We start from the raw sequence: 144,179 nt of genomic DNA, 5'->3' as shown, positions 1-144,179 counted from the left end.
TTATGTTACAAACCAACTTCGGTATTTGCCAAGGAGTTTGATGAAACACAACCCTGTGGGTGCTTAACTCATAAACGATTCTCTAAATTTTTAATTGACTTAGAACCCTTTAGAAAACATGTAATCACCACAGACCCTAGCATAGATAGACATAAAATTTTTCCAAGACTTTATCATGAAAGGATTAAACCACATTCCATTAGTACCTATAAACCCTACCTCAATAGTTAGAGAACTTAACAAAGTATGGAAAGCCTTATGTACCATCTTGGGATGTGAGGATAGCAAGGCTCACCACAATTATATCCATAGTTTAATTAATGAGACATTTTTCCAAAAATTTCCTTATCATAGGCAAAACCAAACTCCATGGTACAAAAACACAAACTTAATGGATGAAATTCAATATATTTTACAATATTTATTTATCTATGGACTAGATAAATCTTCACAAACTTCCATGTTCATATGTAAAAAACTTATTCAAATAGCAGTAAGAAGAAGATTAGAAACCCCTGAATTTTGTCTTCTCTCCTTCAATGAAGAAGAAATTTGTCAAGCCATAGGGTCTTATACCCAAGAAATTGGGCTAGAAACACCATTGGAGTACTCTCTCCCGTATCTTATGGAAATTTTTAAAATTCACAAAATGGATTTTAGATGGATCACTAATGCACATAATTGTGTATCTACTCCTGCTACAACTATAATCACTAAACTACTCAAAGGAGTAATACAAGGATTTATTGAGTACACCGAAATCATACATAAAAAGCTACACACTTTTTCTAGTACACAAACCAAGGGGTATTGGATGATCAATAATCAATATGATATTTTGATTAATCAACCAAAACATATCACAAATATTCATTCATTTGATGTACCATCCTGGTATGAAGCTATCCCTCATAAAAGCACACATGGATTACTAAATATACTTGACAACATTATTAAGCTCATAAAAACTCTGAAATATCTTGGCTTTAAGAAATTCCGAAAGCAGATTGGACTTACCAAAAAGAAGAATGAAGTAATATGGACATTTGAATAATTACACAATATTAATGAATTAGTCCTTGACAATTGCTTTACAAAATTAGGCAAACATATTTATCACCAAGAAAAAGGTATACCAATGGGGTATAGCTGCTCTCCATTATGGTGTAATTTGTATTTGGCATGGTTTGAAATTGAATATATAAAAAAGTTATCTCATCTTACACGGTATGATATAATGAAAGCCTTCTTATATTCATGGCGATATATGGAGGATCTGTTATTTGCCAGTAATCCCTTTATTTTGCAATGTCTAGACCACAAAAAACCCTTGTCCCATGAGGACTCCTTTACAATTTACCCTTTAGACATTATTGGATAAAAGCCACACACAAGAGAAACCAAGTCACATATTTAAATACATGTATCCAATTATGTGAACCAATAGAAGGAGGGTATGTTACATACTCTACATGGAAAAAATACAAATTACCATGTCCTAATGTTTCATTTATTCATGCAGCCAATAATCAACCAAAAAGAATGGCATATAATGTATGCATATCATAGGTTCTTTCCATACTGTACAATGCATCCCAAGAATCATATGCTGTAACAAACTTAAATAAACTTATTTCTATGTTTGTAGAGAATGGTTTCAAAAAAGAAAAGATTGTTACATGTATTACCAAATTCATTGAAGAAAACAAATTTCCCGGCATTAGATGTACCATCAGTACCTTAAAACATAGAATTGGTAGAGGATAGGTCCACTTGGTGGCCTATCCTCCACCAAATGTACCTTTTCTCAAGGACGGGGGAGGTCCACACACACACGCGCGCGCATCATATGGTGTCCATATATCACTCTTTGCTAATCACACACACGCACACACGCATATGCACATATAATATATGATACCAGTAACATATACAAATAGTAAATAAAGCTGCACACATGTTGAAGACAGGATACAACAAATTTACTAATCAGCTAACTTGACAACAGGTAACTCCTTTCGTAGACGAATGACAAACAATGACCGAAGGCGGATGACCGAAGGCGGATGAAGACTCCAAGCAATACATCAAGTTTTTTAATAAAGCCATATGGTTTTTTCTTTGTAAAATAATTCCCGCATGGAACAATGTGCTATGTGAAAAAATGTACACCAGATTTTTTAATAAATCAAAATCCCAGTATTAAAGATATTATATCATGTGGCTTTGAATTGGTGGAAAGGGGATGACCCTAAATGGCTAAGGTGTTATTTTTAGCAAGCCGGTGAGTGGCTACACTTGCACTAAAGAAATTACTTGCATATGTCCAGTTAAGGCACCGAATTCAAATCATGATAAAGGTGTAGAACGTGAATTGCGAGAGCACACATGCACTTCATAACGCAACCTCTGCTACCTTGCATAGGCTTTTTTGAAGAGCACGCATAATTTATGTTTGCAAGTAGTAGCGCAAACAATATTAGCAGAGCTACAGTTTTCTAGCAAGTAATAGCACACCTCTATTAGCATGTACTAGCACATTAGCTGCAGCCTCATATCCACAAACACAAACAAACAAACAAACACACACACACACACACACACACAGACACACACACACACACACACCTACTTCACCATATTTCGGGTGGCTCATGAGCATATTGTGCAATCCGTGGCAACTGGAGGTCGCTTGGTGTGATACACAACCTCTTTCTCTTGTCCCAACGAGCGGCAACTGCTACATACACCAACCTAATTAGCTAACGACAACACAAGGAGCTTCCAAACGCACACATACGGCAACGTAAACAGATTTTTTTGATACCTCATACACAATTAAGGATGTTTTTTTCATACCTTGGTACAAACGCAGTAGGATTTTTTCAATACATATACACATAAGGTAATTGATTGTTGTCTCTAAGGTACCACACACGGTTGGAGATACATGAGAAGGGGTTTTTAGACACATGGTTAGAGATACATGAGAAGCTACATACATGAGAAAGGGTTAGTCATAAAACACACATATGCATGCATGTTTTTTAAAAAAAAACATTTTTAATTTCTGGACTACACACACATAGACATGCACACAAGCATATATACAAACAACACACGGGGGTTTTTTTCACATTTACACATACAACAATAGATACACATAGTATAGCATTAAAAGTGAAACATGGATGATAAAACATAGTGATAATCAGTATCTAATACCTAGCATAAAAATATCAATTGAAGGGTGTAGCAGTGAAGAGATTGCAGAACCTTGGACAAATAGACATATACAAGAAGAGTAACACTAATGATGATGGAAAATAATAACTAGCTAATACAGTACATGAAGTTCTACTTTCACTTAGTTTCCTTTATCTTTATGTACGTTAGCAAGGCGGTTACATTACGAATTGTTTTTTAAGTAAAACCTCCATATTTTTGGTTGAGAGCAAGCATGAATATAGATTATGCAAGCATGAGTTATGACAAACTCTTATGAGGGCAAAAGTCAATATTTACTTTTGGTTTTTTTGAAAAAAGATTGATATTACAAACAAGATGCTGCAAAACTTCTTACAAATTAAAGAAATTGGGTAACTTTTCATGTTAAAAAGTAACTATACATACCGTGTAATAGAACGATTCAAATAGATTATTTGAAGGAATCAATAAATGGAGCAACAATTAGGTCTACTACATAAAGATATTAATCACATGTGTATAATTGTTTTGCTGATAAGCAGGGATACAGGCAGGCAGCTAGGATGTGCATCACTCAGGACACATTTAAGCTACAAAAAATTCGGGAAAATCTCATGGCTACACATACTAGGCCAAAGAAAACCAAGCCAATAGCAATTAGAGACCATATCTCCAAACCATGTAAACCCATTAAATTTTTCAAAGGCCGTAATAGAACATACTTGCATAGGTAGGCTAAAGAAAACATAATATATACTTAGGAGTATGGTTGGGGTCTAGAATGTGACAACAATAACAAGCAGTGGGGATTGCTTGGAAAAGCTCATGGCTACACATAGTAGGCCAAAGAAAACCAAACCAATAGCAATTAGAGACCATATCTCCAAACCATGTAAACCCATTGATTTTTTCAAAGGCCGTAATAGACCATAGTTGCATAGGTAGGCTAAAGAAAACATAATATATACTTAGGAGTATGGTTGGGGTCTGGGATGTGACAGCAATAACAAGCAGTGGGGATTGCTTGGATACCTATCACCCATTTAGTACAAATTAGGTCTAATTAGATTGAACTTGTGGTTAGTTGGCAGGTAAAGATCCCTGCTCTCATTTGGTAGGAGTTTCGGCTTAAGCTCCTACTTTGTCATATATCAGAGTATTTTGTAATGAATTTCATATCAAGAAATTCTTCTTTGTTATGTTCTTTATACAATATGATTTTGGAAATAGTATTTAAGTCTCAGTATATGATTCTGAATGATGGGATTTTAAATTCAAACACACACACACACACACACACACACACAAAGATTGACAAAAAAGGTTGTGAGGTGTACAAGTTTGATTGTTGCGGGGTCATTGGAAAAAGGATGGAATAACATAAAATTTGAACTATTTCACTAAACTTTCACAGGCTCTTAAATGTGTCTATGGTAAGGAGGATGACCCATCAACAACTCAATCTCGGTGTTGATTTAATAGGCCATGCAAATCAACCAAAAAACAACACGTGGAGGCCTCTCCTGCCTCTAATTTTTCAAACTCCATTATAAAGAGTATAGATAATGGACTATTGAATAATAGAAAAAATCTTTTGTGTACCCAGTGCTCAAGAAAAACCTAGGTTTAGTATAATCTCACATATAAATTTTCTCAACTATATCTAATGCACCTTGGAGGCCCTTGCCACATGACATAAGGAAAGGGCTTTGAAGGGGGCGGCAGGGGAAAGAAAGAAAGAGAGTGGATTGGGTGCCAATAAAAGGGTCTCTTTCTCTCTACATCCATAGGATGGGCCACAAACTTGTAGGATTTGATTTGAATGTTAGGACACCCACAACAATTGGAGGAAGAAGATTAGGTTTAGTATAATCCCATCTAATTTTTTGCGATATATCTCTAATTGCGAATGGATTTTATCAAGCAGGAGGAATCGGCTTGTCGAGAAGAAGAAGATAGGTCCTCGATATAAATATAATGTACTTGCAAAAATGTTCGGGTATGTTTTGGGTCATAGTGTGTATATGTTGTATTGGTTGGAGACCCCTCTGCAATGGATATGCCAAGGTCTGTATGTATTTATTTTTAGTTAATTCAAATCAAGCTCTTAAGAGCATTAAAAAAAAAAGAAACTACAAAGGTTAGAGAACATAAATTAATGTTTATAGAATCCACAAAGTGCAGAAAAGTTTAGTGCAAAAATATTCAAATATAGTAAATTTGCCTCTAAAATGTCTGAAAAAAGGTATGGTATAGCCAAATGCTTGAAAAATCCTCAATTTAGTGTAATCCCACTTGCAGATTTTGAAATTTATCTCTAAATTATAGATTTGAAGATAAGGAAACCTACAAAGTATACGGAAATTGAGTGTAAAAGCCTTAAAATATAAGTTCTCCCTAAAATTCCTCATACGCAAGTTTTCTAAGTTTTTAAGAGAAAGCACTATGCCTCAACTCGATTTAGTGTAACCCCCTCCCACAAAATATTGAGATTTGCCTCAAAAATTCTGATTTGCCTTTAAACTCTTAAGGAAACCTAGATTTAATGCAATCCCACTTACAGATTTTGAGATTCACCTTTGAATTCCAAGTCAACCCAAAGGCGAGAGCACTCATAAAGCTCAAAGAAATCTAGCGCAAAAACCTTCAAAAATAGCAAAGAATTATCGGAGTTATCTCTCGTCATACACATTTGCCGTTTGTTGAGGTCTGCTCCTACCTTGGGCTTGCACATCTTCTGCCTTGGATTTTGTTGGACTGAACTTTCCAAATTGCCTCAACTCTCAATTTTGTAAATGTAATGTCGATTTTTTATTTTTGATTCTCGATTGTGGATTTTGTTGATTTTCGTTTTGTCGATTGTTGATTGTAGAACCAATGCTTATTCTCCCTCCAAAGCCTCTCTCTCTCTCTCTCTCTCTCTCTCTCTCATAGACACACACACACACACACACACACACACTCACTCACACAAGTTGTAGTGAATGATGCTCTCTCTCTCTCTCTCTCTCACACACACACACACACACACACACACACACACACACACACAATGTGTGCATGATAGCTATAACAGATTGATGGACTCCTATCACTAAATTGTTGAGCTCAATGTACGTCAATAATGCATTTGAAAATGTGGAAAGCCTTGCAATGCACCAACACCTTGGAGAATGGCACTTCGACTTTGACTCTTATATTCACATACATCGAGACAATGGGTCTCTCTCTCTCTCTCTCTCTCTCTCTCTCTCTCTCTCGCGTACACACACACACACACACGAATACATGCATCTAGCTTTTGAGCTTCGAGTGTCGAGATCAAAGATCATTTACGACACAGAAGGTCCGTGCAAACATGTGAAAAGAGGTTCATTGAACAACACATGGAGAACAAGTGAAAGAATCACTCACTGAAAACATTGAAAGTATGCATGCCCAACACTTCTCTAAGGCTTCTTTTAGAAACCAAAAGGACAAGAATGCCAAGGTACACACTTGAATTTAGATTTTAATGCTTTCCTTGTCAAAGATAAACAAGGTAGTCTTAGGTGAAGCATTCTGAAATAAAGAAACATACAAATAGTCACATCATGCCTTAAATGAAAGAACCCATTTTTGGCCTTCAAAAAATGTCATAAGGGGGTGGTGGAGCACTTTCTCTTTTTGGTATGCTAAAGCACTTAGTATCCATATGGGTGAAGGTCGTTCAATTTTGGTTGTTTGACATGTGTCCCTCAAAAAAGCTTAGAAGTCTCTCTTATGTCCTTTCAAATGCTATTTCCCAAAGTTGCATTCATTTGTTGAAAATTGGCATGCTAAAAAAAAAAAAGGTTTAGACGCAAAAGATAAAGAGTGTATTCATAGGAGTTGGGTCCACAATGTGAAGTATTGATTCAATATTTTTTTTGCTTTCTAAAAGAAACCTTAGTGTTGTATTGGGTTAGGGAGACTTTCATTGTTTTCAGTGCATGATGGGGACTTTCTTTGAATGTTTATTTCACTTTCATTTCATATCGTGACATGTCTTTACTTTTTTTGCATTCTATTGTTTTAAGATGTTAAAGTGAAACTTCACTTCCATAGGGTAAAGGGGCGAGTTTAAAAACCTTTAAGCGGTGCTTGGGTGCATTTTTTGTCTGTTGCATTGTTTTGAGGTTTGTTTAACACAAAGGGCAGCTGGGAGGAAGGCCTAGGTGCAACAGAATTTCAAGCTCCCATGGTGACTCTGATAGTCCCACAACAGGCACGAAAATTTTCTTGTGTAAAAAAATCGGGCTCCAAAAGTAATACAACCAAAGTGGTACTTAAGGAAATTGACGCCACGACCAATATGATTACTGGACACTGGTGGTAACCATGTCACCGTGGGAGCTTTGTTGTACTAGAAGTGGCGCGTACATAATATAAATAATAGGGAGGCATTCGTCTCAAAAAAGGTGGTCATCCCATTATGGGCCCCTTAACCCTCATTCTAGTAAATTCTATGGACACACACACACACACACACATATATATTTATGAGTTTTTTTAATTTCACATTTCATTTCACAGCCTCACATGGCTTGACTTTTCTTACATTCTATAACTTAATTCTAGTCAATATTCAAGAAAGTCTCTTTTATTAAACGATCGTCGATTGAGTTTCCTTCCCACAAAGAAGCAAACCGGAAATACTAGCATAAATTTAAAACTTGCAGGATTTTTGAACTATTTTCTCACATATTTCACCAGTTTCTCTTCCCTTTACCATGGTTTGCAACCAAGTAGTCTCCATTTTCAACCGGCTCAAGGCTAAGCTGATGCAATCCTTTCTTGAACATTGATTCTACTTAAACTCAACCTAATGATTTTATCACGTTCTAATTATTTTAGAAAGCCATTGTGATTCTTTCCCTTGTTTAAATATTTTGATTTGTAAAGTGTCTTTTCACTTAAGGACTTAACAAAGATTCATTTGATAAATTGTTTTATTATTTTTTATATTTATGAAATTTATCTTTTTATGAAATCATTAAAATTAAATCTATCTTTTTTTTTGAAAAAGTCAAAATTGTGAGTGGATTATTTTAACATAACCAAAACATTACAAATTTTTGCCATGCTTGTGACGTGCGATGACAGCTGCAAAGGGTCTAAATACACCGGTTGTCAAGGGAGCCGCCCCTAAAATAGGGAAGAGCAGACATCTTTATCCAAGTAAGTCAACCATTTCGATGCCCAAGGCCTTGTTCCACTCAACAAAATTCATCTATTTCCCAATGGCGATGATTGCCCCCTTGCTTTCTTTTGTTTTATTTTTTCAATATATCTTTATATTTAATTTAATTTTGTTTTATTTATTTGTTTGTTTTCAAATAATAATGTGCAATGTGTCCCTTTCACCTTATTATTTAAGTGGAGCCTTTTCTAATAAATAAACCATTTTTTATTATGTATATACAATATATATTTCTATTTTAATTTTTCATTTTATTTTGTTTTTAAATGATAATGTGAAATGTGTACCTTTCACCTTATTATTTAAGTGAAGCCTTTCCTAAAATATAAACCATTTGTGATTATGTAAGTTTAATAGATATTTTAATTTTATTAAAACACAATAAAAATTTCATGTGATTGTGGGCACTTAGTTAAACTTACTTTCAATAAATCTCAACCTCCTCTTAACTTAGTAGGCCTTTGTGCCTCCTCACCTTGTTTTTTTGTCAAACTCACAATTGTGAGTCGATGTATTGTATTCTCCAAAATAAATGTACAAAGTAACTTAAATCTTGTGTTGATCTTTGAGGGATTTTGTATTACATCTACAAGCAACCAAGCTTCAACAAGAGGCAAACAACTACCCATATTCTAGTTAGCCTTCCTTTTACCAATGGGAACAATCAATTCCTTGCTTTCTTGAATGATTTCTATGAAGCTAGCAATTGATAGAACATTCTCAAACACCCAATAGTTCCTAGCCTTCCAGATTTTCTTAAAGTAATAAAGTCTCACAATTTCTTTGCAAGTGGAGCACTTTCTCAATCATGGATGAAGAGACAATGATACCTTAGTCCAACTTGGTTAAGATGCTATTGAGATGTTTTAAGGTTTTACCAAGAGGAAAAAATATTTTCAACACATATAGAAGCTTAAGATTAAGGTGGTATAGGGGGTTATATCCATCCCCAGAGGGGCTCCTAGGTGCCTAAATACTATCCCTTTGGACACAATCTCCCAGTTCCACATTTTTGGATTTAATGAGTCATCTTTTGAGAGAGAGATCAATCTGGATTTTTCAATATTACACTTTGACCCTAATGCAATGGCATACGTTTGAACAATCTCTAGAGCCTTCTTGATCATCTGAGGACAAGCTTTGAGGAAGAGCAAGGAATCATTCATAAATAGCTTAGCCAATAGTTGGTCATTATTGGGAAGGGATAGCCCTTGAATCTCCCCTCTTGAAGCATTTTCTTTGAGAAATGCCACCACGGGATGAAATCCAATGGCAAACAATAGAGGTGCTAGTGTGCAACCTTTCTTGATTGATCTTTTTACCTCAAAAGCCCTCACAATCTGCTCATTAAAGAGAAGCTCAAATTGGCTACCAGTACCCAATGTACTAACCAACCGACACATCCATGGCCCAAAGCCTAGTGATTTCATGACCTCTTCAATGAAGGACCATGTGATTCTATCATACACTTTATCTAAATCCAATTGCAGTAGTACAAACTTTGGATTAGTGAATGATGCAAACTCCATGCCAACCATTGCTTCCAGAACTCTGTTGTAGATTGACCTTCCTTTAATAAATCCATGGTGGTGGGGGGTGATGACTTTGTCAAGCAGGGGAGACACCCTAAGGGCAATAATTTTGGTAGTTATTTTGTATGCCACTGACATCATAGTTATGGGGCACCATTGCTTCAATTGGGAGAAAAAAACTTGTTTGGGGATCGATTTGATGAGGCCTCTTTTGACGTTCAAGTCAAGAGCTCCATTGATCAGACTTGAGTAGCCATTTGTGTGATTGGAGATTTAAGCTCATCCCAAAATTCTTTGAAGAAATCAGAAGTCATGCCATCCCATCCATGAGACTTCTCTTTGCCAAAAGCTTGCACCGCGAGAGAGCATTCCTCCTCGGAGAACACCTTCCCTAAGAGGTTGGCGTCTGATTGTGATTCCCAGGGAACTTGGCCTTAGGATAGCCAATGATCTATTGCAAGTGGTCAATCATCATATGAGCCATTTCATTTGGGTCCTTAGTCTCCTTTCCTTCTCCATCAGACAACACGGGGACAATGCCCCGATTTCTTTTGACTTTGAGGGCCCTGAAGAAGTGAGATTGATTAGCCTCCTCCAACTAGAGGAAGGTCTCTCTAGATAGAATTCTAGCCTTCTTCACCTTCTCGAGTTGTTATTCGGTCAAGTCACATTTTGCTTCAAGACACCTTTTGTGCTCGGCTTCTGAAGTAGAACCTTCATGTTTTTTGGTGGTTAATAGCTCTACTTCTAATGCTCTTCGTTGTGTTTCTTTCTTCTAGGGCTTACAATCTTGATTTCTTTTTTAATATTCTTGGCAAAGATATCCCAGGCCTTAGGGATTACTAGATCCACATATTTACAAAGATTTATTATAGATTTCAAAACCAGGCTTTTGAATAGAGGGTCTTCAAAAAGATGAGCCCCCGTCGTCAGTAACTTCTTCAACCCTTGGGGGTAGTGACCTTCTTCTTTGACTTTTTGAAATTTCATGCTTAATGGTAGGTGATCCAATAGGCATTATGAAGTTACCAACTTCATTTCAATCAATGGTGGCAACCAACTGGCTTGATGGGAATAATAACATCTATCCAATTGAGATGCTCTGCTAGTATACTGCAGGCTGGTATACGTGAACCTTGGCATGCTATTCCATAGACCCACCTCCCACAACTCCATAAAAGCCCACTTCTCACACAAGATTTTCCATCTGGATCTCTTTGATCCAAAAATCATGTTCAATGAGCATGTTATATCCTTTCTCTTCTCCACCATATTGAAGTCTCCTATCAGGATCCATTCCCCTTCCACGTGGATGCCTTTCAAGTGTTCCCAAAACTTTGCTCTTTCCTTTGCCAATCATGTTCCATATATGTTGACAATGGTGTTATGTTGGTTAGCCGAGTTGATCTTTACTCACAAAGCTCTCTAAGATGGATGAGCACCACCATGGGATCTAGGTCCCTGCCCAAAATCGTCAGGACACCATTGTACCCATCAACACCCTCTCCATAAAATACAAGCTTCTTTCCTAGCTTTCTTTCTTTTACTTGTGGCATCGAGGTGATGCTCCTGGACAGTCCAACAATTAACTTCTTTGCCTTATCTAACTTCCTCCTAGAAGAGGGAGCTCTTCTTTTGGGTCTTAAGCCCCTTCACGTTTCATGATTGGATAATCAACTCCTCCATTACTGAGAGAGGGGAACAAAATCCTCCACCTCTAGAAACTCTTCTTCTGTGCCCTCTTTCCTGGTGTCCTCCTCCATTGGTCCTTTCCCATTCCCCCAGTTATCGTGAGGCTTTTTGGGTTGGCATCCCGAAGAACCTCAAAAATATTATCATAGAGGAAGGGGGTTTTGGAGGGTTCTGGTGGGCCTTCTTTCATATGCCCAACCTCTCGCACATGGTATTTGAAACACTTACATGAGATGTTGGGATTTTTTTTTCGTTGGGCGGACGAGGTGAAGCAGTATCTAGGATTAGCCTTACCATTAAAGTTTTGGGCTTTGAGGGGCTTCTCTGACTTCTCTAGGTTGTCCTTGTTTGATGTAGTCTACTCATCCTATCTAGTCTTTTCATTGCCATTCTCTAGAGGAGTAGACGCTTCTATATCCATTTGGGGCATTGAGGGCTTGGTTTTTTTCCACAACTATAGGCCCAAGGGCTATGACCGTGGCAGTTGGACATGACCTAGCAAAGTGCCCAAATTTGTTTCACTTAAAGAAAGCACCAAAGAATGTACCAAAGTTTAGCAGAATGACCATGAGTCTGGCTCCCACATTTACTACTGTGTTCTTCGACTAAGGTTTTCTGAGATCCCACCAAATACACACCTTATAGCATCAAAACCTGTAGCTCTATTTGATGGTAAAAACAATGGGATGCCTAATGCAGCTGCCAAGTCTTTCAAACTATCTCTCAACCATAGTGGGAGATTGACAAATTCCACCCACATTGGACACATATCTTGGAAATCATCAGAGGATTCAAATGAGGGATCCTAAGGAAGCATGCACATTAGAGACCTATTGAATGACAATGGGCTTTTGGAAATCACTTTAGCCACCACTGCCTTGTCGCTATATTGAACTGAGAAAAAACCCTTCGTAAAGTACTGGACATTAACCATAGATCCACTCCGATTGAGGACAATAGATCTATTCAATAAATTAGTTAGTTTCACTTTGGTGGGAACCCTGCCCATGAAACCAAAAACCAAAGTGGATTTGGCAAGCTCAGCGAGTTGCCTCTTGATAAGGGCAGGTGAAACAACAACAATGAGCACATTCTCAACTTCTACCCTTTGCGAAAGTGTTTTTCTGAGAGCTTGATAGGACCTATCATTTTTGGCATCATCATGAGTTGACACATTGATTTCCTCAAGCAATCTTTTGTTCAATGAGAGTGCACTTAGAATCTCTTCTCAATCCTGGCTTTGTGGACTCGTAATTTGTCTTTATTCATCTCGGCTAAGTCACTTTGATCACATCCATTGCCAGTCTTACTTCCTTGTTGCACCTTATCATCTTTAGAACCCTCTCCACTTTGGTCGGATGGTGAGCCCTTGGGCGACCTTGCTATTTCCAGGAACGCATCCGTGTATGAGGGTTTGGATCCCTTCTCCATCGAAGTGCATGCCCAAATAGCTCTGGTGTAAACCAGACCCCTACCACTTCAATGCGAGCCAAGTTCATGCCCTTGATCCCAACCCCTCACAGCAAAAAAATAAAAAAACGCTTAAGATAAACGTAGCTAAGGATGGAAAAGAAAGTGCATGTTCTAGACTCCTTCATAGACAAATCAAAAAGTGCTTATTGTACCATAATATGCATGCTATAGATGGAGAGCCCTTTGCAGGCTAAGAAGAAAGCACTTATTATCTACTTAACATAATATGGTTGAGGGGAGTCCCCTTTAGACATGGTGCAAGCTGCAAGATGAAGGCTACGTTCCAAAAGAGGGAGAGACAAATAGAGAGAGTCCATCGAAGGCGGAAAGACGTACCAATACTATAATATGCACGCTGAAGAAGGCCTCTGAGCTCTTATTAGAGAGGAATGAGTGCACTTCTAATCGGCCTCCCTTGCTCTTCCGAGTCCCATGTCCTGCACCATCGAGAACCAATTAAGAACTCCCATCTATAGCGGGTTGCAAGGCCACAAACCAACATTGACGACCCTTGGATCTACATGCTTCAATACCTTCTCAAGCACCTACTACCATACAACATGTGCCTAGTTGCAGCCTCCCAACAACCCACCAAACAACTGAGCATACTCACATATGCACCCCCACATGGTCTCAAGACCTAAGCATCATCGCAACGCAAACAAAGAAAACCCTATTAATATAATCCACTCACAATTGTGAGTTCTACCAAAAAAAAAGATTAAGGTGGAGAATAATATCATGAGATACTAAAATTTAAGTGTTAGGCATATGTAGTCTACTTGCTAGGAGACCATTTTGTTGGAAATGCATTGGATTGGCAAAAATAGGCACAAAAATTTAGTGAGCATTTATTGGCTATTTTGAGAGAGAGAGAGAGAGAGAGAGAGAGAGAGAGAGAAGAGAATATTGAGATTGGGAAAAGGGACTAGTTTTCTATCCTAAAGTACATACATAGGCAAAAATTCATAAGATATTTTAGGCAATCTTTGTTTGAATTGGATTTTCCGAGTTGAAGCCAACAAGCTAATAAGCAAAGCATCAAGAAAAATACAAAAAGAAATTGATATTTGCTAAAATTGACTCCATCTTCCAACTATATTTCAACTAGATAGCACTTTTGGGGAGTTAGTTACATATAGCAAGCATATTGAAAGAAGGACATGGAGATTCAAGGGTACACAATTAAATATACTTTTTAAAAAAAGAGGCTATATCAATAAGAGAAAATCATTACATCAGCACCACACTCAATATAAGCCATGGAGATTGATTAGGATTTTCACAAGGAGCCCCAACCTCACATACATTAAATCGTCATAGTCCTAACGGTGAGAGTTACCATATTCCATTGGTTTGAGATCTTGCTTTTCCCAATCCCAGTAATAGTTTCCCTCCTTTCTTGGATAATCTCTAAGTAGATGACTACTAAGAGATCGTGGACAAACACTTGTTCGTTCCTAGCCTTCCAAATATGGTGGAAACTTGAGTACCTATCAAAAGCGCTTGGCTTTTCATCCTTTCCCTCCAAGGAGCAAATCATTCTTAGAAAACCTTATCTTCCAAGTCTTTTGGATCCATTTGCACACCTTACCTGCCAGGCTTCTAACTGTTGAGCACTCCATGAACAAGTGGGGTAGGTCCTCCCTAGCCGTTCTGCAGCCCAAGCACCTATCGAAGCCGATACCTTGGGCTAAGATCTTGTCGCTTGTTGGCAAGGCCCCCCATGACACCTCCATAGAAAAATCTTCATTGATAGGGGTAATTGAGGGTTCCATACGCTCTAAGTTGCAGATGCTAGCCACCGAGCCTCCAACCATTGCTTCCCCCACTATTTGGTGAGGGGGGAAAACCATTTTGCCTTGTGCATAAGAACTAGGTATATGCCCTTGGTGTGTGGTTTGAAAAAGTGGTTACTCTATGGCCATCACCCCGCTTTCCACTCAAAATTGGGCATGCTTAGGTGCATTAAGAGATTACCCAGCCTTGACAATGTTCTATTAGTCATCAATATCTCCATGTCATTATGGTGAAATTGGGCAGCCACAAGGTCTACCTCTTTCTAGTTCAGGTTGATGACATCCCACAGGTGGGCCAAACTACAGAGTACTTTGTTAATATTCACCTTTCTAGCAATCTCTCTTCAATAAGGTTTCAAAATTATGTCAGCAAATTTGGAGAGCCAAGGGGACCAAAATGTGATGGAGTTCTTGAAGTATTTGGTTAACTTCCCCCACTCCAAATCCTCCATCACTATGTTGCACTTGTGCACCAACTCACCTCACTGTGCCACCCACTCTGAGTCCATTGAGGGGCTAGCAATCTGTCATGAACCTCAACCTCTTTCCACCACCCCCTTCTAAGTAGAGCTTTGCCTGGTCCATCATATCATAAGTCATAATAGCCCATGCTTGGTCTTGTTGCGCAATCAAGACCACAAAGTTGGCCTAGAGGGCCTTCGCATGAACGAGAGGGTTGAGGATACCTAAACCACTTTGTCCCAATGGTCTAGCGACTGTGTCCCATTTTGCCCATTTCCAAGACATTAAGGCTTTGGTATTATTTTTTCATAAAAACATTTTAATTGGTTTCAAGAACTCTTTCCAGCTCCATTTGGCTATTTTGAGTGGCAGGCTAATAAAGGAAATGCAAGGGATCATGAAGGACTTGATCACTTTGACCCAGCTAGGGAAGGGCAAAAGCACATACTCCCACCTTCTTATTTTGCTCATGACCTTTGCGAAGACCCACTAGAATCTTTGTCTGTGTGTTATGACCACCCCCAGCGAGGCTCCCAAATGACAAAAAATCTAACCTTTTGATACAATCTCTCCTATTCAAAAAGATGGGTCCAATGAGTAGATATCATACAGAGAGATCAGCCTTGATTTTTCAATACACAATCTAAGTATTCTTACCACACTATTCCTTTCCTAACCCCATGCATGCAAAACCAAAGATGGATATGACACTGAGACATTTTAGAAAAACCCTTAGGAACCTTGTGGATGCTTACCTTGCCATGCAAAACCATTAGAGGCTTTAGCATTGTCAATGTGAGAGATAAAAGGGAAGGGACAATGATTGAAGTCATATTGATAAAGGCAATGTGAAGCATCAATTTTTTTTGGCAAGTTCTAACGGCAGCAGCATCACAACAACATCACAAGTGTCTCTTGGTGGTTTCTACATTCTTTAAACCTTCAAACCACCTTCATCAACATGCTATGGTTAGTCCATGACCTTAGTGTATATTAGACTACTAGATGATATCTAGAGTGCAAAATGGTTTGGAACCTTTGGATATTTCTCTAGTAAAACGCTCATGTCCGATGCACATGCCCTCTAGCACTTTTTCAAAAGGATCTATTTCATACCATTTTCAACAAAATTATCCTCGCCCATCTTGAATGTGTTCTTGTTCACTTATTTTAGTGTTGGTGGCAATCGTGGCTTTAACCCCTTAAGATACACAGCCATGGTGCCTAAGTAAGGTAAAAATCAAAATAGAGTGTTAAGTACTCAAAACAAGGATATGCCACCACTTATACTTTTTAAGGTTCAATTAAAATCTTCTATGGAGCTCTCTCTCTCTCTCTCTCTCTCTCTCACACACACACACACACACACACACACACACACACACACACACACACACACACACGGCCATGGTGCCTAAGTAAGGTAAAAATCAAAATAGAGTGTTAAGTACTCAAAACAAGGATATGCCACCACTTATACTTTTTAAGGTTCAATTAAAATCTTCTATGGAGCTTACACACACACACACACACACACACACACACGGCCATGGTGCCTAAGTAAGGTAAAAATCAAAATAGAGTGTTAAGTACTCAAAACAAGGATATGCCACCATTTATACTTTTTATGGTTCAATTAAAATCTTCTATGGAGCTACAATCTATACGAGGTAATTTGTATGTGTACGAGACATAGATAGATAGGTTTCATTGTCATTCTCAAAGGTCAAAATTGACCTATGGGACAAAAGGAAGCATATCATGTGGGCTATGTGAAGTTGATAAGTGACTCTCAATGCTCAATAATAGTGAAAAAGAGTATCACAATAGAGATTCCGCATCATGGTTGGAAGAGGGATCAGGTTGCAGTGAGAGCCCATTGCACAAAGTGCGGTGAAATAAATCTCTAACAAAAATTGAGAACTAAAGTAGGATGTGTAAGGTCCTCCTCTTAGCCCTTACTCTTGATGACATTTTAAGCCGTTGACTTTTCAAATACGATCGACTAAAATCGGTCTATAGTCAAGCACCCTAGCTACCCACGAGACACTTTCGATTTTCACCATGGGAATGTGGATATAACCAATACAAAGCTACCCATGAGACACTCGGTATTCACCATGGGAACTTGGATATAACAAATGCATGGGATATTAGTTTTATCTCAAGAAAAAAAAAGAAATGCATTAGAAAACAAAGAAAGAATAAGGGTAAGGTGAAAAAATAACTTGTTGGAAAAGTAGCTTCTTGCATAAGCCACTTGTTGAAAAGTAGCTTGTTGTATACTTAGCTTGTTGGAGAAGTTTTGAAAAGGAAGAACAGATATCAAGATATGCAAAAGTAACTTATCAAGAAAAGTTAAGGGTCTTATCAAATTAATCTTAAAAGGAAGCCTTCTCTACTCATTAAACACTTCTCTTCACATTTTGATACTGCAAGCTTGATAGTGAGCTATGAAAGCCAAAGCTAATCCTCCTTCACACACACCTTACACTACCCTCTCTCCTCAAGAGAAGCCATAACCATAATCCAAATTACCATTACACTCTTCACCTTCTCTCTCCTAATCTACAAGCTTTCCATAGCTTGAATTTTCTTAGCCTCTCTTTATTGCCATAGCCAAATCAGTGGTTTTCAAGCAAAGTGAAGCCGAAAAGAACCGGATACATCAATACACTTTGTTGTTGCTCTTCCAAAGCAAGGAGAAGACCCTGCCCATATACACAATAAGGTAAGGTTATCTTGTTATTTCCATTCTTGAAAGAGATTTACTTTCATTCTTACTTAAAATTCATGCTTAAGCTCTTCAATTCTCATAAGCAATCCTTTTTGCTTAGGAAGACAACATAACTTCTTGGTTGGTTGTATATGTACAAGGTTTTGTTAGTAATGCAAATTACGTTAATACTTAATTTTCTCAAGGAGAAGTTGAGGTTTTGAAGGTTAATCTAGTGTAACCAAAGGAAGTTAATTAAAAGAGAGGATTTCCCATAAAGTCGTCCCCTCTTTTCTTTCTTACCAAATGGAAAGTTCCGAAACCATAAGCCTCTTCTAGCAGCATTATTAATCCTCTCCATGGCAGCAAAGGTATGCCTAAATACCTTCTTAAAGGAGAATTTTTTTATCATTAATACACTGTTACTTGAGCATTTTTCATTACACTAGCATGTCCACTCTTAGGTAATTTGCAACTTCTTTTACACTACCATGCATAGAAGGGTTTCACTCTTGCATAAGCACTCAAAAGAAGTTTCTCATTAATTGTCTCAAGATTGCAAGTGGGTGCATTCCAAAGTTTTGTGTGTACCACGCATAGACACACCAAAGAAAACTCAATATAGAAAGCATATACATTGTTCAGTTCAAGTTTGTCTACTTTCAAGTTTGTTTTGCAAATTCAAAGGGGGGAGTAAGGGGATAGCTTAATGGATGTCGTGACCGTGTTGCTTGAACATAAAACTCCCGTCGCTTCCATGGAGATGCCCCATGGATGGCAAATGATGAAGAGGGACCAAAAGGGGATTCATCGAAGTCGGGGTTAACTTGAAACTTACGTCGAGACAAAACCTTAAACTTTCAAGAGATTCGTCTTTTTTTAAGGTCTTGTTTTGAGTAAAAAAATTAAAAGGAAATAGAAATTAAGGGATTATAACTCAAAGAGCTTAATCTAAATTCAAACTAGGATTAAAAACTTTACCAACAAGGTTGACGTGGATAGCCCTAGCATAACATAAAGATTTATGTGTGAATTTGTCTTCGTGTTTGGGAAAAAAAGACCGACACAAGTGTTTACCCGTGGGATACAATGGGGGATGGTCCTTTTTGTCCAGGACTAATAACCATTGGTCTATGTTTTGAGCTCGGGTTCATTCATTGCCCTAGAAATAATATTGAATGGGAGTGTATCACGATCGGGTGATAGGGACCCACGGATGCGTCTGGAAATCGGCCTAGTCCGGGTAGGCCTGATGCCGACGGGAAAAGGAGGAAGGAAAAAGGATCCATGGAGGGATCATGATAAGGGAGGAGGATGTGGCTTAATTAAGGAACTCTTCAAATTGTTTGATAAAAAGGAACCTTGGAAAGGCTAGGAACCTAAAGAGACTATTTCACAATTTTCCTCATCAGCCGAACCTTTGCTCTTCTTCTTGGGATTATTGATTTAAAGAACACCTAAAGTAGATGATCTTTGAAGCCATTCCCACACAAGGTAAATAAAATTAAGAATTGGAATCTGTGTAAGGGTGCCGCCTCCACACGTGGCAGAGGAGACAGGATACCCGAGCCCTGAGATGATGATAGGAATATGCCTGGAGGAGTATATGTGATTGTTTGAAAGATAACTAGATAAGTTTACTTTATTACAGGAAAAAGGAAGTAAAAATATTCTATAAAGAAAAAAGTTGGGAAGGACCTGATAAATGTACATTTGCAAGGGTATGCAACAGTTTGCATGCTGCTTTCAAATGCTTGACATGTATTCTTGGTTTGACATGATTGGAATGTTATTTTCTAGTATCATAGTATTACCTTGGGAAGGTGCATTTATCAAACAGTTCAATGGGTGGGTGGATTCCGGAGGGTTAATTGTTGGCCGGAAAGTTGAACCCAATTTTATGTTGCGGGGAAACGGGATTCCAATCTACAGAGCGGGAGAACAAGTTGGGATTGAGGGATTTTTGTAGTTTATAATACACTCACCTTAGGGGAACACATTGATGCCTGTGCTCGGTCATAACCGGGAAAAAAAGGTAAATGACCTTGAAACAAGGGTGAATTAGAGAACTCCCACCAATTGACCCTGGAAGCTTGAGTTCAAAGTTAGTCTAATGACTTTGATTGGTAAGAAAAGGTTCTTTGGGGCTAATGGATCCATATGAAAGAAAGTGAATGTTATCACCCCCTTGAGTTGGCATCAAAGAGCAGGAGGAGTCTTGTCTTGGTGTCAGTCTCAAGCAGGAGGGATGTCGGAGATCATGGTGTATCCATTTGGAGATGGTACAGTAGGTGGTCCCCGAGCACGGCCCTCACAGGAGGTGATGCTCAAAATTGAGAACTTTGTGGGGCATAAAGTGCATAGTTGGTGATACTCCTCATTGGTATCCCAACACCTTGTCATGCATCATAGGGGATGAGAGTTGAGTTAAATAGAGGCAATAGTGTGGATCACACTCAATGGGATAAGCTCAAGCATGTAAATTTGGGTGTAGTTCCATCATTTCAAGCATGTAAGATGCACTTCCCTCATGTGTTGTTGTATTAAATTCATAATTATACAAAAATATAAAAGTTCAAAGGACAGCTGGCTTTAGACAAAGGACAAAGATCAGTGCAAATATGACTTAGTCTTTGCTTTATTTTTGTACATCAAAGGGAGAATGAAGTATCATTCTAGTGCATTTATACATTAGATAAACGAGTATTTGGTTCTAAAGTGGAGGAATCCAGGTACTTTAGTGCTAGAAAACAGCTAAGACAAAAAGATCCTAAGAAAAGATAGGATTCTATGTGCATCCATATAAAGAAGATAATAGATTTGTTAGCCCCCTTGAATATGTATTGCATGTGCCAATGAACCTATCAATCATTATTCATGTCCTACTTAAAAACCTTCTAGCTTAAAACCTACTATCCTTTTTAGATTATCAATCATATCAAAGTATTTAGGAGACTAACAACCAATTCAAGAGTAAATATATTACACAAATGAGGTGTATATTTATATGTTTTGATAGTGATCAGAATGCCACAACCCCTTTTGATCCAAGTGTCAAAAGTTCCCCTTAATTTTAGAGTTTGTTCATTATGATCAGAAGGAGGCCACTCTTCTGATCCAAGTGTCAGAAAGATCCCTTAAAATTTTAAACATATAATAATTGTATATCCATATGTTTTAATATTGATTGGAAGGTCACCACCCCTTCTGATTCAAGTGTAAACATTTCCCCTTAATTTTAAAGTTTATTCATTTTGATAAGAAGGCCACCACCCCTTCTCATCCAAGCGTCAAAGACCACCCCTGCACCCCCCCCCCCCCCCCCGCACACACACACACACCACCCCTTTTTTTTATAAACATTATGTACTCAGGTAAGTTATGCAACTTTCTTACTACAAACATATATATATATATATATATATATATATATATATATATATTACTATTATGTGGATCAAAAAGCAAAAGGAAAGAGTAACCAAGCAAAAGTTTTCATCAGAGTCCAATCACACTCGGGATAAGAGACTCACTTTATGAGCATGTATAAATTTATGTTAGGGGTAATAAACCCATCGAGAGTAAGTTTTGGGCAGTCTTCTCACCAGGGGACTGGCACTATTGTCAACAGACTATATTATTTTATTTAGGACAAAAAAGTGTTGGAAGGTGTGTGGCCCATAGGAGGAACGATCCAATCTTTTTAAGTCAAGTAGAAGGCCCATTAATGGATAAGGTAAACTCATAATTAGTACTACAATTTAAAGGTTTGATCCCACGCAAACACCCTATAGGTCAATCACAATTAATAAACTTATTAGCTTTGATAGCCAGAATCACCCATTTAGGCTAGCTTGTGTTAAATATGTAAGGTGTGCACAGTATAACCATCTGCTTCATCTGGTAAGTATAAGGCAACAATAGTGGCTATAGAATAGCAACTTGAAGTAGTTATCTTGTGTAAGTATAGATAATTGGTGCAATGTAGTTGGGTGTCTCAATCAAAGTCAAATGAAGCAAACCTTCCCATCATCTCCATCAGGCAAAATAGTTTGGATAATGCAGCTCCAGTAAGATTAAAGTGCCTGAGTGTGAGTGTGTGTCAAAGTAACCATCTAATATAATAGTATTTCAGGTGTAAGTGTCTGTAGATACATGTAAGATTATTGTGCCCTTGGATTGGAGTGTTATGAGTTGTATTATGTCATCTATAATAGCCCAAACCCCAAGGGGAGTGTTGTTGGGATTTATGAGCTTTGGCCTATGCTTATGATTCTTTGTGTCATAAAATCTAATATCTAACCAACCCAAATTATTTTTTCATATTAAACTAATCATTTAATGGGAGAGAATAAACAAGAACAAGGGTTAGAATATAGACATGTGCTTATGGATCTATCTCAACACAGGGCCAAGGTTAAAAGGGTCCAAATGAGAGACGGTCTGTCAAAGAGAAAGGCTACCTAATGGAGATTAAAGACCTTAGGGTTAGCTTCATTAAAGACCTCCAAAGGTTAGTGTTAAAAGTCCTTTGACCTTAGGCAATATAGGGATGTACTTGAGGTGGGAGCCCATCCCAAACTTGAGGTGCTTGTTGATTAAGGTGCTTGAGGTGCTTGCTGACTAAGGTGCTTGAGGTGCTAGGGATGAGCTTGAGGTGCTAGGGCTAAACTTGAGATCAGAACCTTACCCAAGCTTGAAGGGTTCAAGGTGTTCCCAAAAGTCAACATGATCCCTACTCAAGGGGGGCGAGCCCTCATTGTAGGAGCTAGAGAGAGAACACACACACTCTCACACAAGTCAAGCATTGTCTAAAGAATTAACAAGGACACTTGTCAAATTCCTCTTCATGTTGCCCTCATGGTGTACCTAAAGCCTATTGGTTGGCCTCTCAAGGGGTCCAATGATAATTTAGCTAATTTAATTAATTGTGTATGCATTTATCAAGTCCTCTCTCTCAAAGGGGAAAGGGGGATACTTGTCCCAAGGTTAGCATGCTTGCTTGATATGCACTTTGCACGTGATTGGCCAGGATGAAGGGGTCCAATGAGCTTCCACCATGGCTAGAAAAGGGGGTCGACCAAAGCAAATAGGGGGTTAGCTTGGGGGGTATACTCTCCCCCCCCCCCCCCCCCCCCCCCACACACACACACACACACACACACACACATTCATTGTGTGACGTGCAAAGTGCAAGAGCTCCATCTCCTTCTCCAAGTTTGTTGAGAAGTTGAGAGCCTACACCAACACTCTTGGCTATGGAATGCAAATCCAACCAAGAGCCATGCTTCAATGCTTAAGCTTGCCATCTTTGTCATCTTCATTACTATGCTATTATGCTATGCTAATCAAGAAGAGTGATGATAAGTCAGGAACTATTTATTTCTCCTATGAGTGTTTCTTCTTCCTCTTCCGTACCCTCCTTCCCCGCTAGCTCTCTCCACCTTTGAAGGTGTTTGAGGCCTTGGGACTGAGGCCGGGGATGGTTAATGCTTTTACAAACATTATGTTATGCTCATGCCGCATGAATCTTTCCATCTTCATTGCATCACCTAGGTCACAAGGAACACAAAGATTGTATTGTACCTAGTCTCTCTTGATTGGATAATCTATAATACGGAGCCTATTGGACGGGGGACCGGTTCCACATAAATCTGGTTCTCAATTGTTGTCATGTTCTTTGATTCTCTCTCTCACAAAATTATTGTTCATGCCAAGTTAATCAAGTATAATGGTTATGTTGCTACCGCTAATTAAGTTCCCCCTCTATGTTCTCAAAGTAGTCTCACAAAAATGCTCACTCTAATTCTCTTAATTCCGCTATTCTCAAAGTTCATAGGCCATTTCCATTACATTGGTATCAGAGCTATGGGTTTCTCTTTTCTTGCTTAAGAAGTGAGGTCCTTAAGTTGTCCATAAAAGGTTCAAGTTGTTCATTGCAATAGGGTAAGTGGGACAGGGATCTATTATCTTGGTTGAAAAGGACTTAGTTTGAGGACACCATTGAGAACTATGGTCTTAATAATCCAGTCTTTTGGGGCTTGCCTTTGGGATTAGCCATTATTGAGCTACGAGCAAGCTCAACAGGAACCATAATCAACCGAGCAATGTTAGACCCTCTCCATTAGTCTTTGCAATCAAAAGACTCAAAACCATGGGTGTGGCTTCTTGAGAACTAATTTTCAAAGGTAAATAAGAGTAGTGACTAAGGTTTTTTAGGGTACAAAAGCACAAAGTAATGTATACATAAGTTTAATTAGCATGGATGACAATAACCAAGAGAGTAGAAAGAACATTGATAATGTTGATTTTTCACATGAAGATTCTAATGATGATGCCCCAATGTTTTTTAGTTATCTTGTTACTAAGTTGCAGCAAGCTATGGGCAGCCCTGCTTTGCAAGCCGAAGCTACTCAACAACTTCGTGGTTATGGGATTTCCCTTCCTCTCCTAGAGAAGAGAGAGCTTAGAAGGCCTCTTGATGAGACTCCCAAAAGAATTCTCTCTCCCATAAGAGAGGAGGAATCCAAAGAACAAGAAGAAAGTGAATCCCTAAGTTCCTCTGAATTATGCGGCTCCATGAAGACGGTGGTCTAGACGGTCCCCAACTCCTTCCAAGAGGAAACAGTCAACCCATAGTCCTTCTCCTCGTCACTCTGAAAGGAAAGAGAGGAAACAAAGGAAGAAAAAGGCAACAAAGAGGTCACCCTCTTCTCATTCTTCTTCACCTTCCTCCTCTTTCGACAAAAGCGACAGATATTCTCCTAGAGAATACAAGAGGAGAGGACATTGCAAATCCCACCCTACATGGTGAAGGTCCCAAAAGATCAAGACGTTCAAAAAAGGAGGAAAGAGTACATCTTTTCTCACCTATGATGACACCTTTGGTGCTACCAACAAAGTGTTTGCCTTCATTCAACAATTTGATGTGGCCTTTGGAGACGAGGGCTTCACAAAGTCCTCCAAGCTATGCCATGTAGCTATGCACTTCCATAAATCTGCTCGTCAATGGTGGGATAGCCTTCATGGCAATAGTGAAGCCCCGAAGGCATGGAAAACTCTACAGGTTTCCATTATGAAGCAATTTCTTACAAGCGATGCAAAGGACAAAGTGCTTACCAAATGGCGGAGTTTGAAGCTGCAAATAGAGTCTATCCACAAATATGTCGATATGTTTTGAGATTTACATCTCAAGGCTACTCTCTCTCAAAATATAGACTTCGCCGAGTAAAAGCAATAATTCTATGCAAGATTACCTGAAGAAATGGCCAAGTACGTCAACTCTCAGCAGCTTAGTTCTATCACTGAAGTAATCCACCACACTATGGTTGCTTCGTGTATCAATTTTCAACAAGGGGCTAGAAGGAATACCAAGCCCATGGAAAGCAAAGACAAAAGCGATGGAAAGGGGAAAAACAATGCCCAAAATTCTTCCCATGGCAATTCCAACAACAACAATTGTTTCAAGGAGAAGGGAGTTTACAAAGGTAAAAATAAACTCTCTTCTGAAGAGCTTGAAGCTTTTTTTAAGGACCATAAATGTTTTACATGTGGGGAGCAAGGAGAGGATTCTCATTGCAAAGGATCACCTCTCTCCTATGTTGGGGAAAAGGTAAGGGAGCATGATTCCTTCATCTTGTTTGACCCTGACTTATTCACAACTTCATATTAACGGAGTTGGCCACTAAGTTAGGCATTCAAACTTTTAAGATCGGAGATACTGTAACTACCGATGGAGCTTTCAAGGGATAGCAAGCCTCTGTTACTCCCTTGATTGGGAAGTTGAGGCTTCATGTACAAAGCTACGTTGACGAAGAAGACTTTTTCATCTCTCTACTACAACATGAGGATGTTATCCTAGGGGCACCATGACTCAACCAGAGGGCTGCCAACAAGTAGTTTCTTGAAAGGAGAATCTACTTCACCTACAGGGGAAAGAACATGTATATAGATGCTAGTGAGTTTGTTCGTACTATACCACTTGTAAATTCACCTAGTTTTGACAAGTCACTGAAAAGCTCAGTTTCTACGTACATGATCTTTGTCAATGAGTCTCTAAATAATGCTAATGTTTTAACAAAGCAAAGTGCTAGGAATCAAGAAGAATTAGACTTGTCTAATTTTTTAAATGGATTCCAAGATGTTTTTATCGATGAAATCCCTTTGCACTTACCTCCAAAATGAGGGGATGATGACCATGGAATTGAGCTCTTACCAAGAAGCTCACCGCCTAACAAGCCACCTTATCAAGTTTTCCAAGCTCAACAACGAGAGATCATGAGGCAAGTATAAGAATTGGTAGACAAAGGGATGGTGAGGCCTAGCTCCTCTCCCTTTTTTTCTCAAGTCCTTTTACTGCAAAAGACAGATGGTACATACCGCATGTGTGTGGACTATCGAGCACTAAACCATATCACTATCAAAAACAAATTTCTCGTACCACGAGTAGAAGATCTATTAGATAAGCTACAAGGTTTGACCTATTTAAGTAGGATTGACCTTGAAAGTGGATATCATCAAATAAGGATAGTGAATGAAGATATCCTAAGGACCGTGTTCCATACAACGTTTGGTCTTTATGAATATCTAGTCATGCCTTTTGGCTTGACTAATGCACTGGCCATATTCAATCATTTGATGGAGAAAATATTTAAACCCTACCGCAAGTTCACTAGAGTGTTCTTTGATGATATCATCATCTACTCCAAGTCTTTGGAGAGCACAAGTAACATCTCCAAGTGATTTTTCAAGCCTTGAGGGAGAACCAATTTTTTATCAATCAAAAGAAGAGTGAATTTTACCTTCAAGAGATTCAATACTTAGGTCATATTATCTCTCAAGATGGTATCTATATGGATCCATCAAAGTTGGAGGTAATAAAAGCATGGCCTAATCCAAGGAATCTACATGACCTAAGAATCTTTAATGGTATGTGTGAATACTATAGATGCTTCATAGTCAAATTCCCTCAAATAGCAGGACCACTACATGACCTAACAAAGAAGAACGTTAAGTACTCATGGGCTGCTAGAGAGCAAAAGCCTTTTGACAAGCTCAAAGAGAAGCTTACCTCCCAACTAGTCCTTATGCTTCTGGATCTCTCAAATCCATTTGAGGTCCAATGTGATGCTTGTGGTGGTTGCCTTGGAGTAGTTTTTCTTCAAGAAGGGCATGCCATAGCATACGACAGTCGAAGGCTCAGTGATGATAAATGGGTCTTGGGCATATTTGAAAAAGATTTTTTAGCTGTTCTACATGTCCTAGACACATGGAAGCACTATCTTTTGGGGACTCCATTTATTTTGCGAATGGACCACCAAAGTCTCAAATACTTCATGCCGCAAACCAAGCTTTTGGACAAGCAAATGAGGTGGGCAAATTTTCTTTCGCAATTTTGTTCTCATATTGCTCACATTGTGGGTAAGCACAATCAAGTGGCCGATGCATTTTCACGATGACCAAGGGTTAATGCCATATCTATAGAAAACTCACAATGATCTATCTTCTATGATAGATGAGTATGCTACGGACGCTGACTTTAAAGACATAATGTCAGCCCTTGCATTGGGGAAGAAAAAAGAACCATTCACCTTGTAGGATGTTTATCTTCTCCATGGCACCATTCTATGTGCTACCTACTCCCTTCGTGAGAAACTCATGTATGAATCCCATGCTCCTCCCTATGCGGGGCATAGAGGCATTCAACCTACTCTTGGAGGAGTAGAGACGTACTTCTATTGCCCTACCATAAAAATAGACATACAAGAGTATGTTTCAAAATGTGTGGTATACCAAAAGACCAAGTATGATAGAGGGAAGCAACCTAGATTACTCCATCCATTGCCAATTTCTAATTCATCATGGGAGAGTATATCCATGGATTTTATCTTTGGATTACCCAAGTCTATCCATGGAAATATGGGAATATGGTAGGTTTAGCAAGCAAGCACACTTTATTCATGTCAAAAAGACTATTAAGGCACAACAAATGGCAACACTCTTCATACATTTGATTTTCAAACACCATGGATTGCCAACATCCATCGTGTCAGATAGAGATCTTAGAATAACCAATACTGTTTGGAAAGGTCTATTTGAAAATCTAGGTACAAGATTGAATTTCTCTTCGGCCTATCACCCACAAACGGATGACCAAAGTGAGATAGCCAATCTTATGATTCTTGATCTACTAAAGACTTATGTTATAGAAGTAGATCAATGCTCACAATGGGAAAAGTACTTACCCCTTGTAGATTATGTGTACAATAATACTATCCATTTTACTACGGGAATGGCACTTTTTGAGATCATAGAGGGAAGACCTAAAATCCCTTGCTACTTAAAGTACATGGGAAGATCTTCACTGCTGATGAGTATAGCCGTGAACTACAAGAATCTTTCCTTTTGCAAGCTTCAAAGAAGAGATACATAATAGTAAGGAAATTGAAACACTTACTACGACTTGTCCTTTAGAAAACCATGCAGCCCAAGGGAGTAGACATAAGAACACCCATACTATTATGGATGCCACACAAGTCACCCAAGGTAGGCAATCTAATGCACCAATTTCTCAATCAACCATCGGGGCCACTTCTACACCTATTGTTAGCATTCTTGACAAGAAAGTTAAAGGACTTATGGAACCACCAAGCACCTCAACCAAACCACAAAGGAAGAACTTGCCAAAGTTCTCTTTAGCACACACTAATTCCTTGTTGCAAAGTCATCTCTAGGCCGAGAAAGTTGGGAGAGATGACCTATGACTTGTTCCATTGGTGAGTTGTATTAAATGGATTTGATTCTAATTTTGTTTTCATTTAAAAATAATTTAAAACGCATCACTTTACACAATGATTGCAGGGTTCCAGTACCAAAATTATGTTGATTCTCTCCTTGTTGATATCACCCAACTTAATAGATTTTCCCTTAAGGTAAACACACCAACCATGTAGCACTGCATCATCGTTACTTTTTAATATATGACCATGTATTTGTTTTTGAAATAGCACAACAAGTTTTTTGGCGACTCAAAAGACGCATCTTTACAACAAAGATAGAGTGCCATGTCAAGAGGTAGCTCAATTGATATTTTTAGATTTCCCTACGAGTTTTCTAGTGGACAACCTTGGTCCCATTCCTTGGGGTGAGAGTCTTTTATTTGCATCAACGGCTTACTTGATGTTTCACATTACATATTGAAGCTAATGTTTCTTTTAGAGGGCATGACTATTTCCAAGTGGAACACATTCTCAAAGGGTGTCATCAAGGGTTGTATGCATCTTGCTCGTGATGAGTAATTGGCGGATGAGGGCTTCTTGTCCATTGTGTGCTTAGTTGAGCACATAGGCAAGTTAATTGTAGATGCAACAAGAGTTGGCCTTGTACTTCACCGTACTTGGACGCTTATGTGTGAGTCCAAAGCATATCAACATCCAATGACCAAAGATTTGGTAAGATCACTATAGTTTGAAAGATGCTTCAAACAAACTTTGTGTCATATTCATTAATTAATAAGAAGACTTGACATATTTGTCATTTGAATTCTTGAATAGGTGCTTGATCTTACTATGTGCCTTGGTATCATATCGGTCATAGTGTGCATCACTACAATAGAGAATAGGTGCTTGATCTTACTATGTGCCTTTGGTATTGTATTGGTCATAGTGTGCCTTGCTACACTAGAGAAAGTGGGGAAAGATCAATGATAGATTATTTCCAGCATGTCTTAGCTACATGCTAGATGATTGTCTCTTTCCCACAAAAATTGATGGTGTCATTTTTAGAGCTGGTACAGAAATGAGTGAACTTTTCTATGGATGAGTAGTGTTGTTTGATGTTATTTTGTTGTTTTATGTCTAAGTTGGTTTCATTATTTTCACTTGCATGACTAATAAACTTTTATCTCTTGGTTGGTGAAATAACTAGGTGGTTGTTGGCTACATTCATGGAGTGCTAAGCCTATGTCTTGAAATTTTTTTTACAGGGTGTGGTGGTTTGGAAAGGGCCAATGTTGAGGACCTGAGACATTGCACTTGTTTAGAGCTAGATGATGTGCTCTATGATAGTGTGTGGACACATACCATGCTGAGGGATCATTGTGCTTTTTAGGACTCTAGACATTTCATTTTGTTGATCCTTTTGTATGCGGATCATTTACTTATTTTCCACAATATTTTCTAGTGGGAACTATATGATTATATGGCTCACATGTGACTATGGTTGACATGTATGCTTGTTAATTTCGGAAGTATTATGAAACCACCATGTGTGTGACTCTGGAGGTAATTGGTATGTGAGTATGCTGGTTTACTTTTGGTATGATGTTTTTGCCTTCAAATCCATGTGGATGCCCCACCATGGGTGGAAGTTAGTTTTTGTTGAAAAAGTATAGCTTGTACAACGCACTCTAACAAATTTTTACTACTAGAATGCATACATGGAGTTGTTTCATCACTTCTTAAGGGAGCATGCAATGTGAGTGGCTGACTGGTATCTCATATGGTCTTCAAAATGCTTTATGTTGGATTCAAAATTATTTTGATTTGATTGGATTTAAAATTGATTGCAAAAGCTCAAAAAATTCCAACCGATTGCAAAAGAACAAAATGGAATCTGGCATTAATAATATCCCCACAAGCTTGTATTGTAATCAAAGCTCTCATTAAGAGAATTCTATACAAAGTCCTTTTGGAGGGGGGAAGGACAGGGGGCCATCTCCACACAAATATGGTCCTAAATAAGTTGTCAATCTTATTTGTGTGATTCTCTTCAAGTTATGTGCATGAATTTGACGTTCTAATATGTAAAAGGTGCAATGTTATTAACCCAGCACAATCTAAAGTTCTCCTTTGAAGAATCCTCTTTAAGGAAAGTTCCCCTTTCATAATTTAATTCCACTATGTGAAAATACTATATTCTCTAACATTGGTATTAGAGCTAGGTTTCTCTTTTCCTATCTAAGATTAGAGCTCCTTGAGTAATCTATGAAAGGTTTGATTTTTTCATTGCAATAGGGTAAGTGGAATTGGGATTTATTTTTATTATCTCGTTTGGCATGCTTATTTATAGGGTATGAGGGACAACATCATCAAGAATTATGGTCTTAATAATGTATTCTTTGTGGACTTGCTTATGGCTTAACCATTATTGAGCTATTAGCAAACTCAATAAGAATTGGTGCCATCTTAGCACTGTTAAACCCACTCCACTAAGTTTTACAAATTAACAATTTTCCAAACCACGGATGTAGTTACTTGAGTGCTTATTTTCAAGGGTCAAGAGGATTAGTAGCCAAGGTTTTGGAAGTGCCAAGGAAAGAGCTAGCATACACATAAAAGTACTCTAATCATGGCACAATGTAATCACAAGAGAATATGATTAATATTGAAAACTTGGATTTAGCACATGGTGTAACCACTGATAATGGTCAAAAATACGTCAAATTTCTTGTTGGCAAGCTTCAAGAAGCTACAAAAAACCTTACTTTGAAAGTGGAGGCTCAAAACCAAATACAAGCTCTTCAAGTTTTTCCAAGTACCCTAGAAGAGAGAGCTCATGTAAGGCTCCTTGTGAGACCTCAAAAACAAGAATTTATTTGGGTAATGAGGAGAAAATACTGGAGGGACATCCAAAAAAATTTGTTCAAGAAGAAGTCATTGCTCAAAAAATATGAAGGGAGAGGTATAAAAGTGACAATTCCATTACCTCAGAGAGTGATACAGGCCCAAAAAGATGGCAGGCATGGCATTCACCAAGCCCTCCCAAAAAGAAGAAGAGAATTTCATCAGGCACTCCCTCCATTGCCAATCCCAAGAAGGAGGAAGCAAAGAAGGTGGTCACCATCCTCTCCTTCTTCTTCATCTTCCTCTTTGTCATCATCATCTTTTGATAAGGAGAGCAACGACTCACCACCGAAGAAATTGAAGAGAAGAGGTAAACAAAGAATCCATGTGGATGGAAGAGGTCATGCAATCTTGAAAAGTTCAAAGAGGGAGGAAAGAACATCACTATCCTTTGGAGATGAAGATTTCTTGGAATCTTAAAGCTACAAAATGTCTTTGTGCATTTCCAAAAGTCGTCCCATCAATGGTAGGCAAGCCTACATGTCCAAGGTGAATCCCCAAAGACATTGAAGGCCTTGAGGATTGCTATTATGGAGCAATTCCTTGCAAGTGATGACAAAGATAAAGTCCTCACAGAATTGCAAAGCTTGAAGAGGGAACCTTATGAATCTATTCAAAAATACGTAGATATGTTTGGGACTTACATCTCAAAGCCACTATCTACAAGAAGATAGATGAGTTTGGAGGTACATCTCAAAGACTACAGAAGCTAAGGAACAAACTAAGCCAAAGGGGAAGAACAATGTGATGCAGAATTCTTCCAAGGATAACAACGACGATGACGACGACAAAAAGCAAGGTGAAGGAAAAAGGTTAGAAAGGTAAAAACAAACTTTCACTTTAAGAGGTAGAGCGCTATTGTAGGAATAAAAAGTGTTTCAAGTGTGGGGATTAAGGACATGTTTCATCGGTATTTCTTGAGAGGAGCGAACATAATGACCCTCCTAGAGCTACCATGGTGGAAGCTCTAAAAGAGGAAGGCCATTGCAAAGTAGCACCACTATCTTATGCTTGGGAAAAAGTAACAGATCATGATGCTTTCATACTTTTGATCCCCAATCCACCCAAAACTTTATATCTATGGAGATAGCTACCCAATTAGGAATCCATGACTTTAAGATGGGGGAGTATGGTGAAATGAGATGGAGATTTCAAAGGGCAAGTGACCTCAATCATTTGTTTTATTGCAAATCTAAAGCTCCATGTGCAAATCTATGTAGACAAAGAAGACCTCTTCATCTCCCCGTTCAAATCCTAGGAGCACAAAGATTGGGAAGCTAAGGCTCCATGTGCAAAGCTATGTAAACAAAGAAAATTTCTTCATCTCCCCACTCAATAATGAAGACATTATCTTAGGAGCACCATGGTTTGATCTCATGGCTATCACTATAAAGTTTCCTATAAGAGCAAGGATGTTGCACTTGATGTCGATAGTGGGGGTAACACTATACCACTTAGACATACTCAAGCTTTGGAAAAAGTAACGAAATTTCTCTTTTATATTGCATATTTTTGTCAAAGAGTATAAGGAAGTTGCATGTCCTCCTAACGAGGTTAGGAATGAAACTAAAGAGGACTTGGCATTGTCTAAGTTTCCTAAATGAGTTTCAAGATGTGTTTTTGGATGTCATTCCTATGGAGATACCTCCTAAAAGAGGATAAGATGATCATACCACAGAACTTCTACCTAGTAGTTCACCTCCTAATAACCCTCCTTATTGAGTCTCATTAGCTCAACAAGAGGATATGTCATAAAATTTAATATATAACCAACCTAAGTGATTTTTCATATTAAACTGATCATTTAATGTGAGAGAATAAACGAGAAAAAGGGTTAGAATATAGACATGTGCTTATGGATCTATCTCAACACGGGGCCAAGGTTAAAGGGGTCCAAATGAGAGATGGTCTCTTAAAGTGCAATGCTACCTAATGGAGCTTAAATACCTTAAAGTTAGCTTCATTAAAGACCTTCAAAAGTTAGTGTTAAAAAGTCCTTTGACCTTAGGCAAGCTAGGGAAGACCCTACCCAAGCATGAACTGCTTGTGAGGTTTACCAAGCACCAAGCAAAGTTTATCGAGCGAACAAGAAAACAGAGCGATATCCAAACGAGAGAGAGAGAGAGAGAGAGAGAGAGAGAGAGAGAGAGAGAGAGAGAGAGACCACAACGAGTAAAACTTTGGTCAAATTAAATACAAAACATGATACTTTTGCATGAATCACTCATCATGATATCACAGGAGAAGGAATTATATGTTGCCATTCTCAAGTCATCAACAATAATTTAGTGAACACTGATATCATTTTTGAACAACAAATTAATTATAAAATTTGGTTTCATCAAGTACAAAAATGATACTTTAGCATGAATCGCACTCATCATCGATGAAGGCATGTCTTTTATTTGGCTTGTCGTAGGTTTGAACATTGTATCGTGGATCTCGCACCATCCTTTTAGCCTCAGCCTCAATGTACACTGGCAAGGCACTTCAATTAAGCAAAAAATCAACACATCAAAGCAAATAAATGGACTTTAAATAGTGCAAAAAAAGATTTTGCAAAATCATTTAAAACCGCATCAATAGCCACCTAACTATTGTCAAATATTGTCATGAGCATACATAGCTTGAAAAAGCAAATTTAAGTAAGGAGAGGCACTCAAAAAATAACATGTCCATGACCAAAAGAAATGGAATGCTCAGAAATGATCAAATGGGTTCTCAGCGGGAGGTCTATTCTCCTCATCCACCACATCTGCAGAAGTTGAGGCCTCATGTCTGTCTTGCCCTCTGGATTGGGGATGAAGAAGAGATGACACATATGTTGAGATCAAAGCATCATCACTATCCAATGCTGCACAAGCACGTCATGAAGAGAGACATGATTTGAGAACAGGAGCAGTCCCACAACCAAACTCCAAACAAAGGCCCTTCGGCCTACATAAGAGCTCAACGAGACTAGCAATGAAGTAAGAGCTACGTTGCATGCATCCTCGCCATGCAAGTCCAGAATCCATGACTATGTAAGCGGACTTTGGCAAGTAGTGTCGCATGATGGTATCTGTAGGACTCATGCCCATTGCACGAAATAATGACATACTCTCATCAAGGTAAACTGGAGGTGGTGCACCTTGCCTATGAATGAAGAATAGCATTGAACTATCACACTGCAAAGAAACATGACAAACACTTAGAATGTTATAGTTTAATCATTACATACACTAGGCACAAAAGAGAAAAAAAATCAACCTCTTGATGATCTCCACCCACATCCACAAATCCGTAAGATGAATGATGAATAACAATCACTCGACGATGAATAACCATGTTAGATGCTCTACTCATCTTCTCAATCCAATGAAGAGTATCACCTACCATATAGAAATCTGATTTTCAACAAATGCAAATAAAGCAACAATAAGATTTGCTTAGTATAGAAGATATTGATACCTGCAATAGATCCCAAAACAACGAGCCATCCAGAATCTGCCAATGTATTGTGCGTCAAATGAATGGCGGCTCTCACATGCTCCTCAGTGCAAGTATCCCATGGAGGTTGTGAGGGTGTAGAATGTAGGACACCTCCAAAAGGCAAGTCAAGAAACACAAAATCAGCAGCCCATGGAACGAGCCTACCATCTCTCCTGTATCCACCAGCATCTGTAGACCGGACTCTGACCATATGCTCGTGTAGGGGCATCCATATCAATGACTACACACCAGAACGAAACTCACGTGCAATGGTAATATAATCCCCTGATATAGCTAAACATCTATGATTTCTCGGTGCCTGTAGAACAGACTTCTCTCTAGGGAAAACAAATCGCACCGAATGATGCAAGCTCTGTGTGCAAATAGCATCTGTCAATTATAAACAATGAGATCACCAAACCATGGGTGCATTTTCATACCATAGTGCAATAAAAAAAACAATTACAAGATTAGAAATCCTTTGTGAGTTAAGCAAACTATATTATTTATGGACACACCTCTCATGTCAAGCTCCTCCTCTACCTCGTGTTGCTTCCCCTTATGTTTTGGTAGAGAAGCTATCAAGGAACACAACCAAGCGAAGAGATTAGTGAGCCATAGCAAAGAGATCAATAAAAGTACATGCTCACACATTTCATAAGATTAGTTAACCTTTTCTTTTATGCTCACACCTGTCATTTCTGTCGCAACGATTGTCTCACGTTGCTTCCCTTTATCTTTAGGGAGTGAAGCTGTCAAGAATACATTAATCATGCTCAATAGCCATGCACAAAATTCAACAAAGACTGTGTTATATCTCACAAAACATAGACAAAGTCATTAAAGAGACTCACATGCATGAACAGATCTATTATCATGTATGGTCTCCCTCCTTGCATCTGCATCAGATGTGTCAACAACTGTAGAGGGATTTGAAGTCCTCTGTGCATTGTGGATCTCTATTTCACGACCCAACACATAATTTTGATCCATGTCTATCCACCAAGGACAATGATCTAGCTCCCATTGTGATTGATGGTGCATAGTGGGAGGATACATGCTATCCTCACTATCAACACGGACCCATGATCGAGCAAGCAAAGGAATGAATAGAATGTGTTGTTTCTCCAACAAATGATAGAAGTATCTAACCAAAAATATATAGCAAACTTTTAGATTATCACAATGAAACTCACAAAATAAAAAATAAAGTTACATTTTAGTGACCACTACCTATATAGCAGTCTTTGTGAAGCCATTCGATAGTAGTCGATCTTCTTAAGAGCTTGCAGCTCAACATCACTATTTCTACCCTCCAAAGACACCTCTAATGGAAACATGAATTTACGAACCTCTACTATCATCTCACCATAGTAGAGCTCCAATGTAGCTGCTGGGGGAATTGTGATTCCATCCGGCACATCCACATAGTCAAGCAAAAGTATCTCAGCACCATCAAGCACTCTTTGTATAGCACCCTCTCTTTTCAACCAACTATAACAATCAAGTGATATAATTTACAAAAAGATAAATTATAACAAAAACAACTAAAGATAGAAACCCAAACTCGTGTTACCTACCTACGGAATCTATGGTCACCTCGAGTCAATCCGTAAGCCGCTCGTGTAATCTTGCTAGACTCCAGCAATGATAACCATAAGATCTTATTTTTCATTTTTGCATCGTGAAGAGCAATTAAATTAAGCTTCTCTAATGTCGCCCAACTCTCTTGGCCCCATTTCAAACTCATTACTTTATCAAACCACTCTTTACCATGTTGAGGATCAACAATATTCAAAATCTGTCACATAACTTTTATTTTAAAAAGCACTTAAAGACAAACAATGCAACCTAGTCAAAAGAACCATACCTTTTCAACACGATCCCCATATTTGATGTACAATTCTCCGATTATTTGTTTCTCTTCTTGTTTCAGATCTTGTGGCGATAGAGTATCTTTCTTGCTCTCTATCTTACATTGGAGCTCCTTTGACATTTAAACCCTTTCAATAAGTATTCAATAAAAACATTAAAATCACAAAGCAATTATACTTAAATTCAAGAATGTAGTACACTTACATCAAATAACAAACAAGCAAGATATCTCCGTGTAAGAGGATGCCAAGGCTCTTCCCCTTTTGTTCCTCTTTTTCGGAGAGTGTCAATGAGTTTTTGATCAGCCTCTGGTAGTGCACGGAGATAATCTTCATGATCGGCCGCACAAATATTTGAGCAATTGACAAGTTCATCTCTCAAGTGAGAGGTAACCAAAGCATGTGTGTTCATGCTACAGAAATGAATAATTTGTTTTTAAAGAAGTGCCAAAATAATATAGATACATCAAACAATGCACTTGATTTAGCATTTTACTTACAAGTTCATTCTTTGAAGACTAGTCAACAATGCAATCTCTGACACCTTTGTAGTATAAATTATTGTACATAAAACTCTACAATGCCTCTCTTTGTTAGTAGAGTACATTTCATTGATGGCTTCTCACCAAGCAATTGTCCGATGATTCCCTTCCCACACATAGAACATTTTTTGAGCAAGGGATTCAAATTGTGGATGTGCAGCTACCTCTTCTTCAAACTCTATATTGACTTGTTTCCATATTGGATCCCATCCATCAATAATAGCATCTTACAAAAAAAAGACATACATTTACTTATGATCATCAAAGAGAAGGGTGCATTTATAGTTTCATTGTCTACATGTCAAATGGAAGAACCTCTAGTCATAGGTATGCTTTCTTACTTTTTCCTTTCTTCTTTAGCATGAGGTATAAGCCTGCAAAGAGGTATGGGAGGACATTCAAAGCAACTAAAAACTCTTGTTTTACTTAGAATGTCCTCTCCCTGATCCAAGTGCAATGTGCTATCATCCTCATCTGCAACACTTGGACGTATTTCAGGTCTCATTCTAAAAGGCACTATTTGCATAGCAGCTTCAACTTTAGCTATCTCTTGGTCCACTTCATACAAAGAACCCAAACCAAGATCATGACTGTCACTCTCATCTGGCAACTCCGTCTCAGCCACCGAGCTAACTTGATCACTACAAACAGGTTTTGAAACTGATGCACTCCTGCCGCGTCTTCTTGAACCTCCTCTAGCAGTGGAGGGGCTACATTAAAAAAAACAATACCTTCAAAAATAACACTAATAAACTTTCTATTAAACAGACCTAATAATAAAGACTTCATTTAAAAAATCATGTTTGATAACTAAAAGTCATACAAACTTATGCAAACTCTATACTTTGAGACACTGCTCTAAACTATCCCGCGTCGACGCGGGACTAGTTATGCCACTATCCCGTTGAAGAAAAGTATTGCATGCTTGACATAAAAATATTCAATTGCTGTAATACTAACCTAGCCGGACACAATCCTAGAACATCCAACGTCGGCGCGGGACTGGTTATGCCATGATCCTAGTAGACAAAAACCCACAAAGTAGAGCCTATGCGGATCAGCAAACAATGTGAAACCATGCTGTTAGGGCGCCCCTCACTAATGGGCGCTACATGGATCAGCAAGTCAGTGTCCTCAGGGCCCTTGTGGATACACAAAATAATGCAATGAGTGTCTCTATTACCAAACACTTAGTAGATTATCCCAATAGTATAAAACCCTTTAAAATGTTTAAAGCTCCTTGCAGTCAACCTATAGCCACTCCTCAAAACACTTACAAACAATCTCTTCGCATGGGGTCTTCTAGAAATTCATATGACAGTGCCCAAGATCACACCACAGTCAGTGGATCAAAACACCTTCGCAACCTTTGAAGACTCTGCCCCTCTTGGCAATGCTCCTCAGTTTGATAGCTTAGGTGGAGGTGAAATGCTTGACCATCAAGCTGGACATCAACCTTTCCCAGAACCTAAAACCGGGACTCTACCCTAAACAGTCCCGCGTCGACGCGGTATCAGTTAGGGTAGTGTCCCAAAACATTCCAAGTGGAGATGAGTCCAATGCTCGAGCCCGACATGTTGAGTGTAGTAATAAAGAATGTGTTTTTTGCAGTGATCAACTTTAAAGTGCAGTGAAGCATTAATGTTAACTCTAAGCATCAATGAGGCATTAATGTTAAGGTTTGGCAAATTAGCAGGGCCCTGTTGTGAAGACATGCTTCTCTGCATAGCACTAAATCTGTTGTTTGTTGTCAAAGCACTTTTGGCACCAGCTGTGCTCTCTTTATCTGAATGTGTACCAAATTGCTGATCAGAGACCAATCACAAATTGCCCAAATAAAACTTAGACTATTGACATATAACAAATTTGCCAATCACAATCAAGCAATAATATACGCAGTATAAACATACAAGCAAAAAAGAGACCCACAGGCCAACCCTCCAGCTGCTCCTTGCTACGATGGGCCTGCCTTGATGTCTTCACCATATATACCAGCTTCATGCTACACTAAAAAAGAGTGCAGTTGTGAGGCTCTCTTTTGTAGCTTTTACAGATGGACATAGCGGCAAGGGCAAAGTACCGACCAGAAGTCTTAAGAGTCAAAAAAACCAGGCCGAGGTGATGCAATAGATTGGTCAAATTGATATATCGGCTACAAAATGAAATCCGTAGGTGCAGCAAGAAATTATGCATGACACAACTGCCCAGTGTTCGCGAAAATTCATTTTAACAAACATACAAAAATCCCTCCAAGAAAAATTTGATCCGGAAATTTTACAAGACTGGACGGCATGCATGCAAAATTACACTACAGGGTTGGGGTCACCGTAGTAGAGACAGTTGCAGTGTTCGGGAAAAGTGTGCCTCAGCTTAGCCTTGAGCCGGTTGCAAAATCAAAGCAGCGGTGGAGGGGAGTGCAATAAGGAGAATATTCCACAAATAACTAGGTGTCTACAAATGTGCATGGCTGGTCCGTGGGCCGTTTGGAGCAAACGAACTCCTCAGACAATAAGGATTGCGCCTTCTGAGTCAATGTTTAGAACCATTTTCAAAGATCTCTATTTGAGGCACCTCAAAAGCTCAACAAGCCGTGCTGACGACCAGCTCTCTGACAGCCTCTTTGCCATGTAACTAGCGGCCCCAATTAGCTCTCTAAGTTTCCCCCTTATTGGCTTCTGTAGCTCTCTCTGGCTTTAAGCTTTGTATTGTACATATCAAGCTGTTTCAATTTCTTCTGTAGCTCGGCTAATTCCTACTCTTAGATGCCGGTTCCCCCCCACTCTGTATATACACCCGCAGACACCCCAAAACATCACTGCCTTGCTACGATGGGCCTGCCCATTAAAAAAATGGCGTACATCCGACTTAAAAAAACGACGGGCCCCTGCCTTGCTACGACGGCCTACAGTAAATAACCTAAACTTGAAAAAAAGGGGACTCTACCCTAAACAGTCCTGCGCCGACGCGGTATCAGTTAGGGCAGTGTCCCACAGTGTCTACCTTGTAGGGGGGCGACGTTTGGGCGCCATCGATTTCGTGTGCGGCTCGCAGGACGACGACCACGAGCAGAGCAGAACAGGGTGCAGGCTTCTCGGAGACGACGACCACAAGCAGAGCAGGGCGCAGGCTTTTAGAAAATTGCAAACTAGTCTAGATTAAAACATTAAAATGCAAATTTTAAATAATATCAAGCTTATGAGATGTGATCGGACAAAATGTGTTTTGACCGGTTGTGACTAAGAGGAAAAAGAAAAATTGCGCTCCAAAATAAATTAAAATAATGCAATAAAACAAATTATGTGTAATGAGAATATATCGAGGGACATTTACATTGCAATAAAAATACGTTAATGCTTTCAATAGGTTTAAACTTCGAGACAAATCAATACAAGTTGAGCATACAAGTGTAGGCAAATCAGTAAACATTTAGCATAGAGTGTATTTATATAACGTTGAAGCCGACATATCTTGTCGTGTAGAGTGGAATAGAAAAACAAAAAAAAATCAACATTTTTTTGCTCTAAGTTTTGGCCTTTTCACACTTAATATCAAGACGTGCGTGGCACAGGTGATTTAATATAGACATTTTGTCTTTTCTAAGAGATTGTTGTCTGCAAAAAGTGCACTTTGTTACTCTCCAGGTTGACTGTTGTTCAATCCATGCAATGGCTCGTCATATCACTATCTTCGGTCCCAAGCATAAGCAGAAGCTTGTGCTAATGTTCGAAAGTAGGTATTGCACTATCACTGTTGAAGCTTTAACAGAACATTTTGAGCTGGAGAACAAAATTTTCTCTTTGCGTCCACTTACACTACAAGGTGAGCAGGTTAGAATTGAACCTACACATAATGATTCAAATGAGTTGTTTTACCATTTGGATCACGAATATTCACAGTTTTACAAGGTACTCTGCAACGAAAAGCCATCAGCGTCAATGCTGGCTCAAAAGATTCTCCAATCAATGTTGAAGATGGCACTTCATGCATCAGAAGTGTACTTGATGTTATTCGTTCTCTTCCTCTGCAAACCAATCTATATATTGCACTCTCATCTGCTACAAGTGTCACTAAGGTTTTGGAAATGCCTACTTATTATGATGGGTATGTTGCCTATGAACTTCCTCCTCAAAATGACAACTCTGCTATGTATGGGATGGAACATAGATTTGATGGGCATGTTTGGACAGAATATGTTACGTGCAGTAATGATATATTGAATGGGACTGTTCGTTTTAGTCGGTGTGGAGGGCATTTGAGATGCTCCAATATAGAATGTCCATACTATCAGGGAAGGAGACAATTTAATGCTTCTCAATGGCAAGGAAAATGAGCATGTGCTCCTAGTAAAGGCCACTTGGATGTTGGTAATGGAAAGCTTATATGATTTCATTGCCGTCAAATGCCAGAGTGCATTGACACTTGCCCCGCAGTTATATATTATTGTATTCCATCTGAAAAGACTGGAGCTACTAGATGTGTATTGCATTTAGGTTTTCATAAACACCCTATTGTTGCAGAGGGGAAGAGCAGAATTGCAGACCAGTCAATATCTGATGCCTTAATGCATCGAGCTGCCTTTGATACTCTAACAACTGCCAAACAGCTTGAAAGAAAAACTACAGAAGACCTAATTATGGACAAGCTTGTTTCTCAAGTAGTTGGTGGTGACTCACCAATGTGACAGATGGAGAGTTCTCTTGTTTTCTAGATTCCGTAACCCCATTGTCAGACAAGCGGCGTGTTCAAAGAACCTTAGAGTCAGCTAAACGGGAAAAAGGAATTACACCTCTTGGCTTGGAGTCTATTTTGACTTTAAAGTCAAAATCAAGATATCCCTTCCTCCACAGTGTTCTTTTTCTAGGTCAGCTTGGACCTAGACAACAACCTCATATGTTTAAAATGTCTACTATGGAACCAAGGAGTGGTGTTGATTTGGTGAACTGTATGCGCCCTGGTGGAAATTTGCAAGATATGTGGGTGCATTTTGATCATGTTCATCGTGTGGATAGCTAGCCTACTATGTCGGCGCATGTTTACGACCCATATGTAAGAGAGCTATTAACATTGGCAATATGTGAACTTACTGTGGAAAACAAGCATGCACAGATAGAGTTTTGGAAAATGCTTAATAAGGTTGCAGTTGATCATGGTTTTGATAAGCCTGAATTTCGAGGATTTATGGTAGATGAGGCAAATGAAAATTGGATTGCAGTTCGTACTATTTATTTTGGTGGAGCCAAAAAAAAGATGCCTGAGAAAGAGAGATCATGTGTTTTTCATTGGGAGCAAAGCATGGTTAAGCACACTGTCAAGTGTGTACGTTCCTCTTATCTAGAGGAGCATAAAATATTGTGTCAAAAATGGTTACATGCACCTTCAGAACATGCAGCACAAGTATGCAAGGATGAACTCAAACAGTTTTGGAAAATGGGCCATGCTATTTTGGATGAGATTCCAGCATTGGAAACATGGTTGTCATGGTGGGATGTTAGAGTGCCACACTGGGGAGACAGATTTGTTGCTCAAGATGAGACAGGTTCTTTTGTCCCTAGAACAAATCTTTCTGAGGCAAAACATGCAAGTATGCGTGCTTCAATTGGTTATAAGAATAACATTGGTCTGTATGAAGTCACTTGTGCAGATATGTCACTAGCAGTTCTTCAAAGTGTGCGCTACAATGCCTACTTGAAGGGCATGCATTCATCCACAGGACCAATGATGGCAGACTTGGCAGCCAGATTTATGAGCAATCATTCAGCATCAACATCGAATAGAAAACTTCTTGATGTAGCTCAGTCAGCAATTTTAGAAATGCAAATACCAAGTCCAGAGATGAATAGAGCTCCAGTAAGGGAAAAGAGTGTGTAAAAATCACGCTCAATCTTTCTTGACGCCGATGAAACTCTTGAAGAAGACTCTCATAGGCCAGAGTTTGTTATTGTCACTACTCCAATTTACAATGTACCACATAGCCAGCAAAATGCTTCCGCTACTCCTAGTCTTTGGCCAGAGAAAAAGGTGCCTCGGACTGTTTGGGAGATTAGGCGCACTAAGTCTCGCAGAAAAATGACGTGTTTTGGTGTTCTCCCTGGAGAGAAAGTACGTTGTGGTAGGTTCATAAACAACAATTTAGATAATGTGCAAAATGGTGTTCCTGCCCCTTGCTTTTAGGGAAGGAGAAAATATCCCGCTGTGGGTGCCAAACCAGAAGGAATTATTGAGGGGTTTGTATGGTTTTGCAATGTCAGTACCACTCATGCATGGAATATTGATGGGATGATTATTGGACCTCCTGGCCCAGCTCCAGGGATGTGGGTTGTGGAAGAGGGAACGTTTCTGCTTCCATGCGAGGTTGAGATGCTGCACAAAAATGGATTTGTGCTCCAGGGAGATAATACGACAGCACAACAGAACCTCCATCTTGGTGGGCAATGTGGAACACAGCCGAGCTCTTTCCGTGCTAGATTTAGAGATGGAAAGCATGTAAGGTGGAGGACAAAATTAACCAAAGACTTCAATGACAGGATAGCATTGGGCCAAAGCATGGAAGCACATCTAGTGAGAGAGGTTATATTGGTACCAAATGCATCACATGTTTTTCATGTTAGCACTCCAGGCTCAGTTCAGAAGGGGGTTACTCATGCGGTGACCATTGCAGACTTTCCTCGATGTACTTGTGAGGATTTCCAGAAAAGAGTCAGCAGGCGTCTCACGTACGTGCCGTGCAAACACATGTACTTTGTGTATTTTTGAGTCCTTGGTTTGGATTCTGCAACTCATGAGTTTGTGCATCGGGTAGCACTAACAAAAGTAGAGTTGTTCCAGGGATTGTGTGGGGCCAGAGTGCCAGCATAGCATTGACTTCTTGAGCTAAGGTTTGCAATCCTCTATGGATTGGCCATTTTTTTGGATTCCTTGCAATTGCCATTGTAGGATGAGCCCCTATTATACTTACATTGTTTTGATAGCGTGTGTTACTTAATCAATATGGCGTTTATATTGTTGCAACGATCACCTTTTATGGATTGACCGTTTTGTTGGACTGGCTGCACTTGACATTATGATAGAGCTTTTTTGTGCTATAATTCTCCCTACTTTCACTCGAAAAAATGCCACGCTCGGTTTTATTCGCTCGGTGTATGGTTTTCCCCAGTGCTTGTTGGCTTGCTAGCTAAAGTGCTTAAAATGTTTGTGGGAACCATGCCCAAAGCTTGAGGTGATTTTTATGCTTAAAATGACTAAGGTTCTTGAAGTGTTCAATTCAAAGATCAACTCTCAAGAGGCATCAATGGTTTCCATGCTTGATTGACTAAGTGCTTGAAGTATTCAATTCAAACCAAATGACTTAAGAAGCAAAAAACACACATGTTCAAATGATCTTCCACATGTGGCCCTCAGGGTGTGCTTGAATCCTATTGGATAGGTTTTAAAGGGGTCCAATGAGAATTTAGATGCATAAAAATAAATGATTAGGTTCTTTCTCTCAAAGAGGAAAAAGAGGACACATGTCCATATGAGATAATTAAATAATAAGAGAGAGAGAGAGAGAGAGAGAGGTGGACCAAGCATGAGATGGGGTATACTCTCCCACACACACACACACATTCTCTCATTGTGTGGAGTGCAATGTGCAAGAGATCCATCTCCTTCTCCAAGCTTGTTGGAGAAGTGGAGAGCCTACACCAACACTCTTGGCTATGGAATGCAAATACAACCAAGAACCATGCTTCAATGCTTAAGCTTGCCATCTTTTTCATCTTCATTATTATGCTATTATGCTATACTAAGCAATAAGAGTGATGATAAGTGATGAACTATTTCTTTTTCCTATGGATGATTCTTCTTCCTCTTCCCTACCCTCATTCCCCGCTAGCTCTCTCCACCTTCGAAGGTGTTTGAGGCCTTGGGACTGAGGCTTGGGATAGTTAATGCTTTTTGCAAAGTTTATGGTATGCTTGTGATGCATGAAGCTTTCCATCTTCATTTCATCACCTAGGTCGCAAGGAACACAAAGATTGTATTGTATCAAGTCTCTCTTGATGGGAGAATCTATAATACAAACGTCTTTTGGAGGGGGGAGTAAATACGGTCCTCAACTATTGTCATGTTCTCTAATACTCTCTCTCTCTTGCAAAAGTATTGTTCATGCCAAGTTGATTAAATACTATGTTTATGTTGCTACCATCAATTAAATTCACCCTCTATGTTCTCAAAGTAATCTCACAAAAGTGTTCACTCGAATTCTCTTAATTTTGCTATTCTCAAAGTTCATAGGCCATTTCCATTGCATTGGTATCAAAGCATTTAGTTTCTCTTTTCTTGCTTAAGAAGAGAGGTCCTTAAGTAGCCTATTAATGATTGATTTTGTTAATGGGATCTATTATCGGTTTTGTTGAGTCCACTATGTGGGATATGGTGCAAACCTCGGGAGTTTTGGTCTTAATAATGGGGTCTTTTTAGACTTGCCTACAACTTTACCAGTATTGATCCATAAGAATTCCGAAAGGAGATATTCCTCAGTAATTTTGCTATGTTAGGTCCACTCCACTACTCTCTATAATTAAAGCAATTTGAGTCGTGGGTGTAGATACTTAAGTTCTTATTTTCAAAGCCTAAAAGGAGTAGCAGCTAAGGTTTTTAATTGCCAAAGAATACACTAAATAAAGACATAATTATAATTAACATGGCTGATAATAACCAAGAGAATAGAATGAACATTGATAGCTTTGATTTTTCACATGAAGGTGCTAATGATGATGCCCATTTGTTTATGAATTATCTTGTTACTAGGTTGCATCAAGCTATGGACAACCCTATTTTGCAATCCGAAGTTACTGAACAACTTCATGCTTATGGGTTTTCCCTTCCTCTCCAAGAGGAGAGAAAGCTTAGTAAGCCTCTTGATGAGACCCCCAAAAGAAGACTCTCTCCCATACGAGAGGAGGAATCCAAAGAACAAGAAAGTAATGAATCCCTAAGTTCCTCTGAAGATGTGGCTCCACAAAGACGCCAATCTAGAAGATTGCCAACTCCCCCCATGAGAAAATGGTCAACACACAGTCCTCCTCGACACTCCAAAAGGGAAGAGAGAAAACAAAGGAAGAAAAGGTCAAGAAAGAGGTCACTCTCTTCTCCTTATTCTTCACCTTCGTCCTCTCTCGATGAAAGCTATGGCTATTCTCCTAGAGAATACAAGACGGGAGGACATCGTAAATTATACCCTGGATGGCGAAGATCACAAAATCTCAAGAAGTTCAAAGAGGGAGGAAAGAGTATCTCTTTTCTCACCTATGATGGCACCTTTAGAGCCACTGACAAAGTATTGGCCTTCATCTAGCAATTTGATGCGGCCTTTGGAGATGAGGGCTTCACGAAGTCCTCCAAGCTACGCCATGTAGCTATGCACTTCCAAAAATTGGCTCATCAATGGTGGGCTAGCCTTTGTGGCAACGGTGAAGCCTCAATGACATGGAAAACTCTACGATTTTCCATCATGAAGCAATTCCTAGGACAAAGTACTTACCAAATGGGTGCAGTTTGAAGTTTCTCTCACATCATTCTATTCACAAATGTGGACAAGTTTTGGGATTTACATCTCAAGGCTACTGTCTTCGAAAAGATAGACTTTGCCGAGAAAAAGAAACAATTTTGTGTGGGATTACCTTAAGAAATGGCCGAGTATGTCAACTGCCAATGGCCTGGTTCTATCACCAAAGTAATCCACCACATAATGGTTGCTTCCCGCATCCATTTCCAACAAGGGGCTTGACTGAATGTCAAACCCATGGAAAACAAAGACAAAAATGATGCAAAGGGGAAAACCAATGCCCAAAATTCTTCCCAAGGCACTTCCTCCTACAACAACAACAACAATAGGTCCAAGGAGAAGGGAGTTTACAAAGGTAAACATAAACTCTCTCATGATGAGCTTGAAGCTTTTCGCAAGGACCATAAGTGTTTTAAGTGTGGGGAGCAAGGACATGGCTATCGTTCTTGCCCCAAGAAAAATGCTCGCAATGAGACTTATAGGGCTTCCACCATCAAAGCTCCAAAAGAGGATGCTCATTGCAAAGGATCATTTCTCTCCTATGCTTGGGAAAAGGTAAGGGAGCATGATTCCTTCGTCTTGTTTGACCCTGTCTCTACTCACAACTTCATATCAATGGAGTTGGCCATCAAGTTGGGCATTCTAGCTTTCAAGATGGGAGATATTGTAATGGCTGACACAGCTTTCAAGGGACAGCAAGCCTCCGTTACTCCCTTGATTGGGAAGTTGAGACTTCATGTCAAAGCTATGCAGACAAAGAAGACTTTTTCATCTCTCCTCTCCAACATGAGGATGCTGTCCTAGGGGCACCATGGTTTGATCGCATGGCTACCAACATGAAGTTCTCTAAAAGGAGAATCTACTTCACCTACATGAGAAAGAGCATGTATATAGATGATAATGAGTCAAGTCGTATTATACCACTTGTGAATTCACCAGCTTTTGATAAGTCAATGAAAAGCTCGATTTTTGCGTACATGATTTTGTCAAAAATTTCACTAATGATGCTAATGATTTATCAAATGAAAATGGTAGGAATCAAGAAGAGTTAGACTTGTCTTCTTTTTTACATGGATTCCAAGATGTTTTCATCGATGATATCCCTATGGACTTACCTCCAAAACGAGGGGATGATGACCATCGAATTGAGCTCCTACCAGGAATCTCACCGCCTAACAAGCCTCCTTACCAAGTTTCCCAAGCTCAACAAGAGGAGATCATTAGGCAGGTACAAGGATTGGTAGACAAAGGGATGGTGAGGCCTAGCTCCTTTCCCTTTTGTTCTCCAGTCCTTTTAGTGCAAAAGAAAGATGGTACATACCGTATGTGTGTGGACTATGGAGCACTAACCCATATCACTATCAAAAACAGATTTCCTGTGCTTCGGGTAGAAGACCTGTTTGATAAGCTACAAGGATCTACCTACTTAAGTAGGATTGACATTAAAAGTAACTATCATCAAATAAGGATAGTGGATGAAGACCTCGTTTTGTACAACGTTTGGTCTTTATGAATATCTAGTCATGCCTTTTGGCTTGACCAACACACCAGCCACATTCAATCATTTGATGGAGAAAATATTTAGACCCTACTGCAAGTTCACTGGAGTGTTCTTTGATGATATCATCATCTACTCCAAGTCCTTAGAGGAACACAAGCAACATCTCCAAGTGATTTTTCAAGCATTGAGGGAGAAGAAACCTTTTTCTCAACAACCAAAAGAAAAGCAAATTTTTCCTTCAAGAGATTCAATACTTAGGTCATACTATCTCTCAAGATGGCATCCATATGGATCCATTGAATCTAGAGGTAACAAAAGCATGGCCTAATCCAAGGAATCTACATGAGCTAAGAAGATTTATTGGTATGTGTGCATACTATAGACACTTCATAGCAAAAAAAAATTCAAATAGCATGACCATTATATGACTTAACAAAGAACAATGTTAAGTATTCATGGACTGCTAAGGAGCAAAAATCTTTTGACAAGCTCAAAGAGAATCTTACCTCTCAACCAGTCCTCATGCTTTTGGATCTCTCAAAGCCATTTGAGGTCCAATGTGATGCTTGTGGTGATTGCCTTGGAGCACTCTTGCTTCAAGAAGGGCATACCATAGCATATGAGAGCCGAAGGCTCAATACGGATGAACGAGTCTTGCACATTTATGAGAAAGAGCTTTTAGTTGTTCTACATGCCCTAGACACATGGAAGCACTATTTATTGGGGACTCCACTCATTTTATGAACAGATCACCAAAGTCTCAAGTACTTCATAACACAAACCAAGCTTTTTGACAAACAAATGAGGTGGGAAATTTTTCTTTCGCAATTTTATTTTCATATTGCTCACATTGCTGGTAAGCACAATCAAGTGGCTGATGCACTTTCACGACAACCAAAAGTCAATGCGGTGTCTATAGCAACTCACAATGATCTATCTTCTATTATAGATGAGTATGCTATTGACCCCGACTTTAAAGATTTAATTTCAAACCTTGCTTTGGGGAAGAAAGAGGAACCATTCACCTTGCAGGATGGTTATCTTCTCCATGGCAATAGGCTATGTGTTACCCACTCCCTTCATGAGAAATTTATGTATGAATCCCATGCTCCTCTCTATGTGGGGCATAGAGGCATTCAACCTATTCTTCAAGGAGTAGAGACATACTTCTATTGACCTACCATGAAAATGGACATACAAGAGTATGTTTCAAAATGTGTGGTATGCCAAAAGACTAAGTATGATAGAGGGAAGAAACCTGGATTACTCCAGCGATTGCCAATCCCTAATTCACCATGGGAGAGTATATTTTATCTTTGAATTACCCAAGTCTATCCATGGGAATACGGGAATATGGACAATAGTCGACAGGTTTATTAAGCAAGTACACTTTTTCCTATCAAAAAGACTACTAAGGCACGCCAAACAGCAACCATCTTCATATCTCATATTTTCAAATACCATGGATTACCAACATCCATCGTGTCAGATAGAGATCCTAGAATAACCAGTAATTTTTGGAAAGGTCTCTTTGAAAATCTAGGTACAAAATTGAATTTCTCTTCAGCCTATCACCCACAAACGGATGGCCAAAGTGAGATAGCCAATCTTACAATACTCGATCTACTAAAGACTTATATTATAGAAGTAGACCAACGCTCATAATGGGAGAAGTGCTTACCCCTTGTAGAGTATGCATACAATAATATTGTCCATACTACTACGAAAAAAGCACCTTTTGAGATCATAGAGGGAAGACCTAAAAGGCCCTTGCTACTTAAAGTACATGGAACGATTGTTGATGAGTATAGTTGTGACCTACAAGAATCTTTTCAAAAGGTTGAGGAGGCTATATCCATCTCTCAACAAAGGAAAAAAGCTACTTCTGACAAGCATAGAAGGGCCTTAATGTTCAAAGAAAATGATTGGGTCTTACTTAAGTTTCCCAAGGCTTGATTGAGACAAACGACGGGCAAAAATCCTATGGGCCATCAAAAGTATTATGCTAAATTAGCAGAAAGATACTATGGTCCTTTTCAAATCTTGAAGCCAATCAATGAGATGGCGTATCAACTCTAGTTGCCTAACCATTGGCTCATACACAATGCTTTTCATGTAACCCTACTTAAGCCCTACAAAGGAGAGCCACCAAGAGAACCAATTATTGAAGACCCTCCAAAAATCAAAGACCAAGAAGAGGTGCTACAACCCGAAGCTATCCTTTGGCATGAAGACCAGGTACTACGGCATGGTAAGATTATCCGACGGTATCTTATTAAGTTCAAAACTATCCTTTTGAAGATGCTAGATGGATGCAAGGAATACATCTGAGGGATAGTATGAACCTTGTCAATGCTCACAATGCTGCACTAGAGTAAACAAATGTAAATGATTTCTAAATGAACAATGTTTTTGTCTTATAAGACTGATCCTTTTTCGTGCACAAATTTAAGTAGTATGCATGCTTAGAATCATGTTTGTGATGACGACATCACTCAAACACCAAGAGCAGACATGCTTGCGATAGCTACATCTCCCAAGCACCAAATGGACTAGTCATCCATTCTGGAATGATGTTGCACGATGAAAAGGGATCCTCTACCCACTAAGAAACGTAGACTAATGACTTCATCTCTTCTACCTCATAGTCGAGGACGACTATGACTTCAAGAGAGAGGTTATTTCATAAAATCTAATATCTAACCAACCCAAATGATTTTCTCATATTAAACTGATCATTTAATGTAGAAGAGTAAATGGGAACAAGGGTCAAAATATAGACTTGTGCTTATTGATCTGTCTCAACATGGGGCCAAGGTTAAAGGGGTAAAGGGGTCCAAATGATTAAAGAGCGATGCTACCTAATGGAGCTTAAAGACCTTAGGGTTAGCTTCATTAAAGACCTCCAAAAGTTAGTGTTAAAAAATCCTTTGACCTTAGGCAAGCTAGGGATGACCTTGAGGTGGGAACCCTACCCAAACATGAGGTGCTTGTCGACTTGCTAACTAAAGTTCTTAAAATGTTTGTGGGAACCTTGCCAAATCTTGAGGTGATTTTTATGCTTAAAATGACTAAGGTTTTCAAAGTGTTCAATTCAAAGATAAACTCTCAAGAGGTATCAACCTTTTCCATGCTTGATTGACTAAGTGCTTTTTTGAAGTATTCAATTCAAACCAAATGACTGAAGAAGCATAAAAGACACATGTTTAAATGATCCTCCACATGTGGACCTCATGATGTGCTTGAATCCTATTGGAAAGGTTTTAAAGGGGTCCAATGAGAATTTAGATGCATAAAAATAAATAATTAAGTTTTTTCTCTGAAAGAGGAAAAAGAGGACACATGTCCAAATGAAATAATTAATTAATATGAGAGAGAGAGAGAGAGAGAGAGAGGTGTGGACCAAGCATGAGAGATGGGTATACTCTCCCACACATACACATACACATTCTCTCATTGTGTGGAGTGCAAAGTGCAAGAGCTCCATCTCCTTCTCCAAGCTTGTTGAGAAGTGGAGAGCCTACACCAACACTCTTGGCTATGGAGTGCAAATCCAACCAAGAGCCGTGCTTCAATGCTTAAGCTTGTCATCTTCTTCATCTTCATTACTCTGCTATTATGCTATGCTAAGCAAGAAGAGTGATGATAAGTGAGGAACTATTCCTTTCTCATATGGGTGATTCTTCTTCCTCTTCCCTACCCTCATTCCCCGCTAGCTCTCTCCACCTTCGAAGGTGATTGAGGCCTTGGGATTGAGGCTTGGGATCGTTAATGTTTTTTGCAAAGTTTATGGCATGCTTGTGATGCATGAAGCTTTCCATCTTCATTGCATCACCTAGGTCACAAGGAACACAAAGATTGTATTGTACCAAGTCTCTCTTGATGGGAGAATCTATAATACAAATTCCTTTTGGAGGGGGGATCGGCTCCAAGTAAATCGGGTCCTCAACTAGTACTCTCTCTCTTGCAAAAGTATTGTTCATGCCAAATTAATTAAGTACTATGTTTATGTTGCTACCATCAATTAAGTTCACCCTCTATGTTCTCAAAGTAATCTCACAAAAATGCTCACTCGAATTCCCTTAATTCCACTACTCTCAAAGTTCATAAGCCATTTCCATTACAGGAGATTATGAGGCAAGTAAAAGAGCTTGCGGAAAAAGGGATGGTCAGGCCCATTTTGTGGGGGCGGTTATGGAGCAAGCTTTGGAGAGAGTTCTTTTCATTTTTTTTCATCCCACTACCACTACCGCCCATTGCCACCCCTTAGCAACCATCACCACCACCATCCTAGCCAAACACTGGTTGTTGGTGATTCTAGGTTGTTGTCACCATGTGCAACCCCTACTCCTACCACCAACATCCATTTCCACCTCTCCCTCTAGTAGATTAGCCCCCCCCCCCCCCCCCCCCTTCCTTCTCTCTCTCCTCTTCCCCCACCCTTCTCACTCTATCTTGCTGATTAAAATTTGTTTTACCAATCATAAGACATATGTGGTCATCTCTCTCTCTCTCTCTCTCTCTCTCTCTCTCTCTCTCTCCATCCATTCATCTCATCCTCTCACAATATAGTAGCGTTTTCCAAGCAAAGGGAGCACTTTTCTCAATCAAGATGTGTAAGGGAGAAGCAATCTCTACAAACTTTCTAATGGATTGCCTCTAGTAGGAACATAAGCGCAATAAGCTTCACACTTCATATACATTTTTCAAATTTGGCAAATCCTTTATGGTTTCTATTTTGGCATGGTCCATCTTTACACCGTCTGTAGAAATGATGTGTCTCAAAAAGTGTAATTCTATTATTAAATCTCTCTCTCTCTCTCTCTCTCTCTCTCTCTCTCTCTCTCTCTCTGTGTGTGTGTGTGTGTGTGTGTGTGTGTGTGTGTGTGTGTGTGTGTGTGTGTGGAGCACATAGAGTAGGTAAGCAAGGAGCTCCTCGCTTGGGAGAACGGCCAATTGTATGCACCATGCCGGATGAGACCAAACAAAAGATTATCCTTGATAATAGTTGGATCTATTTGAGGGATACAAAATGTTTTGTATATGAAGATCTCACTATTAAGCAACAAAATATGCATCGCAAGGCATATGAAGAAAAGAATAAGAAAAACAAGGAGAGATCTCACGAAGAAAATGTGCCCAAAAAATAGGCAAGTCCCTTGAGAAAATAGGGATGTGTGATCTATGAGACCGAGTTACAATTGAAAATATGCTTTTGGAATTTTAATGGATACTCATGGAATGTGGGGGCTAGCATTGATAAACTAACAATCAAAGCCGATGTTGTACTTCTTGTTGAAACTTTGAAGCATGATACACAAAGGATTAACGGCTTGGAGGATTACAATTTACATTCATTGATGTGGTCAAAGAATCTCAAGCAACGAAGAAGGCATGGAGGGGTAGCATGTATGGTTCAGAAAGGATTGGAAGATATTGTATCAATTGTGAAAGATGACAACTACAGACATTATGTATGGCTGAAAATTATGACACCAAAAAGAGCACCCATTTTTGTAGCTGGTCGCTACATTCCTCATCATGATTCCCCCTTTTATGCTTGCATGGATAGAGTTCAGCCATTTTTTGATTTAGAAGAGGACATTTCTTATTTCAAAGGTGAAGGTGATGTTATTGTATTTGGGGATATGACTGCTCGCACATAAACATTGCAACATGATACTCAACAATTTGATATGCCATATATTTCAAGGGAGTTGGAGGAAGTTCACTTGTATGATTGTACTTCAATGGATGAGAAAGAGCCGGATCACTATGGAAAGTTACTTTTACACATCTGTCATAGCACGGGTATGCTCATTGCCAATGGTGTATCTTTGTGGAGTGGAACCAATGTATTTACATGTAGGAAACATAATGGGGATAGTGTGATTGATTGTATGCTACTCTCCGAAACCATCATGTATTGCATAAAGAGTTTTATGTTTGGCCAATGGACCCCGGAATCAGACCATCGGACCTTATGTATTGAGCTTTCATGTGGAGAAACAACTAAGCATGATAATCTCAGCCAAAGGGAAGAGAAATTATCACTATGTATGGATTTCAAACGGGCACCAACGTACATTGAAATGGTTGAGAAAAAGTTATGGATGACAAAGCTTCAATATCATGTAGCATTGGAAACTAAATGGTCAAGAAAGTTATTTGTTCTTGTGCCGAAGAATGCTTTGCCATAAAGCATCTCGATGGTATCAACAAAGATAGATCACGTAAAAGGTGGTTTGATAAAGAGTGTCAAGATGCTTGAAAGTCTTTGATAAAGCTTGATGCAACTAGGGACAAAGACAACTATCAAAGTCATTTGCATACATACAAGGCATTGATTCAAAAGAAGAGAAGAAGATGGGAAGTAAAGCAACAACGTTTTCAAATCCAAGAAAAGACACATGCATGTGGAAGATTTTGGAGGAACTTGAGGGGCAAGCAGGTTTAGAATTTTGGTAACCTGAGTCTTGTGGATATGTACACACATTGTAGGCAATTATATGAGCAAGCAAATGCTGAAAAAATGCCATTTTATGGTTCACTCCCATGTATGACCTCTTGTTTTTACTATTGAGGATGTATGCGATGGGATTGAAAAGTTGGCCACTCGCAAAGCGGGAGATCTTCAAGGTATCAAGCCAGAGATTATCAAATGGACGGGAGATTTTACCCATGAGTGGATGTGTGATATGTTCAACCTTGCACTTCAACATGGTATGCCTTATGATTGGAGTACTAATTGGGTTAAGCCTTTGCATAAAGGAGGGGATGTAAAAAATGTAAACAACTACCAGACAATAATGATTGGGTCTCTTATGGAAAATTTGTTTGGGTGCATAATGGAGATGAAATTGAGTGATTGGACTGAAGAGAATGACAAGCGTGCAAAAGGACAAGCGGGTTTTTATCGATGCCATAACACCATTGATCATCTTGTCACTCTGAGTGTTCTCATGGAGGAAAGTCGCTTGAAAAGCAAGCAATTGTATTGTTGTTTTGTGGACTTTAAGAAAGCCTTTGATATGATTCCATGTAACAATTTTTGGAGAAGGATGGAAGAACTCCAAGTGCCAAGTGAGTTTATGCTTGCGGTTTCTCAAATCTATGAGAAGGTGATTTGTCGATTGTGCATGGGAAGAGGAATTTCAAAAAAAATTGTAAGCACTATTGGGGTTAAACAAGGATTTCCGTTGTCAAAAACTCTCTTTGGTCTATGCATCGATCAATTGGAACAAATGGTACTTGACTTTATGCAAGAAGAAGGCATTGAAGAGGTCATTATTTGCAATGCGGTAATCATGCTTTTGTTGTATGCGGATGATGTAGTGCTTCTAGCACACACTTTAGAAGATGCACAAAAGCTTATGGTTGTCCTTGAGAACTTTTGCTTTCATAGTGGGCTGATTGTGAATGAATCCAAAACAAAGGCTATGCTTGTGAAAACCAACCATAAGGAGAAGCCATGCATTACGTACAACAATGAGACACTTGAAGTTGTTGAGAGCTTTAAGTACCTTGGCCTTGAGGTTCCATTCAATCACAAGTGGCATGAATGTGCTATGCTTCGTTTGGAAGTGGGAAAGAGAGAATATTATGCATTTGAGAATACGTGTAATGTGAGAAACATTAAGTGTGGGTCTAAGCATGTATTGGTGGTACCACTATTTCACTTTTTGGGGTACCACCGAGAGACTACTTTGGAAAGGAATTTGTGATAAATTCAAAAAAGAAAAGGGGAGTTTTAAAATGTTAATGACCTTAGTATTTGGAAGGGGCCATTGATTGTAGGGAGGGGCATCTCAGTCATCATTTCAAGGTATGCGTGATGTGACTTGTCATAGGACAACGTCGAAGTCAACTTTTGACAGATTCTTCCCGCGTGCCAGGTGATCTCCTTGAGCTTCGAAACAAACGCTCGTCTCATTCACTCTCGCCTCTGTTCTGTTAGACTGAGAAGGTAAACTCTACTGCCGTTTTTAACTATTGAGATTTGCAGACATGTCATTCACTCTCACCTCTGCTCTATTGGACTGAGAAGGTTAACCCTACTGCCATTTTTAACTACTGAGGTTTCCATGTTTGCATGTGCCATTTTTTTGTTGCTTTTGAAGTGAAGCTTTGCATGCATCATGACTACTGTAGCACTTGGAGCTATAGGTATGCATGCATTAGTCTTTCTCCTCGTGCTCATAAGACATGCATCCTTTTCGCCAAGAAAGGTTGCCAACCGTGCTCATAAACAGTTTTGAACTGCTGAGGCTTATATGTATGCATGTCTCGTTTTGTCTGTCTCCTTGACTGAAGTCAAGCTTTGCATGCATCATACTGTAGCACTTAGAACTGTAGGCATTAGTATTTCTTTGTGTGCTCATAATCTCATCCTCTTTATAGTACAGTCAAGTTGTAGGCTGCAAGATAAAGTCACCTACACGCGGTTTACCAAGGCACAATGTGTAGGCTCTCAACCTCTACTTGCTTGGAGAAGGAGAGGGAGCTCTTGCACTTTTCACAATACATAATGAGAGTGTGTGTGAGAGAGTATACCCCCTAAGCAACCCCCTAGCTTGCTTTGGTCGACCCCCCCTTGTAGCTCATGCTTGAAGCTCATTGGACCCCTCCAGGCCTAGCCAATCACAAGCAGGAGGCATTACAAGAAACAAGGGTAGCCTTAGGACAAGTGTCCCCCTTTCCCCTTTGAGAGAGAGGACTTGAAAATGAAAACACAATTAATTAAATCTCCTAAATTATCATTGGACCCCTTGGGTGGCCAACCAATAGGCTCAAGAACACCATGAGGGCGATATCAGGAGGAACTTGACAAGTGTCCCCTTTGCTTTGTACTAGGCATGCCTTGTGTGAGTGTGTGTGTGTGTGTGTGTGTGTGTGTGTGTGTGTGTGTGTGTGTGTGTGTGTGTGTGTGTGTGTTCTCTCTCATCTCCCCTCATGTAGGGCTTGCCCCCTCCTTGTAGGGATTGAATTTTGACTTTTGACACCTCAAGCCCCTCAAGCCTAGGCTTAGTTCCCTTTGGCCCTTAAGCACTTCAAGCTTGAGTAGGGTTCTCACCTCAAGTACAGCCCTAGTATCTCAAGCATGTCAAGCACCTCAAGCATCTTAATCATCAAGCACAACCCTAGCAGCTCAAGCATGTCAAGCACCTCAAGCATCTCAATCATCAAGCACCTCAAACATCTCAAGCACCTCAGTCATCAAGCACCTCGAGCACCTTAAGCTTGGGCCAGGTTCCCACCTCAAGCTTGGGCCGGGTTCCCACCTCAGCACAACCCTAGCTTACCTAAGGTCAAAGGACTTTCACACACATTATTGGAGGTCTTCAATGAAGCTAACCCTAAGGTCTTATGCTCCATTGGTTAGCCTTGCTCTTTGATAGACCATCTCTCATTTGGGCCCCCTTTATCATTGGCCCCGTGTTGAGATAGATCTATAAGCACATGTCTATATCTTAACTCTTATTCCCGTTTATTCTCCCACATTAAGTGATCAGTTTAATATGGAAAAATCATTTGGGTTGGTTAGATATTAGATTTTATATTACCTCTCTCTTGAAATCATAGTCGTCCTCAAGTATGAGGTAGAAGAGATAAAGACTTATTCATTAGTCAATCTTACTTAGCAGGTAGAGGATCCCTTTTTACTGTACGACATCTTTCCAAGATGGATGACTAATCCATTTGGTGCTTGGGAGACATAGCTACCACAAGCATATATGTTCTTGAGTCCATTTCATTCTCCCAAGTAGAGTGACAAATTCTACTTGGTGTTTGAGAGACGTCGTCATCGGAAACATGATTCTAAGCATGCATACTATTTAAATTTGTGCACAATCAAAAGAGAACTAGTTTTATAAGACAAAAAAATTGGTCATTAAAATAAATTTGTACATTTTCTTTCTCTAATGTAGCATTGTAAGCATTGACAAGGTTCATACTATCCTTAAGTTGTATTCCTTGCCTCCATCTAGCATATTCAAAAGGATAATTTTTGAACTTAATAAGATATCGTCGGATAATCTTACCATGTTGTAGTACCTTGTCTTCATGTCGAAGGATAGCTTCGGGTTGTAGCACCTCTTCTTGGTCTTCAACTTTGGCAGCGTCTTCAATAATTGGTTCACTTGGTGGCTCTCATTTATAGGGCTTAAGTAGGCTCACATGAAAGGCATTGTGTATGAGCCAATGGTTGGGCAACTTGAGTTGGTAAGCCATTTCATTGATGGGCTTGAAAATTTCAGGACCATAGTATCTTTTTGCTAACTTAGCATAATAGTTTTGATGGCCCGTAGGATTTTTGCATGTGGTTTGCCTTAATCGGGCCTTAGGAAACTTAAGCAAGACCCAATCATTTTCTTTGAATGTTAAGGCCCTTCTATGCTTGTCAGCAACATCTTTTTGCCTTTGTTGAGATATGGATATAGCCTCCTTAATCTTTTGAAAAGATTCTTGTAGGTCACGGCTATACTCATCAGCAGCGAAGATCTTCCCATGTACTTTGAGTAGCGAGGGACTTTTAGGTCTTCCCTCAATGATATCAAAAGGTGCTTTTCCCATAGAAGTATGTATAGTATTATTGTAGGCATACTCTACAAGAGGTAAGTACTCTTCCCATTGTGAGGTTAATCTACTTCTATAACATAAGTCTTAAGTAGATCGAGTATTATAAGATTGGCTATCTCACTTTGGCCATATGTTTGGGGGTGATAGGCCAAAGAGAAATTCAATCTTGTTCTTAGATTTTCAAAGAGACCTTTCCAAAAATTACTGGTCATTCTAGAATCTCTATCTGACACGATGGATGTGGGTAATCTATGGTGTTTGAAAATCTAAGATATGAAGAGAATTTCCATTTGGTGTGCCTTAATAGCCTTTTTTGACAAGAATAAAGTGTGCTTGCTTGCTAAAACTATCGACTATTGTCCATATTCCCATGGATAGACTTGGGCAATCCAAAGATGAAATCCATGGATATACTCTCCCATGGCGAATTTGGGATAGGCAATGGTTGGAGTAATCCAGGTTGCTTCCCTCTATCATATTTGGTCTTTAGCATACTAAAAATTTTGAAACATACTTTTGTATTTCCACTTTCATGGTAGGCCAATAGAAATACGTCTCTACTCCTCGGAGAGTAGATTGAATACCTCCATGCCCCACATAGGGAGGAGCATGGGATTCATACATAACTTTCTCATGAAGGGAATGGGTAACACATAGCCTATTGTCGTGGAGAAGATAAACATCCTTCAAGGTGAATGGTTCCTCTTTCTTCCCCAAATCAAGGGCTGACATTATGTCTCTAAAGTCAGGGTCGGTAGCATACTCATCTATCATAGAAGATAGATCATTGTGGGTAGCTATAGACACTACATTAACTTTTGGTTGTCGTGAAAGTGCATCGGCCACTTGATTGTGCTTACCAGCAATGTGAGCAATATGAAAATTAAATTGCGAAAGAAAATTTGCCCACCTCATTTGTTTGTTGGTGGAGAGCTTGGTTTGCGTCATGAAATACTTGAGACTTTGGTGTGGTCGGTTCGTAGAATAAATGGAGTCCCCAATAAGTAGTGCTTTCATGTGTCTAGGGCATGTAGAACAGCTAAAAGCTCTTTTTCATAAATGCCCAAGACTCGTTCATCAGTATTGAGCCTTCGTCTCTCATATGCTATGGTATGCCCTTCTTGAAGCAAAACTGCTCCAAGGCAATCACCACAAGCATCACATTGGACCTCAAATGGTTTTGAGATATCGGGAAGCATCAGGACTGGTTGAGAGCTAAGCTGCTCTTTGAGCTTGTTAAATGCATTTTTCTCTTTAGCAGTCCATATATACTTAACGTTCGTCTTAGGTAAGTCATGTAATGGTCGTGCTACTTGAGAGAATTTTGCTATGAAGCATCTGTAGTATGCGCACATACCAGTAAAGCTTCTTAGCTCATGTAGATTCCTTGGATTAGGCCATGCTTTTATGACCTCTAACTTCAATGGATCCATACGGATACCATCTTAAGAGATAATATGACCTAGGTATTGAATCTCTTGAAGGAAAAATTCGCTTTTCTTTTGGTTGAGAAAAAGCTTATTCTCCCTCAATGCTTGAAAAATCACTTGGAGATGCTGCTTATGTTCCTCCAAAGACTTGGATTAGATGATGATATCATCAAAGAACGCTCCAGTGAATTTGCGATAAGGTCTAAAAATTTTCTCCATTAGACGATTGAATGTAGCTGGTGCATTAGTCAAGCCAAAAGGCATGACTAGATATTCATAAAGACCGAACGTTGTGCGAAACGCGGTCTTTAGGATATCTTCATCCACTATCCTTATTTGATGATAGCCACTTTTAAGTTCAATCCTACTGAAGTAGGTAGAGCCTTGTAGCTTATCAAATAGATCTTCTACCCGAGACATGGGAAATATATTTTTGATAGTGTATGGTTTAGTGCTCGATAGTCCACACACATACGGTATGTACCATCTTTCTTTTGCACTAAAAGAATTGGACAACAAAAGGGAGAGGAACTAGGCCTCACCATCCCTTTGTCTACCAATTCATGTACTTGCTCATGATATCCTCTTGTTGAGCTTGTGAGACTCGATAAGGAGGCTTGTCAGGCATTGAGCTTCCTGGAAGGATCTCAATGTGATGGTCATCATTCCCTCGTTTTGGAGGTAAGTTCATAGAGATATCATCGATGAACACATCTATGGAATCCTTTTAGAAAATTGACAAGTGTAACTCTTCTTGATTGCTACCATTTACACTTGATGAAACATTAGGATCTTTTAGAGACTCTTTGACAAAAATCATGTACGTAGAGACAGAGCTCTTCATTGGTTTATCAAAAGTAGGAGAATTTACAAGCGGAATGGTGCAACCACGCTCAGTAGCATCTATATACATGTTCTTTCCCCTAAAGGTGAAGTAGATTTTCCTTTCAGGGACCTTCATATTGGTAGCCATGCGATCAAACCATGGTGTCTCTAGGATAGCATCCTCATGTTGGAGAGGAGAGATAAAAAAGTCTTCTTTGTTGACATAGCTTTGGGCATGAACCCTCAACTTCCCAATCAAGGGAGTAATGAAGGCTTGTTGTCCCTTGAAGTGTGTCAGCCATTACCATATCTCCCATCTCAAAATCTTGAATGCCCAACTTGGTGGCCAACTCCGTTGATATGAAATTGTGAGTGGAGCCAGGGTCAAACAAGATGAAGGCATCATGCTCTCTTACCTTTCCCCAAGCATAGGAAAGTGATGATCCTTTGCAATGAACATCCTCTTTTGGAGCTTAGGTCTCATTGCGAGCATTCTTTTTGAGACAAGAACGATAACATGTCCTTGCTCCCCACACTTGAAGCACTTATTGTCCTTGCAAAAAGCTTCAAACTCTTCAGAAGAGAGTTTGTTTTTGCCTTTGTAAAATCCTTTCTCCTTGGGCTGATTGTTGTCGTTGTTGTTGGAAGTGCCTTGGAAAGAATTTTGAGCATTGGTTTTTCCCTTTGCATCATTTTTATCTTTGTTTTCCATGGGCTTGACATTCCTTCTAGCCCCTTGATAGAAGTTGATGTGTGAAGCAACCATGGTGTGATGGATTACTTCACTAATAGAATGAGGCCGTTCACAGTTAATGTATTCGGCCATCTCTTCAGATAATCCAGCACAAAATTGCTACCTTTGCTCAACAAAGTCTATCTTTTGAAAGGCAATAGCCTTGAGATGTAGATCCCAAAACTTGTCTACATACTTGTGGATAGACTCATTAGAGAGAAGCTTCAAGCTACACCATTCGGTAAGCACTTTATCCTTTGCATTGCTTGCAAGGAATTGCTTCATGATGGAAACTCGTAGAGTTTTCCATGTCTTTGGGGCTTCTCCATTGCCACGAAGGCTAGCCCACCATTGAAGAGCTGATTTTTGGAAGTGCATAGGAGGTGCATAGCTACGTGGTGTAGCTTGGCAGACTCTGTGAAGCCCTCATCTCCAAAGGGCGCATCAAATTGTTGGATGAAGGTCAACACTTTGTTGGTAGCACCAAAGGTGCCATCATAGGTGAGAAAAGAGATACTCTTTCCTCCCTCCTTGAACTTCTTTAGGTTTTGTGACTTTCGCCATGCAGGGTATGATTTGCAATGTCCTCCCCTCTTGTATTCTCTAGGAGAATAGCCATAGCTTTCATCGGAAGAGAAGGAAGGTGAAGAAGAAGGAGAAGAGGGTGACCTATTTCTAGCCCTTTTCTTCCTTTGTTTCCTCTCTTCTCTTTTGGAATGATGAGGAGAAGGACTGTGTGTTGATCTTTTCCTCTTGGGAGGAGTGCGTGATCGTCTTGACCGCCGTCTTCGTGGAGCCACATCTTCAGAGGAACTTAAACTTTCATTGCTTTCTTGCTCTTTAGATTCCTCCTCTCGTATAGGAGAGAGTCTTCTTTTGGGGGTCTCTTCAAGAGACCTCCTAAGCTCTCTGTCCTCTTGGAGAGGAAGGGAAATCCCATAAGCATGAAGTTGTTGAGTAACTTCGGCTTGCAAGGCAGGGTTGCCCATAGCTTGCTGCAACCTAGTTACGAGATAATTCACAAACATGGGAGCATCATCATTATCGCTTTCATGTGCAAAATCAAAGCCATCAATGTTCATTCTATTCTCTTGGTTATTTTCAGCCATGTTAACAAAATTTTAAGTATATATTTAGTGTATGCTTTGGCAATTCAAAACCTTAGTTGCCACTCCTCTTAGCCTTTGAAAATCAGCTCTGAAGTATCTACACCCACGGCTCAAAGTGGTTAATTATAGAGAGTAGTGGAGTAAGTCTAACATAGCAGAGTTGCCGAGGACTAGCTCCTTTCGTACTTCTTACGGCTCAATAATGGTAAAGCCATAGGCAAGTCTAAGTCCAAAGATCCCAAGGTGTGCACCATATCCCACATAGTGGGCTCAACAAAACCGATAATAGATTCCAGCTCCACTTACCCTAATATAATTAACAAAATCAACCATTTATAGGCTACGTAAGGACCTCTCTTCTTAAGCAAGAAAAGAGAAACCAAATGCTCTGATACCAATGTAATGGAATTGGCCTATTTAACTTGAGACTAGTGGAAATTAATGAGAGTACTTTTGAGAAATTACTTTGTGAGCATAGCGGGTGAACATAATTGAAGATAGCAACATAATCATAGCAATTAGTTAACTTGGCATGAACAATACTTTCGCAAGAGAGAGAATTTAGAGAACATGACAACAGTTGAGGACCGGATTTATGTGGAGCCGGTCCCCCCTCCATTAGGCATTTGTATTATGATTTCTCCCATGAAGAGAGACTTGTTACAATAAAATCTTTGTGTTCCTTGTTACCTAGATTACGCAATGAAGATGGAAAGATTCATGCATCACAAGCATAACATAAACCCTGAAGAAAGCTTTAACTATCCCAAGTCTCAGTCCCAAGACCTCAAACACCTTCGAAGGTGGAGAGAGCTAACAAGGAATGAGGGTAGGGAAGAGGAAGAAGAAACATTTCATAGGAGAAAGAATTAGTTCCTCACTTATCATAACTCTTCTTGCTAGCATACATAATAGCATAGTAATAAAGATGGAGAAGATGGCAAGCTTAAGCATTCAAGCATGGCTCTTGGTTGGATTTTCACTGCATAGCCAAGAGTGTTGGTGTAGGCTCTCAACCTCTAATTGCTTGGAGAAGGAGAGGGAGCTCTTGCAATTTTCACAATGCATAATGAGAGTGTGTGTGAGAGAGTATACCCCCTAAGCAACCCCCTCGCTTGCTTTGGTCGACACCCCCCCCCCTCCCCCCCCTTGTAGCTCATGCTTGAAGCTCATTGGACCCCTCCAGGCCTAGCCAATTACAAGCAGGAGGCATTACAAGCAACAAGGGTAGCCTTGGGACAAGTGTCCTCCTTTCCCCTTTGAGAGATAGGACTTGATAAACCCTCTCGCTTGCTTTGGTCGACCCCCCCCCTTGTAGCTCATGCTTGAAGCTCATTGGACCCCTCCAAGCCTAGCCAATCGCAAGCAGGAGGCATTACAAGCAACAAGGGTAGCCTTGGGACAAGTGTCCTCCTTTCCCCTTTGAGAGATAGGACTTGATAAATGCAAAGAAAATTAATTAAATCTCCTAAATTATCATTGGACCCCTTGGGTGGCCAACCAATAGGCTTCAGGCACACCATGAGGGCAATATGAGGAGGAACTTGACAAGTGTCCCCTTTGCTTGCTTTGTACTAGGCATGCCTTGTGTGAGTGTGTGTGTGTGTGTGTGTGTGTGTGTGTGTGTGTGTGTGTGTGTGTGTGTGTGTGTGTGTGTGTGTGTGTGTGTGTGTTCTCTCTCATACCCCTCATGTAGGGCTCATCCCCCTCCTGGTAGGGATTGAATTTCAACTTTTGACACTTCAAGCCCCTCAAGCCTAGGCCCAGTTCCCACCAGAATCTTGGCCCTTAAGCACTTCAAGCTTGGGCTGGGTTCTCACCTCAAGTACAACCCTATCATCTCAAGCATGTCAAGCACCTCAAACATATCAAGCAACTCACACATCAAGCACCTCAAGCACCTTAAGCTTGGGCCAGGTTCTCACCTCAAGCTTGGGCCAGGTTCCCACCTCAAGCACAACCCTAGCTTACCTAAGCTCAAAGGACTTTTACACATATTATTGGAGGTCTTCAATGAAGCTAACCCTAAGGTCTTATGCTCCATTGGTTAGCCTTGCTCTTTGATAGACCATCTCTCATTTGGGTCCCCTTTACCATTGGCCCCGTGTTGAGATAGATTTATAAGCACATGTTTATTCTCCCACATTAAGTGATAAGTCATTTGGGTTGGTTAGATATTAGATTTTATGACATGACATCAGTCTTACCATCCATAGGGGTTTGTACAAGGTTGTGAACCTGTTGGTATTCATTTCCATTTGCATCTCAATATGCATATGTGAGCTTGGTCACATGAAACTGTTTGAACACTATTGGATTTGTTGGCTTTTGACTTTGACTTGTGGAGATCGGCTAAAATCTTTGTCCCTGATGATCTTCATAGAGGTATTTCTCTGTAGGATCTGATGGAATTTGGGTCAATTGGAAACTTCCAACAACCATATGATCTTTCAATGGTTTCTACTTTGAAGGGGTCTGTTGGCTAGACGCTCTAGACTTCTAACTCTCATTGCGGTTCTTGGTATAAGAGCTGATTTTGATGAATTTACAGCTCCCCCCTTCCTAGGGTGATCACTATTGTCTGCTCCATTATGAGAGTTCAAAACTGTTCGGCTCTAGTTTAGTCTCACCTTTTGGGATTGTGAAGGCACACTTTGGTAGCATTGTTGATGTTTGGCATCTGTAAGCCTTTTGCATAGTTTCCTATGTATCTTCGTGAAACATGACAAATTATTCCCCCAAGCTGTAGATAGCATTATCTTTTCCTTGATATTGTCTATCCCATGAGTCTCCTATGATATGAGCTTTTGTGGTTTCAGGACCCAAGGAATCATACATCTTAGACTCTCGACTATATCTACGATTGTTTTGGTCAAAGTATATGCTCGTTTGGTCACAACATCGAAGCTTGATTTCTGATGGAGGAGAGTTTGGCTCTGAACATATTTCTAGGTTCACTCGAGCAATATCCTTCAGCTCTAGAGAGGATGGGCTATAACAGTTTCCATGCTCTGAAATGAACCATCCTTTTTTATCTATCACTGGACGCACTTCTATGAGCTGGGATGTGGGCCGTTCAAACACTGGTTGATCCTTTTTGTATAGTTTCCCTTTTGGTCTACATAGTGTGCATATGAATTATGGGTGCCATACAATGCTAACAACATTTTGTTTGATGTGTCCCTTAGACTCGTGAATGATTACACATTTGTGATAGTGGATGTAGAATCATTTGCAAACCTACAGTCTTTTCAACATTCGGTGATATCTGGACATCTTGACCAAATTCATGCAGGAGTTTGTTGTTCAAAGAATCAATTTTAAGCTTTTCAGGTGTCTGTGCATCTTTATGCTGATTTTGAACTTGCAGTGCTTTTTTTGGTGCTTTTAATAGTAACGCAGAATCATCTGATTCCATTAAAGTGATGAGTTAGGTGCCCTTACATCGAGATTCGCATTTACAATTTGCTCCATGCTTTGCTTGACAGTTGATGTGTTCCTATTGTCTGGATTCTTGGACAATCTTCATAAAAATGTCCACCTTTTCGTCCACAATCTGAGCAATACACCATGACTGATGGTATTTTATTTGGCTCTGTCATGTCAATCTCTTGCAGAGGAGCTTCTGTTTCTGTGCTTGCCAAGTTGTTGACATCTTCTTTCAGAACACTAAGCATCAAGCAGCTGTAGACTGCTCCATCTTGACCTTTGTACCGTCTTTGGCTTGGTTCTCCAATTAGATTGGATTCAATTGGCTGATATGTTGGATGTTTGATTTTTGCTCTTTGACTATAGATCTGACCACTATAATCCATGTACAATATGATTGCATATGCACCAACTGTATGTTTTGCTGGCTTGTGCAGATTTTTGGATAAACACTTGGGTTGACTTTGTGAACTTCTATATGCACTTCATCTTTGAGCTTGCAATACCTGGCTCCACTGAAGTCTGTGAACATCTAAGAGTTCTCTGAATCTGGTTTCACGTTGATTAAGAGGATCATGGCTCTTGTGTTTCTTTTGTTGGTCATCAAGTATCTATGGCCTTGTGATCTGCATATAATATTTTATCTTCATTGTAGCCATATAGCTATAAAATATGCTATGTTGCACTTGTACCTATGTTTCCATTGCTACTGGCTTGCTCTGTTGTACTTGAACTCTTAGCTCGATTTGAATCCATGCTAGCTCAGTCTATAAAAACTTTCTTCTAGCAGATCCTGGTGTTGATCTACTCCTGTTCGAGTTTGATAAAACTACTTGTGTCAAAGCAATTTTGGCAGTTGACTTCTCTTTAGACTCACAAGAGTTGATTAACTCTAGCTCGAAATTGTCAGAATTGATTGCAACCTTTGAAATGATGAAAATCTGGGTCTACAATCCAATGTGATTTGTGCCCCTGTTCGTCCAATTAGAAACTCAATTTGCAATGCAATTACTTGCACTTGCCCGTTTTCGGTCCGTATGATCAATTCTAGCTGACTGAATTGCGACAACTCTTTCAAAAATTGGCTAGAACAATCATGATCTCAACTTGAATGATTACCACCTATTTGTTGATGATTCCTCTATTTCTAGGTCCAAATTTGAAACTCTCAGAAGTTTTGCAACTCGCACTCACTAATTTTCACCCAAACTCTGCTATTTTTAGCCCCGAGTCGCAATTTCGACGCGTGAACAATGCCCCACTAGCCAAATTTTTTGCCAAAATTCAATTTCGAATTCATTTTCGTGTGGATGTATCCTAACCGGTCATCTCTCTACATCCTTCGATTTCTCAGCTACACTCGGTTCGTTTTTTACTTGATTTTGACAAATTTTGAAATTTCTTCTACCGCTCACGGCTTTGAGTTGGTCTGTTGTCTTGCTTTTCTCAGTTGTTCTTCTTCTAACATGGTTCCCTTCTTCTCGTTTTTTTTTCCTGGCTACTCTACTCAACTTGCTCGCTTTGCGGTGTATGACTCTCCCGGCTTTGCCTTTTGCTTTTCTTTTTCTTTTGCCTCTTTTTTTCTTTTTTGACTCCTCTCTTTTTCTTTTTATTATTTTTGGTGGAGTTTTGAATTTTTTAAATAATATTGGTGTTTTTATGAATATTTACAAATTTTTTTTGAATTTTTTAAATTTTTTGGTGAAGTTTTTTTCTTTTTTAGAGATTTTTTGAGTGTTTATGAATTTTATGCTTTTTTATTTATCTGATCAATTTTTATTTTTTACGGATTTTTTAAAAGGCTTTTTTTATTTTAAAAAAATAATGATTTTTTTATGAGTTTTAAGACCCCTTTAATGAATTTTTGATGAGTTTTAATGATTGAAAGCGGCATCGGCAATTACAGCATCTCCCATCTCAAAAGCTTGAATGCCCATCTTGGTGGCAAACTCCATTGATATGAAGTTGAGAGTAGAACCAGGGTCAAATAAGATGAAAGCATGTTCTTTTGGGGCTAGAACGATAGCCATGTCCTTGCTCCCCACACTTAAAACATTTGTGATCCTTGCAAAAAGTTTCAACCTCTTCAGGAGAGAGTTTATTTTTACCTTTGTAAACTCCTTTCTCCTTGGACCGATTGTTGTTGTTGTTGTTGGAATGGCCGTGGGAAAAATTTTGGGCATTAATTTTTCCCTTTGCATCACTTTTGTCTTTATTTTCCATGGGTTTGACATTTCGTCTAACCCCTTGTTGGAAATTGATGCGTGAAGCAACCATGGTATGGTGGATTACTTTGCTGATAGAGTCAGGCCATTGAGAGTTGACATACTCGGCCATCTCTTCAGGTAATCCCGCACAGAATTTTTGTTTTTTCTCAGCAAAGTCTATCTTTTGAAAGACAGTGGCCTTGAGATGTAAATCCCAAAATTATCCACATATTTGTGGATAGACTCATGAGAGAGAATCCTTAAACTCCGCCATTCGGTGAGCACTTTGATCTTTGCATCACTTGCAAGGAATTGCTTCATGATGGAAACTCGTAGAGTTTTCCATGTCTTTGGGGCATCACCATTGCCTCAAAGTCTAGCCCACCATTGACGAGCCGATTTTTGGAAGTGCATAGCTACATGGCGTAGCTTGGAGGACTCTGTGAAGCCCGCGTCTCCAAAGGCCGCATCAAATTGTTGGATGAAGGCCGGTACTTTGTCGGTAGCACCAAAGGTGCCATCATAGGTGAGAAAAGAGATACTCTTTCCTCCCTCTTTAAACTTCTTGAGCTTTTGTGACCTTCGCCATGCAAGGTAAGATTTGCGATGTCCTCCCCTCTTATATTCTCTAAGAGAATAGCCATAGCTTTCATCGGTAGAGGAGGAAGGTGAAGAAGAAGGAGAAGAGTGTGACCTCTTTCTTGCCCTTTTCTTCCTTGGTTTCCTCTCTTCCCTTTTAGAGTGACGAGGAGAAGGACTATGGGTTAACCGTTTCCTCTTGGGAGGAGTTGGCGATTGTTTAGTCCTCCTTCTTTCGTGGAGCCACATCTTTGGAGGAATTTATGGATTCATTGCTTTCTTGATCTTTGGATTCCTCCTCTCATATGGGAGAGAGTCTTCTTTTGGGGGTCTCTTCAAGAGGCCTTGTGAGCTCTCTCTCCTCTTGGAGAGAAAAGGAAATCCCATAAGCACGAAGTTATTGAGTAACTTTGGCTTGCAAAGTGGGGTTGCCCATAGCTTGTTGCAACCTAGTGACAAGATAATTAACAAACATGGGGGCATCATCATTGGCACCTTCATGTCATTAAATATCTAATATCTAAACAACCCAAATGATTTTCTCATATTAAACTGATCATTTTATATATGGGATAATAAATGGGAACAAGGGTTAGAATATAGACATGTGCTTACGTATCTATCTCAACACGGAGCCAATGGTAAAGGGGCCCAAATGAGAGATGGTCTGTCAAAGAGAAAGGTTAACTAATGAAGCTTAAAGGACCTTAGGGTTAGCTTCATTAAAGACCTCCAATGGTGAGTGTTAAGAGTCCTTTAAACTTAAGCAAGCTAGGGATGTGCTTGAGGTGGAAACCCGACTTTAAGCTAGGGCTGTGCTTGAGGTGGGAAGCCGACCTAAACTTAAGCAAGCTAGGGTTGTGCTTGAGGTGGGAACCTGACCTAAACTTAAGCAAGCTAGGGTTGTGCTTGAGGTGGGAACTCCACCTAAGGTGCTTGTCATGCTTGATGACTAAGGCACTTCAGGTACTTGTCACATTTAATGAGGAAGTTGCTTGAGAAGCTTCCTATGCATGGGGGGGTAAGATGCTTGAGTCAAAAAGAGAACCTACACACTTAATGAGGAAGTTGCTTGAGAAACTTCCTATGCATAAAAATCTCAAAGTTAGGGGAATTATAAAAGAGCACATGGGACACATGTCAAACTCTCACTAAGATTAACCACATGGTGTGCTTGAATGCTATTGGTTGGGATAAAGAGGGGGCCAATGAGCTTCTACTTCCATCGAACAAATATCTAGATATTTTCAAGCTCTCTCTCTCTAAGGGGTAAGGAGGACACTTGTTAAAAGACTACCCATGTGCTTGACTGCATGCTGCATGTGATTAGCTAGGGGGAGAGGGGTCCAATGAGCTTGTAGCATGTAGAAATTTTTCCCAAAGCAAGGAAGGGGGGTTCTAGGGGGATATACTCAACACACACACTCATTTGCAAAGGCATTCTCACTTGGTGAAAGTTGAGGAACACCACCTCCTTCTCCAAGCTTGTGAGAGTGAAAGCCTACACCAACACTCTTGGCTATGGAATGCAAATCCAACCAAGATTCATGCTTCAATGCTTAAGCTTGCCATCTTCTCCATCTTCATTACTATGCTATTAGGTATGCTAGCAAGAAGAGTAATGATAAGTGAGAAACTATTTCTTTCTCCTATGGAATGTTTCTTCTTTCCTTCCCTATCCTCATTCCCCGCTAGCTCTCTCCACCTTCGAAGGTGTTTGAGGCCTTGGGACTGAGGCTTGGGATAGTTAATGCTTTCTTTGATTTTATGTTATGCTTGTGATGCATGAAGCTTTCCATCTTCATTGCATCACCTAGGTTACAAGGAACCCAAAGATTGTATTGTACCAAGTCTCTCTTGATGGGAGAACTATAATACAAATGCCTATTGGAGGGGGGACCGGCTCCATATGAATCAGGTCCTCAACTATTGTCATGTTCTCTAAAATCTCTCTCTTGAAAAATTATTATTCGTGCCAAGTTAACTAAGTACCATGTTAACTAAGTACCATGTTTATGTTGCTACCACCAATTAAGTTCAACCGCTATGCTCACAAAGAATCTCTCAAAAGTGCTTCACCTAATTTCCTAATTCCGCTACTCTCAAAGTTCATAGGCAATTTCCATTACATTGGTATCAGAGCATTTGGTTTCTCTTTTCTTGCTTAATAAGAGAAAGGTCCTTAAGTAGCCTATTAATGGTTGTTTTTGTTAATTATATTAGGGTAAGTGGTCTAGGATCTATTATCGGTTTTGTTGAGCCCACTATGTGGGATATGGTGCACACCTCGGGAGCTTTGGTCTTTCTAATGGACTCTTTTTAGACTTGCCTACGACTTTATCATTATTGAGCCATAAGAAGTCCGAAAGGAGCTATCCCTCGGCAACTTTGCTATGTTAGACTCACTCCACTACTCTCTATAATTAACCAACTCGAGCCGTGGGTGTAGATACTTAGGTGCCTATTTTCAAAGGCTAAGAGGAGTAGCAACTAAGGTTTTGAATTGCCAGAGCATACACTAAGTAAACACATAAGTTTAATTAACATGGCTGACAATAACCAAGAGAGTAGAATGAACATTGATAACTTTGATTTTGCACATGAAGGTGTTAATGATGATGCCCCCATGTTTGTTAATTATCTTCTTACTAGGTTGCAACAAGCTATGGGCAACCCCTCTTTGCAAGCCGAAGTTAGTCAACAACTTCATGCTTATGGGATTTCCATTCCTCTCAAAGAGGAGAGAGAGCATAGAAAGCCTCTTGGTGAGACCCCCAAAAGAATACTCTCTCCCATACGAGAGGTGGAATCCAAAGAACGAGAAAGCAATGACTCCCTAAGTTCCTCAAAAGATGTGGCTCCACGAAGATGGCGGTCTAGACGATCGCCAACTCCTCCCAAGAGGAAATGGTTAACCCATAGTCCTTCTCCTCGTCACTCCAAAAGGGAAGAGAGGAAACAAAGGAAGAAAAGGGCAAGAAAGAGGTCACTCTCTTCTCCTTCTTCTTCACCTTCCTTCTCTACCGATGAAAGCTATGGCTATTCTCCTAGAGAATACAAGAGAGGAGGACATTGCAAATCTTACCCTGCATGGCGAAGGTCACAAAAGCTCAAGAAGTTCATTTAGGGAGAAAAGAGTATCCCTTTTCTCACCTATGATGGCACCTTTGGTGCTACTGACAAAGTATTGGCCTTCATCCAACAATTTGATGGGCCTTTGGAGAAGAGGGCTTCACGAAGTCCTCCAAGCTACACCATGTAGCTATGCACTTCCAAAAATCAGCTCGTCAATGGTGGGCTAGCCTTCGTGGCAACGGAGAAGCCCCAAAGACATGGAAAACTCTACGAGTTTCCATCATGAAGCAATTCCTTGCAAGTTATGCAAAGGACAAAGTGCTTACCAAAGGGCGAAGTTTAAAGCTTCTCTCTCATGAGTCTATCCGCAAATATATGGATAAGTTTTGGGATTTACATCTCAAGGCTACTATCTTTCAAAAGATAGACTTTGCCGAGAGGCAACAATTCTATGTGGGATTACCCAAAGAGATGGCCGAGTATGTCAATTCTCAACGGCCTGGTTCTATCACTGAAGTAATCCACCACACCATGGTTGCTTGGAGCATCAATTTCCAACAAGGGGCTATACGGAATGTCATGCCCATGGAAAATAAAGACAAAAGTGATGCCAAGAGGAAATCCAATGCCCAAAATTCTTCCCAAGGCCATTCCAACAACAACAACAACAACAATCGGTCCAAGGAGAAGGGAGTTTACAAAGGTAAATATAAACATTCTCCTAAAGAGCTAGAAGCTTTTCGTAAGGACCACAAATGTTTTAAGTGTGGGGAGCAAGGCCATGGTTATCGTCCTTGCCCCAAGAGGATTGCCGCAATGAGACTTCTAAGAGCCTCTATGTTTGAAGCTCCAAAAGAGGATGCTCCTTGCCAAGGATTTCTCCTTTCCTATGCTTGGGGAAAGATGCAAGAGCATGATGCCTTTATTTTGTTTGACCCTTGTTCAACTCACAACTTCATATCCTTGGAGTTGACCACCAAACTAGGCATACAAACCCACGAGATGAGAGATGCGTTGAAAGCCAATGGAGCTATCAAGGGACAAGACGTCTCAGTTACTTCCTTAATTAGAAAATTAAGGCTTCATGTCCAAAGCTATGTGGACAAAAAGGATTTCTTCATCTCCCCTCTCAAACATGAGAATGTTATCGTTGGGGAACCATGGTTTAATCGCATGGCTTTCAACTTGATTTTCCTTGAAAGGAGAATCTACTTCACCTTCAGGGAAAAGAGCATGTACTTACATGTTCATGAGTCGGGGAACACCATATCCCTACAATAAAGGGAATAAAGAGGAATTAGAGTTGTCTAATCTCCTAAATGGATTCCAAGATGTTTTCTTTGATGACATTCCTACCGAGCTACCTCTAAAATGAGGGATGATGACCATGCAATTGAGCTCCTACCAAGAAGCTCACCGTCTAACAAGTCTCCTTATCGAGTTTTACAAGCTCAACAAGAGGAGATCATGAGGCAAGTGCATGAATTGGTGGAAAAAGGGATGGTGAGGTCTAGCTCCTCTCCATTTTTTTCACTATTGCTTTTAGTGCAAAAGAAATACGACACATATCACATGTGTGTTGACTATAGAGCACTAAATAAGATTATTATCAAAAATAGATTTCATGTGCCGTGCGTAGAAGATCTATTTGATAATTTACAAGTTTTGGGCTTGGCCAATGCTCCAGACGCATTCAAACTCATGATGAACAAAAATCTTCAGGCCATTCAAATTCTCTTGAGGAGTACAAGCGACACCTCCAGGTAATCTTTCAAGTTGTGAGAGAGAATAAGCTTTTCATTAATCAAAAGAAAAGTGAATTTTTCCTACAAGAGATTCAATATTTAGGTCACATTATCTCTAATGATAACACTCGTATGGATCCAACAAAGTTAGAATAAAAGGATGGCCTAATTTAAGGAATCTACATTAGGTACGAAGCTTCATAGGTATGTGTGCATACTATAGATGTTTCATAGAAAAAATTCTCGCTAGTAGTAGGCCCATTACATGACTTAACAAAAAGAAACGTTAAGTATTCATGGACTGCAAAAGTGCAAGAAGCTTTTGAGAAGCTTAAGGAGAACCTTATCTCTCAACATGTGCTCACATATTTGATCTCTCAAAGCCATTTGAGGTCCAATGTGATGCTTGTGGTAATTGCCTTGGAGCTATTTTGCTGCAAGAAGGGCATGCCATAGCATATGAGAGTCAAAGACTCAACTTCGATAAGTGAGTATTGGGCAAATACGAAAAAGAGCTACTAGCTATTTTATATGCCCTAAACACGTGGAAACATTGTCTCTTGGGGACTCCATTCATCCTACAAATGGATCATAAAGCCTCAAGAAGTTCATGACGCAAACTAAGCTCTCCGACAAACAAATGAGGTGAAAAATTTTTCTTTTGAAATTTAAATTTCATATTGCTCACATTGTTGGCAAGCACAATCAAGCGGTCGATGCACTTTCACAACGACCAAGGGTAATGTGGTGTCTATAGAACCTCACAATGATCTATCTTTTATGATAGATGAGTATGCTACTGACCAAGACTTTAAGTATGTAATTATAGCCTTTGCAATAGGGAAGGAAAAAAAAATAACCATTCACCTTGAAGGATGGTTATCTTCCAAACGGCAATAGGCAATGTGTTAATCACCCATACAATACGAAAGTCATGTATGAATCCCATACTTCTCCTTATGCGGGGCAAAGAGAGATTCCATAGTCTACTCTTCGAGGGGTAGAAATGTATTTCTGTTGGTCTACCATGAAAAGTAAACATACAAGAGTATGTTTCAAAAATGTGTGATATACCAAAAGTTGAAAATTGATCGAGGGAAGCAGCTTGGATTGTCTCGGTCGACAGGCTTAACAAGAAAACACACTCTATGCCTGTCAAAAAGACGATTAAGGCACATCAAATGGCAACCCTCTTCAGATCTCAAATTTTCAAGCATCATGGATTTCCAACAGCCATAGTGTCGGACAAAGATCCTAGAATGACCAGTAATTTCTAGAAGGGTCTCTTTTGGAATCTAAGAAGTAGATTACATTTCTCTTTCGGCATATCATCCACAAACGGATGACCAAAGTGAAATAACTAATCTAATGATTCTTGAATCTACTAAAAGCCTATGTCATGGAAGTAGATCAACGTTCTCGATGATACAAGTACCTACCTCTTATAGAGTATGCGTACAATGACATTGTACATACTTCCATGGGGAAAACACCTTTCGAGGTTAAAGAGGGAAGATCCAAAAGTCCCTTACTACTTCAAGTACATAGGAAGATCTTCGCTGCTGATGAATATAGTTGAGACCTATAAGAATCTTTTCCAAAGATTAAAGGGGTTATATCCATCTCACAGGAAAGGCAAAAAGGGCTGCTCGCAAAAAGGGATGCTGCTAATAAGCACAAAAGAGCCTTAGCCTTTAAGGAAAATGATTGGGTCTTGCTAAAGTTTCTAAAGGCTCATATGAGGCATACTACGGGCAAGAGTCCTATCGACCACCAAGAATATGATGCTAAACTAGCAAAAAGATATTATGGTCCTTTTTAAATTCTTAAGCTAATTAATGAGATGGCTTATCAATTAAAGTTACCCCACCATTGGCTCATACACCATGTTTTCCATGAGAGCCTACGTAAGCCTTACAAAGGAGCGCCATCAAAAGAAACAATAGTTGTTGCAGACCCTCCAAAAACCAAAGATCAAGAAGAAGTACTTTAACCTACGTCCATCCTATGACATGAAGACAAGGTATCAAGAAACGGTAAGATTATCTAACGATATCTTATTAAGTTTAAGAATTATTCTTTTAAAGATGCTAGATGGATGCAAAGACCCTAGCTGAAGGATAATATGAACCTTCTCAATGCTTTACAATGTTGCACTAGAGTAAGCATATGAAAATGCATTTTAAATGATCGCTGTTTTTGTCTTATAAGACTAATTCTCTCTTTATTGTGCACAAATTTAAGTAGTATGAAAACTAAGAATCATGTTTGGGATTACGACGTCTCTCAAACACCATGTAGAATTTTTCACTCTACTTGGGAGGATGAAATGGACTAAAGGGCAGACATGCTTGCGGCAGCTATGTCTCCCAAGCACCAAATGGATTAGTCATCCATCTTGGAATGATGTCGTAGGGTCAAAAGGGATGGGAAAGGGATCCTCTACCTGCTAAGACAAATTGACTAATGACTATGACTTTATCTCTTTTACCTCATAATCGAGGACGATTATGATTTCAAGAGAGAGGTGATGTCATTAAAAGATCATTTAATATGGGATAATAAACGAGAACAACAGTTAGAATATAGACATGTGCTTACGTATCTATCTCAACACGGAGCCAATAGTAAAGGGGCCCAAATGAGAGATGGTCTGTCAAAGAGCAAGGTTAACTAATGAAGCTTAAAGGACCTTAGGGTTAGCTTCATTAAAGACCTCCAATGGTTAGTGTTAAAAGTCCTTTCAACTTAAGCAAGCTAGGGTTGTGCTTGAGGTGGGAACCCAACCTTAAGCTAGGGCTGTGCTTGAGGTGGGAACTCCACCTAAGGTGCTTGTCATGCTTGATGACTAAGGTACTTCAGGTACTTGTCACATTTAATGAGGAAGTTGCTTGAGAAGCTTCCTATGCATTGGGGGGGTAAGATGCTTGAGTCAAAAAGAGAACCTACGCACTTAATGAGGAAGTTGCTTGAGAAACTTCCTATGCATAAAAATCTCAAAGTTAGGGGAATTATAAAAGAGCACATGGGACACATGTCAAACTCTCACTAAGATTAACCACATGGTGTGCTTGAATGCTATTGGTTGGGCTAAAGAGGGGTCCAATGAGCTTCTACTTCCATCTAACAAATATCTAGATATTTTCAAGCTCTCTCTCTCTAAGGGGTATGGAGGACACTTGTCAAAAGACTACCCATGTGCTTGACTGCATGCTGCATGTGATTGGCTAGGGGGAGAGGGGTCCAATGAGCTTGCAGCATGTAGAAATTTTGCCCAAATCAAGGAAGGGGGGTGCTAGGGGGATATACTCCATACACACACTCATTTGCAAAGGCATTCTCACTTGGTGAAAGTTGAGGAACACCACCTCCTTCTCCAAGCTTGTGAGAGTGAAAGCCTACACCAACACTCTTGGCTATGGAATGCAAATCCAACCAAGATTCATGCTTCAATGCTTAAGCTTGCCATCTCCTCCATCTTCATTACTATGCTATTCGGTATGCTAGCAAGAAGAGTAATGATAAGTGAGAAACTATTTCTTTCTCCTATAGAATGTTTCTTCTTTCTCTTCCCTATCCTGATAATGACCTTGCAAATGAGTGTGTATGTGGAGTATATCCCCCTAGCACCCCCCCTCCTTGCTTTGGGCGAGTGGTGACCTTTCTGCATGTTGCCAGCTTATTGGACCCCTCTCCCCCTAGCCAATCACATGCAGCACACAGTCAAGTACATGGGTAGTCTTTTGACAAGTTTCCTCCTTACCCCTTAGAAAGAGAGAGCTTGAAAATATCTAGATATTTGTTAGATGGAAGTAGAAGTTCATTGGACCCCTCTTTAGCCCAACCAATAGCATTCAAGCACACCATGTGGTTAAGCTTAGTGAGAGTTTGACATGTGTCCCATGTGCTCTTTTATAATTCCCTTAACTTTGAGATTGTTATGCATAGGAAGTTTCTCAAGCAACTCCTCATTAAGTGTGTAGGTTCTCTTTTTTACTCAAGCATCTTACCCCCCATGCATAGGAAGCTTCGCAAGAAACTTCCTCATTAAATGTGACAAGTATCTCAAGCACCTTAGTCATCAAGCATGACAAGCACCTTAGATGGAGTTCCCACCTCAAGCACAGCCCTAGCTTGCTTAAGTTTAGGTCGGGTTCCCACCTCAAGCACAGCCCTAGCTTGCTTAAGTTTAGGTCGGGTTCCCACCTCAAGCTCAACCCTAGTTTGCTTAAGGTCAAAGGACTTTTAACACTAACCATTGGAGGTTTTTAAGGAAGCTAACCCTAAGGTCTTTTAAGCTTCATTAGTTAACCTTGCTCTTTGACAGACCATCTCTCATTTGGGCCCCTCTACCATTGCCCCCCTGTTGAGATAGATCCGTAAGCACATGTCTATATTCTAACCCTTGTTCCCGTTTATTATCCCATATTAAATGATCGGTTTAATATGAGAAAATCAATTGGGTTGGTTAGATATTATATATTTAATGACATTGCTGATACTCCATAAGGACCTATGACCAATGCTTATGTTCTATGGAAGTCAAAAAATGGCAATAAAACAATATGTCTCAACAAATCAAACAACATCTCCAAATCACTTCAAAATATTTCTAACATTATCAAGAAGCCAAATGTAGCAATAGCCCCTACTATACACCTAGATCACAAAATTGACCATTGCCTCTTCCAGTTACCTTTGTTTTCAGGGTTTCAAGCAGTCCCATCCCGTCAAGCTGGCAGAAGATTCTGCTTATCACACAAACCTTTTTTTTCTTCCACATTCACTCTGGCATCATGGAGAACAATATGTTCTAAAGTGTTGTCTTCTCAAAGCCACCCTCTAACAACAGGGCTTGTGGAAACAATCATATCTTTATTGAATTTAGCTAAGTGGAAAGGAGCACCAATAGATAGCAGACGAGATTCTAGAGTCTGTTTCACAATATTTGCACCAGGTATCTTGTTCTACCGACCCCATCCACTCAATATACTGAAAGTTGCAAGAGCATTATGAGGCTTGCCTAATCGGAAGCCCTCATGACTGCCTACGTCTTCAATCACCAACACCTTGCCTTACCACATGTTGTCCATATCATGTGCATTGAATTGTAAGAGGAGAGGGTGTGTTGTGCAGATAAGTGGATGGTGGAGGAAACTCTGAAGCGGGTGGAGAGTGAAACTTCCAAAAGCAACGGTTGTCATCAAAGGATCTGTGCGTGTGTGTGTGCACTGGGGACTCCAACAAAGACCACTAGAAGTTGTCGCTAGTCTTGGGCACAAACTTGGGTTCAATATATCGAGCCTCATAACACCCTTGTCTTCTCCATCTTTTCGTGTGCCTTCATGTTCCTAGCGCTTAAAATTGAAGTAGGCACCCATAATGTGGATGAGGGTTATATTGAAGCCCTCCTGATCTTTACTTGACTAGCCTATCACACAGGGACTTGATAACATTGCCAATTTCGGCAACTGGGCAGAGAATGTGATACCCAATGTCTAGAGAAGACGAGAGTAGACACTATGCATTGGCGGTGCCCATGCAAGGCCAAGGCCACATGAACCCCCTCATCCACTTCTGCAAGAAGCTGGTAGAACAACGTATCGTCTACATCCCCTCTTTAGCAAGTAAGGATCTTGACAATAGAGATTTATGTCGTGACCAAGATGACAACTTTGACATGCTTTGTCATACTTGTCAAGATATTCACTTGCATGACTGAGCATGATGATTCAAAGAATGGAGGATGATGAGCCACATGTTCATGTCATTGTGCATCTCCTTGTAAAGCTACACAATATTGCACTATGTGGTGATGGAGGCTAGGGTTGAGGGATGTTTGTGGGGATGCCCATTCCCATTGTCGATCCTACTACTGTGACACCCCTGTGGACTTCACCGGCTGGAGATATGGAAAAAGGGGGCAGAATTGAAGCAAAAGCATGAAGTACGACAACATGCATAGAGGTTGTATAACTCATGATAGGGAGTGTCACTTCGTCTTCTGCTTCCACTTCTTTTAATTCCACATATGAAGATCCATAGCTTGCCCTGCAGCCTCTACACAACTGTGGGTCTCTTTGTTGTAGCTGGAGAATAAGCGTGATGGTGCAACCATTAGGTCAAACCTTTAGTATTAAGAAGGTAATCAAAGGACAACTTTTGAATTCAAACAAGCAAAATTGCTAGTTTATTTGAATTCTTCCATCTCAATAAATTTATCTTAGTGAAAAATAGGAAATTGGGCAAGAAAAAGTTGGGCTTTTCAATATTGATGCAGCTAAATAGCACGAGATACTTATTCCCCAGTTATTGGATTTGATGGTTTCCTTCATTACTAGTTGGAAGAATGTTTTTGCTTGGTCATACAAGGACCTCATAAGACTTGACGCGGCTTTGGGCATTCATTCCATACCCCTAAGGAGAATGCAAAGCCTGTGTACAGCCGGGCATACAAGTTCAACCCCCAGTTTTGGAAAAAGAAATAATTATTTAAATGTGATGAGGAATACTGATATGAAAACCTTAGTAGATGACCAAAAGCTAAGAGTAGGAATCGAAAAGTCTAGGAATACTGATATGAAAACCTTAGTAGATGACCAAAAGCTAAGAGTAGGAATCGAAAAGTCTAGATTGCTGATCTTTAGCAAGGAGATTTGTGCAAAGGGAACAAATTAATCTAAGAGAGTCCAAGGCACATAGAATTGAAAAGGGTGGTGAAGAAAAATCCCGAAACCTGACCCCCCCCCCCCCCCCCCCCCCCCCCCCCTCCCCCTCTCTCTCTGGTCTCATTGAATCGATTCAAATAAGCGCAACCTGTTTGTATTCGTACGTGAGTGTCCATGCTCGAGGAAATCTCTCTCTCTCCCCCACTCTCTTCTCCTCTCTTCCTCTCTAATGCGCATTTTGTCTCCATCTCTCTCCTCCTTGCTCAATGCCTTGCAATTGGCAAATGATATGAAGGGGAATACCTAGAGGAAATTAGGGGTTTCAATTATTTTGAAGCCTTTAGAAAAAGTGTATATTTATTTGATGAGTCCTAATGACCTATTTATTTATTTTGTGGACCTATTTGAGGAGTCTTGAATTATTACTCAAGGGAACTAGGATAATCACTCTACCACACCTCAATGGTGAAAGAAAAAATATTTTAAAACAACACTGTAGAGGTGGTTTCTCTCCTTGTAGTACATCCCAAAACTATATTAGAGCCGGGTCTCACTAACATCTAGTGAGATTGGTGGCATCACACGAATGTCACTTTTGTGTGGTCATACTATTTCAATGTGATAATAAGTATATCTAGGAGATAGTTTCCTAGAAAGGAGAAGTATGTCTAATTGAAAGTTGTTTCCATGTCTTAGAGACATTTTAGGATGACTAACAAATGGGAATTTCCTTATGAATTTGTGGTTATCAAGTAGTGAAAGGAAAGTTTTCGTCTACTTTTGGACATCGTGCAACCAATCGTTCAATTTTCGTTCAAGTCATTCACTTTTCTTCAAAAGAAGTGGGACATATACTTAAGAAATTAAACCTTCACATCCCACTAATATTGCTAATTGTAAGTAAGACCCGGCTCTTAGAACAACAGAGACCTGTAGCGTTACCCTGAAGAAGTTTTGAACTCAAGATGTGTGGATGTTGAGCAGCTCGGATGGAAGGTGTGCATCGTGTTCCTATCGCCGAGTCACAGTTTTGTCGAAGTAAGTCGTGCAAGCATCAATTGTGCGAGCAGAAGCGTGCGTGTGTGTGTGAGAGAGAGAGAGAGAGAGAGAGAGAGAGAGAGAGGACTCTCCAGCATGTGGTAAGCGATTGTGAAGCAGGGTAAGTTAGTGGATAATCTGTTAAATAGCGGCTCCAAAGACAGACCATCATCTTAGTCTGTTCAAAATGATGTTCTTAATTCTGTGCCGAACAATGTATGGCCATAAAAACACTCTGCAAACATTTCTGCTTTGTAATAATTTAAAGGCTCATGGTGCACGTTGCTCTTTGATAGACTTTTTCCTTTTGGACACCTATTGAGATGAACCATTTCTGCTCTCGGTCCTCTGCTGAGATGATTTGGTAGACCATCTCCTTTTGGACCCCTATTGAGATGCAACCATCTCTCCTTTTGGTTCTCTGTTGAGATAGGTCTAGAAGCACATGTCTCTATTCTAACTCTTGCTCCCCTTTATTCTCCAACATTAAATGGTCAGTTTAATATGAGAAACTCATATTAGATTTTATGACATCTTATGTAAAGAGAAGCACACTACAAAGCTACAGACGTTGCTAATCGCGTACATTCGTACTATTATTAGTACTATCTTCGAAGATGAGGAGGAGAAAAAATCAAGATTTTGAAATATATGTAAATCTTCACGTTAGACATCTTTGTAATTGGTTCAAGCCATTCAAGCAAGCACATCGGGTTTTTCATAATGACTTTCTTTGTAGGACTTAGCTCAGAGTTCTTTGGTGTGATTTATTCTGAATTTCATGGCACCTAACTTATTGCCCAGTTGACTTCTATCAAAGATGAGATTTCCCTTGTCAAGGATGATATTGCCTTGTAGCGTCCTATTGTCAGTAACATTCAAGTCGTCTAACAAGATGATTTGATGCTTCGTATTAATTGACTAGAAATGGCAAGAAGGTTTAATCTACTTAGGATCCATCTCTTATTCCTTACTGACCTGGTTTTGAAATGCATTTGAGATCTAAAATTGAGTTATCAAAGAATGTCCTTCAAATATCCAAGGTAAAGCAGTCCTTTCCAAACAACTTGATTAAAGGACAATATTATTGGGATTTTAGGGAGTGTGTGGCTATAGAAGCCATGAGTTTTTCTTGTGGTCATGTGCGGGAGTTGCCTAAGGGCATGGTTCCCATATTACCCCAAAATGAGAATTTGGCAATGCTAAAACCTAGACCAAGGTACGTTGTTCTCTAGAAAGACGTGTACCAACACAAGAGGACAGAGAATGAAGAAACCCTATAACCCTCTACGGCTTCTTCGTTGCGCCTGCTTGTTGCTCACAACTCCTTACCCACAACCAGCCTCTCAACAATTAAAGAGAGAGAGGAGAGAGACTGAGCGCTTGCAAGCACACATGCATACACCAAGAGAGCACCCAACATAGAGATGGAAGCTGGAATCTACTTCTTCCTCTTCACTACTCAAAATGATAAGATAGGCCTACAAAACATAAGTGGAAAAATACAACATAATGAAATGGCTGTATACAATGGTCAATGTGAAACCACTAGTGACTGAGTTGGCAAGATACGGGCCATCACTCTTGGTAGACCATGTTGGTGGAGTCCTGTTGTAGTACCATTGGCGATGATTCTCGCTTCCCTCATGCCAATGATAAATATAGGCAAGAAGGCATATCCAAATACAGATGTCGAGCCATCCTCCAACCATAGTGGGACATCATACATGTTTGCTACCGAGGCTTATGATTTTGATGATAATGAAGAGGAGAAGGAGTTTGCATATGAGGGTGAGTAGCCTACTAATCATGGTGAGGACTTGGAGTTGGAGGAGGGGGCTAAAACAGCAGCTAGAGCTCTAGCCTCCTTATGATTTCTTCAACTTGCTAGCACTAATCAGTCTACTTATGTTTTTCCCGCATAGCTTAGGAGACAGGTTTTGTGGCTTGCTCACTTATGCCACATGTGACATGTCAAGGAGCTCCAAGTCTGGCCATTCATTCATGTTTTGCTTGCTGTTTCTGAGTCCAGACTTCTCTATTTTGATGATTGATCTCCACCTTAGTATCTAGTCACAAACACATTTTGGCTCTGTTGTCTACACTTTGTTGCTGCTTACAATTTATAGATAACAATATACCATATTCAAATTATTCATGAGTCACGAGTTACGACTCTTCATGAATCATGATTGATGAATATGTAACTCTAGAGGCTAGACTTTAGGTATTTGTAGCATGTGCTATGGCTCTTACTAGTTTTCATGTGATACATAGGATATTTTTCCTCTATTTTAGGAGTTCGTTCTGAGGTTAGCAAAGCGGAAGGTCATTGGTATCAAGTGGGTCTTGAAGACGAAGTACAAAATAGATGGGTCTCTAGATAAGCACAAGGCTAAACTAGTAGGCTTTTCTCAGCCCCCGGGAGTGGACTATGACAAGACCTTTGCATTGACTGCATATATGGCGACTATTCGGTGATGTGGTATTTTTTCTAGGTGTCCTCATTTTTTGGTCTTGGGGTTTGCAATTGTAGGTTGGGCATTCAAGGGGAGTCCCTAGATATCGACTCCCTGCCCCCCCTCATGTATATCAGTTTTGTGCAGCAGAGCATTGCCAACGTTTTTGTGTGTGTGTGGGTGGGTGGGTGGGTGGGGGGGGGCACATGAGAGGAAGCCTATGTGAGCCTCTCCTTGCGCGCATACTGCCTCTACTCCAAGTCGCATTATTGATGTAGCCCATGTCAGCGCAGTTGGGCAGCCTACACTTTCCGGAGGTTTGCGCGAGTGTGTGTGGTGTGTGTGTGAGGGAGCGAGCGTGTGTGCATTTGGCTTGTGTGTGTGTGTGTGTGTGTGTGTGTTTTGTCTTTGTTGCGTCGCCCGCGAAATTTTTGTGCGCTACCTTGCAGGGGTGTGAGAGAGAGAGAGAGAGAGAGAGAGAGAGAGAGAGAGAGAGAGAGAGAGAGAGAGAGAGAGAGAGAGATTCATCACTGCACAGAAGGAGAAGGGTTTTGCAGTTTCATGACGGATAGCCTATGCTTCTACAAGCGACGCAAATCGATGGATTCATCATCAGTGCTATGTCCCTCATACAGGAATGCTTACATGAGGATTTTGAGGATGCCTCTAGTGCCTTGGAGGGTTCGGAACCGGAGAAAGAGGTCCACATTCCCGTTCAACAACTGATGGATCCTGTCGCCAATATGCGCTAAACGCGGTTATACCCTTTTTTCTTGGCAAAATGCGTACGGCTCAGGATGTAGGACAATGGGTGGATTTCTTGCTTAAGTGTCAATTGGTTTGAGGAGTTTACTTCGGGGCTTGAGGTTTCTATGAGGTTTTGTTGGCAGATAGTGAGGCCGGGGATGCCCTGCTTAAAATGTCACCGTCGTTCTTTAATAGGCAAATAACACATGTGTTGCCATGGGCTCTTACCAAGGATCAAAGTCTCATTCGACATAAATGTCTATTTTGGGTGGAGGTGGATGCGAGTACTAATAGATTTTGCATCTTGTGGGATATAGACATCCCCATGCCAGCAAGTATAACGATCAACTCAAGGGTAGGGAAAGGACCTTGAAGTTGAAATGGTGCAAATTTGCCAACTCCTGTTTTTGCTGAATCTGAATGTCCGGAGCTGCACCTCCACCCTCCTCCTTTAGCTAATTTGTGTAGCACCTTCTTTTGTGGATAAAGGGAAAGAGAAGCAGGCATTGATGTCCTCGACTCCTCATTCCACAATATTAAAAGAAAAAGAAAAGGAAATGGAAAAAGGCAAAGACAAGGACAAAGCGAGCGATGCCTGTATAGTCCCCAAAAAGATGGTTAAGGTTCGAACTCTAGCTTCTTTCCGTAATTATGTGCCCCAACTGAAGAGTGCATCTCAAATGAAGCGTCCCTATAATGATAATAAGTCTTTGGCAGAGGCATGGGACAAGGTGGTGCGTTCGTATAAGAAAGCAGTTACAAGTGAACCAACTTCCTTGCCAAATGTCCTTGGGGCCATGCCTTCTAGCCATTGTCATGATGTACTTACAGTTGCTTCTTCTGCAGATGAAGATGTGCTGATGGGCACCAATACTTGATTCTCTTGCTCCTTTGCCCTTTGTACATACTGCATATTATGCATATTTCTTTGAGGTGCGTTTCTTATAATGTGTGGGGGTTATGCAATCACGACAAGTAGAGGCTAACTTGGCATTATGTACATACATGTAATGTATATGTGGCAATTCTTCAAGAGCATAATCAACATCAGTTTTCTGGTCAGACATCTTATTTTGCGGGTTATTGGATAGCTTATGCAGGCAATGCTAATTATTCGGGAGTGCAGATGCTTGTTCGGAATGAATTACGGCCAACTCTTGCTTTAAATGACCCAGATGGCAGGTGGGATGGTGGCTCAATGTATTGTTAATGGGGAAGTTTTTTAACTTGGAGGGGTATATGATTTCAGAGCCTCTTGGGATTGTGCAAGATTATGGAGTGATATCTCCTCGTTGTGATGCTTTTCTTTGTGGAGATTTTAACAAATCATGCGTACAATACTACTAGCGAGTCACACATGTTGCGTGTGGAATGTCAGGCATGGGAACGCATGATGTGTCACAAACGGAGCACACACGAATAATCAACAAGATGAAAAATAAATAATCTTTCAACTAAACAGAGTTGAGGGAGAAGTTTGACACAGTATTTGGGACCAGAAGATGGGTTGCTCCCCCCCCTTAAAGAGAATCCTTTATTAGGGAGAATCTTTTCACAAGAAACGGAGAAAACCCCTCCGTTCTAATTCTCTGACTCAATGGTCGTTACTTCCCGTAAGGGAATCCGAGAGACGAGCTCTCAATCCTTTTCAGTTTGTACTCGGAGTCGAGACTCCCCAGACAATTTCCGAATTCCGTTCCCGGAATTCCCAAGCGCAGGTCGAAGCCTTCCCGCTTCTCCTTCGCGATGAAGTACCTGTAAACACACACACAAACACAAGACAACAATTTGTATGGCTAGTCCACAATAGATACCTATCGCTCTTTTGTGGGAAGAGCGACTTTCGTGCTTTGTAGTCTCACGATCTCTTGCGTCTTCTGGCGGCAGAGTCTTCTCTTGCTGACGCTGGCAACTCTTTCCTCTGAGTGAGGGCATGGGATGCTTTTATAGCTCCTTGGCCACGGCAAGAATAGCTGAGCGGAGGCTGCCCGCATAGAGATCGCGACGAATTTTTATTGATTTTTTATTTTGCTGTTGTACCCGACATAGGGAGAGAGAATTCGTTGGCTGGTTTGGTTGCTTTATTTTCTAGGTGGCTGTCCACTTATTAAGTGGGCGGCCCGCATATTTTAAAATTGGTTTGAACCTGCCAAAAACTCATTAAAACCTTATGTTAAAAACAATGCTTTTCACAACACTTCCCAAGCGTCCCTGGATGAAACCACATGCACAAATGCAATGCAGACATAGATTCCTCTCGGGAAAGCATCTGCTCTTCCCAAAAAACTTGTTAAAATATTCCGCTTTTTTAAGAAAAGCTTCTCAGAATCCATCTTTATTCTTGTGCTTGCGTCTTTACGCGTATTCCTCTTTCCAATTCGGGTTTCTTGCCTAACCAACGAGATATTCCCTTTCTGATGCTCCCGTCATCCCATCACGCGACGCATCAGGAATATTCGTTTCCTGGTCTCTCCTACCGAACTAACGGTAAAACCCCTTCGTGATGCTTAATGTCACTGATCATATGACTCATCAGAGTTTTCCATTCTGGATGGCTTTTTAATAATTCCAGTAGATCTACAGTTCCTAGCCTTATGGTTCAAGTCCACATCTTTAAATATCCTAATTTCAATAAAAAGAAATTACTTGAGAAAATAAGAAAATAGTCTATTTAGCATCATCCCTCTGGCCTTTAAACAGTTGTCCTCAACTATAGTGCTTGTACATATCCTTCCAGAATCTCGGGATAGGATGCTAATTCCTGCTCGGTCATCCACTGAGCATCTAGAGTAGAATAATTCTTAAACTTTACCAAATACTTCCGTGTAATCTTCCCGGACTTAAGTGACCGCTCCTGATGATGAATGATCTGCTCCGGTTGGAGTGTTTCTTCCGTTTCCTCAACCTCATGAGGTTCCTCAGCAATAGGCTAACTTGGAGGCGGTCCCACATATGACCGGAGTAAACTAACATGGAAAAAGCATTGTGGATCTTCCAATTAGATGGCAAGTCTAATCGGAACGTCACATCGTTCACTTGGTCAATTATCTTAAACGGCCCATAATAGCGATTGGAAAGTTTTACCACTTTCCCTTTATGAGTCGCTCGTTTCTTTAGTCTTGCCTTCTCAAACTTGAGTAAGACTAATTGACCGACTGTTAAGTCCATATTCCTTCTGTGCTTGTCTGCAGCTTTCTTATGTTTTTCTTGAGAGCGCAAAATTGCTCTCTTAACTTGCCCGTAGGCCGTGTCCAAATCTCGGACAAACTCATCTGCTGCGAAAATCTTATCCTTAGTGACAAGGATCGGTGGAAGCAAAGGCTTATCATAGAGAATATCAAAAGGTGCTTTCCCTGTAGACGAATGCACGGTATTGTTATACATGTACTCAACAAGGGGCAAATACTTCTCCTAGTCAGACTGTCTTTCTAACACAAGATTTCAGCATATCCAATACTGTGGAATTAGCGATCTCACTTTGCCCATCCGTTTGAGGATGATATGCAGAAGAAAAATTCAACTTTGTGCCAAGGTTATCAAACAAGGAACACCAAAAGTTGCCTGCTATGCGAGGATCCCGATCACTCACAATAGACTTGGGCAGCCCATGATGCTTAAAGATCTGTGCTAGAAAAATTCTAGCCATATGGTCTACTTTGATTGTTTTCTTAACTGGAATAAAGTGAGCTTGCTTGCTGAATCTGCCCATGATGGTCCAGATTGCATCATTTCCAGTTTGAGTCTTTGGGAGATCCATGATAAAATCCATGGCAATACTCTCCCAGGGTTTATTAGGCACAGGTAAAGGTTGGAGTAACCCAGGCGTCTTATGCCGATCATACTTTACTTTTTGGCACATGAATAATCAACAAGATGAAAAATAAATAACCTTTTAACTAAACAGAGTTGTCACGTGACACATCCAACCCTATGTGTCCATGGACAAGCTATAACATGACCAGGGTTCAGTTTCGTCAAGTCAGTCTAGAATAGGAAGTGATCTGGCACTTTTGTGAGTCTGTTCGCAGACCGTGCATGATCAGTCACTAAGATTAGATGCATATCCTCCAGTTGCACACAGCATGATCATCAGCATTCCCATCAGAATCCATCATAATCCATCAAGGGAATTTTCTAGTGCATTAAACCTATTTTCCCTATTTTTGACATTTTTCACTTATTTATTAAGTGACTTTTTGTTGGGAACTAGGTAGGGCAATTTTGTTAAGATAATATATAAGCAAACCAACGCTAGCACTAATTGGCAGAAGAAGAAGGAGAGCATCAGGCACTTAGTGCAGCAGGCCTCTGGAGCACCTTCTCAGCAAGAACAACCCCCCATAGCCTGGCGTTTTCAGCCCTAAAAAGCCAGCATTTTCAGCCATTCAAACCTGGCGTTTCCAGCAAGGAAAAGCCAACAACTTCAGCCCTGCCTTGGCGATTTTCAGCAGTGTTTCCCATCACAGATTCAGCCCTGCCTTTGGCGTTTTTGGACAACCCTAATTAGCGATTCCAAGCTTTTGCAGTTAGCATTTTTGGTCACCTGCTGTCTAGTGATTTTTCAGCCAGCCATACCAGCGTTTTCAGCAAGGGCTCTTCAGCAAGCAAGTACCCAGCACAGCAGCGTTTCTGGCAGCCATTGAGTAGCGTTTTTATGACATTAGGACCAGCGTTTTTGTCACAAAGTGATGACGTGGCGGATAGCAGAAACCCTAATTTCCGAAAATCGCGGAGGTTGAAAAAAAAACCTTTTTTTTTTTTGAAAAATGATGAGCGACGCGAATTTTGCTTTTTTTTTTTAATAAAAAAAGAGAAAAAAGACTCTCTAAGAGAGAGAGAGAACTCATGCTTTTTATTTTAAAAGCTTTTGGGGCTCTGCTTTTGGGCATCCCTTGTAATCTTTAAATTAGTGGTGAGGGCCTCACTTCTCAGAGCATCTGGACGCAGAGTCTGAGAGTGAAACCCTAGCCACTCTCTTGTACGTTGATTTGATTAATATAAAAAGAAATACCGAAAGGGGCGCCAGTCTTTGGGGCCAATATCTCTAGGCACGGAACTCCGTCGTGCCAGTGTACATCTATTGTGATCTGTGACTTGTTTTGAAGTGGTTATTTGGTGCTGTCGCGGTTGATTCTTGACTTGGAGTGTCCAAGTCTGTTACAGTGGTATCAGAGGACAACCGATTTCTCTTCTACGTGAAATCCGATCCCCGAATTTTTTTTTCCGCGGCACCTATGGATTCATGCAATGATCAGTTGACTCTCTCTACATCTGGAGATGCGGGCAGGGATCACTACGAAGATTCCGGCAGAGAGTATGGCCCGCCTTGGCCTACTTAGGTAGAGTGGCAAGAGATGGAGCGTCGTCAATTGATTGGTGATGCAACAAAGATGATGCTCAATTTTGCCAAGGACCCGAAGATGGCAAAATATATGAACGAGACCTCTTTGGAAGAGGTACAGATGGAGTGGCAGAGAACCACAACACCACTCCCGAAACCCGCTCTCAAGAAATCTTCTGCCTCCAAGAAATATACGGAGAAGGAACTAGAGAACGTGGTTGATGCACGGATTGCTCAGCTTTTCGACGTGCAAAAGAAGGACAAAAAGCACGGCAAAAAGCAGAAGAAAGGCACTGACTTCCCGGGATATTTGGGTCGTCGGTCGACTTTTGACAAGGCAAAGAAACAGAAGAGGCTTGTTCGGTTTGAAGGAGTACCCAGTTCTTCTTCTTCTTCATCTGACAGTTCTTCTAGCTCTTCAGACTTGAGCGAAGAAGACAAAAAAAGCAAAAAGCGAAGCAAGAAACAAAGCTTCGGAAAGGGCAAGAAAAAGGCAAAGAAGGCTACATCTCGCCCAGAGACTGACAGTTCTACTGAGGACTCGTCTACAGACAGCTCAGATTCCGATGACGGAAAGTTTTATGCGAACAAGAAGAATTTTTACAAAGCCAACCAGTATGACTTTCTCGAAGATAAAAGCTAGAAAGTCCGAGAGTTTAAGGAAGGTGGCCACTCGATCAAGTTTGATAATTTTTCAGGATACTCAGATGCTTCGAAGGCTTTGTCTTTTATACAGCAGTTTGACATCGCTTTCGCGGGAGGACGCTATTCAGAGCACTCCAAGATTCGGAGAGCTGCCTCTTATTTTAAGGGGAATGCTCGCACTTGGTGGTCCACGCTCCAGTTACATGGCTGAAATTCAAGAGGCTTTTTATTTCTTCTTGGTTGACTCAAGAGTTTGAGCGAGATATATGAGCTGCTTGGAACCATCTCCCGATGACCAAGAGCGATATAGTGAATTCTTACTGTGAAAGATTCTGGAACTCTTTTCTACCCGCCTCTTCATTCAAGAAGATCTCGTTCAGAGAACAGATTGAGCGGTTTACCTTGGGTCTACCTACAGAGATCCGAGATCACTGCTTGGAATAGAAGTCAACTTCTATTTAGGAGTTGATGAGTCATGCGAAGCCGGGCTTTGCCATTCGCTCTGGCAGTTTGACCTACCCCACAGATGAGGCCATGACACAACGAGCCGAACAGACTTCTGGGAATGAAAGTAGAAAGAAAAAAAGCAACCCAGAGAAAAATGATGCACGACCCAAGCTTACTCCCGAGGAGAGAGCTCGCTTCATCAGAGAGGGGAAGTGCTTTGGACGCGGGGAACACAGACATATCTCTGCGAAGTGCCCTAATAAGGCACAGAAAGAACAGAATGATAAACACGACGACAGGTCTGAGAGTTCAAGAGCAGCTGAGGAATGTGGCAAAAGGCAGATAGAAAAGCAGAACTGGTACCACATGGCGTGGGACCTGCACTGAATCTAATGAATGAAAGTACAAACTTTGCCACTTTTGGGGCAAAGTGAAGGATCAGGAAGCTCTTTTGAAGGAGCCAAGGTCAACTTCTTTTCACTTGGAATTGGCGGATTGATTTGGAATTACGCCCGACAGACTGACGCCACAGGCAGAGGTAGTTCGACTGGCACCCGGATGGGATGTTGCCATTACACCGAGCATTGACAAACTTTGTTTGCAATTACAGGGGTGTTCAGGGCACGCGAGTGACGTTCTACTCAGGATCCCTTGGTACCACAAGAACTATGCCGTGGTCGACTACCGGGCCGAGAAAGCGACTTTGATAAATGAAGGGCTTAGAGATTGTACTTGATGAACTTAAGTTTCTTTCTCATTCTTTGGGAGAGAACTGAACGTTGGATAAAGGTTGAATATGTTTTGACCTGATCAAAAGAACGCCAAGATTTTTCTCCACACTCATGTCGATTGCTTTTCAGAGGGCCTGAAGATCAGACCAGTGATCTGATACCTGGAAGCACGCCACCGAATCGGCCACCTTATCGTGTGAGCCGAGTACAGAATGAAAAGATTATGAACCCAGTGAAAGACCTCTTGGAAAAGGGTCTTGTCCAGCCTAGTACTTCACCGTATTGCTCTCCAGTGTTGTTGGTTTTGAAGAAAGACGGATCTTGGAGAATGTGCATCGATTATAGCACTCTCAACGAAATCACCATCAAGAACAGATTTTCGATTCCTAGGATCGATGATATACTCGACAGGTTACAAGGATCCTCGTGCTTTAGCAGGATTGACTTGAAGAGTGGATATCATCAGATCAGGATAGCGCCGAGAGATGTCTACAAGACAGCTTTTCGGACGACTTTTGGGTTATTTGAGTTTTTGGTGATGCCTTTTGGCTTAACCAATGCTCCTGCGACAGTTAACCGGATGATGGACAGGATTTTTCGAGAGTACAGGCTATTTGTTGGCACTTTCTTTGACGACATCATTGTTTTCTCCAAGAATGAGGCAGAACACAGAGATCATCTGCTTCAAGTCTTTCAGGCATTACGAGATCACACGTTAGTGATTAATGCAAAGAAAAGTGAATTTTTCCTACCAGAGATACACTTTTTGGGACACATTGTGTCAGCAGCAGGAGTGCAAATGGACCCGGCCAAGATAGAGACTATCCGTGATTGGCCCGATTTGAGGAATGTCCATGAAGTTAGAAGCTTCTTGGGACTGTGTTCGTACTACAAGCGGTTCATACGAAAGTTTGCAGAGGTTGCTTCCCCTTTGCATACCTTGACACAAAAAGGAGTACCTTTTTCGTGGGGACCCACAAAGGTGATTGCCTTTTGGACATTGAAAGAGAAATTGACTATGGGACCTATTTTGACTTTGCCGAACTTGCAGAAGTCATTTGAAGTATATTGTGATGCTTGTGGTCGTAGTCTGGGTACGGTCGTGATGCAAGAAAGCCATGTCATAGCGAGAGCCGTTTGTTCTCTAGGCCGAAGATGACAGCACAGATTTATGAGAAAGAGCTTTTGGCGGTTATCCATGCTCTTACTCAGTGGCGGCATTACCTACTCGGAGCCGATTTTACTGTCTTTACAGACCATCAGAGTTTGCGCTACTTCTTGTCACAGAAGCAGCTTTCGGAGAAGCAGATGCGGTGGGCGAACATCTTGTCACAGTTCCACTTCCAGATTGTCCATGTGCAAGGACAGAAGAATGTGGTGGCAGATGCTTTGTCTCGGAAACCGTTGGTTCTGGCTATTTCCGCGATACATCATAAGAGCTTCGAGGATATGGTCGATCAGTATGCCACAGATACAGATTTTGCAGATATTTTCACACGGATACGGGATGGGGAGACAATAGTTGGATACTCCCTTCGGGAAGGCTGCTTGATGAAAAAGACTATGTTGTGCGTTACACAACCGTTGAGGGAAAAGGTTATGACTGAATGCCATTGTCCACCTTTTACGAGTCACCACGGCATTGCTACCACCATGAAGGGGGTAGAGAGATACTTTTTTTTGGCCGAGACTCAAAAAGGATGTGGAAGAGTTTGTGCGCAGTTGCTTAGTATGCCAGAAGGTCAATTTTGACAGGCATAAGGCACAGGGATTGTTAAAGCCTTTACCCATACCCACCCGCCCCTGGAAAAGTATCGAAATGGATTTCATTTTTGATCTCCCAAGAAAACAGAATGATCACGATGATTTTCCGATTACATGGCACATCTGAGACGATTGTCTCCGACAGAGACCCCAGATTTATGAGTTTGTTTTGGAAGGCAATTTGGGAGGCACGCGGTTGTAGTTCTCGTCATCGTTCCACTTGCAGACTAACGGGCAATTTGAGATTGCCAATTCAGTGATTTTAGATTATTGAAGTCTTGTATCTCGGATCAGAAGACTCAATGGGAAAAGAACCTATCTTTGGTGGAATTTGCCTACAGTAACACGATACACTCTTCGACGGGGAAGACACCATGTGAGATTGTTGAAAGTGCTGCGAAGGTTCCATCCTTCCTGAGCACGAAACATTAGATATTGGAAGCGGATGAGATTTGGATACGGCTTTTGCCAAGGTTCGCGAGACTTTGTAGGAGTCTCAAGAACGACAGAAAAAGGCAGCGGATCGCCATCGTCGCGACTTGAAACTGAAGGAGGATGATTGGGTGCTCTTACTTTTGAGAAGGCACGCCTAAGAAAGAAAAAGGGAAAGGAGAGGCTTTTTCCAAAGCTTAGTATGTGATACTACGGACCTTTCCAGATTACTGAAAAGATAAATGATGTCTCCTTCCGATTGAAACTGCCAGATACTTGGAGGATTCATAATGCATTGCATGTGAGTCTCTTGAACCCTGTTAAGGATGATGTGCCTGATGATGGAGAGTCTGATGAGCAACCCGAAGTGGAAGAAAACGAGGAGATCCTTGTTCCTGAACAGATTTTGGCACATAACGATACGAAGAAAGGTAAAGTCCGAAGGCGGTTCTTGGTTTAGTTCAAGAACTTTCCTGCATTTGATGCGAAGTGGATGGAGGAGGAGGACCTAGCAGATACTCCTCGGATTGTGAAACTTTACCTCGATGTTTTGGTTTAGCATAGTCTACTCCAAACGGAACCCAGAAACTCAGCTTGGCCGAAGATATGGTGCAGTGGGATGCACAAGAGGGGAGTTACTCCGCTCCTTTGTCAACAGATGCCTCGATTTTGATACTAAAGTAACTGATGTCTCTTTCCGCTTCAGGGATACTGAGAGCTGACAGTATTCTACTGGATGACTTTATGAAATGGAATTCCTGATAATGATACTGATTTGTTCTTGACTTCTTGTGAGTGCAGGAACTGATAGCCGAAATGACTGCAGCATTTTGGTCTGATTAATCTCGAATAGACATGGTTGCAATAGGGGTTAGTCAATCGGACATCGATGAGGTCCCGATTGGACCTAGATGTGATTGCTAGCTACATTGCCGATAAATCATGGTCTAAGATCCGAATGAATGTTGAATGTCATGTGATGTCTGGTGATGTCCTGTGATGTCGTGTGATGTGACTGTCGATTTTGTACATGTGCTAGATGTGTGTTCCTAGTACGTAGGTACTAATAGTCAGTGTCTGCTAAGACGGTTTATGGATTTTGTCGGTTTTGCAGGCGTAATCGCGGTCGATTACAATGCTTTCAAGAGGGGGGTATGTCACAAAGTGATGACGTGGCGGACAACAGAAACCCTAATTTCTGCCAGAAACCCTAATTTCCGAAAATACCGGAGGTTGAAAAAAAAACCTTTTTTTTTTTTTGAAAAATGATGAGCGACGCGAATTTTGTTTTTTTTTTTTTTAATAAAAAAAGAGAAAAAAGACTCTCTAAGAGAGAGAGAGATAACTCATGCTTTTTATTTTAAAAGCTTTTGGGGCTCTGCTTTTGGGCATCCCTTGTAATCTTTAAATTAGTGGTGAGGGCCTCACTTCTCAGAGCATCTGGACGCAGAGTCTGAGAGTGAAACCCTAGCCACTCTCTTGTACTTTGATTTGATTAATATAAAAAGAAATACCGAAAGGGGCGCCAGTCTTTGGGGCCAATATCTCTAGGCACGGAACTCCGCCGGGCAAGTGTATATCTATTGTGATCTGTGACTTGTTTTGAAGTGGTTATTTGGTGCTGTCGCAGTTGATTCTTGACTTGGAGTGTCCAAGTCTGTTACAGTTTTCATGCCAGCAAGCCAGCGTTTATGGACAATTCAACAGATAGAAGGACAGTAGATCCAGTGACTCCAAGCAAGAAAGAACATTACGACAAGAACCAGTTCCATCATTCAGTTTCTAGCATTAGATTTGTCATCGTCGTCCGCACCGTCGACCTCGACATAGCCCCATTAGACTTGCATCAGCTAGCTTCCACATAGACTTGTACCAGATTGTGCAATCAACAGTAGACCACTCTCGCCATCGAGAGTGGCGCCCTTGGAGGAGGGATTACAACATCTCTGGTGTCGTATTCTCTTCTCTGTTTATCTCTCAGTCTCAGCACCTTCATTCATAGTGTTCACCACTTTATTTGTGTCCATTGCACTCTCTCACTAAAGGAACGAAAGGCTCCCCCTTCCGTAAGTAAAAGGAACCTTGAGCACAGTTTGGAGCACTCATCTTGAGCAAAGTTCAACATTCACTTCCGCTGCACCTTACATTGGTATCAGAGCTTTGGCAGTGTTCTGTATCACTCAAGGAAAGAACCACAAGAACCACATAATTTTTTTGCTTGTTGCAGTCGCACGTAACCCAAGTCCTCTTGGGCGTGTCGATTCCTAATTGTGTTTTTGAAGAATGACTTGAGTACACTGTCTCCCTTGGGAGGAGGCTTCTTTTGCGAACCCGGCATCCACCTCATCGTCCAAGCCAGTCAGAGGTATGACAGGATCAACACATCCCCCCAACTTTCCAACAATAGTTTTGGTCCTGCATCTGGACCCTCCGGATCAACCGCAGGATATGTTTTTTCATGTGGATGATAGCACATGCTGGATTGCCTGTAGGCACTTGGTCAAGAGTCATTGGTCATGATCCGACTTGTCAAAGATGTACTGTGGAGCCTGAGTCTTTGAGGCATTGTTTCTGGGTTTGTCCATATGTGCAGCCAATATGGATGGGAATTTGTTGAGTTGATTAGAGTGGGAATCCATGATGGGTTTGTGACGTGGGGGGCATTTGCAATTTCCAGGGTCACACACCCTTTTTCAGGGCTTGCCGACAGATCCGGTCTTCTTGCTTAGTCCCTTAAAATATAGACCAAGTACTCTACAAATGATACCAGATGCAGGTCATGATGTGGATTTTTGCTACTGAGACACAATTTTCACCATGATATGTAGCATCACGCTTTGGACCATGTGGAAGGCTCTCTGTGACCACATTTCGGGCTCTCAGTCCTCCCCTACGTCCACCGTTTTAACATCCATTTGGACAAAACCGCTTCTATGTCAATTCTTTTCCGTCCAGATCATGGCCACGTCACCTCGCATTATGCACCCCCACCGTGGTTGCTTTTACATTCATCATATAGGCCACCTTGATGTACATATAGTTCACACCTTGTTAGCCCACTTTTGTGCTTCCTGTGGGTGATAGGCCATTGTGCATCTCCAGAGGTCTCTTATGTACACAGAGTACAGCCCCTTTTCTTGCCACAGAGAGAGAGAGAGAGAGAGAGAGAGAGAGAGAGAGAGAGAGAGAGAGAGAGAGAGAGAGAGAGAGAGAGAGAGAGAGAGAGAGATCTATAAAAGGCGAAAATGACCTATGAGACCAACAAGATACAAACTGGTGAATCTAATACAAAGTCTGTGTGCTGAAAGAAAGACTAGCATCCTAAACAAAATGTTGTAGTGAAAGTGAAAGTGGGGGTGTCACAAACTGCTGACGTGCCAAGGCACTGAAGAATGGAGCCATTGTGCAGATCCCGACTGAGGGACCTACACCCTAAGTGAAGAGGCAGAAGCAGCAGAAGATGAAGCAGGACCATCACACACACACACACACACACACACACACACAAAAGATACGCAGCCAGTTGATGATGTGGTAGACTTGTACGGACAGCCCGGACTTCACGGTGACTTGCTGACGTGGCAGACTGTACGGAATCCCGCGTTTCATGTTGACTGCTGACGTGGCGGACTGTACGGCATAGTTACCCAGAATGGGAGGGTACGGAACGGGACGGGAATGGGGCCGAAACGGTCAACTAAAGTAAAGCTTGAATTACGTCCATTAAGCTTAGTCCTAAATCAACTCCTAAACAACCCCAAAACTGCCCCAAATTTGCCCCTAAACCTACCCTTAAAATGCCCCAAATATGTCCCCCAAATGCCTATTTTTTTCCCCAAATGCGTACTTTTGCCCATTCCGCCTCGTTTTCCGCCCCGTAACATCGTTCCGGTTACACTCTGTTCCGGAACGACGTTCCATTTCCGACTTCGTTTCGGGAACGGGACTCGTTCGGAACGCCTTTTGGGAACGTTTGGGCTGCGTTCCACCCATTCCCTGTTACATTGCTGTACGGATTTCCGTTATTTGCGCTGGCAGCTTTTGGACCATATGCTTTTGAGGTTGAAGGCTTTTCATGTAAACTGCTTTTAATGGCTAAGGGCCTTTAAATATGAGGCTAGGGCTCATTCTCTGACACACTTCTAGGAGGTGCAGAGCGTGGAGTACCGGCTTGTACTTTGATGATGCAATATAAAGAATAAAGAAATACCGAAAGGGGCGCCAAGGTTTGGGGCCAATACTCTCTGGGGTGGAATTCCGCCACTCTGTGTTGCGTGTCGTCTCTCTTTCGGTTCAGTTGTTATTGAAGTGCTAAAAATCTGTTTAGTCTGTTCTTTTCTATTGACACATGGTGCGTGTCTTGTGACAGTGGTATCAGAGCATCAGGCGTGTGCTTTTCTGAAAGCATACCGGTCCTACAAAAGAGCAGACAGAGCAAACCGGCGCTTTCAAAGGCTACTGGAATTTTATTTGAAGAATTTCCGTGCTCCGACCCCGGACTTACTAGCCACCCCCACGCTTACTTCATCACGCATCGGGCGCGCTCCCGTCTTCACTGCTCGTGTCTTACAGGGCATAAGCCAAAAAGATCACTTGCAAGAGAAAGATCCAAGATTTGTTTCGAGTCACTATTTTTCTCAAAAGCAGTGCCATGCAAATGTTGATGACTATAGCTATCAAGCCGCACACTCCAAGGACTTGGCAAGCTTTCAAGAAAATTTTTGCCCGAAGTTATATGATTCTGACATCTTCCTTCGGAGTGCAACTTCTGGCAGAGTGGGGTATCCTGAAATACTTGCCATGGAAACGCTAGCAAATTATAACTTGAAATTTCTCGACATCTCTCAGTAGGAGCTGATAACCTTGGAGGTCCGGTGCGATTGCTGTCTTGGGACTACCATCGCCGCCAGAGAAACACTATCTATCTAAGAGCTTATGGACCATGATGTGCCTACGACCTTATGGAAGGAATCTAACCCTAATTTTTGGTGCAGGTTACAGGATGGAAAGTCGGTCGACTTTTCGAGCTCGATTGATGTCGAGATTGCTTTTTAAGTTTGAGTTCTGTTTGAGAACGTGTTTGGTGATCCTGTTTGGAATCTGTTTGAAATAGATTGTATCTGTTTTGAACGTGTCTTGGTGCCAATTTGAAATGTTTGACTCTGGTTTTAATAGCGGTTTCAATGATTGGTGATTTTACTCCCGGGTGGAGTAGTGAGAAATTTTGTTTTGGTATTGTTTGAACCTTGAAACGACGCAGATGGGATGTCTGGGGAGCGTTTCGTTGTATGCTAGAAAACCTTTGAACGATGCAGACGGGATGTCTGGGGAGCGTTTGGTTGTATGCTTGAAAAATATTGTTGTTGTTACTCCGGCCCGGACCTGGATGGTTATGCGAGAGGAGTGTTAAGAAGTTTGAGCAGTGGTTACTCTCAGCACCTCTAAACGACGTTGGCTGCGGTCTGGGGGGCTTTTGGTTGTAAAAGGCCTCTATATGTGTCACAAACTGGTGACGTGGCAGTAGGTCCCCGGACACACTCACACAGGCTGGCAGTAGGGTACAGGCTCGTTAAACGCGACGACAAGCGACGTGGCAATACTGTACAGATGCTTCGTAAAATCCACTGACAGGCCATACGGAAATCCCGCTTCTTGCGTTGACTTGCTGACGTGGCAGAGCGTACGAATTTCCGGAAATTACACTGGCTGAATTGGTAGCTTTTGGGGATTATTGCTTTATTTTTGAAGAAGCTTTTCACTTACTGCTTTTGGGGCTCTGCTTTTGGGCATCCCTTGTAACAATAAATAAGTGGGCAGGGCCTCACTTCTTAAATCATCTGGACGCAGAGTCTGAGAGTCAGCACCTACCCACTCTCTTGTATTTGAACACAGATTAATACAAAAAGAAATACTGAAAGGGGCGCTAGTTTATGGGGCCAATATCTCTAGGCACGGAACTACGCCGGGCCGTGTCGACTCAAGTGTGATTTGTGAACTGTTTTGAAGTGAATCTCTGCTTTGTCGCGTTAGAATCTTGACTTGGAGTGTCCAAGTTTGTTACAGTGGTGTCAGAGCGCGGCCGATTTCTCTTCTAACGGGAAATTCGATCCTTTTCTTGCGACACTTATGGATTCTAATAGAGATCAGTCGACTTCTTCCGCAGCTAGGAATGCAAGAGGAGATCACGAAGAAGATTCTCATGAAGAGTACGGCCCACCTCGGCCTACTCAGGGTAAGATTGAAGAGATGGAACGACGACAAGTGGTTGACGACGCAACAAAGATGATGGTTAACATTGCAAAGGACCCAAAATTTGCAAAATTTTTGACTCAGCAATCCTTTGAAGAAGTGCACACCCGCAGAAGGCCACAGAGCCACCCATTAAACCGGCACTCAAGAAACCTCCTCCGAGGATGTTTACAGAGCAAGAATTAGAAGAGGTGGTTCAGACACAGATCAGTCGGCTTTTGGACGCGAACAACAAAGACAAAAAGCACGACAAAAAGCAAAAGAAAGGAACTGACTTCCCAGGTTATTTGGGTCGTCCATCTACTTTTGCGTCGCCAAGAAAGCAGAAGAAGCGTGTAAGATTTGAAGGACTACCCAGTTCTTCTTCTTCTTCTTCTGACAGTTCTTCTAGCTCTTCTGACTCGAGCGAAGAAGACAGGAAAGGGAAAAAGCGAAGCAAAAAGCAAAGCTTTGGGAAGGGCAAGAAAGAGGCAAAGAAGCCTATGTTTCGCCCAGTTTCTGACAGTTCTACAGAGGACTCATCTTCAGATAGTTCGGACTCTGACGATCACATGTTTTACGCAAAGAAGAAGCATTTCTATAAAGCCAACTAGTATGACTTGCTCGAAGATAAAAGCAAGAAAGATAGAGAATTTAAAGAAGGTGGACAGTCAATTACGTTCGACACTTTTTCAGGATTCCGAGATGCTCCGAGGGCTTTGGCCTTTATATAGCAGTTTGACACAGCTTTCTCTGGAGGGCATTACTTAGAGTACTCCAAGATTCGGAGGGCTACCTTTTCTTCAAGGGAAATGCTCGAACATGGTGGTCCTCCCTTCTACTGAACAAGGAAGCTCCGGTTAAATGGTTGAAATTCAAAAGGCTTTTTATTTCCTCTTGGCTGACTCAGGAGTACGAACGAGATATACGAACTGCTTGGAATCATCTTCGAATGACCAAGGGAGATTCTCTAGACGCGTGTTGCGAGAGATTTGGAGCTCTTTTCTACCAACTTCCTCATTCAAGAAGATCTCGTTTAAAGAACAGATTGAGCGGTTTTGCTGTGGACTTGCCACAGAGATCCGAGATCACTGCTTAGAACAAAAGTCAAATTCTATTCAAGAATTGATGGGCCATGCGAAACTGGGTTTTGCCATACATTCATGCAATCTGACTTACCCACTGATGAGATCTTGACTCAGAGAACCCAACACACTTCTAATAATGAAAGTAGAAAGAAAAAGAGCCCCCAAGAAAAGAAAGACAAGGATTCACGACCCCGGGCTCACTCTTCGAGAGAGGGCCAACTACATCAAAGAGGGGAAGTGTTTTGGATGCGGGGAACATGGGCACGTCTCCGCAAAGTGCCCTAAAAAGGCACAACAAGAACAGAATGAAGATAGGCCAGAGAGTTCGAGAGCAGCTGAGGAGCGTGGACGAAAAGGCAAGATGAAAGCAGGACTGGTTCTAGATTGCATGGGTACTGACCCAAGCACGATTGAGGAAAGTACAGAACTTTTCCGAGTCGCAAAGTGAAAGATGAAGAATCCCTTTTTTTTTTTTTGATGGAGGAGCCAAGGCCAACTTCATTCACTTGAATTGGCGGCGCGGCTCGAGATTACACCCGATCGGATGGGACCACAAGCAAAGGAAGTTCTAGCGGCACCCGGCAAGGATGTGGCCATTACACCTGTCATTGGCAAACTTCGGTTGCATTGTCAGGGGTATTTGGGACACGAGGATTTCTCATAATGCCCTTGGAAGGTTGTGACGTCCTCCTGGGAGCATAGTTACCGGGGAACGCGTTTCCTAGGCCGTGGAACGTCGGAACGCCGTCCCCCCCCCCCTCTGCAAGGCCGGAACGTCCCGGAACGTTTTGCCGTTCCGGGTGACCACTTGATACCGGAACGGCCTTGGAACGGTCACCTCTCAAAATGGGGAGAAATGGGCAGTTTTTTGCAAATTTGTAGTGAACATTTGGTGTTTTTTAAAGTGTGCAAGGACTCAAATGCACCCCCTCACACCCATTCCCTTCTCAAGCAAATCCACATGTCCTCAAGGTCTAAGGCTTAAGCCTTAAGCTCTCTCGACTCTCGAGTCTCAAGCTCTCCCCCTCTCGCTCTCTCAAGCTCTCTCCCTCTCTTGAATCTCTCGCTCTCTCTCTCTAGCTCTCTCTCTCTCTCAAGCTCTCTCTCTCTCCCTCCCTCTCGAGTCTCTCCCTCTCCCTCTCCCTCTCGCATCATCCATGGCCTAGGGTATTCAAATTGAGTTTTTTTGTGAGTATTAGAGTCAAAGGACTCTAATACTACTTGTATTCAAATTTCAAACATGTAGAGCTAAAAATTGCATTATTTGGGTGTTTTTTTATGCCTCCTGTTCCGCGTCGTTCTCGCTCCAGACCCCTGGCCGTTCCCCCGTTCCGCGGGGGTCCCCGTCGTCGTTCCCGTTCCACATTTCGGGTAACTATGCCTGGGAGTCGCTTGGTACCATAAGAACAACGCCGTGGTCGATTATCGGGCGAAGAAAGCAACATTGACTAATGAAAAGGGCCAAAAAATTGTACTTGATGTGAAATTGAAGGGCGAGTCTGTCCCTATTGTATCAGCTTCGGCCGTGTACCCCCCTGGCCCAATAAATAGGTGCCCAAGGGGAGGTAGGGCAAAGCCTGATGAAAATGAGCGCACGGCCCCAAACTCGGGCGGCCGTGCAACCTAGGCTATGGGTGGCCAGCCTGGAGACATACTAGCCGTACAAGTATGCCCTAGACCTTTGAAGCAGCAGAGTGGTGTAAGTCTTAACACCCCCTCTCAGCACCGGATGCTGAACAAACCGCATTATGTCGAAGATGTGAGGCAAAGGATGAAGATGTGTGCTGCCATGTCCACTGAAGGACAATACTCCGTGAGTGTAGCAATAGTTTGGGGTGTCACAACCTCCGAGAGATCTCCATGGTGTGATCCTGTCACAAGCACTATAGCAAACTGCTGTACTCCGCCGATACAGGGTGAAGATACTGCGTGAAGGTCCCGAACTAAGTGTGAAAACAACTCCTTGTTGTGAAAGAAGTGCCACTAGACCTTCAAGTGTTCTGCCCAATAGGATCTGTGGTCTCTGTAGTCAAAACGTCTGGAGAAAATGAGGGAAGCCCAGGAATTGTCATGAGAATGAACGGAAGCCTGCCAATACATGAACCTGTAACCCAGTGTGGCCAGGTGGCTAAGCTGTGTAAAACTCCAGGAAGGCCAGATGTAGCAATCTGCGCCGTAAACGGCCTCCGAATTAAGGAAAGCCAGACTAAGCAATCTGAACTGTAGAAGCTATCGTAAGCTAGCAGTCACCGAGAGATCGCATGAACCACCACCGGATGGTGTCCTGTCAGTAGGTAGGGTAATCCAAGATGAGGGGAAAGCCAGACTGAGAAGCCTGTGCTGTGAAGATCTTCTAAGAAGAGGAAAGGCCAGACCAATCTGTCTGCGCCGTCTTGCCTATATCTCCTGCCTCCAATCCGCTGGTGTCAAGAATCCGTGCCAACAACGCCACCAAACCGCAAGTCAGTGTGGCTCTCAATGTGAATGAGCTGGGAGTGGCCTATTGCCCAGGTCGGGGGATGAGTTTGTTGTAAGGTAACCTAGGGTGAGTGTACGCAACTCTGAAGGTAGCAATGGAAATGATCAGGAGTGTAGAAGAGCAACTGCACTACCATCCAAGCCAAGCTCCGGGTGACTCCGGATGTAGTTGCCTAATGATGCTTGATCTCCCGCATCTCGCGGGTAAACTCTCCAAGAGAGTCCAAAGCATTGAAGTCCCATTCCAGTCTGTAGATCCAAGCAATGAACCTGTCCAAGAAGAGATCCAAGATCCTCTCCCTAAGTCCATGTAGATGCTCCTGTGTAAGCAAGTGATCTGACGTGTCGAGGTCAAGTGGTAAGTGTCTGTCCACCCAAGATGGTGGTGTCCTCTCTGGGAATGTCGGAATCCCATATGCCATGAGCATGGCCATATCTCGTGTGAACTCCTTTGATGAGTGCATAGGTGTGTCCATTGCAAACCACAAGTCACCACCCCCTCTGGAGTGTGCAATCGCCGAATGATGGCTGGAGTGAATGGATCTTCCAAGGATCTGACGCCCGTGTATGATCAAGCCGATGTCGAGGCTACCGTGTGCTGCAGCATTCACTGAGAGACCGCATGCCACATGGACCACCACCGGATGGTGTTCTGGCAGGAGGTAACTTCATCCTTTGTGAAAAACACAAGCCATGTGACTGCTGTCCACCCAAAAACGCAACTGCGAGGTGATGAAAACGCTGCTGTCCAGCAAATTTCAGCGTGCTCGTGTGCACCCGGCATAGCCTGGAGCATTGCAGAGGGTGTCGGGAGGGTGGGGAATCAAAGTAGCCGCCCCAGATGGGCTGAAAACAGAGAAAACAGCAAGCAACACAAAGCTGAAATCTGGTTTGAATGATGAGGATTGTGCCGGCGATGCACCGGATGTAAGGCCGGAGGGTAGAGGCAATCAAGGGTATCCTTCGTGCCACAAACAGTCCCATGCCCAGAAACGCAGCTTCTTCCAAAAACGCAGGCCCCCCCAAAAATGCAGGTGGCTGCCTTGAAAAACGCAGATGAGGAAAAGGGCTCTAGAGTCCAGTGCTGGCAGCCAGCAGTAAAAACGCAAGCCATGGTGATGAGATCTTGCAAAAACGCAAGTAGCAGGGCATTTTGTTGCGAGAAACGCTGTCCATATGATGGCGCCACCCCCTCTTGCAGAGATCGTTGGCTGTTTTGCAGAAGCGCTGGCTGTTGTGATCGCTTGGGAAGAGGAACCTCATGCTGAAAAGCGTCTTGGAACATGGAAAAGCTTGAAGCTGCTGATACCATGTGAGTGCGCGTGTGCGGAAGCGTGAGAGAGGAGAGAGAGAGAGAGAGAAAGAGACAGGAGACCACAAACGCAAGATATGGTGATGAGGGGCGATCAGCCCCCCATGACTACCATGAGCAGCAGACCTTGTCAATACATCAGACGATCTCTGTGAGATGAGATGTGGAAGTGGGTACCCCCCTGTCCCCATAAATAGGTGCCCAAGGGGAGGTAGGGCAAAGCCTGATGAAAATCCCCACGATTGCCAATAGAAAAGAACAGACTGAACAGACTTTTAGCAGTTCAATAACAATTGAACTGAAAAAGAGAGACGACACGCGACACGGAGTGGCGGAATTCCACCCCAGAGAGTATTGGCCCCACCTTGGCGCCCCTTTCGGTATTTCTTTATATTGCATCAACACAGTACAATCCGGAACTCCACGCTCTGCACCTTCTACAAGAAGCATGCCAGAGAATGAGCCCTTGCACATATTTAAAGGCCCTTGGCCTATGAAAAGCAGTTTACATGAAAATCCTTCAAACTCAAAAGCTTCTGGTCCAAAAGCAATGCCAAAAAGCTGCCAACGTAAATCACGGAATTCCGTACAGCAATCAGCGCAAAACGCAGAAATCTGTACAGCCTGCCACATCATCATATCAGCGCAATTTTTGGATTTCCGTACAGTTGCCACGTCATCAGCTGCTACATTCGACTTTCAGTGTGTGTGTGTGTAGGACTTCTTCTTCTGTTACTTGTTCTGCTTAGGGTGTAGGCCTCTCGGCCGACATCTGCAAGTTGGTTCTCTTCTTCAAGGCTTTGACACGTCAGCAATTTGTGACAATGATCCAATAGAAAAATGATATATGGAAATATATGTGGGCGCCCGGCCTTAAACTCGAGCGGATGGACCTGGAGCAACCTAGGCTATGGGTGGCCAGCCCGGAGACATACTAGCCGTACAAGTATGCCCTAGACCTGTGAAGCAGCAGAGTGGTGTAAGTCTAACAAGCGTTGCCACCAGCTCGTCTTGAGGATCATATCATTCTGGAAGCATACCACCGAACCGGCCGCTTACCGTTTGAGCCGAGCCCAAAATGAAGAGATTATGAACCAAGTGAAAGACCTCTTGGAAAAGGGTCTTATCCAGCCAAGTACTTCACCTTACTGCTCTCCGGTGTTGTTGGTTTTAAAGAAAGGCGGATCGTGGAGAATGTGCATTGATTATAGAGCTCTCAATAAAATCACCATCAAGAGCAGATTTTTGATTCCGTTGATCGATGACATTCTTGACAAATTACAGGGATCCTCTTGTTTCAGCGCATTAAACAAATTAACGATCAAAAACAAATTTCCTCTTTCACGGATTGATGAACTGTTTGACCAACTTTTGGGTGCTAAAGTATTTTTGAAGATCGACTTGAAGCCTGGTTATCATCAAATCAGAATCAAAGCAAGTGATGAGTATAAAACGGCATTCAGAACAAAATATGGACATTATGAATTTTTGGTAATACCGTTCGGATTAACCAATGCTCTTGCATCGTTTATGACCTTAATGAATGAAATTTTTGGACCATATTTAGATAAATTTGTCATCATCTGCTTGGATGACATTCTGGTTTTTAGCAAGGATATTGCAGAACACAAAGAACATCTTTGTTTGGTGTTTTTAGTATTGCGGACTAATGTGCTTTATGTCAACAAGAGAAAGAGCGAATTTTTCAAGGATCGGATCAAGTATCTCGGTCATGTTATATCAGCTGATAGAGTAGCAGCGACCCTCAGAAAGTCAAAGTCATTGTGAAGCGGCCTCTTCCAACAACAATATTTGATATTCGCTCATTCTTGGGATTAACAAATTTCTATTTTACCAAGATTTACAAATTTTGGGATATTGCTGCTGCTCTCTTAAAATTGACGAAGTTTGACAAGCTTACTTGGTCTTCAAAAGCAGAGAAGTCTTTTAATGATCTCAAACAAGCCTTGACAACTGCTCGAGTCATGGCCATGCGGATCCTACAAAACCATTTCTTGTGATGACGGATGCTTCAGATTGTGCTTCTGGTAGCGTATTAATGCAGAATGACACGGTTATTGCATTTGATAGCAAGAAATTTACTCCTATACAGATCCATTATCCAATCTATGACAAAGAGTTTATAGCCATTGTCCATGCATATAGTACATGGAAACATTACCTTTTGGAAGCTGACTCTGTTGTCAAGACGGATCATCAATCATTGCAGTATATTTTTACGCAACCAATTATGAATCCTCGATAAGGACGTTGGGTTGAATTTTTGGCACATTTCCACATGGTCATTGAATATGTGTCCGGACTTCAGAATTCGGTAGCAGATGCACTTAGTAGAATGCCTCAAGCTACGAATATGGCAATATCTACAGTTACACTGTAAGGTGCAGCAGAATGATTGTTTGCGCTTCGGTCAAGATGAGTGCTCCGAATTGTGCTCAAGGTTCCTTTTAGTTCTTATGGAAGGGAGAGCCTTCCGTTCTTAATGGAAAGTGCTATGATCACAAACAAAGTGAATGGACACTGTGCATGCAAGTGTATGAGACTGAGAGACAGAGAGAGAAGAGAGATACGACACCAGAGACGTTGTTAAACCCTCCTCCGATGGCCCCACTCTTGTCGGCGACAGTGGTCTACTTATGATTGCACAAAGTGGTACAATGCATATGCAATGGACTGATGCAACCTGGTACTATGCCGATGACGACGTCGGTGATGATGACGACATTAGGAAAATTTTGGAGGTCATTTAGAGGGCCATATGAAAGAGAGAGAAAATAGAGCGCATCCAATGAGCTTCAGGGCTACGTTACGTAGGAAAATACGTGGAAAGACTCAAGAAATAGGAAAACAATTGTGTGTGGTGCCTGAGTCTACCATGATCCATTGCTGCTGGGATCCAATTGTTGCGTGGATATATAAGTTCTGAATGTCCGTTATCGCTGCTGCCATGCATTGCGGGTGGAGGGATACTGCTCCAATCCGGGGTTGCTGGTTAGCAACAGGGCTAGCCAGTTCTTCGACTCTTATTCGGGGGGGGGGGGGGGGGGTGGTTCTTCGATTTGGAGGGTGTTGACCCTGCTAGATGAGGAGGCTGCTTGATTGCGCTTGCGTACACACGCGTAGTAGGGGCCATGAGCAATCCTGCAGTCACTGCACCAGATGCGATCGGGGTGCGGGTTGTTATTGTTATCCTTATAAGTATTGGGGACAGAACTGCTGGACGTGGTGCTGTAGGAATTGCTCGCAAAAGAGCTGCGCGGTTGTGAGCGGGGTTCGTTGCTTTTGTTATTGGGTACAAATCCGCGGCCTCGCCCGGCGGTTGGGTTAGTCCAGTTGTTGGGGGCAAAATTGTTGGGGCGAGGGTTATTCGGGGGAAAACGTGGGGTTGAGTTTGTATCGCGTAGTTTTTCGGCCATATTGGCGGCCACTTCCGAGGTGTTGGGGTTTTGCTTCTCTACCTCGCGACGGGCCCAAGGCTTAAGGCCGTACAGGAAGCCATGTAGCCTGTCTGCTGTGTGCATCAGTGGAAGTTGAAGCATCAATCGCCGGTACTTGACAACGTAATCTGATATGTGGCCGTCCTGGCGTAGATCGCGCTACGAATCCCTGACTTTGTTGCCTTCATTCTCTGGGACAAAATAGCTGAGCATGTCTCTTTGTAAGTCTTCCCAGTCCTCCCAGTGCTTTGATGGCTGTTCAGTGAGGAACCATACATAGGCGTCGTCGGCCAGGAAGGTTTTGGCCACTTGCACCCATCTGCGTCTGCCTATGTTGTTCCACTGCATATAGTCTTCTACCTCTCTGAACGACTTGTTGAGTTCGAGTGAGGTGCGATGGCCTTTGTATTTCTCTGGGGGAATGGGTTTGAATTTTCCCAGTCTGTTTTCATCTTCTAGAATTCTCTCAGGGTTGTAGTAGCGTCCTTCACTTCGGTCATCCCGATAGTCTTCATCTTCGTCGACTGTCTCTAGTCTTCCGGGCCGCGGTCGTCTTTGTGTGTTTCGCCGCGCGTTGACATTACTAGGCCCCGAGCGGTCTTCGTTTCGCTGGCCTAGCTGTGTTTGCAGTAGATGGCTCAGATTAGCGGACATCACGTTGATTTGGTGTTCTACGGAGGCCATGATGCGTGCCTCCAGTCTTTCTTCCATTGAGTCTTGGTGGTCTTGTCGCGACTTCTTCTCTTTCTTCTTCTTGGGGGCTCTATGCGGTTCCGGTTCAGTTCTGTATCCTTCTTCATCTTCTTGATTTCCCACCATTGGGGTGCTCTTGTGGCCGGAGCCGAGGGAAATTCAAAAATATCGAAAAATTGGAAAACTGCGCGAAAACGGCTTGAAAACGTTGGAAAACTGTGAAACAGCGCAAAACGGGGTCCAAAACGATGAAAACCGCGAAAAACGGCTCAAAAATGGTGAAAACCGGTCCCAAACGGTGTAAGACTGGGCAAAACGAGGTAAAACGTTGAAAAACGATGGGGAACGTGGAGAAACGGGGCAAAACGGGCCAAGAATGCGGAGAACGCGGTGAAAACGGAGCGAAACGCGGGTCAAACGAGACAAAACGATGAAAAACTGTGGGGAACGTGGAGAAAACGCAAGGAACGGGGCAATCACGCAAGGGACGTGGTGAAACGGGGCAAAACGGGGCAACACAGGCCGAGAACGCGGAGAAAACGTGGAAAAACGAGGCAGACGGGCCGAAAACGTGGTGACAACCACGGGCCACGGGCCGAAGTCGGGTCGGCGGGGACTCGAGCCAGCAGTAAAAACGCAAGCCATGGTGATGAGATCTTGCAAAAACGCAAGTAGCAGGGCATTCTATTGCGAGAAACGCTGTCCATATGATGGCGCCACCCCTCTTCCAGAGATCGTTGGCTGTTTTGCAGAAACGCTGGCTGTTGTGATCGCTTGGGAAGAAGAACCTCATGCTGAAAAGCGTCTTGGAACACGGAAAAGCTTGAAGCTGCTGATACCATGTGAGAGTGCGCGTGTGCGGAAGCGTGAGAGAGAGAGAGAGAGAGAGAGAGAGAGAGAGAGAGAGAGAGAGAGAGAGAGAGAGAGAGAGAGAGAGAGAGTAGACCACAAACGCAAGATATGGTGATGAGGGGGCGATCAGCCCCCCATGACTACCATGAGCAGCAGACCCTGTCAATACATCAGATGATCTCTGTGAGATGAGATGTGGAAGTGGGTACCCCCATAAATAGGTGCCCAAGAGGAGGTAGGGCAAAGCCTGATGAAAATCCCCACAATTCCCAATAGAAAAGAACAGACTGAACAGACTTTTAGCACTTAAATAACAATTGAGCTGAAATAGAGAGACGACACGCGACACGGAGTGGCGGAATTCCACCCCAGAGAGTATTGGCCCCACCTTGGCGCCCCTTTCGGTATTTCTTTATATTGCATCAACACAGTACAATCCGGAACTCCACGCTCTGCACCTTCTACAGGAAGCATGCCAGAGAATGAGCCCTTCCACATATTTAAAGGTCCTTGGCCTATGAAAAGCAGTTTACATGAAAATCCTTCAAAGTCAAAAGCTTCTGGTCCAAAAGCAATGCCAAAAAGCTGCCAACATAAATCACGGAATTCCGTACAGCAATCAGCGCGAAACGGGGAAATCTGTACAGCCTGCCACGTCATCATGTCAGGGCAATTTTTGGAATTTCCGTACAACTGCCGACATGGCAGCTGCTACCTACGCTATGTGTGGGTCCTGCTTTATTTTAATCCTTTATGTCACTTGGGGCCCCATCGGATGGGGTCCCCATAAGTTGGTAGGACTTCTTTTTCTGTTACTTGTTCTGCTTAGGGTTTAGGCCCCTCGGCCGACATCTGCAAGTTGGCTCCCTTCTTCAGGGCTTTGATACGTCAGCAGTTTGTGACAATGATCCAATAGAAAAATGATATATGGAAATATATGTGGGTGCCCGGCCTTAAACTCGAGCGGATGGACCAGGAGCAACCTAGGCTATGGGTGGCCAGCCCGGAGACATACTAGCCGTACAAGTATTCCCTAGACCTGTGAAGCAGCAGAGTGGTGTAACTCTAACACGAGTTGCCACCAGCTCCTCCTGAGGATCATACCATTCTGGAAGCATACCACCAAACCGGCCACTTACCGTTTGAGCCAAGCCCAAAATGAAGAGATTATGAACCAAGTGAAAGACCTCTTGGAAAAGGGTCTTATCCAGCAAAGTACTTCACCGTACTGCTCTCCGGTGTTGTTGGTTTTAAAGAAAGACGGATCGTGGAGAATGTGCATTGATTATACAGCTCTCAATAAAACCACCATGAAGAGCAGATTTTTGATTTCGAGGATTGATGACATTCTTGACAAATTACAGGGATCCTCTTGTTTCAGCGCATTAAACAAATTAACGATCAAAAACAAATTTCCTCTTTCACGGATTGATGAATTGTTTGACCAACTTTTGGGTGCTAAAGTATTTTTGAAGATCGACTTGAAGCCTGGTTATCATCAAATCAGAATCAAAGCAGGTGATGAGTATAAAACGGCATTCAGAACAAAATATGGACATCATGAATTTTTGGTAATACCTTTCGGATTAACCAATGCTCTTGCATCGTTTAAGACCTTAATGAATCAAATTTTTGGTCCATATCTGGATAAATTTGTCATCATCTACTTGGATGACATTCTGGTTTTTATCAAGGATATTGCAGAACACAAAGAACATCTTTGTTTGGTGTTTTTAGTATTGCGGACTAATGTGCTTTATGTCAACAAGAGAAAGAGCGAATTTTTCAAGGATCGGATCGAGTATCTCGGTCATGTTATATCAGCTGATAGAGTAGCAATTGACCCTCAGAAAGTCAAAGTCATTATGGAGTGGCCTCTTCCAACAACAATATCTGATATTCGCTCATTCGTGGGATTAGCAAATTTCTATTTTACCAAGGTTTACAAACATTCGGATATTCCTACTGCTCTCTCAAAATTGACGAAGTTTGACAAGCTTACCTGGTCTTCAGAAGCAGAGAAGTCTTTTAATGATCTCAAACAGGCCTTGACAATTGCTCGAGCCATGGCCATGCGGATCCTACAAAACCATTTCTTGTGATGACGGATGCTTCAGATTGTGCTTCTGGTAGCGTATTAATGCAAAACGACAGGGTTATTGCATTCGATAGCAAGAAGTTTACTCTTATACAGATCCATTATCCAATCTATGACAAAGAGTTTATAGCCATTGTCCATGCATATAGTACATGGAAACATTACCTTTTGGGAGCTCACTCTGTTGTCAATACGGATCATCAATCATTGCAGTATATTTTTACACAACCAATTATGAATCCTCGATAAGGACGTTGGGTGGAATTTTTGGCAAATTTCCACATGGTCATTGAATATGTACCAGGACTTCAGAATTCGGTAGCAGATGCACTTAGTAGAATGCCTCAAGCTACGAATATGGCAATATCTACAGTTACATTGTAAGGTGCAGCGGAATGATTGTTTGCGCTTTGCTTAAGATGAGTGCTCCGAACTCTGCTCAAGGTTCCTTTTAGTTCTTATGGAAGGGAGAGCCTTCCGTTCTTAATGGAAAGTGCTATGATCACAAACAAAGTGAATGAACACTGTGCGTGCAAGTGTATGAGACTGAGAGATAGAGATAGAAGAGAGATACGACACCAGAGACGTTGTTAAACCCTCCTCCGAAGGCCCCACTCTCGTCGGCGACAGTGGTCTACTTATGATTGCACAAAGTGGTACAATGCATATGCAATGGACTGATGCAACCTGGTACTATGCCGATGACGACGACGGTGATGATGACGACATTAGGAAAATTTTGGAGGTCATTTAGAGGGCCATATGAAAGAGAGAGAAAATAGAGCGCATCCAATGAGCTTCAGGGCTATGTTACGTAGGAAAATACGTGAAAAGACTCAAGAAATAAGAAAACAATATAAAAAATTTCACGAATCTAGGATTGTGGCATCGTAACTTCTTTGCTTTTACCGAGCTGTTAGGTGCATGTGTGGTCCCACTACTGATATTCTTTTATGGTCATTAACGTACTGGAGGGTGGCCATTAAGCCCACACAAGATATTGTAATTGTAAAATACTTTCCCTCCATTAGGATACTTTCAAAGTGAATCTCTCTCCACTAAAGCTTTTCTCTCAGAGCTATGGCTTCCACGTCTTCCCGCTCAAGAAGCTCTAGGTGTTTATGGTCTCTCACACCAACTAGCAACACCTGCACTTTGCCTAGAAGGCCAAGTAGTAGCATATCATCAATTACAATATCAACTTCAATAAGTGCAGAGAACCAATGGGTTGGACAAAAGATAAGCAAAGGTTTATGGGTCCTAATGCAACCAAGAAGAGCCAAGAGGTCTAGTGCTATCAATGTTTACCGCTCAGCATAAAAGGCCAGAGTGTTGGATTTCAAAGTTGAAATCGGCAAAAGATCTGTAAAGGAAGTTCTTGTTCAGCATGTATTTACCCATCCAGACGTGATAGCAAACGGTGGAAATGTGTCAGATATACATCAACCACGTTGCAATTGTAAGTATTCTTCACATCTCAATGCATTTGATTTGTCATTTCACTTATTGATACTCTCAATTTAACTTTTGTTATATATTTTGCAACGTTTATCCCTCTTCTTATAAGCAATGGCTCCATTCTTCACATCTTAATTACAGTAGATTTGTCGTTTTCACTTATTGATACTCTTAGTTTAACTCTTGTTATATATTTTGCAGATGTTTATCCCTCTTCTTATGAGCAATGGGAGCCTATGGAGTGCATAATAGGTCTCTTCCTTGTCGTTCATGCCTACATTGGTTCTCTACAGTATTCAGGGAGAACCAGCAAAAGCCTGGCTGATGAAGGAATGTTTTTCTATGACCACTTCTACCAACGGTGCCCAGGGAATAAGAATGGCATGTTGGTGAAAGTGCCTCTACCAACCGACTGGAACATTGTGGACTGGCCAGTTCCTGAAGGAACAATGGTGGAGGCAATGCGAAGTAAGCTCTACAAAGATATACAGAGATCTCTACGTAGCTCTATTCTCACCAAACTGGTTAGAATTACAATCTTTTGTCCTACTGCACTGTTCATACAGTTGTTGCATAACTACAATATACAAGTTATGAAAACTATGTTTATGTGCAAGTCATTTCAGCAGTCATCCTGTGACAAACTTCTTAATAGAGGATGGTATGTAAAGGAAGAGATTGGCATACGGTGTGAGGTCGTGCTTGACACTCTAGTTGTCAAGTACATGATTGCAAGCCAATCACACTGTTAGTCTCCTTTTGGTATATGCGATCACAAATGCTCAGAGGTAAGTACATTACTATGAACCAGGTTTCTGCAGGTTTGGAAGATAATCCTGCTATGGATGTGGAAGTGTTTGATAAAGAGCATGGCCTAATGTCGGTGGTTACAATAAGGGAGCTATGCAGTCTTCTCCAGTTGCGGCACGACATAATTGAAGAGTCAATGGACAGGGACCTTTCAGATTTTTCCTTTTTCCTAGCTCGCCGTAAGCTGATGCGGCGTAGAAAGAAAGATATTTTGTGCAAAGAGTTAGATGGTCAGGTTGAAATAGTGTCAATGTAAGAAAGATTCTTGTGAAGCCAAGCGTATACGAGTTACTTTCAATACATGAAGTTTTTTTAGCTCATTTGTCAATTGTGGTCTGTGAATATAAGTGTTCTTGAAATACATTTCTTTAGCCATTGCCACATCTCTCTCTCTCTCTCTCTCTCTCTCTCTCTCTCTCTCTCACAATGTAAGGCAACACAAAGGCATGATAGAAGAGTCATCTTAATTCAATAGAAAGGACAAACTTGTCCGTCAACAATGGACTCAGATACAATTTCTGTAGGTATAGAAACAAAATGTCTTCAAGGTAAAAATCAAAGGTATGTCCTTCAAAAGAGGATGGTGAGATAGTTGTTCCTGGTGGATTTAGGTCTCCCTTTTCAGGACTATCATCAATCAGTAGTGTATTATTTGCATCAAAGGATACATCGATTTGGCTGAACGGTTTGTACAAAAGATGTAAGTTGGGTTTTTTAGGGTGGTAGTGGCCCTCGATGGTAACGCATCTTCTCTGATCATACAAAAAGACAAAATCTCCCGTATGAACACCGGATACGCAAACTATTCTAACTAGTGGCAACAAGTTTTGCGGTTGTACTGAAGACTATACGGCAACTCTGAAGCGCGGAAGAAGAAACTGAATAAATTCTTTTGTTCTTGGATGAACCACAACTCGACAAGTACTCATCCGAAATGTTTGCAAATCCTCGTAGGTGTCTCTAATACCCAGAGGCAGGCGCATCAGCAGCAATCAATTGATGTTCAAGATAATCAACCTCTGCAAAAGTTGACAAGTACATATAAGTAGTTAGAAGCTGAACATATTTTGTCATACTTGAATAGACATTACCGGAACAACCGTATCTACAAGTAGCAAGGGTCCATACTGGGTCTCTATAGTGTTTTTGTCGTTGTTGCTATCCTCTGCTTTTGCTTCGTCGTCTTAGTCATCGTTCTCATCTTCATCAAGGGTCTCCCCCATGGCTCTTTGTGCCTCATCAGTTCGCTTGTCTTCCATGGTTTCCTCCAAGGTCTTTTCCTCACCCTCCGTCGGCCGGCTTGCCTCATCCATATCCTTTTGGGGCTCCTCCATTGGTTGGAATGCCTCATCCATAGGCCTGCTTTCCTCATCCATGCTTGCTTGCTTTTGGAGATCCTCCTGAAATTGGCTTACCTCATCTAGGGTTTCCTCCATGGGTTTTTTTGGCTCCTCCACTGGCCTACTTGCCTCTTTCATTGTTTCCTCCATAAGCCCCTCTGCTTGTACACTAGCACCTTGCATATCCTCGTTTGGCCTTTCTGCATCTCCAGCCCTTTCATCTTTGGCTGGTACGACCCCCTCGGTCCATTGTGGTTCCACTGTGTCTGATGCAGGGGCTTGTGGTGGTGGCTCGTCACGTATTGTCATATCGATTGTGCGGTCGTCCAAGCAGCTATCTTCAGCTTCTACTACTCTGGGGTTCGACATAGTGAGCAGGTGTTGTATTAGAGCTGCTCGATATCTTTGCAAATAATCATATGTGTAGTTCTCCACAGCACTCTGCAAAATTCAAAGACCACATAGTGAGAAGTTTTGTATAAAGAAAACCAAAACTGACTGAATGCATTGCCAAATGGTTACCTTAGTCATGAAAGGTTGTAATGCAAAGTAGCTTTGCAGGACATATTCTGCATGGAGAAGACATCTCCAGCCGCAAGAAGTTGCATCGTTTTGATTTGGTACAGGCACATCTTTGATTTGGGCCTTTTGTATAGTTGGTACCTGCCACATAGCTTGCCATAAGCAAGCAATAATTATTGTGTAAAGAGATTATTGCTTGCTTATGGCAAGCTATGTGGAAGGTACCAACTATACAAAAGGCTCAAATCAAAGATGTGCCTGTACCAAATCAAACCGATGCAACTTCTTGCGGCTGGAGATGTCTTCTCCATGCAGAATATGTCCTGCAAAGCTACTTTGCATTACAACCTTTCATGACTAAGGTAACCATTTGGCAATGCATTCAGTCAGTTTTGGTTTTCTTTATACAAAACTTCTCACTATGTGGTCTTTGAATTTTGCAGAGTGCTGTGGAGAACTACACATATGATTATTTGCAAAGATATCGAGCAGCTCTAATACAACACCTGCTCACTATGTCGAACCCCAGAGTAGTAGAAGCTGAAGATAGCTGCTTGGACGACCGCACAATCGATATGACAATACGTGACGAGCCACCACCACAAGCCCCTGCATCAGACACAGTGGAACCACAATGGACCGAGGGGGTCGTACCAGCCAAAGATGAAAGGGCTGGAGATGCAGGAAGGCCAAACGAGGATATGCAAGGTGCTAGTGTACAAGCAGAGGGGCTTATGGAGGAAACAATGAAAGAGGCAAGTAGGCCAGTGGAGGAGCCAAAAAAACCCATGGAGGAAACCCTAGATGAGGTAAGCCAGTCTCCGGAGGAGCCCCAAAAGCAAGCAAGCATGGATGAGGAAAGCAGGCCTATGGATGAGGCAATCCAACCAATGGAGGAGCCCCAAAAGGATATGGATGAGGCAAGCCGGCCGACGGAGGGTGAGGAAAAGACCTTGGAGGAAACCATGGAAGACAAGCGAACTGATGAGGCACAAAGAGCCATGGGGGAGACCCTTGATGAAGATGAGAACGATGACTAAGACGACGAAACAAAAGCAGAGGATAGCAACAACGACAAAAACACTATAGAGACCCAGTATGGACCCTTGCTACTTGTAGATACGGTTGTTCCGGTAATGTCTATTCAAGTATGGCAAAATATGTTCAGCTTCTAACTACTTATATGTACTTGTCAACTTTTGCAGAGGTTGATTATCTTGAACATCAATTGATTGCTGCTGATGCGCCTGCCTCTGGGTATTAGAGACACCTACGAGGATTTGCAAACATTTCGGATGAGTACTTGTCGAGTTGTGGTTCATCCAAGAACAAAAGAATTTATACAGTTTCTTCTTCCGCGCTTCAGAGTTGTCGTATAGTCTTCAGTACAACCGCAAAACTTGTTGCCACTAGTTAGAATAGTTTGCGTATCCGGTGTTCATACGGGAGATTTTGTCTTTTTGTATGATCAGAGAAAATGCGTTACCATCGAGGGCCACTACCACCCTAAAAAACCCAACTTACATCTTTTGTACAAACCGTTCAGCCAAATCGATGTATCCTTTGATGCAAATAATACACTACTGATTGATGATAGTCCTGAAAAAGGAGACCTAAATCCACCAGGAACAACTATCTCACCATCCTCTTTTGAAGGACATACCTTTGATTTTTACCTTGAAGACATTTTGTTTCTATACCTACAGAAATTGTATCTGAGTCCATTGTTGACGGACAAGTTTGTCCTTTCTATTGAATTAAGATGACTCTTCTATCATGCCTTTGTGTTGCCTTACATTGTGAGAGAGAGAGAGAGAGAGAGAGAGAGAGAGAGAGAGAGATGTGGCAATGGCTAAAGAAATGTATTTCAAGAACACTTATATTCACAGACCACAATTGACACTATTTCAACCTGACCATCTAACTCTTTGCACAAAATATCTTTCTTTCTACGCCGCATCAGCTTACGGCGAGCTAGGAAAAAGGAAAAATCTGAAAGGTCCCTGTCCATTGACTCTTCAATTATGTCGTGCCGCAACTGGAGAAGACTGCATAGCTCCCTTATTGTAACCACCGACATTAGGCCATGCTCTTTATCAAACACTTCCACATCCATAGCAGGATTATCTTCCAAACCTGCAGAAACCTGGTTCATAGTAATGTACTTACCTCTGAGCATTTGTGATCGCATATACCAAAAGGAGACTAACAGTGTGATTGGCTTGCAATCATGTACTTGACAACTAGAGTGTCAAGCACGACCTCACACCGTATGCCAATCTCTTCCTTTACATACCATCCTCTATTAAGAAGTTTGTCACAGGATGACTGCTGAAATGACTTGCACATAAACATAGTTTTCATAACTTGTATATTGTAGTTATGCAACAACTGTATGAACAGTGCAGTAGAACAAAAGATTGTAATTCTAACCAGTTTGGTGAGAATAGAGCTACGTAGAGACCTCTGTATATCCTTGTAGAGCTTACTTCGCATTGACTCCACCATTGTTCCTTCAGGAACTGGCCAGTCCACAATGTTCCAGTCGGTTGGTAGAGGCACTTTCACCAACATGCCATTCTTATTCCCTGGGCACCGTTGGTAGAAGTGGTCATAGAAAAATATTCCTTCATCAACCAGGCTTTTGCTGGTTCTCCCTGAATACTGTAGAGAACCAATGTAGGCATGAACGACAAGGAAGAGACCTATTATGCACTCCATAGGCTCCCATTGCTCATAAGAAGAGAGATAAACATCTGCAAAATATATAACAAAAGTTAAACTAAGAGTATCAATAAGTGAAAACGACAAATCTAATGTTATTAAGATGTGAAGAATGGAGCCATTGCTTATAAGAAGAGGGATAAACGTTGCAAAATATATAACAAAAGTTAAATTGAGAGTATCAATAAGTGAAATGACAAATCAAATGCATTGAGATGTGAAGAATACTTACAATTGCAACGTGGTTGATGTATATCTGACACATTTCCACCGTTTGCTATCACGTCTGGATGGGTAAATACATGCTGAACAAGAACTTCCTTTACAGATCTTTTGCCGATTTCAACTTTGAAATCCAACACTCTGGCCTTTTATGCTGAGCGGTAAACATTGATAGCACTAGACCTCTTGGCTCTTCTTGGTTGCATTAGGACCCATAAACCTTTGCTTATCTTTTGTCCAACCCATTGGTTCTCTGCACTTATTGAAGTTGATATTGTAATTGATGATATGCTACTACTTGGCCTTCTAGGCAAAGTGCAGGTGTTGCTAGTTGGTGTGAGAGACCATAAACACCTAGAGCTTCTTGAGCGGGAAGACGTGGAAGCCATAGCTCTGAGAGAAAAGCTTTAGTGGAGGGAGATTCACTTTGAAAGTATCCTAATGGAGGGAAAGTATTTTACAATTACAATATCTTGTGTGGGCTTAATGGCCACCTTCCAGTACGTTAATGACCATAAAAGAATATCAGTAGTGGGACCACACATGCACCTAACAGCTCGGTAAAAGCAAAGAAGTTACGATGCCACAATCCTAGATTCGTGAAAGTTTTTAAATTGTTTTCTTATTTCTTGAGTCTTTTCACGTATTTTCCTACGTAACATAGCCCTGAAGCTCATTGGATGCGCTCTATTTTCTCTCTCTTTCATATGGCCCTCTAAATGACCTCCAAAATTTTCCTAATGTCGTCATCATCACCGTCGTCGTCATCGGCATAGTACCAGGTTGCATCAGTCCATTGCATATACATTGTACCACTTTGTGCAATCATAAGTAGACCACTGTCACCGACGAGAGTGGGGCCTTCGGAGGAGGGTTTAACAACGTCTCTGGTGTCGTATCTCTCTTCTATCTCTATCTCTCAGTCTCATACACTTGCACGCACAGTGTTCATTCACTTTGTTTGTGATCATAGCGCTTTCCATTAAGAACGGAAGGCTCTCTCTTCCATAAGAACTAAAAGGAACCTTGAGCACAGTTCGGAGCACTCATCTTAAGCAAAGCGCAAACAATCATTCCGCTGCACCTTACAATGTAACTGTAGATATTGCCATATTCGTAGCTTGAGGCATTCTACTAAGTGCATCTGCTACCGAATTCTGAAGTCCTGGTACATATTCAATGACCATGTGGAAATTTGCCAAAAATTCCACCCAACGTCCTTATCGAGGATTCATAATTGGTTGTGTAAAAATATACTGCAATGATTGATGATCCGTCTTGACAACAGAGTGAGCTCCCAAAAGGTAATGTTTCCATGTACTATATGCATGGACAATGGCTATAAACTCTTTGTCATAGATTGGATAACGGATCTGTATAAGAGTAAACTTCTTGCTATCGAATGCAATAACCCTGTCGTTTTGCATTAATACGCTACCAGAAGCACAATCTTAAGCATCCGTCATCACAAGAAATGGTTTTGTAGGATCCGCATGGCCATGGCTCGAGCAGTTGTCAAGGCCTGTTTGAGATCATTAAAAGACTTCTCTGCTTCTGAAGACCAAGTAAGCTTGTCAAACTTCGTCAATTTTGAGAGAGCAGCAGGACGATAGGAGATCTCGGACTAACTTCAAGGCGGGCTCTCTCAACAAGAGAGGAACTGATCACATCATGCATACTACCTGGGTCAAACAATATGACAAAACGCTGCCCCGACGTACAACCATAACATTTAATGAGAGAATCATCAATGGGAGGGTCATGAGAAACTTGGGGCACACTCGTGTTATCATTAATTGCATTGACAGAGGAAGTGGGTTCTGTGGATTCTTTAGATTCATTCGATTCAAGCTTAGGACATGTTTTTTTTATGTGACCCTTAATGTGACAATGGAAACAACGACCTTCCTTAGAATAAGTGCTTTGCTCTTCCGACCTCAACAAGCAAAAAAAAATCTTGTGGTTCTTGTGGTTCTTTCCTTGAGTGATACAGAACACTGCCAAAGCTCTGATACCAATGTAAGGTGCAGCGGAATGATTGTTTGCGCTTTGCTCAAGATGAGTGCTCCGAACTGTGCTGACGGTTCCTTTTAGTTCTTATGGAAGGGAGAGCCTTCCGTTCTTAATGGAAAGTGCTATGAGCACAAACAAAGTGAATGGACATTGTGTCTGCAAGTGTATGAGACTGAGAGATAGAGAGAGAAGAGAGATACGACACCAGAGACGTTGTAAAACCCTCCTTCGAAGGCCCCACTCTCGTCGGCGAGGGTAGTCTACTTATGATTGCACAAAGTGGTACAATGCGTATACAATGGACTGATGCAACTGGGACTATGCCGATGACGACGACGACTTTAGGGCTGAAATATGTGGTCTTTTAACTGCTGAATTTCGGGGCTGTTTCGGTGGCTGAAAATGACTGTTTTGGCTGCGTTTTTATGGGCTGAAAATGGGGTTCTTCTGCATCCAACTAGGGCTGAATCTGCTGCGTTTTCCCAACTGTTGAACTTGCGTTTTTGGTATGCTGAAAATCTGCGTTTTCTACTGCTGAAATCTGCGTTTTTCTACTGCTGCAATCTGTGTTTTGGTATGGCTGGAAACGCTGCCCAATTGCTGGTCTTGATGGCGATGGGGCTGCTGGTGGAGACGCCAAGTGAGAAGAGGGGATGGCTCCTGAAAACGCTGGGCTGAAAGGGGAGTGCTCGCCAAGTGATGACTCATGTTGAGAAGACTCATGTTGAGCGGAGAGCTCTTGCTGCCTCTTCTGCCATTTAGTGCTAACTTGGGTTTGCTTATATATTTTCTTAGCAAAATTACCCTACCTACTTTTGTTGGAAAGTCACTTAAAAATAATAAGTGAAAAATACCAAAAATAGGAAAAATAGGCTAAATGCACTGGAAAATTTTCCTAACTGATTCTAATGGATTCTGATGGGAATACTGATGATCATGTTGTGTGCAACCAACGGATATGCATCTACACTAAGTGACTGGGCATGCACGGTCTACGAATAGACTCACAAAAGTGTCAGATCACTTCTACTCTAGACTGACTGGACTGAGTGAACCCTTGTCGTGCTGTAGCTTGTCCACGGGTACATAGGGTTGGATGTGTCACGTGACATACATTTGATATTCCTGATTGTTTTAAGAATGAATACTTGACAGATCGAGATTTTGCTGAAATTTTTCGAGTGCTTCGAACAAACACTCCTACACAGGCAGAAATGAACCTGGTTGCAGCTTATACAATACAAGATGATCTGTTGTATTATGAGGACAGAATGTGTACCACAGAATTCGTGTTTGCGAAAGATGATTATTCAAGAACATCATGAAGTACCTTATGCTGCTCATCCCGGCATCAACAAAACGTACAAACTGTTGACAGTTGTTTATTATTGGCCTCAAATGAAGCAAGACGTGGTGAACTTTGTCAAAGCTTATCACTCTTGCCAAACTATGAAGGCATCACGACAATTACCACAAGGATTGTTACAGCCTTTACCAATTCCAAATGAACGTTGGGAAAGCATCAGCATGGACTTCATTACAACGTTGCCTAAATCTTCAAAAGGCAATAATCAGATATTGGTGATAGTGGATCGATTTTCCAAAATGGCACATTTCATACCTTGCAGAATTACTGCTTCAGCACCAGATATTGCTTCATTATTTATGCAACATATATTTCGAATCCATGGATTACCAAAATCAATCATTTCAGATCGAGATCTAAAGTTTACAGGACATTTTTGGACCTCCTTATTCAAATCATTGGGAACGAATCTTTTATTCAGTTCAGCTTATCATCCACAGATTGATGGACAAACTAAACGAGTGAATCAAATATTGAAGGAAATGTTACAACATTACATACAGACTCGACTGAATTCTTGGGAAGAATATTTGCCATTGGTGGAGTTTGCTTACAATAACTCCTTTCATTCAGCAATTGGCATGACTCCCTTCCAAGCAGTCTTCGGACATACTCCATTGATTCCTACAAATTTCGTGATACGACATAACGTTGCTTTGGCAGATCAATTGGTAAATGAGATGCAAGATATTCTTATTCAGATCAAGGACAAGTTGACACATGCTCGACAAACTTATCAAAAGCAAGCAATTAAACATCGTCGAAGTTTCAAGAAGGTGACTTGGTGTTACTATATGTTGCTTCGCATCGATATAATACAGTGAAGTCTGTCTTTCCAAAGTTACGGCCCAAATATTATGGTCCTTTCAAGATTTTGAAAAAGTATCATACAGTCAGTTACAGTCTTGAACTTCCACCAGCATGGGGAAAGATTCATCCAACATTTCATATTTCTTGGCTTAAGAACTATACTTCAGGAGATTCAATCATTCGAGATGTCTCATCCTATGTTCCAGAAATAGAGGAAGAACATTTGATTCTAGTTCCATAACTTATTCTTGATGTTCATCAGAAGGAGACAAGACGGAAGATTACTACAGAATTCCTAGTCAAGTGGATGGATCTTGATGAATCAGATTCTACATGGGAAACGGATGAAGAGATGCAACAATACCCTTAGCTTCTACAAGAGTTCTTTGATAAACGAATATCAATGATTTAATACACAGGGTTTTATTTTAAAATGGGAGGGAATGTCACGATTGTGACGTATTCTTTATGTTTGTATTACCTTCCTTGCTTGGTTCTCTTGCATATATGAAGACGTACCAGATCAGAGACCCCTGTTCTCGAAAGGATGTGCCTCTTCGCCCAAGGGTCGCACCTATTGTCACAAGACGGGCACACGTGCCAATAGAAAAGAACAGACTGAACAACTTTTAGCACTTCAATAACAACTGAACTGAGAGAGAGAGAGAGACAGAGAGAGACAACACGCGACACGGAGTGGCGGAATTCCACCCCAGAGAGTATTGGCTCCAAACCTTGACGCCCCTTTCGGTATTTCTTTATATTATTGCTGATTCGCAAAGTACAAGAGTCGGGGAGCACCTACTCTACAATCTGCGCGCTAAAAAGTGTCAGAGAGGGCCACCAAGGCTCATATTTAAAGGCCCAAAGCCTAAAAGACAAATATAAAAAGGTGACCCCAAAAAATCACTTTCCTAAAATTTCGAGATTTCCCTAAAAATCCGCCGCGAATTCCAGAAGGTCCGTACAGGTGCCACATCATCATATTTTGATATGCAAAGTCTTTTGAGCGTGTTCTTGCTTTATTTTTTATGCCTTTATGTCACTTGGGACCCCATCGGACAAGGTCCCCATAAGTTGGTAGGACTTCTTCTTAGGGTTTCGAGAATTAGGGTTTACAGGTTTTAGGGTTAGGGTTTCCAGAATTAGGGTTTCAGCAGTTGGGATTTCTGGCATAAATTAGGGTTAGGGTTTCTGCTCTCGGACAGCCCCGTCATCTGTAAGTTGGCTCCATTCTTTAGGCTTTGACACGTCAGCAGTTTGTTACATCTTCCCTTCTTGAAAGAGAGTAATCGTCCGCGATTACAGCATATTTGCAAAACAACTCAAATTAGCTCAAAAATTTCCGAGGGACAATCAGTTTGCTCTTTTTATTAAAGAGTTAGCTTCTCCTTTCGGTTGTGTTGATCAAGGAGTTAGCTTCTCCTTTCTGCTCTTTTGATCAAGGAGTTAGCTTCTCCTTTCTTCCAGATCGGAACTCTTGATATTCCGGCGTAGTAAAATTAGCCATCACACCCAGACCGTACTGATCTTCCACGGGTATCTTGATGCGCTAAAATTACATACCCAGGCAAACTCATCCAATTAGGAATATTCAGTAATTGGCACATCACAATGCAACACAAATGCTTACATATGCATGTTACAAGACGCAACAAACAGTGCCGCTGAGCACTCCCCTGAGACAAACGGTCTGCGGTATGAAGCTACTCAACGACTACCTCGTCACTCCCCCCACAAATAACCTCAAAAGGTCTGGGCCATGAGCTCAGAGGACCGTGCAACCAAACGCTCCCCAGACCGGAGTCTGCGTCGCTTGGAGGTTCAAGCATACAACCCAAACGCTCCCCAGGCATCGACCTGCGTCGTTCCTAGGTTTTCAAACACAACAAAACGCTCCCCAGGCATCGGCCTGCGTCGTTCCGAGGTTCAAACAATACCAAAATAGTATTTCTCACTTCTCCACCCGCTAGTAAAATCACCAATCATTGAAACCAGTATCAAACCAGAGTCAAACAATTCAAATCGGCACCAAAACAGGTTCAAAACAGATACCATCCATTTCAAACAAATTCCAAACAGGATCACCAAACAAGATCAAACAGAACTCAAACTTAAAAGCAATCTCGACATTAGTCGAGCTCGAAAAGTCGACTGACTTTCCATCCGGAAACCTGCACCAAAATTAGGGTTAGGTTTCTTCCATAAGGTTGTAGAGAACCATAGCATGGTCCATGAGCTCTCGGACAGACAGTGTTCGTCTGGCAGCGATGGTAGTCCCAAGATAGCAATCGCACCAAACCACCAAGGTTATCAACTCGAGAAGAGACATCTACTGAGAGATGTCGAGAAATTTCAAGGTATAATCTGCTAGGGTTTCCATGGCAAGCATTTCAGGATACCCACTCTGCCAGAAGTTGCACTCCGAAGGAAGATGTAAGAAACCATACAACTTCGGGCAAAAATTTTCTTGAAAGCTTGCCAAGTCCTTGGAAGTGTACGGCTTGGTAGCTATAGACATCAACACCTGCATGGCACTGCTTCTGAGAAAAATAGTGACTCGAAACAACTCTGAGATCCTTTTGTTGCAAGTGATCTTAATGGTTTATGCCCTGTAAGACATGAGCAGTGAAGACGGGAGTGCGCCCGATGCGCGATGAAGTAAGGGTAAGTGTGGCTAATAAGTCCGGGTTGGAGGGCGAAGATACCTCAAATAAAGCTCTGTCTGCTCTTTTGTGGGACCGGTATGCTTTCAAAAAAGCACACACCACTGTCACAAGATGGACACCACGTGCCAATAGAAAAGAACAGACTGAACAGACTTTTAGCACTTCAATAACAACTGAACTGAGAGAGAGAGAGAGAGAGACGACACGCGACACGGAGTGGTGGAATTCCACCCCAGAGAGTATTGGCCCCAAACCTTTGCGCCCCTTTCGGTATTTCTTTATATTATTGCTGATTCGCAAAGTACAAGAGCCGGGGAGCACTTGCTCTGCAATCTGCGCGCAAAAAAGTGCTAGAGAGGGCCCCCAAGGCTCATATTTAAAGGCCCAAAGCCTAAAAGCATCAAATATGAAAAGCTGACCTCAAAAAATCACTTTCCTAAAATTTCGAGATTTCCCTAAAAATCCGCCGCGAATTCCGGAACGTAAGTACAGGTGCCACATCATCATATTTTTATGCCTTTATGTCACTTGGGGCCCCATCGGACGGGGTCCCCATAAGTTGGTAGGACTTCTTCTTTTGTTACTTGTTCTTCTTAGGGTTTCTAGAATTAGGGTTTGCAGGTTTTAGGGTTAGGGTTAGGGTTTTCAGAATTAGGGTTTCAGCAATTAGGGTTTCTGGTAAAAATTAGGGTTAGGATTTCTGCTCTCGAGCAGCTACATCATCTGTAAGTTGGCTCCATTCTTTAGGCTTTGACACTTCAGCAGTTTGTTACACCTATTCTGCGAATAGCCATGCCTCTTCAGCGAATGGCTGCATCTCTACGCCAAATGGTCACGACTCTACAGCAGAGAGACATGACTATTGGCCTAGAGTCATGTCTTTTGGCCTATGGTCATGTCTCTTCATCGTGTTTCTTCAGATTCTATATAAGAACGCCATGGTAACACATTTCAATCAATCAAACACATTCAGTCTCTGAGTCTCTTGTTCTCAAGTTCTGTTCAGAGTTCAATTTTCATTTAAGTTTAAGTATGAATAGTAAGCGTGTTCTTCACAACGAAGAACGGAGCCATTGTGCAAATCGCGACTAAGGGGCCTACACCTAAGTTAAGACACAGATGCAGCAGAAGATGAAGCAGGGCCATCACACACACACACAGAAGATACACAGCTAGCTGATGATGTGGCTGACCTATACGGACAACCCGGATTTCGCGATGGCTTGTTGACGTGGCAGATTGTACGGAATTCGGCGTGTCACGTTGATTGCTGACGTGGTAGATTGTACGGATTTTCATTATTTGCGCTGACAGCTTTTGGGCATCTACTTTTGGACCAGATGCTTTTGAGTTTGAAGGCTTTTCATGTAAATTGCTTTTAATGGCCAAGGGCCTTTAAATATGAGGCTAGGGCTCATTCTCTGACACACTTTTGAGAGAAGGTGCAGAGCGTGGAGTACCGGCTTGTACTTTGAGATAATGCAATATAAAGAAATACTGAAACGGGAGCCAAGGTTTGGGGCGAATACTCTCTGTGGTGGAATTCCGTCACTCCGTGTCGCGTGTCGTCTCTCTCTTTCAGTTCAGTTGTTATTGAAGAACTAAAAGTCTGTTCAGTCTGTTCTTTTCTATTGGCTCGTGGGGCGGTAGGCTTTGGCTCTCACCTAAAATTCTTTACTTTAAACACACACACAGAGAACGTGCAAAGGAAACCTATGACGGGAATTAACACTTAAGTACATACACGGCTCGGAAGCTAGAATGCCTCGAGCAGACGCCGACAACTTGTAGGCCCCAAAATTGGCGTCCCTTTCGGTATTCTTTGAGAGGGTAAATTACAAAGTAGAGTCCTGGTAATCCTTTACCTGTATCCCACTAGATACTACTTGATTTGGCCAAATTTCGGCAACATAACAGCCCCAAAACTTGCGCGAAACCAATTCCCCTGCTAGAACTCACTTCCACTAGCCTACACCCTTTGATTCCTGCCCAAAAACAGTAAATTCAGCACGCTGGATTTATTGGTCTTTGCTCTGTTTTCAGCCCCGAATAGTCTCCTAGCTGTCCTCTGCCAGTGGGGCACAATTCCCAAGGGTTTTGGTGTCCGTATGGCTGAAAAACGGTCAATTTTCTTCGCATACACAACGCTGAATTTGCACCTGTACGGTGAGGTTATGACCCTCACCGGTGCCTGCTTTGGAGTAGCAGCTAGCTACCCCTGTTCCTTCTCAAGGAGGCTCTTGCCTCAGCACAAAAGCATGAACCCACACAGCTGTACATCAGTCAAATGAAGAGTCCTCTACAGCACGTAGGGGAGAGTGAGAGTAGTGTGTAGCGTGCAGGGCATCACTCCTAGCACCACACTGTACATGAGAGGGAAAGAAAGCACTCCATAACTCTTACCCTGTGACAGGAAACTCAAAAATGAGCCTCCCAGCTATAAATTCAGCGCCACTTCTTGATGCATGAGGCAAGTACACAGAAATGTGCCACTTGGCGCATTTACAAGCATTTTCCCGTTTCGGGTTTGCCGCCTAAAAATCTCCCGACTGGTTGCTCAGTTGACTTCGCGGCAAAGCTGTAAAATGTTCCCTAGTCATACCGGAGGTAATGACACGAACACATTTCATGGCCCAAAATAGCAGTTTCCTAATTTTTAGGAGATGCTTCCGTTGGGCTCCCACTGGTCATCTGACCATCTATCCTCATTGGGACCGCATCCAAAAGTGCAATGTGGTCCAACTGTCGGATACTTTCTGTTGGTAGTCCCACCTTGACTTTATGCCTTTATTGAGTTCACTTCCTAGTATCCACCAACTTGCTAAGTGTGACAACGGGACTTACATGATCTTGCTATGAGCCTAGACATCCTCTTACTATACGAATTCCAGTGCCGACCACTTCCCGTCTGCGGGTGAAACTACTGTTCACATTGGCCATACAATGTCCGACCGTTTGCTATTTCAAAAAGAGGGTCTCAAAAATAAAACAAAAATCATCGGAAAGAAACCAACAACTAAGGTTAGCGGTTGCCACGTCCTCGTGACATAGTTAGCAGCTACCACGTCCTCGCGACATGGTGCCCATCTTGTGATAGGGGGAAAGACTAGAGACTCTCTAGTCAATACAAAAATACAAAATAATGAGGGCTGCAAGAACCTTAAGCTACTAAGAAGAGGATAATCCTCCAGCTCAGAGTAAACCCAACATCGATCGGTGTCGGATCTCCTCGATGTCCTTCATGGTCAAAAACATGACTAGGTGTCGTGCGTGGCGAGCCAAAATAATCTGAAACCTCCTCTGTAATCTCCGTCTACTTTGCTGCAGAACCTGTGTGTCTAGTTGTCTAGTGGTGAAGGGGGGCGATCAGCACCCCACTGACTGTAACAAACTGCTGACGTGTCAAAGCCTAAAGAATGGAGCCAACTCACAGATGACGTGGCTACCTGAGAGCAAAAACCCTAACCCTAATTTCTATCAGAAACCCTAATTGTTGAAACCCTAATTCTGGAAACCCTAACCCTAAAACCTGCAAACCCTAATTCTAGAAACCCTAAGAAGAACAAGTAACAGAAGAAGAAGTCCTACCAATTTATGGAGACCCCGTCCGATGGGTCCCCAAGTGACATAAAGGCATTAAAAATAAAGCAAAACACACTCAAAAGACTTTGCACATCAAAATATGATGATGTGGCACCTGTACGGACGTCCCGGAATTCGCGGCGGATTTTTAGGGAAATCCCGAAATTTTAAGAAAGTGATTTTTTGGGGTCAGCTTTTCATATTTGATGCTTTTAGGCTTTGGGCCTTTAAATATGAGCCTTGGGGGCCCTCTCTGACACTCTTCAACGTGCGGATTGCAGAGGAGGTGCTCCCCGGCTGTTGTACTTTGCGAATCAGCAGTAATATAAAGAAATACCGAAAGGGGCGCCAAAGTTTGGGGCCAATACTCTCTGGGGTGGAATTCCGCCACTCCGTGTCGCATGTCGTCTCTCTCTCTCTCTTTCTCTCAGTTCAGTTTTTATTGAAGTGCTAAAGGTTTCCTCAGTCTATTCTTTTCTATTGGCACATGGTGCCCGCCTTGTGACAGTGGTATTAGAGCATCAGGCGTGTGCTTTTCTGAAAGCATACCGGTCCTACAAAAGAGCAGACAGAGCTATTGATGATATTTTATTTGAACCACTCCCACCCTTAAATCATCGCGCATCGGGTGCGCTCCCGTCTTCACCGCTCATGTCTTACAGGGCATAAGCCAATTAAGATCACTTGCAAGAGAAGGATCCAGATTTGTTTCAAGTCACTGTTTTCTCAGAAGCAGTGCCATGCAGATGTTGATGTCTACAGCTACCAAGTAGCATGCTCAAAGTACTTGGCAAGCTTTCAAGAAAAATAAAAATAATTTTTTTTTTGCCCGAAGTTGTATGGTTTCTGACATCTTCCTTCGGAGTGCAACTTCTGGCAGAGTGGGCTATCTTGAAATGCTTGCCATGGAAACCCTAGCAGATTATAACTTGAAATTTCTCGACATCTCTCAGTAGATGTCTCTTCACAACAGATGACCTTGGAGGTTCGGTGTGATTGCTCTCTCTTGGGACTACCATCGCCGCCAAAGAAACACTGTCTGTCCAAGAGCTGCTGGACCATGCTGTGCTCGGCTACGACCTCATGGAAGGAACCTAACCCTAATTTTTGGTGCAGGTTTCAAGATGGAAAGTCAATCGACTTTTCAAGCTCGACTGATGTCGAGATTGCTTTTTAAGTTTGAGTTCTGTTTGATCTTGTTTGGTGATCCTGTTTGGAATTTGTTTGAAATGGATGGTATCTGTTTTGAACCTGTTTTGGTGCCGATTGAATTGTTTGACTCTGGGTTTCAATGATTGGTGATTTTACTCTCGGGCGGAGAATTGAGAAAAGATATTTGAGAATGCTTGTTCATACTCATGGCCAGGACCCTTGTGGTTATTTGCGGGGGGAGTATTGAATGATTGAAAAGTGTTGTTTTTACTCATGGCCCGGACCCTTGTGGTTATTTACGGGGGGAGTATTGCTGTTGTTACTCATGGCCCGAACCCTTGTGGTTATTTACGGGGGGAGTATTTTTGTTGTTACTCATGGCCTGGACCCTTGTGGTTATTTACGGGGGCAGTATTAAGAAGTCTGAGCAGTGGTTACTCTCAGCACCTCCAAATGACGCAGGCTGCGGTCTGGGGGGCGTTTGGTTGTAAAAGGCCTCTATATCTCATAGCCCGGACCTTTTTAGGTTATTTGCGGGAGGAGTGATGAGTGAGTCGTTGAACAGCTCATGGCCCAAACCTGGATGGTTATTTGCGGGGGGAGTGTTCATCGGCGGCTTTATGTTTCTATGTCTTGTAACATGTATATGTGAGCATTTGTGTTGCATTGTGATGTGCCAAGCACTGATATTCCTAATTGGATTAGATTGCCTGGGTATGTAATTTTAGTGCATCAAGACACCCGTGGAAGATAAGTACGATCTGGGTTTGATGGCTAATTTTACTACGCCGGAATATCAAGAGTTCCGATCTGGACGAAAGGAGAAGCTAACTCCTTGATCAAAAGAGCAAAAAGGAGAAGCTAACTCCTTAATAAAAAGAGCAAACTGGTTGTCCCTCGGAATGACCCTCGGAAATTTTTGAGCTAACTTGAGTTGTTTTGCAGATATGCTGTAATCGCGGACGATTACTCTCTTTCAAGAAGGGGAGATGTAAGAAACTGCTGATGTGTCAAAGCCTAAAGAATGGAGCCAACTTACAGATGACGTGGCTACCTGAGAGCAAAAACCCTAACCCTAATTTCTACTAGAAACCCTAACTGTTGAAACCCTAATTCATGAAACCCTACCCTAAAACCTGCAAACCCTAATTCTGAAAACCCTAACCCTAAAACCTGCAAACCCTAAGAAGAACAAGTAACAGAAGAAGAAGTCCTATCAACTTATGGGGACCCCGTCCGATGGGGCCCCAAGTGACATAAATGCATTAAAAATAAAGCAGAACACACTCAAAAGACTTTGCACATCAAAATATGATGATGTGGCACCTGTACGGACGTCCCGGAATTCGCGGCGGATTTTTAGGGAAATCCCGAAATTTTAGGAAAGTGATTTTTTTGGGTCATCTTTTCATATTTGATGCTCTTAGGCTTTGGGCCTTTAAATATGAGCCTTGGGGGCCCTCTCTGACACTCTTCAGCGTGCAGATTGCAGAGGAGGTGCTCCGCGGCTGTTGTACTTTGCGAATCAGCAGTAATATAAAGAAATACCGAAAGGGGCGCTAAAGTTAGGGGCCAATACTCTCTGGGGTGGAATTCCGCCACTCCGTGTCGCGTGTCGTCTCTCTCTCTCCCAGTTCAGTTGTTATTGAAGTGCTAAAGGTCTGTTCAGTCTGTTCTTTTCTATTCGCACGTGGTGCCCGCCTTGTGACACTGACTACCAGAGCAAGAGACCCAATGCAAGGCCAGATGTGTGTCCTGTGGCTACCCCCCTGGCCCCATATATAGGTGCCCAAGGGGAGGTAGAGCAAATGCATGGAAAAATCACCACGACCCAACAAGGAAAAATAACCCATGGTGGGTGCCCAGTACAAGTGGGCGGCCGCTGTCATAAAATCTAAAATCTAACCAACCCAAATGATTTTCTCATATTAAATTGATCACTTAATGTGGGAGAATGAACGGGAACAAGTGTTAAGATATAGATATGTGCTTATAGATCTATCTCAACACGGGCCGATAGTAAAGGGGCCCAAATGAGAGATGGTCTAGCAAAGAGCAAGGCTAACCAATGGAGCATAAGACCTTAGGGTTAGCTTCATTGAAGACCTCCAATAATGTGTGTAAAAGTCCTTTGATCTTAGGTAAGCTAGGTTTGAGCTTGAGGTGGGAACCCGGCCCAAGCTCGAGGTGCTTGTCGTGCTTGAGGTGCTTGAGGTACTTGACCTGCTGCATGATTAAGGTGCTTGAGGTGCTTTGACATGCTTGCCGGAGATGCTTGTGGGAACACCCCTAGTCCAAGTGCTTAGTCATGCTTGATGACTAAGGTGCTTGAGCACCAAAGGTCAAAAAGATCCCTACAAAGAGAGGGGCGAGCCCTTTTCTTAGGGGCTAGAGAGAGAACACACACACACACTCTCAAGGAAAGCCCAAGCTTAAAGAGGCAACATGGACACATGTCAAGCCCCTACCCATGTTACCTCCATGAGGTGCTTGAACTCTATTGGCTAGGATTAAAAAGGGTCCAATGATAATTTACAACAATTATCTAATTGTTTTTGCATTTATCAAGTCCTCTCTCTCAAAGGGGAAAGGGGGGCACTTGTCCCAAGACTACACCTATTGCTAGAAATGGCTCAAGCTTGTGATTGGCTAGGCTTGGCATGAGCCAATGAGCTTCAATGATAAGCTAGAAGAGGGGATCGACCTAGCAAGGAGGAGGGTTGCTTAGGGGGTATACTCACCCCCACACACTCACAAACACTCTCATTGTGTGCTATGCAAAGTGCAAGAGCTCCCTCTCCTTCTCCAAGCAAGTAGAGGTTGAGAGCCTACACCAACACTCTTGGATATGGAGTGCAAATCCAACCAAGAGCCATGCTTCAATGCTTAAGCTTGCCATCTCCTTCTTCTTCGTTACTATGCTATTATGTATGCTAGCAACAAGAGTTATGATAAGTGAGGAACTAATTCTTTCTCCTACGAAATGTTTCTTCTTCCTCTTCCCTACCCTCATTCCCTACTAGCTCTCTCCACCTTCGAAGGTGTTTGAGGTCTTGGGACTGAGGCTTGGGATAGTTAAAGCTTTTTTCAAGTTTATGTTATGTTTGTGATGCATGAAGCTTTCCATCTTCATTGCATCGCCTCGGTCACAAGGAACACAAAGATTGTATTGTAACAAGTCTCTCTTAATGGGAGAAATCATAATACAAATGTTTATTGGAGGGGGGACCGGCTCCACATAAGTCCGGTCCTCAACTGTTGTCATGTTCTCTAAATTCTCTCTCTTGCAAAAGTATTGTTCATGCCAAGTTAACTAATTGCTATGATTATGTTGCTATCTTCAACTATGTTTACCCGCTATGCTCACAAAGTCATTTCTCAAAATTACTTTCATTAATTTCCACTACTCTCAAGTTAAATAGGCCAATTCCATTACATTGGTATCAGAGCATTTAGTTTCTCTTTTCTTGCTTAAGAAGAGAGGTCCATAAGTAGCCTATAAATGGTTGATGTTGTTAATTATATTAGGGTAAGTGGAACTGGGATCTAATATCGGTTTGGTTGAGCCCACTATGTGGGGGATGGTGCACACCTCGGGAGCTATGTCTCCCAAGCACCAAATGGATTAGTCATCCATCCTGGAAAGATGTCGTAGGGTAAAAAGGGATCCTCTACCCGCTTAGTAAAATTGACTAATGACTAAGGCTTTATCTCTTCTACCTCATAGTCGAGGACGACTATGATTTCAAGAGAGAGGTAATGTCATAAAATCTAAAAGCTAACCAATCCAAATGATTTTCTCATATTAAATTGATCACTTAATGTGGGAGAATAAACGGGAACAAGTGTTAAGATATAGATATGTGCTTATAGATCTATCTCAACACGGGCCAATAGTAAAGAGGCCCAAATGAGAGATGGTCTAGCAAAGAGCAAGGCTAACCAATGGAGCATAAGACCTTAGGGTTAGCTTTATTGAAGACCTCCAATAATGTGTGTAAAAGTCCTTTGACCTTAGGTAAGCTAGGTTTGAGCTTGAGGTGAGAACCCGGCCCAAGCTCGAGGTGCTTGTCGTGCTTGAGGTACTTGACCTGCTGCATGATTAAGGTGCTTGAGGTGCTTTGACATGCTTGCCGGAGATGCTTGTGGGAACACCCCTAGTCCAAGTGCTTAGTCATGCTTGATGACTAAGGTGCTTGAGCACCAAAGGTCAAAAAGATCCCTACAAAGAGAGGGGCGAGCCCTTTTCTTAGGGGCTAGAGAGAGAACACACACACACACTCTCAAGGAAAGCCCAAGCTTAAAGAGGCAACATGGACACATGTCACGCCCCTACCCATGTTACCTCCATGAGGTGCTTGAACTCTATTGGCTAGGATTAAAAAGGGTCCAATGATAATTTACAACAATTATCTAATTGTTTTTGCATTTATCAAGTCCTCTCTCTCAAAGGGGAAAGGGAGGCACTTGTCCCAAGACTACACCTATTGCTAGAAATGGCTCAAGCTTGTGATTGGCTAGGCTTGGCATGAGCCAATGAGCTTCAATGATAAGCTAGAAGAGGGGATCGACCTAGCAAGGAGGAGGGTTGCTTAGGGGGTATACTCACCCCCACACACCCACAATCATAATACAAATGTTTATTGGAAGGGGGACCGGCTCCACATAAATCCGGTCCTCAACTGTTGTCATGTTCTCTAAATTCTCTCTCTTGCAAAAGTATTGTTCATGCCAAGTTAACTAATTGCTATGATTATGTTGCTATCTTCAACTATGTTTACCCGCTATTCTCACGAAGTCATTTCTCAAAATTACTTTCATTAATTTCCGCTACTCTCAAGTCAAATAGGCCAATTCCAGCTCCCAAACTCGGGCGGTCGGACCAAGTACAACCTAGACTATGGGTGGCCAGCCCAGAGACATACTAGCCGTACACGTATGCCGTAGACCTGAGTGAAGCAGTACAGTGGTGTAAGTCTAACACCCCCTCTCAGCACCGGATGCTGAACAAACCGTATGAAGCCGAAGATGTGAGGCAAATGATGAAGATGTTTGCTGCGATGTCTGCAGCAGTCTGGGGTGTCCCAACCTCTGAGAGATCTCCATGGTAAAGTGTTGTCACGAGCAGTGTTGCAAACTGTTGTACTCCGTCGATACAACGTGAAGATACTGCGTGAAGGTCCCGAACTGAGTGTAAAAACAACTCTTGTCGTAAAAGAAGTGCCAATAGACTTGCAAGTGTCCTGCCCAATAGGATCTATGGTGTCTGTAGCCAAACTGTCTGGAGAAAATGGGGAAGCCAAGGAATCGTCATGAGAATGACTGGAAACCTATCAATGCGTGAACCTGTAACCCAGTGTGGCCAGGTGGCTAAGCTGTGTAAACCTCCAGCAAGGCCAGATGTAGCAATCTACACCGTACACGTCCTCCGAATCAAGGAAAGCCAGACTAAGTAGTCTACACTGTAGAAGATACCGTAAGCTGCAGCAGTAGTCACCCGGAGACCACACGGACCACCACCGGATGGTGTCCTGTCAGTAGGTAGGGTAATCCAAGATGAGGGAAAAGCCAAACTCAACAGTCTGCGTTGTGAAGGGCCTTTGAGAAGAGGTGTGGTCAAACCAAGCTATCTGCACTGTGATCATCCTGTAGAAGAAGGGAAGCCAGATTGAGAATTCTGCGTTGTGAATCATCTTTGAGAAGAGGAAAGTCCAGACCTGTCAATACTGTCTTGCCTTATCTCCTAGCCCAATTCTCCGGTGTCAACCAAAACAAAATCCGCGCCAACAACGCCACCAAATTGCGACTCGGTGTGGCTCTCAATGTGAATGAGCTGGGAGTGGCCTACTACCCAAGTCGGGGAATAAGCCTATTGTAAGGTTACCGAGGGCGAGTGTAAGCAACTTTGAAGGTAGCAATCCAAATGATCAAGAGTGTAGAAGAGCAACTGCACTACCAACCAAGCCAAACTCCGGGTGACTCCAGATGTAGTCGCGGAATGCCTGATCTACCGCATCTCGCGGGTAAACTCTCCAAGAGAGTCCAGAGCACTGAACTCCCACTCCGGTCTGTAGATCCAAGCAATGAACCTATCCAAGAAAAGATCCAAGATCCTCTCCCTAAGTCCATGTAGATGCTCTTGTGTAAACAAGTGATCTGACTTGTCGAGGTCAAGTGGTAAGTGTTTGTCCACCCAAGATGGTGGTGTCTTCTCTGGGAATGTCGGAATCCCATATGCCATGAGCATGGCCATAACTCGTGTGAACTCCTCTGATGAGTGCATAGGTGTGTCCAAAACAAACCACAAGTCACCACCCCCTCTGGAGTGCGTACCCGCCGAATGATAGCTGGAATGAATGGATCTCCCAAAGATCGTACACCCGTGTGTGATCAAGCCGATGTCGAAGATACTGTGTACTGCTGTTGTCACTGAGAGACCTCATGGAACACCATCGGATGGTGTCCTGGCAGGAGGTAACTTCATCCTCTGTGAAAAACACAAGCCATGTGGCTGCTCTCCACCCAAAAACGCAACTGCGAGGTGATGAAAACACTGCTGTCCAGCGATTTTCAGCGTGCTCGTATGCTCCCGACAGGGTCCGGAGCGGTGCATAGGGTCTGTGGGGAATCAAAGTCAACCCCCGGTGGGCTGAAAATAGAGAAAATAGCAGGTATGTATGGCTGAAAACTGTTGTAAATGAAGAGAAAAGTTGCCGGCAAAGCACCGGATGCTGAGCCGGGTAGGAGGGCAAGATCCAAGATGGGCCAAGGCTAGCGCTACCCTCCTCTACTAAAAACGCAGCCTCTGCTGTCCAGAAAACGCAGCTCCCCAAAAACGCCAGGGGCAGCAAAAACGCAAATGGAAGAGGGGGTTTTCCGGCGAGGAAAAGGGTCCCAGAGCCTAGTGATCGCCCCCCCTTCACCACTCATAGCGTTTGCGCTCTCTCTCTCTCTCTCTCTCTCTCTCTCTCTCTCTCTCTCTCTCTCTCTCTCTCTCTCTCTTCCGCATACGTGCACTCTCACATGGTGTCAGCGACGTTTCTGCCATAGCCAGGAGTCAATCAGCGAGCGATCTCTACAAGAGGGGGTGGCGCCATCTTCTGGACAGCATCCATCGCGACGGAATGCTCTGCCACCTGCGATTGTGCAAGAACCCTGCAAATGTGCTGTTTTCTCCACTAGTGAGTCCCCCCACTGACTACCAGAGCAAGAGACCCAATACAATGCCAGATGTATGTCCTGTGGGTACCCTCCTGGCCCCATATATAGGTGCGCAAGGGGAGGTAGGGCAATGCATGGAAAAATTCCCACGACCCAACAAGGAAAATAACGCATGGTGCACAGGTAAATGTGGTAGCTGACTGGTTTTACCAAGGTTGACAAACAATCCACTATCCTCCGCAAAAGAATGAGAGAGAGAGAGAGAGAGAGAGAGAGAGGAGGGGAAAGGGGGGCGGGGGGGGGGACTGATATTTGGAGTTTGTGTGTATGTCCATATCTGCATTCACGCACACCCTTTGGATGCCGAGCCTGAAGTCTTGGAGTATCTCTACAAACAGATGGAGATCTCAAATCAGATCCTACCCAATGTTACTTAGGTTTGAAACAAACACGAGAGATGTTGAACATCACAGTTAGAGAAGATGGAAAGTATGGCGATCAGGAAAAGTCTAGCTTATTTCTTGAGCAAGGGATTCCCATTGAGAAATTTGTTCGCCTCCTGAACACATACACGAAGGAGAAGTCCTCAGCTCGTGCACTTTCGTTGCATGCTCACGTTGTTTACATGGGACTTGAAGGTAGTAGTGTGATTGGGAACTTGCTTATTACAATGCTGGTGGAAACTGGGCTAGTGCAAGATGCACAGCGGGTTTTTGATAGCACCGAGTTTCGAGATCAATGTTCCTGGGATAATTTAATCAGCGCGTATGTTGATGGCGGCGACTTCTTGAAAGCTCTTGATCTCTACGATTTAATGAAGTATTTTGACCCGGTGCACCTAAGTGCTTACACTTTCATGGCCTTAATCAAGGCTTGTACGCAGCTCAAGGACTTGGAAAGGGGCCAAGCACTACACTCACAGATAGCAAGTAATGGGTGGTTAAAGTTTGATGCCTTCTATGTTAGTTCCTTGGTGCATATGTATTTCAAATGTGGTCTCCCTGCAAAAGCACAAGGGGTTTTCGACGAGCTTCAAGTTCGAGACACCGTGGTGTGGAATGCTATGATTACAGGATATGCTGAGCATGGGCATGGAGAGGAAGCATTGATTTGTTTTGAGAGGATGCAGCTGGAGAGAGTTGTCCCAAGCGATGTTTCTTTTATAGGTAGCTTACAGGGTTGTGGCTGCATAAAAGCGACAGAAAGGGGCCAAGAATTGCATTCTGAGATTGTTAAGAAGGGACTGCTGGACAGAGGCCTTGGTATTGGCAGTAGCTTGGTTGATATGTATGCGAAGTGTGGCTTGCGTGTCGAAGCAAGACAGGTATTTGACAGACTTAAGGTTAGAGATACAGCTTCGTGGAGTTCTTTAATGGCAGGCTATATTGATTATGGGTGCGCCAGTGAAGCACTCGATTGTTTCAAACAAATGCAACTAGAGGGTGTTTCCATGGATGCTTTTGCCTTGGTGTGCAGTTTAAAAGCCTGTGGCTGTTTTTGGGCCTCAGAGAAGGGGCAGAAGCTGCACTCACAAATTCTCAAGAAAGGCATAGAAATGGATAATTCACTTGGCAGCTCTTTAGTGGATATGTACAGTAGCTGTGGCTTATTTGAAAGGGCATATGAAGTTTTTAACAGTCTTTCAATACGGGACACTTCTGCTTGGAATGCACTTCTTGCAGGCTATGTGGAGCAGGGGCATGGTGAGGATGCCCTCAAATGCTTTGATCAGATGCAAGTTGAGGGCATTACACCGGATCTGGTCACGTTTGCTTACTGCTTGAAGGCATGTGGAAGTGTAAATGATATTGAGAGGGGAGTCGAAATACATGAAATGTTGAAAAGGGACGGCTTGGAAGGAGAACGCTTTGTGCGAAACAGTTTGGTAGACATGTATGGTAAATGTGGCATGGTTGCAAAATCACAAGAAGTTTTCAATAACCTTGTAGCCCGTGATGTCATCTCATGGAACACTCTTATTTCAGGGTATGTAGAACACGGGTATGCAGAAGAAGCGCTGAATTGTGTGAAGCTCATGCAATCAGACAGAATTTCGCCAGATGCTACAACAAGTGTTTGCTCTCTGAAAGCCTGTGGTATCATAGGAGCTCGAGACAAGGGCCAGGAGATGCATGCCGAAGTTGTGAAAAAGGGTTTTGAAGACAATCCTTTGGTCAAGGGCACCTTAGTCTATATGTATGCGAAGTGTGGGCTGCTTGCTGAAGCGCAAACCATCTTTGATGAGCTGCCTGTCAGAGAGAAAGTCTCTTGGAATGCATTACTGAATGGGTATGCGCAGCTCGGAGACAGTGAAAGTGTTTTTGGCACATTTGAAAAAATGATTGAAAGTGGGGAACAACCGGACTTGGTTTCTTTCCTAGGTGTCCTACATGCCTGCTGTCATGCTGGTTTACTTGATCAAGCCCTAGTGTATTTTTCTGTCATGACAAACGATTACGGCATAATTCCTGCTCTTGAGCATCACACCTGCTTGATTGATCTTCACGGTCGGGCAGGGCAACTTAGTAAAGCATTAGAGTTGATTGAGAGGATGCCATATCATGCAGATGTTGCTTTGTGGTTTAATTTGTTAGGGGCTTGTCAAAAGTGGGGAGAAGTGAAAGTTGGAACACGGGCTTTTGAACACTGTGTGCAATTGGATAAAGAAAATGGAACAGCATATGTACAGATGTGTAACATTTACACAAATGCAGGCATGCATGAGGATGCAAAACGAATTGATTTGTTGAGAGAGAGGATGCAGAAGACGGAATGATTGTTAAGCTTTGGGACCAAGACCCATGGGTATCTTTCCTAACATGCATGTTGAGGTACCATGTCCCAGCTACTCTGTAGACATGATGGAGAAACAAGACTGTCAATGTATGTAAATTGGTGAAAAGCAAAGAGTATGAGGCTGCATGCTAATTGGATCTTTATCACCTAGGTACATTGTGAATATACAAAGGTGCTGAATCTTGATAATTCAGAGATTTTAAAGAGGGGTTCTTATTTCTAATAAGAGGTTAAAACTTTCTTTTACCTTCTATTGATGATTTTTAAGGTGTTTTGCTCATTAGTGCTGAGGTCCTTGGTTGCAAGGCATAGCACAAGTTGGGCCACTCATAATCCGTTGCCCCATCGTTAGCTACAATTCAGGACGGTCCCATTTTGGTTTCCCATGGCGAGATCATTAATTTGTTAGGGGCTTGTCAAAAGTGGAGAGAGGTGGAAATTGGAACACGGGCTTTTGAAATGTAAGGTGCAGCAAAATGAATGTTTGCGCTTTGCTCAAGATGGGTGCTCCGAATAGTGCTCAAGGTTCCTTTTGTTCTTATGGAAGGGAGAGCCTTCCGTTCTTAATGAGAGTGCAATGATTACAAACAAAGTGAATGGACACTGTGCGTGCAAATGTATGAGACTGAGAGATAGAGAGAGAAGAGAGATACGACACCAGAGACTGTTGTAAAACCTTACTCCAAAGGCCCCACTCTCATCGGTGAGAGTGATCTACTTATGATTGCACAAACTGGTACAAACTGAATGCATGTGACTGATGCAAGTCTAGGCTATGTCGGTGATGACGACACCGACCTAAGGGTTGAATTCTGCAATCTTTTATCTGCTGTCCAAATGGGCTTGAAATCTGCTGCAAATCTAAAACGCTGATTTTGGGGCTTCTTTCTAATGATCTTGTTGCTGAAAATCTGCAGGTTTTAGGGCTGAAAACTGAACTTCTTTTATGGCTGAAAACGCTGATTCGATATTGCTTTACTGCTGAAAAACGCCAGCCAGAAAGGGAGGGCGATCTGGTGTGCAAAACGCTAGGGCTGCCATCTGGAAACGCTAGGTGTTGGGACTTCTTGCGGTGAAGGTCTTCATGATGAAAACGCTAGGCTGATGCATATGAGGGCGATAATGCCTGATGATGCAAAACGCTAGGTGCTGAGTCTTGCTTGGAGGGGAGAACCGTCAAGGTATTGCTTAAGAAGTTACCTGCTGAGCTTGGCTCCTGGTGCCTCTTCTGTCATTTAGTGCTAGTTTAGGTTTGCTTATATACAAACTTACTCAATTTGCCCTACCTACTTTCCAACAAAAGTCACTTAAAAATAATAACTGAAAAATAGGTAAAATAGGCTAAATCCACTGGAAAATTTCCTGAAGGATTCTGATGGATTCTGATGGGAATGCTTATGATCATACTGTGTGCAACCCGACGATATGCATCTACACTAACTGACTGAACATGCACGGTCTGCGAACAGACTCACAAAAGTGCCAGATCACTTCTAATCTAGACTGACTGGACTGACTGAACCCTTGTCGTGCTGTAGCTTGTCCACGAACACATAGGGTTGGATGTGTCACGTGACATCCCCTCCTTTTCAAAGTGAGGTACTGGTACCGAACTGTATGGCGTCGAGGGAGATCGTCAATAGCATCCGGAATCCTGGAAGGGACTCTTCGCCGGCCCACTCTGATGTGTGGGTTGTACGATACCTTAACTTCATAAAGGTATGCAAAGTTTGCTTCTTTGGGCCGCGCCGAAAGCGACACAAAGTCTTTTGAGGCTTCTTCGATGCTTCAACTTAGTCGAGAGTCATGTTTCTTTCTTCTTTAAGAATCTCCATGGCTGAAAATTCCTGAAACCATTTCCAACACAAAACCATGAACATACCTATTCCATGTAAAGTAAGTGGAAAAAATCTTTGTCTTTCTCAAAGCCTGTGCATGCAATGTAGATGAACAAATAGACGGAGTGCCAAACCGTTCACCACACACACGCAAACGATGAGATCGAATCTTTCTCTTGTGATCTAATTCAATCAATTGTGGCAATTGACAACGAAATGCCAATGCTTTGTGCTCATACTTTCATGTGCTCTTTCTACAACTGTGTCGTGCCAAGGAAGAGACATGGAATGTGACTTCCTTGAATGTATACTTTTCAGCTTTTCATGAATAATCCGCATACATTCGTGCTCATTCATGAGTGAAACGTGCTCAACGTACAATATGTCATGCCTAGGAAAAGGGATCACATAAAGATGCTGACTAAAATACAGGAAATGATTACGAATGAAACACTCGTACAATGCGTGCGTATGAATCATGCAAACACATAATACTTCCTGTGATGGTTCTTGGAACCTAGGCTCGAGAGCCAAGATCAGTTCTTCCTGAGGGGGTTCTTTGGACCTAGGCTCGAGAGCCAAGATCGATCCTTCATGATTGATCGAATCTGCAAATGAGGTTAGCTTTGCTAGAAAAATCATCAACTAACACATCATCCTTGTGAACAATCACGTCATCTTCATGCAACTCATCATGCTTGTGAGAAATCACATCTTAATCATGCAAATCATTGGCATTCAAATCATCATGCTCTTTATTATCATTCAATTCATCATGCTTCTCATAATCATGCAAATCCTGTGTGTCATGCTTGGAAGAAGAAGAGACTGAGAGAGTCTCCTTTTCCTCATTCTCTTGCATCTG

At 41.8% G+C, this 144,179-nt stretch overlaps 1 protein-coding gene and 1 long non-coding RNA gene across 3 annotated transcripts; both read left to right on the top strand.

Annotated features, from left to right (window-relative positions):
* Positions 1–81,949: 81,949 nt before the first annotated feature.
* On the top strand, positions 81,950–142,739 carry LOC147437382 (pentatricopeptide repeat-containing protein At5g27110-like). 2 transcript variants are annotated; one of them, XM_086486929.1, is made up of 2 exons: positions 81,950–82,078; positions 139,079–142,738. In XM_086486929.1, exons 1-2 carry the CDS (start codon positions 82,030–82,032, stop codon positions 141,454–141,456), a joined length of 2,427 nt encoding a protein of 808 aa, XP_086343055.1. In that variant the 5' UTR covers positions 81,950–82,029; the 3' UTR covers positions 141,457–142,738. The 2 variants fall into 2 exon arrangements, with proteins under 2 accessions (XP_086343055.1, XP_086343054.1); XM_086486928.1 differs by having other exon boundaries at positions 82,001–82,078; positions 139,056–142,739.
* On the top strand, positions 117,737–118,600 carry LOC147437383 (uncharacterized). The gene is made up of 2 exons (XR_015184718.1): positions 117,737–118,077; positions 118,187–118,600. It is a non-coding gene; the product is annotated as an uncharacterized LOC147437383 (long non-coding RNA).
* Positions 142,740–144,179: the final 1,440 nt, after the last annotated feature.

This window comes from Adiantum capillus-veneris, chromosome 17, assembly GCF_014529385.1.
Source record: "Adiantum capillus-veneris isolate H3 chromosome 17, ASM1452938v2, whole genome shotgun sequence".
In the NCBI taxonomy this organism is placed as follows: domain Eukaryota; kingdom Viridiplantae; phylum Streptophyta; class Polypodiopsida; order Polypodiales; family Pteridaceae; genus Adiantum; species Adiantum capillus-veneris.
This window is presented reverse-complemented; position numbering and strand designations above follow the sequence as displayed.

What these genes read in the sequence shown, in the direction of transcription:
- LOC147437382 (XM_086486928.1), top strand. Translation starts at nt 82,014, where the DNA reads ATGTTGAGCAGCTCGGATGGAAGGTGTGCATCGTGTTCCTATCGCCGA. An exon ending in CGAGTCACAGTTTTGTCGAA is followed by an intron (nt 82,079 to 139,055) that starts GTAAGTCGTGCA and finishes CCGAGCCTGAAG; the next exon opens with TCTTGGAGTATCTCTACAAA.